The following is a 144,179-nucleotide window of genomic DNA, read 5'->3' on the forward strand; positions in this document are numbered from 1 at the left end:
ACTGTGTACGTTTTTGACTCTGTGCAACTTCAGAAGGGTCACTGATATGATAGTAAAAGAAAGAGCATTTTGCAAACCTCCCTGAAAATAGAAACATTTCATGAAAAGTGTTGGGGGTCATTTTCTGATAGGCTCGGTAGATATGTAAGCATTTTGACAAAGGAAATACCTTTGCACTTTCTTGCATAGATGTAATAACCTGTGTGGGCGTTGCCAAGCTCATAATTAGAAAGACTTGTTAAAACATAGATCTCAGGACCTGAGGTGAGATTCCTTCTGAACTTAATGATAACCATATGAATGTCCTGCTACTTGCCCTGGGAAGTAAAAATAGAAGATATTTTCCAAAGTAATGAACAGCAGGCATAATTCAGATATACTCTAGAAACCACAAAAATGTAAAAACAGATGATCAAGGTTTAGGCACCAGAAAAACCAATTACAGTCATTTGTCTGTAGCTTTTCAAGCTATTTAGTATTTGTGAATGATGTTATATAACAGATACAATAATCAGAGAGTTAAAATGTCTTCTTGAATATTTCATCTAGCTGTGTTTGCCATATTAGAAATGAGAGGCAAAAATGATTATTTCTCACTTACACAAAATATTCAGTTTAAGCTAAGTTATCAAGACAGTCTCAGTGAAAAGGATGCAGTACCAAGTAAGAATAGACCATGTTTATTTCTGTTTGTCAGTGTGAGGAATAGAGGCCTGATAGTTAATTGCTACCATCTTCCTCTAAAAGACAAAAATGAAAGCCATATGAGTTTTACCCTCTGCACATGGTGACATGCAACAAGATTCTGACAAATTAGTGATGGAGTGATCACCTTAATAGAAAATTAACAAGTGACAGCTAATGATAAATGTCTTTTAAGACATACACAAAAAGATGGAAAATAGTTGCACTGAGTATGTTTGTGTTTCCAGGGTTGCCTCTATTTTCTTCTGCCTGGTCCTGGATAAGATTATTAATAGCGAGGTTAATATTAGCTGTGTAGAAATGGAGGATGTGTCCGTGGGCTGAATCGGTGCTTCTGAGTCTTGCTGACTCTTTTCTCATGGGACCTTCTGACACGGGGTCAGACATCACATTCTGGTGCCCAGAGACCCCTGGGAAATGTAGAAGCAAAACCAAGAAGGACTCATCTGTTGGTACCAGTGGAGAGTTCTACACACCAACACCTAAATCTTAGCCAATGGTGATCACCAATTAGACTTGGCAACACCTTTAGGAATACAGCATAATGTCAAAATCACTTCTTAACTTACTCAACGTACAATTATTGTGTAACCAGCACATTCCCAACACTGAACAAAATCTGGTTACAAATTTGAGTAAGACAAAATGCCTGCTATATGGAACCCACTATTCTCAGAGAAAAACCTGACCTTGATAACAAAACAGGGTCTATTTTATCTCTTTTTACAAAGCCTTTTGCCCATAAAAGTCCACTTTGCTGTTACTGAAAATCTAATCTTTGTATGATTCCCCCATTATCTTTCAAATCTGTCTGAGGCTTTTCCATTTTCTCTCTTGTTATTGCAAATGTATGAATCCTAAGTATTCTAAATACATAAGAAATAAGGTAAAAAGCAGAATATATTTGTCATGAATTTATTTTTATGGACTCTTTTCTGATGATCAAATCCAGAAAGGATACCTTGTTCATACATATAAAAAGATATGAAATTAAGTCTCAACACATCTTATATAAAAATCAATTCCAGATAAGCTGGAGACATACATATGCATGGCAATCTTTAAATATTTTAGAAAATAATATAAAAGAATGTTATTTATCATAGGGCAAGTGTGCTATTTTTTAAATAAGGTACATGACCCTGTATGTTTTTAATAAATAAAATTTTCTGATTTGAACGTGGCTGAACCTACCCATTTTTTCCTCCGTAATTTGAGCTTGGCTTATAGCCTGTATCTCATAGTCTTCGTATCTTTTTGTGTGTCAGATTTTACACACGTTTATGGCTCCTTCCAGTTCTTACTGCCTTATTTTCCTGAGTTTGTGTGCACTGCATGTTTCCCTAAGCTCACAGCCAAGAACTTTACCTTTGGAAGCAATTGTATTGTTGGCTGAAGGCATATTCCTCTAAAGAATTTGTCTTTGCTTCTTTCTGTGTGGACTCAGGATCATTTAAAAATAAAGCCAATTGTTACTTAGAAATAAGTGTATCATCTGAGGCTTTTCATAACATGTAGGCTGTGTGTTTCCAGGTCTCAGTTTGGTGTGAGACCAGTCATGTGGAGACTTTCCACACTAGGTGAAGCTCTTCGGGTAACACTTGGCTATGGAGGCCAACTCCTGAGGAGACCTGGGGCGTCTCTCAGGAAGACCACACCAAGGAGCCCTCTGGGAAAGCCATCACCTGTTACTTTTTTTTTTTTTAATCTCTCTGGCTTTTTACCTTGCTTTCTCTTCATTTGTGAGCATCTCAATGAGGCATTTAAGTATATCCTTTAACACTTCTGTCTTATTCAGAATTCTATTTGTTGTATCGCATTAAGATTATTTAGGATTTTTTTTTTCCTGCCACAACATCCAAAAACCTTCAATCATTAGTTTTTCTTATCTTTCTTTTAAGATACCTTCCTCTTCTTTCTGCTTTTAAATTGCCATTTTTTCTCTGAATTCTCTGGAAACTCTATTATCTGATGTCTTCATTCCCTAGTATCCATAGCAATCCAATTCAGTTTTTTAACTGCAATTTAATAAATATTTCCAAGGAGTTTGAGAGATAATACATGTGGAAATGAGAGGCTGACTACTAAAAGCATAGTCACTTCTGCAAACGAATAACTAAACACTGCATGGAAAATACTAGTTTGCAATATCAAATGGCCAGCTCATTAAAGCTGAGACTAATATGTTTACTCCAGCATACTCTCTACTAAAATAATTATCCTTGTTGTTTTGTAATCTACAAATGAATATTCTGTTGAAGAGTAAACATAACTGTTTTCTATATAGCTTTAAAGTTTACATGCTTTATATGATGGCACGTTATTCGACAATTAAAAAATTTTATATATATGTATATATATATATATATATATATATATATATATAGTAGTGGTAAAGAAGGATGCATGTGGGTGACGGAAAATACTCACTCTGAGATGTTGACGTCCATGGAAACGCAAACAGTTAAGGATAAAAGTACCATTGGCCGATTGAGGGTGGTTGGTTTTAAATGCCAGATCAAGTGGGGCATAGTCTCCCTGGAAAATCAGGGAGCAGTACGGTGAATGCTGGCTGTAAGTCTTAGCACCAGACCCTGGTGCTCCCTGAGCACTTTTACAATGCACTTCTCTGTGACTTAGTTTGAGAGCATCTTCTTTATGAGTCATTCAGGAGCGATATTGAAAACTAAACGATTGGGCAATGTTGTTGTGTAAGTTTAGAGAAAAACTAATTTTTTTTAAAAGAATTTAATTCTGTTCACCCTCTAGTTTAACTTAAATAGGTTTCCCTGGAGGTGTACTGTTTGTGTTAAACATTCATTCTAGGCACAAAGAGAGAGCTAAAAGATCTTACATTAATGCAGAAGAGAAGGATTTGACATATAGTTTCATACTAGTTACTCTCTTAGGACATGAGAAGAAACTGGAATTGCCTTAATGGAAGGTAGTTTTTTGACTTCCTAACTCTGATTGCCAACTTCTGTATTTCTCACCATGCAGACAGCATATGTACTTTTAAATTGACAATTATCATGTTAATCTCCATTATGGATTTAAAACCTTTGCTTGCACTGAGTCAGTGTGACTTTAAGTAAAAGTCCATTTATTAAATCCTTTATTAGGCTTTTCATTATGCATGCTTGTAAAGATCTTAATAGAGATGTTAAGTAATGAAATTTTGCAAGTTCCTAAAAATCTTCATAAATCTCCATAAATTGACTCTCTATGAGAAACCTACTTTCATTGTGTCTGATTTTTATTCATATGCAACCAAAATGTTAATATACTTTAATTAGAGCTAATATGATTTATCTCTTCACTCATTATATAAGTTAATTTTCTTCTAAAGAAGTCCTGTTTTCAAATTCTTTCCAGCAGTGTAGAATTAAAGCAATTATAGTTTGGCTCAGGAAATTAGTCATGAAGGTTCATGAATGCTAAAATAAATTGGAGTTTTCACAGGATAGATTAGGCCATATGCTTTACAGAAGGAAAAGGAGAGAGGAAATGATTTCTGTTACTGGGTCTCCAGCTGGGGATGCATTGAAAGTAAACAACAAGCCTTGGCATCGCAAAACCCAGGGCAGAGAGAATGGTCGTAGTTTTTGTAGCCTCCAATGGATCAGACCAGTTTGGAATGCACACATTTAGAATCCAGGCATGATTCTAGCACCCAACAACAAACTGTTCTTTATTCAACATCTGGTTTCATACCATTTTTGGCTTCCTTTGAGTGATGAGCTCAAAAAATATTCTAAAATTTATCAGAAATATTATTTTGTTCTACGTCTGTTGGAGCAGGTGGGAATTCAGGCCTCTCTTTTCTAAGTGTTCCACGGTGTCCTTCCTTATCTTCCTCCGTATTCTACCACTGCAATGTCCCCAAACCTTCAAAATAAAATTTGCAATTACGTTATTGTGTGTTATTATCACACACATGAAGGACATCACTGGTAGATGTCATCAAAATACTAAAAGTTATCCATAAACAGTGGACTTCCGTGTTCTGAAGCTAATGACAAATACATTTATTTTGACTGAACATAAATGAATAACTGCAATAACTTCTCTTGTGAATTAAAAGAGAAAATTATTTCTGGAAAATGCTTCTATTCTGGAAAACATCTGTATTCTAGGTACACAAAGATTGTGGGGTAACCGAGAGTTCACGTGAAATATAGACCAACAACCACAACAGAAGAAAAAAAAGGAGAGGAAAAATCTGAGGAATATACTGCAAAATTAATTTCTGCTATTCTTTTAATATTGCTGTTTCATAGGGAGGATTATTTCTGGCTTTTGATTCTGTATATAGTTTTTAAATTCTATATGTAAAAGATGACTGAAAAGAACGTATTTACGCTTCCTACATAAATCATCTCCCCCTGCAGATTTCTGACATGTTATCAGTGAGCAAATTGTGTGTGTGTAGTCCTCTCCATCTTTTCCATTCACCATTCAGTTGTGTCCTGTGGTAGAGAAGTCAGCCTCCAAAGTTGCAGGGATTGTGGGTGTGTGTTTGTGAGCGTGAATGTGTGCATGATGGTGGCACGATGGACGCTTCTTGTACATCGGGAACACTCAGTGATTGATGATCAGCTAGACGCTTCCACCCTGCTATTCATCATGTAGATTTCCCTATTAATATCTCTTAATCTACTAGTTCATGGATGAGAAGTTCTGCATCATGCTAATCATGCCCCATTATAGAATAAGTTATTAAGTGTCTCTACAATTCAGCGTGTTGAGTGTATTCAGCAACTATTATCTACCTTCACTTCTGAAATTCCAACATCTCTGTACCTTATTTTTAAAACATTCGTACCAAAGTCTTAGAAAGTGGTACTCAAGACCACAGACTTTATCATCCATTTTGTATTTGTGTTTTGGTTTCCCAGTTACTGGTTTTGTAGAGTATGTTACATTAAGCTTTTTTTTTTTTTCCCCATTTGGAGTGTAACCATAACTACCATGATAGTTTGTTTGGAGCCTGACATATGAAGTAAATAGTATGGTGCTTGACACACAATAGGCTTTCAAGATGGCAGGTTAATTCATACACTGCATTGCATGGTGGTTAAGCCATGACCTCTTGAGGAGACCTAGGTTCAAATTCATTTCCTCTTGATTTTTACATAAAACACTGAGAACAGCTCTTTCCAACAAGAATATGATGGAAACTGCACATGTGAAGCACTTATTGAAGTTTTCTAGTAACCACATTTTGTCTGTGTGTGGCGTGTGTTCAGTTGTGTCCAACTCTTTGTGACCCCATGGATGGTAGCCTGCCCAGCTCCTCTGTCCATGGGATTTTCCAGACAAGAATACTGGAGTGGGTTGCCATTTTCTACTCCAGGGGATCTTCTCAACCCAGGGATGGAACCAAGGCCCCTTATATCTCCTGCAGGTGGATTCTTTACCACTAACTCCAACTGGGAAGCCCTGTAGCCACATTAAGAAGGTAAAATCAAATGGGTAAAATGAGTTTTAATCATATATTTTATTTTCCCACAATATATACCAGATGTAATCAATATAAAATATTATGAGGTATTTTACATTCTTTTTTGTTCATAGTCTTTAAAACATAGCTTGTGTTTGATACTTTCAGCCCATGCTAATTTAGATTTGTTCTCAATAGCCATGACTGGCTCATGCCTGCAATGCTAGAGAGTGAACACAGAAGAAATGTCTGGTATATGGCAAGCTTTGTGTGAGTATCATATTTAAATTATTTTCGACATTAAAAGCACTATAGTACCTACTTATAGAGAATTATTTGAATCCAAGAAGATAATGTGCACTAGATAATGTACTTCACAAGGAAGGCTGGCTCATAATAAGAATTCTGTTAATATCTAGGCTGTTACTGCTTATCAGACACTGTCTCAGGAACTGTGGTTGCAAAATAATGAAGGTCCAGTCTCTACCCTGGAAGAGATTGGTGGTAAGTGTGGCCCAATGCAGTCTTACTTAAATGCAATTTGAGTAAATGAATACACATGTGGCAGCTGGTTTTGCTATTTCGGATCCATTCTTTTTGCTTCTGGGCTGTGTTCTATGACCCACGAGGTTGAATCCTGCAGACTGTGCCATCTGGGCTCCCTGGAGAGATCGAATGATGACAGCTGAGCCAATGGGAGGCGCCAGTGGAAGACCTAGGAGGCGGGGGAGACAGAGACAAAGGAGCAAGTCCTGACCAGATGCCATGTCTTTCGATGTAAGGTGGCTGAGCTCCCACTGGGCAGCAACCCTCGCACACTCATAGCACTTACAAGTCCCTATATTATTTCACTCCAACCTTGGCCTTTCATTCCTAATCTTGCACCTTCTACTTCTCACCTTCACATGGCTCTGGGCACTCCTCATCCTTGGCACTCACCATCTTTGTCACCTTTTCATTTATACCATTGATGATGAATTCAGCTTCTTCTTCCCACTTCTGTTGATTAAACAGCCAGCCACGCAATTCATTCTAACTCATCAATTCTAGAGCTTGTGTTTGTTTTCATTTGAGAAGTCCCAAGTTTTTCATTCAATTTTTTGCTTCTCATTCTCACCTTACCCTTGGAACACCAGGAAATGGCCCATGGATGTTGAGTTGGGTAAATTCTGGGTCAGCTTGTTATTAGACAACTCAAAACTTTGGAATAAATCAGCTTGCTTCTTGGACAAGCACGTGAATGTAGTGGGAGCAACACTCCAGAGAAGAGCAAGGGATGTGGATGAAATGCAGGCTTAGCTCTAAGATCCTAGACTGCTCACTTCCGCAGTGTGGATGAGGGGTTTCACAGATAAAGCAGTCAGAATCCTGGGGCGATGACCCATTTCCCAGATTTCTCAATGTGCTTCAAGACTGTTCCCTGGAGGTGCCTCCCCCTTCCCTGTCCTTCCTGCTTGGAATCAGAGGACGTGGTCCATGAACTCTGTAATCCAGGAAACTTGGAATGAACCCAAGACCAGCAAACATGTCCTGTAGTCAGAGAGCATGACCTGCCATTTACCTTGTTGTGTGTGTTTTCACTCTCTCTTATATTTTTCCCAATGAGTTAGAGTAACTTGGGAACACAGTCACTGGATGGGTTTCCTAAAACAAATTAGCACAAACTATATGGCAGAGGAACCAGGATTCAAATTGCCAACATCCGCTGGATCATGGAAAAAGCAAGAGAATTCCAGAAAAACATCTATTTCTGCTTTATTGACTATGCCAAAGCCTTTGACTGTGTGGACCACAATAAACTGTGGAAAATTCTGAAAGAGATGGGAATACCAGACCACCTGACCTGCCTTTTGAGAAATCTATATGCAGGTCTGGAAGTAACAGTTAGAACTAGACATGGAACAACAGACTGGTTCCAAATAGGAAAAGGAGAACGTCTAGGCTGTATATTGTCACCTGCTTATTTAACTTCTATGCAGAGTACATCATAAGAAATGCTGGGCTGGAAGAAGAACAAGCTGGAATCACGATTGCCAGGAGAAATATCAATAACCTCAGATATGCAGATGACACCACCCTTATGGCAGAAAGTGAGGAGGAACTAAAAAGCCTCTTGATGAAAGTAGAAGAGGAGAGTGAAAAAGTTGGCTTAAAGCTCAACATTCCGAAAATGAAGATCATGGCATCTGGTCCCATCACTTCATGGCAAATAGATGGGGAAACAGTGGAAACAGTGTCAGACTTTATTTTTTGGGGCTCCAAAATCACTGCAGATGGTGATTGCAGCAATGAAATTAAAAGACACTTACTCCTTGGAAAGAAAGTTATGACCAACCTAGATAGTATACTAAAAAGCAGAGATATTACTTTGCCAACAAAGGTCCATCTAGTCAAGGCTATGGTTTTTCCAGTGGTCATGTATGGATGTGAGTTGGACTATGAAGAAAGCTGAGTGCTGAAGAATTGATGCTTTTGAACTGTGGTGTTGGAGAAGACTCTTTAGAGTCCCTTGGACTGCAAAGAGATCCAACCAGTCCATCCTAAGGGAGACCAGTCCTGGGTGTTCATTGGAAGGGCGGATGCTGAGGCCGAAACTCCAATACTTTGGCCACCTGATTCAAAGAGTTGACTCATTGGAAAAGACCATGATGCTGGGAGGGATTGGGGGCAGGAGGAGAAGGGGACAACAGAGGATGAGATGGCTGGATGGCATCACCAACCCGATGGACATGAGTTTGGGTGAACTCTGGGAGTTGGTGATGGACAGGGAGGCCTGGTATGCTGCAATTCATGGGGTCACAGAGTTGAACTGACTGAGCAACTGAACTGAACTGAACTGATATGCCTTAAAATAAGGGGAATTTATTCTCCCTCGTTCTGAAAGCTAGAACCCCAAAGCCAGGGTGTCTGCAGGCTAGGCTCCCCGAAGGACTCAAAAGGAGAACCCTACTCTGCCTCTCCAGCTTCTGGGGGTGGCAGCAACTCTCAGCATTCTTTGCCTTGGAGACACATCACTCTAACCTCTGTCAGAATGATTTCTCCCTGAGAACCTGTCTTTGATTCCATTTTATTATAAGAAAATTAATCACTGTGTTAAGGTCCACCCAAATCCAGTATGAACTTACGTTGATCACATCTTCAAAGACCTTTTTTCCAAATTAAGTCACATTCACAGATTTTGGGTGGATATTTAAGGGCCACAATTCAATGGAAAATTCATTAATTTTTTTCATTTTCATTCAATCCAGGCCATATCTTCCCAAGTGGCTTGGTGATAGAGAACCTTCCTGCCAATGCAGGAGATGTGGGTTCAGTCCCTGGGTGGGGAAGATCCCATGGAGGAGGAAACAGTAGCCCACTCCAGTATTCTTGCCTGGAGAATCCCAAGGGCAGAGGAGCCTGGCAGGCTATAGTCCATGGGGTCGCAAAGAGTCTGAACTTCAACAGCTGAACACTCATACACATTCAATTCAAGACAGTTACAAAATTGTTTTTATTGTAGTACTCAGGTTTATTTTCAACCTTTCACTCTGAATAATCTGATATTTGAATCTGTCTCAGATACTCACATATGAGTCCAATTTATATACATTTTAGTATGTATCTTTTTCATTCTTAGCAATCTTATATTCATGTTTTTTTCCACACAGTATGAACTGTTGTGCTTAGCAGCGCTTTTAAAATGCCTTTATTCTTCTTAAAGCTAACACATCAAATATAAGGTTTTCCTTTTAGACTTGTCAGTGAATGTCTCTTCTTTTTTCCATAGTTTATTTATAGTTACCAGCTAATGTGAGAAATAGGTTCAGTATTTTACAGTGACACATGAAAACAGCTTATGAAATAAGACATAACCCAGGGAAGCCGAATGTGTTATTTTTTGCAGTTCCTCTAATAAATCGAATCAGAAGGCAATCTGCCTGATGATACAGCTCACAGTCGAGAAATAAAAATTTTAAATGAGCTGAGTTCTAAGAGAAGAATTTAATTGAAGAGTGAGCCACTGTCAACCTGAACTTGGTAAAAGGAATATAAGAACTTGAATGACCGGTTTGACAATAAGTGGGCCAAGTGGAAGTTTGAGAGAACCTATTTCTACAAATTGACACCTTAGCAGATAGGGAAAGATTTAAATAATACTAACCATTTCCAGCAAAGGGACTGGAAAATAGGCATACTGTCACCATGAGAGAGAAGAAAATTAAACTTATATATGGAGAGAAATTTGTATCTGGCAAACACAAAATGTTCATGTTCACTTCTCATTTCCAGGTAAAGGTGATGAACACAGAGGTTGTGTTTCCAACACTCAAATATATTTTGTTAAGTGAGAAAAGCCAGACTAAAGGCCAAATGAGGTAGGATTTGGAAAAAGTAGAACTGTAGAGAGAAAAGCAGACTCATGGTGAATGATTAATAGCTAATAGTGTGTGCTCAGTCATGTTGGGATCATCCTGGCAAGAATACTGGAGTGGGTTGTCATGTGCTTCTCCAGGGCATCTTCCCAAATTTTGGAAATCTGAGTTCTACAGGAGCTCTACAGGAGCCCGGGGATACAACCAGCATCTTCTGCATTGCAGGTGGATTCTTTACCACTGAGCTCTGGGGAAGCCCATATCATTAGCCACTGGGGAAACACAAATTAAAACCATGATAAGACATGTTGTGAGGGTGCTAGAAAATGATGCTTCAGAAGAAGGAGCCACAGATTCGGATTCAGGCCTTGCAAACATGGAACACAGTGCAGTCAGCTGTCAGCCTCCCAGCAGGCACTTCTCTTCTGTCCTTAGAGAGAAGGCCCTTGCAGGAGCTGGAGACTTTAGTTGGAGCTGACCCTGCCACATACCGTACGCCCCCATCCATCTCGTGGATGACAGAGCATGAGAAGGGCTGACTCACACATTCTAGAAAAATGGACGCCATGGCTCCAGCTGGAGGGCTCCTGTAGAACTCAGGTTTCCAAGATTTCGAGGATGAGGAGCCCTGAGGCTGTACGTCTTCCAACCAGAACCGACCAAGCCCTAAAGACCACCTCAGTTCTGCCCTGGGCTCTGCATACACAAACAGCTGCCATCTCCACACAGCAGAGGTGTCTTGAAGCATCTCTCAGGGTTGATGTTCAGTGGCTTCACTCTCCACCCACCGCTGACCTCCTGAGGTGTCATCAACAGGCTTTATAATCCATCTTTGCTACCTGGTTCCCTTTTAACTGTGGAAAGAATGACAATAATGGCCAGGTTATTGTTAAACAAGATAAATTGTTATAAATGATAATTTTCTCTTAAAACATTTTTTTAACAGCACATGAACTGATAAGACACAATGGAGGGAAGAAAGAAAAGAGAGGTTGCTAAGGAAACAGCAGCCTTTAAATGAGCATCAAAATGAACAGGCAGGTAAAATGCATGAAAACTGGATATATAATTAAGCTCTCTCACCATTTCAAAAATGATAGTACTATGTACTGAGAAAAATGACAGGCCTATTTTCTTATCTGACTCGGACACAGATGAAATAATGAGTGAGATCAGACAGACTCTGTTCCCCTTGGCTAAACTCCATAATTTCCCAGCCAGAACTTTGGTCATGCCCTCCGAGGAAATTACATATTTCACGTGTATGAGCCTGACTTTCTACTGAGGAGAAAAATACAGTGAAGCTTAGACCACAACCCAGGGCCCTCTTTGTTTATCTTCTGCCTCATAGACCAAAAGTAGAATGAAGCTAGTCTGAAAAAAACAGGTTCTGTTCAATGATGAGCCGTCGGCCTTTTCTCAAGTTCCTAAGAGCATCGGTGTCTTTGCCTGAAGATGGAAATAGTAAAAATTATCAAGAAGGTTGATTTTCAGACAGTTGGTGAAACCTTCAATGACAGACTCACCAGAGATGTTGTTTCTTTTCTATTAAAAATAACAGGGCAGAGAGTGCTTTTGTTTCGATAAATAGAGAACGTGATCATATTGTGATTGATGGTCACTGGAAGAGAAGAGTTGACAAAAGAGAAATGACAACAGAAGAAGGATGGAGAGAGAAAGAAAAGAGAAACAAGGAGGTAAAGATAAAGAAAACAGCTGAGGCAGGGAGAGCAGAGGGGGGTGGACGAGCGGAGGAAGGCAGGAAACAGAAGTGAGGAGCGATCTCCCTGAGGACAGACAAGCTTCACGGCCACAGACAGGAGGGACGTGTGGGTCTGCTGTGTTCCTGGAGCCTTACTTTCCACTCCTTGGAAACAGAGCAATCTAGAAGTCAGCTGACGGAGTGTCACAGATGAACCATCCACCTCGAGGTCTGTTTACTATTCCTTATGCTGCGCTAGTTTGTTAGCTAGGGTCTTGCTGCTGCAGGGAAGACTGACCCAGGGCCTCCAGAGATCCACTCTTTTCTCCTTCAGCTTCCTAAGCCATTCTTCTGTCTTTGTGCCACCCAACAAGGGCAGCCATGTCCCCAAATTTCTAACACCACGGCTCTACCCTGGCTCTGCTCCCGTTCACAGATTTGGTTGCAAAGTTCCCATTTTGTTCCTGTGACACGTCTGTGAAATTCCTGAATATGCGTCTGGAATTAGGGATGATACACCAATTCCTCAACACTATCCAAACCCCAAACTCCCCCGCAAAAAGATGGAGGACAGGGTGCTTTGTTTCCTCAGTTAAAAAAAGAGCTTTGAGACTGTGGACATGATGCTCATGATGTATTTCTAAAATGTTTTCCCAGACCTACTGGAACAATAGGACAGAACATTTTAGAATTGCCTCTCATAATTTGAGTTGGCAGCAGGAGAAATATAATGATATAGAACCATGATCATCTGCCCTTCCAGAAATGTGGATAGAATCAGAGAAAGGGTGTGTTTTTCTGTTTGCTTGCTCACCACGTAGCATTTGGAATCTTAGTTCCCTGACCAGGTATCGAGCCCAGGCCCTCTGTAGTGGAAGCATGGAGTCCTAACCACTGGACCACCAGCGAATTCCCAGAAGGGTTTTATGGAGCAGAAGTTAAGTCTGATAATTTCAAGGTAGCATTTCATGCATGTTTTGATCCTGGATTTCAGGATAGGGTCTGGAAGAAGCCTAATCAACATTAGAAGAGAGCACATAAATTACCTATCTTATCACATGACATGGAGCTGGGTCTGATCTTCATGGACCATCTGACTCTCCATCCATCCCAACTGACTTCCCAAAGTTCTGCAGCTCAAATTCACACATCACATGCAACATTCCCTTGTCACCTTGAAGCTTAGAGCATCAACTTCTAAATACAATGCAGAGAATGTCAGCCATCCTTTGATCATTCCAGCCACACCTGAAAAGTCTCTAATCTGAATACCATTCTCTCAACAGGCTTTTGATGTGATTGTAATGAGACACACCGCTCTTTCTGCACAATCACTGTGGCCCTCGCCTAGATAGTTTTTATGTTCCTTACTTCATGGGGTTTATTTTCAGCTCGATTCCTAGAAAGAATTGTCTCTTCAGAAGAGAGATTTAGTACCACACTTCTGTCACCTAGTGCACATCGACTTAACTGCTCTAAGGGGGAGAAAAAAAGATTGTGGGTGAAATCCACTCATGTTGGGAAGACAAGAGCTAGAAGATTCGACATCCATTTTCAGGGGAAATAGTAAAAGACGCAGACGGCTCTGAAACCAGAAGGGCACATCCCAGTGCAGAATAGACGGATGGAGGCTGAGGGGAGCACAGACGGGGCTGCTGGGAGGAGAGGCTGCAGGGTGGACCAGCCAGGACTGCAGGCTCTAGACTGAGACCACCTGGGGCAGGTCCATATCCCCCGGGCCAGCTGCAGAATCTCAGCAGGTCACTGGATGTCTCCGAGCATCTGTGAGCACATGTGTGAAATGATAATAGTGCTTACTGTGCCCATTGGTGATGAAATGCGCTTTAGCACATGAAACAGTCACTTAACAAGGTGATGCCATTATTTAAAAATCACAAGATATGGGTTGCTGGTGAAGTCCTCAGACTGGATTCAAAGATGATTCTGGTTCCTATTAAACATAGACTCACCTTCTCTGCATCTCCTCAGCTTTCTCAACAGCAAAATGGAGATTAATATTATGTATCTGAATGTGTTATAAGAGATATTTATTAGTTATTATCTATCTATATTTCTACCCATCATTTATCTATTGGGCTTCCCAGGTGGCACTAGTGGTAAAGAACCCGTCTGCCATTGCAGGAGATGTAAGAGACCCCAGTTTGATCCCTGGGTCAGGAAGATTCCCCTGGAGAAATGCATGGCACCCCACTCCAGTAGTCTTACCTGGAGAATCCCAAGGACAGAGAAGCTTAATAGGCTACTCATAGCGTTGCATAGAGTCAGATGTGACTGAAGCACACATCTATCTATTATCTATTTTTCCTTCTATGTTTCTACCTACTATCAATCTATCCTCTACCTATAATGCCCCATATTCACTGGCTGCATGTGTGTCTGCATGCTAAGTCCCTTCAGTCATGTCTGACTCTGTGATCCCAAGTACTGTAGCCCTTAAGGTTCCTGTGTCCATGGGATTCTCCAGGCAAGAATACTGGAGTGGGTTGCCAGGTCATCCTCCAGGGGATCTTCCTGCCCCAGGGATCGAACCCAAGTCTCCTACGTCTCCTGCATCAGCACATGGGTTCTTTACCACTAGGGCCACCTGCAAAGCCCATTCATTGGCTAAAATTAGGTATATCCCACAATGAATGGCAACCCTTAATGTAAGGATTCTCCTGATGATTTTTCTGAATTATAATCTCATTTGGACATGATACTTCCTGTGTGTAATAGTGCTTTTAAAATCAATTCTCATTTATTATACAAGAACATTAATTCTGACTCTCTCATGCATTACTTCTATAGATACAAGGTGATATTACATTTTGGAAATAAAAGACAAAAACTGTTCATATCCCTTTGTGCTCATAGGAGGCATTTGACAGTTCAAACAGTATCACTTCTATTTCAGTCTTCTCTCCATCTTTAGGGGGTTCGGGGCTGCACACAGCTTCTTGGCTTCTCTCTTATCCATGTTTCTCACTGACATTGACTGGACCTTCTAACTGAGCCTAATCAACTGCTCAGGGAGCCCGTTTCTTAGCTCTTGGCCTGACAGGAGGTTCCTGCTGGAGGAGAGAGAACGGCAGGCTGGGATCAACACAGCAGCACAGTGACAGCTCCACCGGCTCCAGCTGGAAAAGGAAAATAAAACAGAGACACAAACAAAAAATGAAAACACAGACAAAAAATGAAAACGCTAACAACCTTCTCACATACACGCGCCTTTATAGAAAATAAAGTAGCAGCAGGAGAGGAAAGAGGAACTTCAGATATGCCATCAGAAGCAGAACGGAAAGTGTTAGTGTATCCTGGTATCTGGACTACTAGAATAAATTAACAACATGTGAGCAGTGTTGATTAAAAACCAGACTTTGATGGCAGAAAAGCAAAACCAACACAAAAATGATGTTCACAAGCACGGGAAGGAAAGCCAGCATAGCCATCTTAGGAGAATCTAGTGGGTTCTTGTTGTTGTGTTCAGTCACAGCCATGTCCAGCTGTTTGTGACCCCATGGACTGCAGCACACCAGGCTTCCTTGTCCTTTACTATCTCCTTGAGTTTGCTCAAACTCATGTCCATTTCTTACAAAGCTTGGTTATAGCATATGTTAACCTCAGGAACATTGAGCAAGTTCTTAGGTATCTGTTCACCTGATTTTGAAATTATGTTTAAGAGAAAAGCTATACACAAATGCTAATAGTGTCATTATCCATAGTCACCAGAAACTGGAACAAACAGGATGCCCTTCAAAAGGCTAATGGATGAACAAATTGTGGATAAACTATGAAATGGATAATCAAGCTCTCTCTCTCTCTCTCTCTCTCTCTCTCTATATATATATATATATATATATATATATATATATATATATATATATATGTGTGTGTGTGTGTGTGTGTGTGTGTGTATGTGTGTATGAGGGTATATTATTCAACAGTAAAAAGGGATGATCTGTCTAGCCATGTAGATATATGAATGAATCCGAAATGCACAATACTGAGTGTGAGAAACCAGTCTAAAAAGGCTACATACTGCATGAAGCCATTGACAGGGCTTTCTGTAAAAGGCACCACTATAGAGACGGTAAAATGGTCTTCAGTTGCCAGGTGTTTACTGGGGTGATGGGTGGCTGGTAATGCAGAGGGATTTTTTCAGGATGGTGAAACTATTACGTGTTATACTGCAATGGTGGAGAAATTACAAGAGGCATTTGGCAAACCCCATAAAATTTACACACAAAGAGAACACCTCAAAGTATGCAAATTAAGAAACTGTAAATTTAAGCTGTCAAGGATCCCTGGGTGGAACACAAAATGTGACAAAACAGTTAACTGTGTTACAGATGTGAGACAATCTCACCAACCAGGACAGGTGGTAGGGTGGAGAGTGGCGAAAAATGCTGACCATCTAGTCAAAGCTACGGTTTTTCCAGCAGTCATGTATGGATGTGAGAGCTGGACTATAAAGAAAGCTGAGCGCTGAAGAATTGATGCTTTTGAACAGTGGTGTGGACTGCAAGGATCCAACCAGTCCATCCAACCAGTCCATCCTAAAGGAAATCAGTCCTGAATATTCATTGGAAGGACTGATGCTGAAGCTGAAACTCCAATACTTTGGCCACCTGATGTGAAGAACCAACTCATTGGAAAAGACCCTGATGCTGGGAAAGATTGAAGGTGGGAGGAAAAGGGGACAACAGAGAATGAGACGGTTGGATGGCATCACTGACTCAATGGACACAAGTTTGAGTAAGCTCTGGGAGTTGGTGATGGACAGGGAAGCCTGGTGTGCTAAAGTCCATGGGGTTGCAAAGAGTTTGATCCCACTGAGCAAATGAACTGAATTGCACTGAAGTCAACTGGAAATGTGTGGAATCTAAGACTAAATCCAAAAAAAAAAAAAAAACCTGCACATAATCAAGGTACTCTAGGTGATAAGGTTGTTTCGCACAGAGGTACCAGTGAGAAATTCTGAAACCATTACATATGTAACTGGAGCTCTACAACTAAATAATTGAGTGGTAGATACCAGTTTTCTCGCTGTTGGATTGTGAGGTTATAAATAAGCCAATGGAAGGCTGGAACAGTCTATGTAGTTTTTTTTTTTTTCCAGTCACTCAGTCGTGTCTAACTCTGCAACCTCATGGACTCCAGCACATTAGGCTTTCCTGTCCGTCACCATCTCTCAGAGTTTGCGAAAACTCATGTTCATTGAGTCAGTAATGCCATCCAACCAACTCGTCCTCTGTCGTCCCCTTCTCCTCCTGCCCTCAATCTTCCCCAGCACAAGGTCTTTTCCAGTGTGTTGGCTCTTCATACCGGGTGGCCAAAGTATTGGAGCTTCAGCTTCAGCATCAGTCCTTCCAATGAATATTCAGGATTTATTTCTTTTAGGACTGACTGGTTTGATCTCCTTGCCTATGTTGTAATGGATTAGAATTAGAGACGTTACTATGATACTGATAATTACATCTATATTTATCCATATGTGTGTGTGTAGGTTAATACACATATATTTCCTTGCCTTGTCACCTGGAAGGATCGGTAATCAGTGACTCCCACTAGCAGTGAGCACACTAAACATTAAATCTTCGCTTCTTACCATTCCACAATGGCATGGCTTCTTGAAAAAATGGCTGATTCTAGGACCACAAGGTGATCCTGGAGTGGGCGATAGTGTCAAAAAGTAAGATTGTGTCAAACGCACACAATGATGGGTTTTTTCAAGGGACACAAGGGCCATGGCCAAAGCTAGAACAATTGAGCAAGAAAATAAATATAGTAGTATTGATTGGATTGTAATGCAAAGTATAAAATCAATAACCAGAAGTGCACACTGGTACAAACAAGGGATTAAATAAGTAAGAGAGGAAGAGGAAACACATCTCCCATGTGGAAGAATTCCTAATATTTATTTCATGCTCCACCCCCAAGGAGGAGCATCAGATAAACAGGCTCTGCATGGTGACTTCCTCTAAAATAATGGCTTTATGGTGGGAAAATTTGGACACACAGCATTTCAGTCACCCGTTCAAGCTCAGCATGAACAGAAGTGTCCTGAACACCATCAGTACCCTTCAGATGGTGTGATGAGAATAGCACTTTGCCTCTGCGGTCTTCCTCCTAAAGACACCTAACCGTAATCTACTCCTGAGAAATCCCAATTTAGTACATCCCACAAAACACTAATCACTACTCCTTAGAGCAGTCAAGATCATCCACAAGAAGGAAAGTCTGAAAAAGTGGCACAGCCAGGAAGAAGCTGGGAGACACCAGGACAAAATTACTGTGGTACCTTTCATGGGATTTTGGAACAGAAAAGGGACATTATGTAAAAATTTAAGGAACTCAGAATAATGTGTGATCTTTAGTTAATGATAATGCATCAATACTGGTTCATTAACTGTGAGAAATATTCCATACTAATCTACTCTACTAAGATATTAGGGGATCTTGGGTAGGGGCTTTGCATGTACTTTCTGTATCATCTTCACAGTGTTTCTGTAAATGAAAACCTATTCTAAAATTAAAGTGTTTACGTAAAAACTCACAAAAATTATAGAGCATTATAACTTTTTTGGTAAGGAAAAATATCTATCTTTCAATGGTATAAGTACCTTAAAACCAGCAACCACCACATGGGAAAATAAGCTAGCCTGACCCTAAGAAGCGCATCTGCTGCGACGGACCATGCAGAATTGCGGCTGAGAGAAGCTACCCCTCACCCAAGGTCGGGGCGGTGACCGAGAGTGCCAGGCTATGTCAGCACAGGAACAGCTGAGAGGAGCTACCCCACATCCGAGGTCAGGGGCAGCAGCCAAAAGGAGCAACCCCACGTCCAAGGAGGGGCAGCTGTGTGGGCGCAGGAGGGCTGAGAGTAGCTACTCCACATTCAAGGTCAGGAGGGGCGGCCTTTTAGAGATATCCCTCATCCAAGGTAAGGAGCAGCAGCTGAGCTTTGCTGGAGCGGCCATGAAGAGATAACCCACGTCCAAGGCAAGAGAAACCCAAGTAAGATGGTAGGTGTTGCAAGAGGGCATCAGAGGGCAGACACACTGAAACCATAATCACAGAAAACTAGCCCTATCTGATCACATGGACCACAGCCTCCTTGTCTAACTCAATGAAACTAAGCCATGCCTTGTGGGGCAACCCAAGACAGGACGGTCATGGTGGAGAGGTCTGATAGAATGTGGTCCACTGGAGAAGGGAATGGCAAACCACTTCAGTATTCTTGCCTCGAGAACCCCATGAACAGCATGAAAAGGCAAAATGATAGGATACTGAAATGGGAACTCCCGGATTGGTAGGTGCCCAATATGCTACTGGAGATGTGTGGAGAAATAACTCCAGGAAGAATGAAGGGATGGAGCCAAAGCAAAAACAATACCCAGCTGTGGATGTGTCTGGTGATAGAACCTGGGATGTCAGGTCCATGAATCAAGGCAAATTGGAAGTGGTCAGACAAGAGATGGCAAGGGTGAACGTCAACATTCTAGGAATCAGTGAACTAAAATGGACTGGAATGGGTGAATTTAACTCAGATGACCATTACATCTACTACTGTGGGCAGGAATCCATTAGAAGAAATGGAGTAGCCATCATGGTCAACAAAAGAGTCTGAAATGCAGTACTTGGATGCAATCTCAAAAATAACGGAATGATCTCTGTTCATTTCCAAGGCAAACGATTCAATATCATGGTAATTCAAGCCTATGCCTCAGCCAGTAACATTGAAGAAGCTGAAGTTGAAGAGTTCTATGAAGACATACAAGACCTTTTAGAACTAACACCCAAAAAAGATGTCCTTTTCATTATAGGGGACTGGAATGCAAAAATAGGAAGTCAAGAAACACCTGGAGTAACAGGCAAATTTGACCTTGGAATACAGAATGAAGCAGGGAAAAGACTAATAGAGTTTTGCCAAGAAAATGCACTGGTCATAGCAAACACCCTCTTCCGACAACACAAGAGAAGATTTTACACATGGACATCACCAGATGGTCAACACCGAAATCAGATTGATTGTATTCTTTGTAGCCAATGATGGAGAAGCTCTATACAGTCAGCAAAAACAAGACCGGGAGCTCATTGTGACTCAGATCATGAACTCCTTATTGCCAAATTCAGACTTAAATTGAAGAAAGTGGGGAAAATCACTAGACCATTCAAGTATGACCTAAATCAAATCGTTTATGATTACAGAGTGGCAGTGAGAAATAGATTTAAGGGACTAGATCTGATAGACACAGTGCCTGATGAACTATGGACAAAGGCTCATGACATTGTACAGGAGACAGGGATCAAGACCATCCCCATGGAAAAGAAATGCAAAAAAGCAAAATGGCTGTCTGGGGAGGCCTTACAAATAGCTGTGAAAAGAAGGGAAGCAAAAAGCAAAGGAGAAAAGGAAAGATATAAGCATCTGAATGCAGAGTTCCAAAGAAGAGCAAGGAGAGATAAGAAAGCCTTCCTCAGTGATCAATGCAAAGAAATAGAGGAAAAGAACAGAATGGGAAAGACTAAAGATTTCTTCAGGAAAATTAGAGATACAAAGGGAACATTTCATGCAAAGATGGGCTCAATAAAGGACAGAAATGGTATGGACCTAACAGAAGCAGAAGATATTAAGAACAGGTGGCAAGAATACACAGAAGAACTGTACAAAAAAAGAGCTTCACGACCCAGATAATCACAATGGTGTGATCACTCACCTAGAGCCAGACATCCTGGAATGCGAAGTCAAGTGGGCCTTAGAAAGCATCACTACAAACAAAGCTAGTGGAGGTGATGGAATTCCAGTTGAGCTATCTCAAATCCTGATGCTATGAAAGTGTTGCACTCAATATGCCAGCAAATTTGGAAAACTCAGCAGTGGCCACAGGACTGGAAAATGTCAATTTTCATTCCAATTCCAAAGAAAGGCAATGCCAAAGAGTGCTCAAACTACCGCACAATTGCACTCATCTCACACGCTACTAAAGGAATGTTCAAAATTCTCCAAGTCAGGCTTCAGCAGTACATGAACCGTGAACTTCCAGATGTTCAAGCTGGTTTTAGAAAAGGCAGAAGAACCAGAGATCAAATTGCTAACATCCACTGGATCATCGAAAAAGCAAGAGAGTTCCAGAAAAATGTGGATCACAAGAAACTGTGGAAAATTCTGAAAGAGATGGGAATACCAGAGCACCTGACCTGCCTCTTGAGAAACCTATATGCAGGTCAGGAAGCAACAGTTAGAACTGGACATGGAACAACAGACTGGTTCCAAATAGGAAAAGGAGTACGTCTAGGCTGTATATTGTCACCCTGCTTATTTAACTTCTATGCAGAGTACATCATGAGAAATGTTGGGCTGGAAGAAGCATAAGCTGGAATCAAGATTGCCAGGAGAAATATCAATAACCTCAGGTATGCAGATGACACCATCCTTATGGCAGAAAGTGAAGAGGAACTCAAAAGCCTCTTGATGAAAGTGAAAGAGGAGAGTGAAAAAGTTGGCTTAAAGCTCAACATTCAGAAAACTAAGATCATGGCATCTGGTCCCATCACTTCATGGCAGATAGATGGGAAACAGTGGAAACAGTGTCAAACTTTATTTTTTGGGGCTCCAAAGTCACTGCAAATGGTGATTGCAGCAATGAAATTAAAAGACGCTTACTCCTTGGAAGGAAAGTTATGACCAACCTAGATAGCATGTTCAAAAGCGGAGATATTACTTTGCCATCAAAGTCAAGTCTATGTCAAGTCTAATCAAGGCTGTGGTTTTTCCAGTGGTCATGTATGGATGTGAGAGTTGGACTGTGAAGAAAGCTGAGTGCTAAAGAATTGATGCTTTTGAACTGTGGTGTTGGAGAAGACTCTTGAGAGTCCCTTGGACTGCAAGGAGATCCAACCAGTCCATCCAAAAGGAGATCAGTCCTGGGTGTTCATTGGAGGGAATGATGCTGAAGCTGAAATTCCAATATTTTGGCCACCTCATGTGAAGAGTTGACTCAGTGGAAAAGACCCTGATTATCTGAGGGATTGGGGACAGGAGGAGAAGGGGACGCCAGAAGATGAGATGGCTGGATCGCATCACCGACTGAATGGACATGGGTTTGAGTAGACTCCGGGAGTTGGTGATGGACAGGGAGGCCTGGTGTGCTGCAATTCATGGGGTCGCAAAGAGTCGCACACGACTGAGCGACTGAACTGAACTGAACTGACCCTAAGATTGCTTCAACTCACATATGATTTGATGATTTCAAAATAGGAATTAGAAACAATGATTCTATCAGAAGTAAAGCAAATTTTTTCTCCAACATGAAGATGAAGAAGTCATATGATAGTGAAGTATCACATATCTGCCAAGAGGAGGTTTAACTTGAACTTAGAAAAGTAGTCTTTCTTTGATACATAATAATGAATATTTCCAGGGCAGTATACAAGCACAGATGTGGATTTGAGTATTAATGTATTGTGCTGAGAAGACAGCAGTATGATTGAGGCTAAGCTTACATACGTCTGTACAAGTAACCTGTACACCTGAGTGATGAGATGTGGGCTGGTAAGAGGGCTTCGACATGATTTATGAGGCAGCCTGAGTAAAAATCTTCCTGTAGTACAATGAGTCATTCAAAAAGAAATAGATGGAAAATGAATGAGAGCTATTTTAGAATAAGGGCATTCATCCCAGGGCCATGTGTATGCCTTGAATTAAAGTGGGAGACAATAGGAGGACGGAGCTCTCTGAAGGGTGTTCTTCTGCTTGTAATTATTCCCAAGCCTTCACCTCTGGGTAGCACACGGCACGATCAGCCTTTGCATGTTACCACCTGAATCATTAAACGCAGATTCAGTGAGCGACATGATGTTACTCTGGGTGGACCTCATGCTCCTCTCACTGCTACGATGACAATAGCCTGTGAAAGATGCAAAGTCAAAATCATCGTCGTTTTAAGAGTGAATTGTGTTCTTGTCTTCAACCCTTGGTAACGACATCAATTCTAAGAGAATTGTGAAAATTACACTTGATGATAACATTAAGGAACAATGTATGCTTTATAGGATTAGTATAGTTTTGAGAAATGGGATTACAAGTGAGCCTGATGGAAAATAGATAGCCAGGGGAGGTAGCTGTAATATTTTAAATCCATGGCCATGATTTTATATAAATATTGTATGAGGCCACTGGTCATGTTGGAGTCAGAAAAACTAGTCTCTCTTAATTAATCTGACAATTCACATCCTTAAGAGCAGAGTTTCTGCAATATTTTAAGATTCACACTTTTGTATATTTATCTGGTTTTTCTAGACTACCAGATACTGGCAACTAAATTAGAGAGGTAAAATCATTTTTATCAGTTTCAATTTTTTGAAATGATAATTTCAGTTATATAAATCACAATTATAGCAATATTATTTTTTGTTTCATATTTATAACAATTTTGGGGCTTCCCTGGTAGCTCAGCTGGTAAAGATTCTGCCTGCAATGCAGGAGACCTTGGTTCAATTCCATGGTTGAGAAGATCCCCTGGAGAAGAGAACAGCTACCCACTCCAGTATTCTGGCCTGGAGAATTCCATGGACTGTATAGTCGAAGTCCAAAGGGGGTCATAAAAAGTTGGACAGACAGAATGACTTTCATTTTAGAACCATTTTAGTTTTTCAAACCCTGATCTTTGGCTATATATGTCTTGCCTTAAGGTCTATCAAGTTAATTTTTATGTTAATTTTTTCTTTGCTACACTTTCAAGTGGAAGTTTAATTAGAAACAAGTGGTCTAAACATATGTTTAGCTACACTCTGCTGAAAAACTTTTTCAGTATTCTTTTTTGCCATGAATAGCTTCAAATTCATGAATCAGAAGTTTGTTTATAATCAATTACATTGCAATGGGTCAGAGTTAAATTAGGAAAGTTATTCTATATCATGAATGCCTAGAGAAAAGCATACTTCAATAAAACAAAAACATTGTCCATGGATAAAATAAAAGAATAAATGAAAACCTTAACTTTCTACATCCATGGAAATAGTAATCTAAATAATGAAAAATATGTGATCACTTTAATTCAGTTCCAAGTCTTTCTCATCTTTGTTTTGTGTGACCAGTAGATATTCTGGAATCCAACAATCCAATCCAAACTGTGCTTTTTAAAGAACTAATTAAATCTGATTGTATACCACAAGGACAAAGAAACAACGTAACATGGAAACCTGGAGTCCATAAATCGTAGTGAATAGAGAGCAACAAAAATTATAATGTGAACTACTCTCATAATATGTTAAGAGCTATAGTAAAAGATGTCTGCCACTTACTTGAGCTTTATTTCATATTCATACTTAGCTATTATTTGGATCTGTTAGTATTTTTTGTTCTTTTGTTTGATGCAGTGGATAAAAGGGGCTGCATCTAAGGGTGTGACCAGACACCGCAATTGGCCCACAGTGCTGCAGCTGTCTGAGTCTGTGATCTCATTTGGGGCATGCCGGAGCCTGGCCGGGAATTTTCAGAGAATTAGATGACCCTGGGGAACTTTGAAAAGTTGCCACATATTCTTAGAGATCTAGAAGGTTGCATGCATAAGGAAGTCTGTGTCTGCCGAGGAAAATGCTGGATAAGAAAAGATCCCCTGCCAGGGTCCACCCCCGGTGGATCCAGGGAAATTCAAAGGGTGAACGGCATAGGTGAGGAAAGCTTATTTATTTAGAAATATAAGATTAGATTAGGAAGAAATAGTGTAGTAGGAAAATTTAGTGGAGAAAAGAGGCTGAATAACTTGGTTTACGTGGAAAGCCAATAAAATCTCAGGACAAGAGATTTGCACCAACTACGTTGGGCCACCAGTGCCCGTTTGAATATCGGAGAGTGCCCCATCTTGGGCTCTCTCTCACGGAACTTAAAAGCTGGGGCAAGTAAGTAGACAGGGCGAGCCTCCACGCCCCAGATGGGAATTCAGCCTGAAAACAGAGTAAAGAGGAGACACGGGGGAAACCAGTCCAGCGACTGGCCCATCCTCTATTGTTGTAAAGGCCTTTTAAACCTTTTTTTTTTGTACATAGAGATTAATGGGTAATATAAAATTATGCAGCGTCAGCAGCCCTGACTCTTATCGAAACCAGGCTTTCTTTCTGCATACCTAGTTGTATACACAAGTCTTAGGTAATTTACATCATCTTCTGGCCAGAGGGCCAATTAACATTTAAGGCCCTTTTCTGATAAGGGTTTGTCAACCAGAAGACTTATTTGTGTTGAAAATGTTCTTCCCAAAGTCTGGTGCCACTCTCAGAAAGCACTAAATAAAGTTACATTCTTACATAGCAAAGGCACAACAATTTACAACAAGTAAAAGGAGTACAGTGATTTATAACAAAAGAAAAGTAATTAACTCAAAAGTCTAGTGTTGCTAACATCAAAACTACTATATTCCTTTTTCTATATCCCAATTACATTGATTAATATTCTTCAGGTGTTAAAAGATAAAGAATGTGGAGGCCTGGCAACAGTCATTGACTCAACAGTGAAAACCCATCACCAATATGATTTTTAGCTCTTTAGAAAAGGCTCTGTATCTTTAAGATGCTTTAAGCTTTGTGCCTCTCGCACTGAGGGGGGCTGCACAGGCAAGTTAGAGAGCCATCAAAGGGGTTTGAGCTGATGCAGGAGACTGAAGCCCTGAATTAACTTTTTTCCAGAGAATATCAGAAGAGTGAAAAGCACAGTAATAAAGCAGGCACACTCTGGTTTTGGGGGGTAGATGTTCAGGAAAACTCAGGGTAAACCCCTGAAGCCAGATCACGCCTTTGCGTTTTGTCCGGCTTCCTTCCTCATGACCTTTGCCATCGGTGGGATTCCTCATGCTGGCTCCAGGCAATCCCCCACTGAAACCCTGACGGTGAAGAAAGAGAAAATTAACACTGTCTTGTAATCATTCCAAAGTTTGAAGGCATGCCTTCCCACATAGATTATTTAGGATCTAATCCTTAGGGTTGTATAAACCAGACTTAAAAATAGAACAGTTTTTAAAAATCCAGCTATAAACTCAATTTTTAAAAAATCCAGCTATAAACTCAATCCAGCTATAAACTCAAACTTCTGTTACTATTGAGTTACAGAATTAACTAAAAAAAAAAAAACAACATACATACATACAAAAGTTTCAGTAAGAAAAACAAAATTAAACAAAAAACACCTACTAACAAAAACAGACCCAAGGGGAAAGATCTGAAACCAGAGTTTCTCCAATATATTGTCAAAAACGTAAGGTTTTAACAACAAAAAAATAAGACATGCAAAGAAATAGGAAAATACACCACATTACTTGGAGTGGGGAAAAGCAGTCAACAGAAGATATGCATGAGGGGGCCCAGATGTTGAACATAACAGAAAAACTTTAAACTATTACAAATGTTTTCAGAAATAAAACTGTCTAAAAAGCTACAATAATGTAGTACTATAACACCTCATCCAACAGAGAGTATCAAGAGATATAAATTATACATGGAATCAAGTAAAAGTTCTGGAGTTAAAAAAGTACGACGACTTATATGAAAATTAGTAAGAGAGGTTCAAGAACACATTTGCACTTGCAGAAGGGCTGGAAGGTAAGTCAGTAGAGATCATCCAGTCTCAGAATCAAAAGTCAAAAAGAATGAAGAAAGTTGCACAGTGATCCACAGACCTGTAAGAGTTCCTGTTCAGAAACGTGGTGATTGGGGGCTGTCTCATCTTTCATGTTCACCTGTTTCCAATGTTTCGCTGTTAAAGAAAAAAACAAAAACAAAACAGTTGAACAAATACATTCTGGTCCCCTCGCACCGCGAGATCCTGGTTTATGGCTGATGAAATGCTTCGATACCCATTGGCTCCTGTGTAAGGTCTGATTGGTTCTTGTGATCACGTGGCAGCTGACGTGCCATTTTGAAAGCTCCTCTCCTCTGGGGTTTTCAACTTTTCCAGCAATTGTTGGCTCCTGAGCCCGTGTCTTCGTTTTCACTGTCTGTGACCTTAAAATTGCCAGTCAGGGAGGCTCCCTGCTCAGGGTGTGGTTGATGAGGAAGCGGTCTTGTGCTCCTGCCCTGTTCAGGCCGGAGATGAAATGTCAGCCTTTCCTTGTTTTCTTACCTCAAGCTACATCTTCTGTCAATTACTTGCTTTCTTCTTTCTGCAACAGTGGTATTTCTTTTGGAGAACAAATATAACAGCGCTTTTTATTTGTTTCTTTGGCAAGTCGGAGTAAACTAAGAGAGGAATGGTTGGGAATAAGAAGTAGGTTTCAGAGGTGAAGCCTGGACGTTCATCAGAATTCCCTTCTGGCTTTCGTGGGCCCTGCTGACAACAGGGGAGGCTGTGCTGGTGTAGGGTAGGCGTGTACAGGAAATTTCTGTATCACTCTCTTACTTTGCTGTGAACCTGAATCCTCTCTTAAAAAATTAAATCTTTCAAAACAAATGATAGATAACAACAGCCCCATTAATTAAGAACTTTTCATGTCCCATGCACTGTGCACTGTAATCTTCTCAACTGAATGAAGGAGGGACCCTTAGGGCTTCCATTTTATAGTTGAGAAAATGAGGTTTTGAGGTTGGCATTTTGCGGCAAAAACAAAAAAAAAATCAACAAAATAAATAGAATTACTTTGCAGCAATTTTTTGTGCATTAGACTCATGGAATTCAGTAGTGGTGAAATGCAGATACAAAACAGAGCAGGGAGTAAGAGTGAGTGCTGGTCTCCTGCTACAGGGGTTCCTGCCCGCACGCCACCATTTACACATGGTGTGATCCTGGGCCAGTCGCTTAACTTCTCTGGGCTGGCCTCTTTACCATTCACATAATAAGCAAACCACCCAGGGTAAAGTTGTGATAACTAAATTAGCTAAGCACTAATTGTCCAGCTGTCAGAACACTTTGATCAATATTTAAGTTGCCAATATATCTTCCAATTCACAGCATGTGTACCTGTGTACCAGCTACTAACTGTTAAAAAAAAAATGTGGTTTTTGTATGATTATTTTGTTAATCTCTGAATTTTTTCTGTTCAACTCTCTCATGCGCCCCCTCGAGGCCCAGGCTCACACTGCAAGAGAAAGCACCAGGGTTGACTTTGGAACTTTGTCTCTGCTTGTCGCTCCCCTGAATCTCTGTCCTCTTTTCTAAGAAACTGTTGGTTTTAAGAAAGTGAGAAAAACCACAGGGAGCTGGGCGCAGTTACAGCAATATTTGATCTCTGAACATCTTATAGAAAATTTGAACTAAAGAGCTAATATCCAAGGGTAAGAAAATCTGTATTGTGCCCCAAACAAATCCACCAAGAAGGGCTGTGCAGTGCTAAGAGTAAATGTTTGAGCTTCAGCAAGAGCCTGAAGTTGCAGCTTAATAATTTCCTAAATATTAAATGTTGGATGGATTATTTAACTTCTAATTTTCTCAGTTTTTTTCATCTGTGTAATCAGGATAATGATGTGGCTATTGTGAAAAAGAAAAAAAAAAGAATAACCAAGAATTCTGGCAACATAATATGAGACTTATATGACACATATTCCCTTTCTGTTAACCATAAGTACTTATTTAGGCTTTAAAATCTCAGCCACAATCCCAAACTCGCCTTGTCCGTACACTCTCAGTCTCTTCCAAGCATAACTACCTCAACTTCCTGTAAGCCACAGAACTTATAGTCAGTAAACTCCATTTGGAGTTACATGAGCTTTGTCACTCATCACCTGCATGAGCTTGGCCAAGCAGTTTCACTTAACTAAGCTGCAGTTTTCTTTCCTTTCTTATGCAGAATGGGACAGAGGGGTCAAGGGAACAAGGCAGGTCAGACAGCCGGCCCATGCCTGCCCAGAGCTCCAGAAAGGGTTCATCACCCAAGAGCACTGAAGCTCAACTGATTCTCCAGATGGTGGGTCTATTACGTAACTCTTACAATGTTATTATATTTTTCAGGTGGCTCAGTATTCCAACTGCAGTGGAACTTCTTCAGGAGAGGGTTCTGATTTTTCACTATCAACAAATAAATTAGTCCTTCCAATCTTGTATAATAAAGAGAAAAGGCAGAGGACAGTTTCTGGGCATAGATTCCTAGATAGGAGTGGTGCGCACCTGATTGTAAACATTCGCAAAACAGTCATAATTTCAAGCCAATTGATGTTAAATTGGGAGCTTTAACTTTACCATGGTGAGAGTATTATTCCATAAAAATAAGCAAAAGCTACAAACCACTTCTCCTCACCCCCTCCCATGTTATCAAACACTTCCTGTATGAGTCAGGGTTCTGGAGAGAAACAGAGCCAGGAGGAAATGCACACATAGATATGCTGTTGCTGTTGTTCACTGACTAAACAAGTCGCTCAGTTGTGTCTGGCTCTTTGCGACCCCATGGACTGCAGCCTGCCATGCACCTCTGTCCATGTGTTTCCCAGGCAAGAATACTGGAGTGGATTGTCATTTCCTTCTCTAGGCGATCTTCCCGACTCAGGGATTGGACCCGTGTCTCCTGCATTGGAATGCAGATTCTTTACCACTACACCACTGGGGAGGCCCATATATAGATATAGATGATGTAAACGGATGGAAGTAGACATAGATGATATAGATGTAGGTAGCTATAAAGAGATTTATTACAGAAATTGGCTTGTGTGATTATGAAAGTGAAGAACCCCACAATCTGCCATGTGCAAGACAGAGGCTCAGGGAAACAAATGGGGTTCGGTTCAGTTCAGTCACTCAGTCATGTCCAACTCTGCAACCCCATGAACAGCAGCATGACAGGCCTCCCTGTCCATCATCAACTCCCGGAGTCCACCCAAACCCATGTCCATTGAGTCAGTGATGCCATCCAACCATCTTATCCTCTGTCATCCCCTTCTCCTCCTGCCCTCAATCTTTCCCAGCATCAGGGTCTTTTCCAATGAGCCAACTCTTCGCATGAAGTGGCCAAGGTATTGGAGTTTCAGCTTCAACATCAGTCCTTCCAATGAACACTCAAGACTGATCTCCTTTAGGATGGACTGGTTGGATCTCCTTGCAGTCCAAGGGACTCTCAAGAATCTTCTCCAACACCACAGTTCAAAAGCATCAACCCCTTGGCGCTCAGCTTTCTTTATAGTCCAACTCTCACATCCATACATAACTACTGGAAAAACCATAGCCTTGACTAGTCAGACCTTTGTTGACAAAGTAGTGTCTCTGCTTTTTAATATGCTGTCTAGGTTGGTCATAACTTTCCTTCCAAGGAGTAAGCGTCTTTTAATTTCATTGCTGCAATCACCATCTGCAGTGATTTTGGAGCCCAGAAAAATAAAGTCAGCCACTGTTTCCCCATCTATTTGCCATGAAGTGATGGGACAGGATGCCATGATCTTAGTTTTCTGAATGTTGAGCTCTTTTGGGTAAATCAGTATAAGTCTGAAGCCCCTGAGAACTAGGGTGGTGCTGAGGGCAGGAGTGCATCCCAGCTCAAGAAAGAGCAAATTCACACTTCCTCCTGTTTTTGTTCTATTGAGACCTCCAGAAACACATTGAAAAACACACTAAAAATAATCTTTTCCCAGCTACATCCAGTTAAGTTGACATAAAATTAACGATTGCACTTCTCAGAGTATTGAGTACAAATGCAATGACCAAACAACTGACACTTAAATTGCAACAAAGCAGAAAATAGAAATTCATCTTTAAAAAATCATTGTCATATTTGAAATGAATATATACACATATATATGTATGTATACTGTCACCAAATAATTGCATCTTAAACAAACTGATGGTAGAAGTGAAGCAAAGACATATGGTAAATAATAGTTGTACACAAAATTGAATTTTGAATTCTGAGAAATCTCAATTGTTTTTAACCTATTGCTCATTCAGTTTTCTCATCAAATACTCCTTTGAGTGGCTTAACATTGAAGAGGAAGTAAATGCATTTCATATGGTTAATGTGACACCCTTTTCCATGGCTTCACACTAAATATATTATTCTTATTGTTGGGCTACAGTAAAGGAAAGTAATTCTGAGCAGTTCTTTCATGTCTTTTGCCTTTTATCATGAATCACAAAGACAAATGCTCCTGAAGTGTTCGAGCTTCTCTAGCAGATATTGGTGACTAAATAAAAAGCAAAACAAAAGCATTCCCTCTATTTTCAGAGTCTGTGACTCTGAGACATTCCCTCAAGCCTCCTCTTTGCTGGGGCCCCTTTGGCACTCTAGGTCTCTCCCCACACCACCCAGCATAGCACTTCAAGATGTTCTTCAAAGGACGCTTTCTTTCTGATTGTGTTGATGCTTCATTGAGACATTGTGCTTGAATGTTTCACAATATGATCAAAAGAGGTGTCATCAATAGGAAGGACATCTGGCCTCTCTTGTCTTGCCTGAGGTACCAGCCCAGCAGAACAATGTGCCCACCACTCAGGGAATGGAGAGGGAGTTGCCATCTTTCATGGATCCAGCAGCCTCTGCCTTCAACAGTGACAAACGGTCAGCTCTAGGACACCAGGGAGCACTCAGTGCTTCCAACAGAGCTGGTAGTCAGAGCAAAATGCCTTTCACCACAGGCAGCCCCTACATTTTATTTTTTTATTTTTTATTTAAATTTTTATTTTTACTTTATTTTACTTTACAATACTGTATTGGTTTTGGCATACATTGATATGAATCTGCCATGGGTGTACATGAGCTCCAGCCCCTACATTTTAAATGTATTCCAACTGTCCCGGTTGCGGAACAGTTTGCATATAACTTGACACCTGAGACATACAACTATTTTATTACTGTGGATGGTAAGGACTCATAGAGAAAACTTCAAATTAATACCAATCAGAAACCACAACGGTCTCCCACACCTGGTCCCATGGTGGAAAACTTTGACGTTAGTCTTGGTTGTTCTTTGACGTCATTGTTTTCTTCAGGCATCTTTACAGAGGTATTCATTGGGCTATCTCAAATCTTGACTAAAATAAGGTAAATGGTTGAGAAAATCTTCTCTTGACTGGAATTTAGGGATAATCAAGCCAAATGGGATGACCTTGGAGAGGCAGCCGTTGAAGATTTTCAGACTGCTGGTGCATCAATGCTTTTCTTTTTCAACAAGATTGCTGAATCATGACAACTTAACATACCATGACGACATAGAATGGTGTTGAACTATGAACTGTTTGCATATTTTGGAGGTTAATCCCCACAAATAATAAATGCTGGAGAGGGTGTGGAGAAAAAGTAACTCTTTTACTCTCTTGGTAGAGATGTAAATTGGTACAACCACTAGGGAGAACAGTAAAGAGGTTCCTTTAAAAACCAAAAACAGATCTACTCTAAGACCCAGCAATCCCACTCCTGGGCATATCTGGAGAAAACCATAATTCACAAAGATATGTGTACCTCAATGTTCATTATAGGGCTATTTACAATAGCCGAGACATAGAAGCAACCTAAATGTCCATGGACAATTGAATGGATAAAGAAGATGTGGTGTGTATATATATGTATATATATATATATATTGTATATATAGATAGATATATGTTGGGAGCCAGCGTGAGGAACTCCGCCCATGGCAAAGGTCAGGAGGAAGGAAGCTTGGCATACGCAAAGGCGTGATCAAGCCTCAGGAAACCCCCTGTTCCCAAGCATCTACCCCCAAAACCAGAGTACTTTACGGGGCTCTCCCCCATAACCATTTTCTCTCAGAGAAGGAGTTAACTTGCAGCTCCAAGTTAATAAAAATTCCTGGGCGTGACAAAAGTGTTTCAACTTACGAACACTGAAGTTCCTCTAGCCTCCCTGATCAGGCTCCTCTGGCCACATGTGATTGTTTGCAACCTCCCAACCTTGAGAGGCATGAGATGCTTTAAAACTTTCTAAATACAGACTCTTTTGAGAAGTTAGAAAATTATTAGTATAGTATAGTGGGTTGATTAGGAATTATATTGGTGAAGAGTTTTTTCATTTGTCGTGCCGCTGCTAATTCCCTGCCCTGGGTGTGACAAGGATGTCTCAGGTCAAACCTCTCTGCTGACAGACTAGCTTGTGTGACAACCCCTCAGCCATAAACAGCACAGAGAGTTTGGAGTATTAGCGTAGGGCTTTTTCCATTGTTGAGTCAATGATTGCCATCAGACCCCCATATCCTTAGGCACCTGGGAATATATTAATCAATGTATTTGGAATATAGAAAAGGAAATATAGTAGTTTTTTTGATGTTAGCAATACTAGATTTTTGAGTTAATGAATTTTCTCTTTTGTTATAGATCACTGTACTTTGTTATAAATCACTATAAATCACTATGCTATGTAAAAATGTAACTTTATCACTATCTTAAGACAAAACAGATCTTAAGGGAAACATTGGTGAAGGGTTTACATTTGTTGAGCCAATATTTGCTGCTAAATCTCTATATTCCTGCCCTTATAATGAATATAACCAGCATATAGGAGAAATAAGTATTAACCTTTAAGATTAATCATGTTAAACCTTAGGTTAAGTAAATTCCTTTCTTGATTGTAACTCACTACACCCTCACCCTATAGGAATGCAACTTTATTTGGAGGGTGGTGCCTGATTTAAGAAAAAAATCACCCCTGGAAAAATAAGTTTTCTGGTTAACTGACCGGTATCAGAAAGGGCCATAAAATGTCAGCAGACCTCATGGCCAGAAGATGATGAAACTCATAAGACCTTTGTATAATTTTATATGAAGCACCTGATTGTGACAAGGGTCAGGTCTGCTGACCCCCACGTGACTCTGTATTCATCCCTATGTATAACAAAAAGGTATATAAACAAACCTGAAAAATAAAGAAATCGGGTCAGTTTCTGGAAAGACTGATTCCCCCGTGTCGTTTCTTTCTCGCTCCCTGTTTTCCTGGCTGAATTCCCATCTGGTACGAGGGTACGCACCAAGCCTACTGACTTTGCCGGGGCTTCTAAGATCGGACCAGGGAGGCCCCAGTGCCTCCTCTCCCTCGGGAGAATGGAAAGATGCCTGTGGCCTTTGTAGGAGATGATTAGTATTCCACGTAAACCAGTTATTCAGCCTCCTTTTCTCCATTAATTCTCCTACTACACTATCTGTTTCTAATCTCCCTCTATATCTGTAATTAAATAAGTTTTTTCCAGGATGCCGATTCTGTCCCCACCTTCGAATTACCCTGGATCCACCGGGGCTGGACCCCGGCAGATATAGATAGATAGATACAGATAGATAGATAGATATAGATATATAATACCTCATTTATATATATATGTATATATGAGATATTATTCAGCCATTAAAAAGAATGAAGTAATGCCATTTGTAGTGACATGGACGGGCCTGGAGATTATCATACTAAACTGAAGTAAGCCAGACAGAAAAAGATAAATATCATGGTATCACTTGTACATGGAATCTTAAAAAAAGATACAAATGAACTTATTTCCAAAATAGAAAGATAGTCACAGACATAGAAAACAAACTTATGGTTACCAAAGAGGAAAAGGAGTGGGAAGAGGAATAAATTAGAAGGTTAGGATTAACACTCCTACACATGACTAGATATAAAATAGATAATCCAACAACACACTACTGTATATAGAATAGACAACCCAACAGAGACCTACTGTATAGCACAAGGAACCCTACTCAATATTTTTTAATAATCTACAATGGAAAATAATCTTAATATATATTTCTATACATGTGTGTATATGTATAATGGAAGCACTTGGTTGTATGCCCAAGATGAACATGACATTGTAACTCAGCTGTGCTTCAATAAAAAAAGATAGAATCAAACAGAATGTGTGATTTACAATATTTTCTCTAAGGGAATCAAGATCTACTTTTCAGAAACACTGTACATCAAATCACACCCATTGAGAAACGTGGGAGCATAACCGGTGAGGGGGCAGCTGTTCCTCAATCCTCTCCTCCTGCTTGTCTGTCCTCCACCAGCCACCTCCACACCCTGTCGCCTGTGGAGAAGAACATGGCTGTTCCTTTCCCACAGGGCACGTGGTCGTGGTAACTGGGCTTACATGACAATTTCATCCCAATTTCCTAGGATGGGGTGAAGGGACAGGGCAGACAATATACAGCCCCACTGCCCAGCTGTGTTCCACCCTCAACTTTCTGGGATCCAGACTGAAGACCTCCTCCCTTGTACAGGGGCAGCTGAGAGATGCAGAAAGTGACCCTACATGGCCTCAAGCCTTCACTGAACAAAGTGAGATCTCTTCTAAACCTCAAATTTCACTCCCATTTCTTCCCATGTAACTAAACTTACAGAAGAGAAAACAAGTCTCTCAGTACAGATAAATCTGACAGACTAGTTGCTAATTTAAACACACATTGAGGCATCCATGATTTACCTGTAATCCCCTTTTAGGTAACACCTGGGGTGAGAAGAAAATTAGCATGAAAAAAAGGGTCATGGGTGGGGTCAAGACTGCCACTGAGGAAGGGGACTTCTACTACAAGTCAGTCGTTTCCAGGTCACTTCAAGTAGGAGCGATCTCTCCTTCCTTCACCTAAAATTAGGTAGAACTAAGCGTGGATTCAAGAAATCTTACTGAGGCAGAAGCAACAAGATTTGGTAAACAGATTGGTTCAGTTCAGTTCAGTTCAGTCACTCAGTCGTGTCCGACTCTTTGCGACCCCTGGACTGCAGTGCACCAGGCCTCCTTATCCATCACCAACTCCTGGAGTTTACCCAAACTCATGTCCATTGAGTCGATAATGCCATCCAACCGTCTCATCCTCTGTCATCCCCTTCTCTCCCCACCTTCAATCTTTCCCAGCATCAGGGTCTTTTCCAATGAGTCAGTTCTTCATGTCAGGTGGCCAAAGTATTGCAGTTTCAGCTCCAACATCAGTCCTTCCAATGAACACTCAAGACTGATCTCCTTTAGGATGGACCGGTTGGATCTCCTTACAGTCCAAGGGACTCTCTAGAGTCTTCTCCAACACCACAGTTCAAAAGGGTCAATTCTTCGGCGCTCAACTTTGTTTATAGTCCAACTCTCACATCCAAACATAACTACTGGAAAAACCATAGCCTTGGCTAGACGGACCTTTGTTGGCAAAGTAATATCTCTGCTTTTTAGTATGCTATCATCTAGGTTGGTCAAAACTTTTCTTCCAAAGACTAAGCGTCTTTTAATTTCATGGCTGCAGTCACCATCTACAGTGATTCTGGAGCCCAGAAAAATAAAGTCAGCCACTGTTTCCACTGTTTCCCCATCTATTTCCCATGAAGTGATGGGACCAGATGCCATGATCTTCATTTTCTGAATGTTGAGTTTTAAGCCAACTCTTTCACTCCCCTCTTTCACTTTCATCAAGAGGCTCTTTAGTTCGTCTTCACTTTCTGCCATAAGGGTTGTGTCATCTGCTTATCTGAGGTTATTGATATTTCTCCTGGTAATCTTGATTCCAGCTTGTGCTTCCTGCAGCCCAGCATTTCTCATGATGTACTCTACATATAAATTAAATAAGGAAGGTGACAATATACAGCCTTGACATACTCCTTTTCCTATTTGGAACCAGTCTATTGTTCCAGGGCTTCCCTGGTGGCTCAGAGGGTAAAGCATCTGCCTGCAATGTGGGAGACCTGGGTTCGATCCCTGGGTTGGGATGATCCCCTGGAAAAGGAAATGGCAAGCAACTCCAGTATTCTTGCCTGGAGAATCCCAAGGACAAAGGAGCCTGGTAGGTGACAGTCCACGGGGTCACAGAGTCAGACACAACTGAGCAATTACACTTTCTTTCTGTGGTTCCATATCCAGTTCTAACTGTCACTTCCTGACCTGCATACAGATTTCTCAAGAGGCAGGTCAGATGGTCTCATATTCCCATCTCTTTCAGAATTTTCCACAGTTTCTTGTGATCCACATTTTTCTGGAACTCTCTTGCTTTTTCGATGATCCAGTGGATGTTGGCAATTTGATCTCTGGTTCCTCTGCCTTTTCTAAAACCAGCTTGAACATCTGGAAGTTCATGGTTCACATATTGCTGAAGCCTGACTTGGAGAATTTTGAGCATTTCTTTACTAGCATGTGAGATGAGTGCAATTGTGAGGTAGTTTGAGCATTCTTTGGCATTGCCTTTCTTTGGAATTGGAATGAAAACTGACCTTTTCCAGTCCTGTGGCCACTGCTGAGTTTTCCAAATTTGCTGGCATATTGAATGCAGCACTTTCACAGCACCATCTTTTAGGTTTTAAAATAGTTCACCTGGAATTCCATCACCTCTACTCGCTTTGTTCATAGTGATGCTTCCTAAGGCCCACTTGACTTCACATTCCAGGATGTCTGGCTCTAGGTGAGTGATCACACTATTGTGATTATCTGGGTCATGAAGCCCTTCTTTATACAATTCTTTTGTGTATTCTTGCCACCTATTCTTAATATCTTCTGGTTCTGTTGGGTCCATACCATTTCTGTCCTTTATTGAGCCCATCTTTGCACGAAATTTTCCCTTGGTATCTCTAATTTTCTTGAAGAGATCTCTAGTCTTTCCCATTCTACTGTTTTCCTCTATTTCTTTGCACTGATCACTGAGGAAGGCTTTCTTATCTCTCTTGCTATTTTTTGGAACTCTGCATTCAAGTGGGTGTATCTTTCCTTTTCTCCTTTGCCTTTTGCTTCTCTTCTTTTCACAGCTATTTGTAAGGCCTTGTCAGACAGCCATTTTTCTTTTTTGCATTTCTTTTTCTTGATGATAAATTCTAAAGGGGATGGTCTTGATCACTGCCTCCTGTACAATGTCATGAACCTCTGTCCATAGTTTTTCAGGCACTCTGTCTTTCAGATCTAATCCCTTGAATCTATTTCTAACTTCCACTGTATAATCCAAAGGGATTTGATTTAGGTTATATCTCAATGGTCTAGTGGTTTTCCCTATTTTCTTCAATTTAAGTCTGAATTTGGTAATAAGGAATTCATGATCTGAGCCACAGTCAGGTCTTAGTCTTGTTTTGCTGACTGTATAAAGCTTCTCCATCATTGGCTGCAAATAATATAATCAATCTGATTTCGGTATTGACCATCTGGTGATGTCCAGTTGTAGAGTCTTATCTTGTGTTGTTGGAAGAGGGTGTCTGCTATGACCAATACGTTCTCTTGGCAAAACTCTATTAGCCTTTGCCCTGCTTCATTCTGTACTCCAAGGCCAAATTTGCCTGTTACTCCAGGTGTTTCTTGACTTCCTACTTTGGATTCCAGTCCCCTATAATGAGAAGGACATCTTTTGGGGGTGTTAATTCTAAAAGGTCTTGTAGGTCTTCATAGGACCATTCAACTTCAGCATCTTCAGCATTAATGGTCAGGGCATAGACTTGGATTACTGTGATATTGAATGGTTTGCCTTGGAAACAAACAGAGATCATTCTGTCATTTTTGAGACAGATGGGTGTGAAGAAAGGAAGTGACAAGTTAATCATTCTGAAGAGTTAGAAGAACCATTTTCTTTTAAAGGAGATAAATTCTAAAACATATTCATTTGTATTTTGACACTCGCCACAGTAACCTATGTGGGGCTTCTTGGGTGGCACAGTGGTGAAGAACCCACCTGATGTTGCAGGAGATGCAAGTTCTATTCATGGCTCGGGAAGACCCCTGGAGAATGGAATAGCAACCCACTCCAGCATTCTTGCCTGCAGAGTCCCATGGACAGAGGAACCTGGTGGGGTACAGTCCATCTGGTCACAAAAGAGTCAGACATGACTTAGCTAGTGAGCATCCACAAACAGTAACCTATATGCATGCTTCAGAGAACAGTTCCTTTTGCTCCTCGATGCTTCTGTTGATTTTTTACAATACTGTTCTGTTTCTCATCTCTCTGTTGCAAATAAAACCAACCTCTCTCCCTCTCTCTGCATCCTCATCTCTGTCTTTATCTCTTCTCCCTGCCATACTTTTTTTTCTCATTTACTATACCTCAAACATATTCACTTCTTCTTAAAGATTTACTTTAATGGTTAATCTTTAAGAGATCAGAAATGTGAAAGCTTTAGATTCCATTCACTTATTTATGGTGTTCCTGATTATCTCACTGTGTACAATTTTCTTAGTGTTCTTGGTGTTATAACACCCGTATTTCCCTTCCAGATTATCTCCCTGTGTACAACTCTCTTGGTGACTTGGTGTTATAACACATGTATTTCACTCTCACAGCCTCCTCTACCAATATTTTGTCCCTGCATGTGAAGTATAGAAACCTCAGTTTCATTTAAATCCCCTTTTCTCTCCATGGCTTCAATATAATTGTCATAAGTATTTCCTCTACATAGGTTCTTTTTTCTTGGAACTTTAGAGTTCCAAGATTTGTTTCCTAAGACTCATTCCTTGAGCTGCTCTTTCAGGGTGGGTTCGTTAGTGATATTTGTCTTAGTTTCCCCCCTGGGAAAATGTCTGCATTCCTCCTCCACTCATGAAGGGCAATCTCACCAGATGGAAATTCTCATCTCACAGTCCTTTGATCTCAGAACTTGAAAGGTGAGATGCTCCTTTCTTCTGGCCTCTGAGGACCAATCTGCCATCACTGATGTTCCTCCCACAGTCCATGCATCGTTTCTCTTTGGCCCTTGTCAATTCTTGCCTTTGTTTCTAGTTTTCAGAAGTTTAATTATGATATGTCATGAACAGTGATTTCTTTTAGTTTTCCTATTTGGGTTTTACTTAGCTTCTTGAATTGTAGATCTGTATTTTGTTTCTTTTTGCTAAATTTGGGGACATTTTGAGCCATTATTTAAAATTTTTTTCATTTTTATTTCACTTGCTTTCCTCACCTCTACTTCTAAGAACCTGGGGATATGAATGTTAGCTCTTTACTTATGATTTCTCAGCTCCCAACAAGACACTAAGTTTTTTTCCATCTATTTTCTCTGTTGTTCACATTGGGTAAATTCTATGTGTCTGTCCTCAAATTTACTGATCCTATCCTCTGTAATCTCCACTCGACTATTAATCCCATTCACTGAGATTTTTATTCCATTTCCTTTCCAACTGTGTAATTTTCATTTGGTTCTTTTTTAAGAAAATAATATTGTTGCTGAGATTTCCTGTTTTTTCACTTACTTAATTAGAACTCATATCTGCTTGTAGAAGGGTAATTATGAGGAGTGTTATCTGACCACCTAGAAATCATGTCAAATAATGCTGACATCCGGTCATCATGTTGTGATCTCTTGATTATTTTTTTTTAGTTCAACTTGTACTTTCTCTGGCTCTTGGTGTGATGGATGGATTGTTATTTTGTCATGGATGCTTCTGGGGTTATGAGTCCCTGTTTAACATCCTCTCCTCCTGTCTCTCTTTATCTTCCCATCAGGCCATCAGCTGATGAAGCAGGAGGATGGACGTGGTGGGCATGTGACCCTCTTCTCAGGCCCTGTGGACACCACCCAGGTGGAAGAGGAATGCTGGCCCAGAGTGCCTGGTTGCAGAAGACTGGGGTGGGATTTCAGCTCCCCTGTGTCCCCATGGATGCCTCCATGAAGAAGGGGTTGTGCCTGGCAGCACCTGTTGCCTCCGAGTGGTGATGCTGATACAGGTCATCACTGGGTCCCTCTGTCACCAGCTGGGGGAAGTGGGTGCCTGACTCATAATGCATTGTTGCTGTGAAGTAGGGGTGAGATCGAGGTCCCCTGTGGGCCCACGGACTCTGATGTGGGAAGAACGGAATATTGCCTGGCTTTATTCTGCTATGTTGATATGAAGAGGAAATGCTCATCCATCCACCCCCAAGATCAGCTTCCTCCACCATCACTCAGCAGGAAAGGGGAGCAGGGTCCCCCAGGTGGGGAGGGAGGTCAGGGCCCTCACACAGCACGGTGGCCTCAGCGGGGACGATGAGATGCTGGGATAAAGGGTGGCTGGTGTGCAAGGTCGGTGCCGCAGGGGCCGGCTGAAGCCTTGGATTGTTTTCCTGCCGGGGTTTGGCTAGAGAAGGGCACCTTTGGCTTTTGGCCACTCAGTTCCTCTTTTGTTATTTCCCGTTTCCCGAACACGTTAAAAAAAAAAGCCTCAAAGAAAGCATCTGACACTGGTGCAGTGGAAATTTCTAGCAGGTTGAAGCCATCATAAGGTCCAGAATTCCACTTGCCATTTGCCTTTGAAAAAATTAATTATATTTTCTAGAAATAATTTAAAACTTACAGATAAAAATTTGAGTTAGCACCAAGGACTTTCACATTATACTCCCCATTTCCTCATTTGTTAGCATTTTGCCGCATTTGTTCTATGACCCACCCTCTCTCATCCTTATCCATGCAGGTGCACGCACACGCACGCACACACACACACACACACACACACCAGTATCAATGGTCTCTTACTGTGAGCAAGCTGCAGAGATGAAGACAAAGATACACTATAGAATAGATTTATTTTTTAACAATTGCCCTAGCAACCTATGCAAAATTCTAATACGTACTTTGAAAACAAACAAGGAAACCATCATACATTAGCAACACAGAAACCTCCAAACCAGAAGGTCAGCCTTGGGAAAAACTTTCCCACCAGCTCACACGTTCCTCTCTCACTGCACCAAATTCCCCACAATGTCCCTTTAATTATTCTGGCTCAGGACCCAGAATCACATGCTTCATTTAGTTGTCCTTCAGTTTCAAGCTCCTTTGGTCTCAAAGAGTCTTTAGTCTCTTTCTCCCTTTTGACATTGATAAATGGAAGGGGAAGGGGTCTTTCATTTCCCAGAATTCCCTTATGGGGTCTGGTGTTTTTACCAGAGCCCCTCATGTACCCATCTCAAGGCTGGGAACCAGGTGGTCATCAGTGGGCCCCCATGTGTCACTCCAGCCCCACCAGCAGGGCACCTGCACCCCATGTCTGCCCTGATTCTTCAGTATAAGGTCACCATGTTGTTCCCTGTTGAATCCAGCAAATATTTCCCAGACGCTTGCTGAGATGATGCTAATATCCAGCTTCTTACAGAAATCCCACTTGATGGCTTCAGCACCGCGTGTGTCTCTTGTCAGTGACGACTGTGTTGGTCACCAGATGGTCGTCACCCTTTCATCTTTCTTCCTACAGTTAAAAGTTGGCATTCTACCGTAAGGAAAAGCTTTCTTTCCTCCTTTATTATTATTTTTGTTGTTTCATGTACTCCTTTGTTTTTCTTTTTACTAGTTCACCTCTGTTTTAGTCAGTGAATTGCAATGCATTGTTATGTATATACTGTTTACATTGTTCTGAATTTGACCAGGCTAAGTGCCTTCATTCAAGTTGACTCCTGCGATCTTTTGACAAGTCTCCACCCCGCTCCCCACCCCGTTGCATTTGTGCAGTTTTCTGTTTCCAGGTACCATGTAGTTTAACTCTGTCTTGTCATTTCCCTACATCAGCCTGGAACCTGCTTTTTATTCCAGGAGTCCTGCTTCTTCTTCTTCTTCTTCTTCTTTTTTTTTTTTTCGAGGAGTCTGTGTCTCTGTCTGCAAAGGTCACTCTTCTTTCTCCTGTAGAGACACTAGTCATATTAGATGCTTAGTCACTCAGTTGTGTCTGACTCTTTCATGACCCTACGGACTGTAGCCTTCCAGGCTCTTCTGTCCCTAGAATCCTCCAGGCAAAAATACTAGAATGGGTTACCATTTCCTTCTCTAGGGGATCTTCCTGACCGACAGATTGAACCCACATCTACTGTGTCTCCCACATTGCTGGTGGATTCTTTACCCACTGAGCCATCCATTGGGGAAGCCCTATGTTAGACTAGGGTCCACTTTTTGCCAGCATGATCCCATCTTAGTTTGATTATCTCTGTAAGGACCCCCCTTTCTAAATAAGGTACATCTTTTATAGCAGAGGGTCAACCTGCTGCAACTTGCTCACCAGATAACTAAACCATCACACTGGTCTAGTTGGAGCTGTACATCTACTTTAATATAATCTCTTATGGGCATTGAATTACCTAATGCCTCTTTTTGCACAGTTCGCTTATTTCCCAAAATACAAATAAAATATTGATGCAAAGCAAGTGTATCTCAAGGATCTATTTTGTTTCCTGCCAGAAACATTCCAGGTTAAATAGCAAACAGTGTGGCCTGCCTGACCTCTTCCTCTCGGGTCTCACTGCAGAGGTGCTAAGACTCTGTTAAAAGGCTCCAATTAAGGTTTGCGTGGTGGATCTTTCCAAAATTAGTGTTTTCTTTTTCCATAATTTGCCACCTCAAATTACCTGCTACTCAGGAGACAACAATGCACAAAAAAGTTAGCAACTGTCAAAATAATTTTAAAACATGCTACTTACAATGGGCCCCTATCTAAAATACTTACCTTCTTACTCAGCTCCAATGACTGAAATTCATCAAAGGGTGGAAGGCAACTGTTAAATTGAATGTGATGCCTGCCAGGTTTCACCATCATTTTTTCCAAGTGGGCTGTTATGTAGTCGGTAACTGGATAAGAATGTTTCGATGATGGAAAGGACCCGCATGGGGCACCACAGTGGAAACTTGGACTATTGTTTTCTAAAGGAATAAATATATCTTTTGAAAATGGAAGAAGTAACGAGAGCTGAGGGATAGGGCAGCAGAAATGGACTTCAGCTACATCATATTCTGGCTAATAAGCCTTAGCCAGGATGCTTCTCCAGTTTGCAATCTATAGCATCACCACCTGCTGAGGCCAGTTTTCCCCAGCCACCCTGTCTACCCCCATCCCTCCTGGAGAGAAGGGGCAATAAAAGCCTCAGAGAAAGGCTCTTGGTTTATTTTATTGCCATTGACAGGCTCAAGGGCAGAGGTAAGACAGGCTAATCTAGGGAAATAAGTATTAAGAGAGAGTAGATGACTTTGCTGTCAGGAATTAATGAGTGGCTTTATAAACTAACAGCAAGAAACAGGTGGCACTTCCCTAGTGATCCAGTGGTTAAGACTTCACCTTCCAATGCAGGGATTGTAGGTTCAACCCCTCATCTGGGAACTAAGAACTCACATGCCTCGTGTCAAAAAAACCAAAATATAAAACAGAAGCAATATTGTGACAAATTCAATAAAGACTTTAAAAATAGTCAAAGAAAAAAAGGAAAAAGACATGGGCTGCAAGTGAGTCTAGAGGAAGCCTTGGAGACTATGGGGCATGTATGTGAGCCAGTTTCCTCTGGGACAAAGAGAGGAACATGTGTGTCACAAAAGGTTCATACAGCAGAAATTCAGTTCAGTTCAGTGGCTCAGTCGTGTCCAACTCTTTGCAACCCCATGAATCGCAGCACACCAGGCCTCCCTGTCCATCACCAACTCCGGAGTTCACTGAGACTCACGTTCATCGAGTCGATGATGACATCCAGCCATCTCATCCTCTGTCGTCCCCTTCCCTTCCTGCCCCCAATCCCTCCCAGCATCAGAGTCTTTTCCTATGAGTCAACTCTTTGCATGAGGTGGCCAAAGTACTGGAGCTTCAGCTTTAGCATCATTCCTTCCAAAGAAATCCCAGGGCTGATCTCCTTCAGAATGGACTGGTTGGATCTCCTTGCAGTCCAAGGGACTCTCAAGAGTCTTCTCCAACACCACAGCTCAAAAGCATCAATTCTTTGGCGCTCTGCCTTCTTCAAAGTCCAACTCTCACATTCATTCATGACCACAGGAAAAACCATAGCCTTGATTAGATGGACCTTATTCGGCAAAGTAATGTCTCTGCTTTTGAATATACTATCTAGGTTGGTCATAACTTTTCTTCCAAGGAGTAAGCGTCTGTTAATTTCATGGCTGCAATCACCATCTGCAGTGATTTTGGAGCCCCAAAAAATAAAGTCTGACACTGTTTCCACTGTTTCCCCATCTATTTCCCATGAAGTGATGGGACTGAATGCGATGATCTTTGTTTTCTGAATGTTGAGCTTTAAGCCAACTTTTTCACTCTCCTCTTTCACTTTCATCCAGAGGCTTTTTAGTTCCTCTTCACTTTCTGCCATAAGGGTGGTGTCATCTGCATATCTGAGGTTACTGATATTTCTTCAGGCAATCTTGATTCCAGCTTGTGTTTCTTCCAGTCCAGCATTTCTCTTGATGTACTCTGCATAGAAGCAGGGTGACAATATACAGCCTAGACGTACTCCTTTTCCTATTTGGAACCAGTCTGTTGTTCCATGTCCAGTTCTAACTGTTGCTTCCTGACCTGCATAAAGATTTCTCAAGAGGCAGGTCAGGTGATCTGGTATGCCCATCTCTTTCAGAATTTTCCACAATTTATTGTGATTCACATAGTCAAAGGATTTGGCATAGTCAATAAAGCAGAAATAGATGTTTTTCTGGAACTCTCTTCCTTTTTCCATGATACAGTGGATGTTGGCAATTTGGTTTCTGGTTCCTCTGCCTTTTCTAAAACCAGCTTGAACATCAGGGAGTTTGCGGTTCACGTATTGCTGAAGCCTGGCTTGGAGAATTTTGAGCATTCCTTTAGTAGTGTATGAGATGAGTGCAATTATGCAGTAGTTTGAGCATTCTTTGGCATTGCCTTTCTTTGGGATTGGAATGAAAACTGACCTTTTCCAGTCCTGTGGCCACTGCTGAGTTTTCCAAATTTGCTGGCATATTGAGTGCAGCACTTTCACAGCATCATCTTTCAGGATTTGAAACAGCTCAACCGGAATTCCATCACTTCCACTAGCTTTGTTCTTAGGGATGCTTTCTAAGGCCCACTTGACTTCACATTCCAGGATGTCTGGCTCTAGATTAGTAATTAGTAATTAGTAAAAACACCATCATGATTATCTGGGTCATGAAGATCTTTTTTTGTACAGTTCTTCTGTGTATTCTTGCCACCTCTTCTTAATATCTTCTGCTTCTATTAGGTCCATACCATTTCTGTCCTTTATTGAGCCCATCTTTGCATGAAATGTTCCCTTGGTATCTCTAATTTTCTTGAAGACATCTCTAGTCTTTCCCATTCTGTTGTTTTCCTCTATTTCTTTGCATTGATCGCTGAAGAAGGCTTTCTTATCTCTTCTTGCTATTCTTTGGAACTCTGCATTCAGATGCTTATATCTTTCCTTTTGTCCTTTGCTTTTTGCTTCCCTTCTTTTCACAGCTATTTGTAAGGCCTCCCCAGACAGCCATTTTGCTTTTTTGCATTTCTTTTCCATGGGGATGGTTTTGATCCCTGTCTCCTGTACAATGTCACGAACCTCATTCCATAGTTCATCAGGCACTCTATCTATCAGATCTAGGCCCTTAAATCTATTTCTCACTTCCACTGTATAATCATAAGGGATCTGATTTAGGTCATACCTGAATGGTCTAGCGGTTTTCCCTACTCTATTCAATTTGAGTCTGAATTTGGCAATAAGGAGTTCATGATCTGAGCCACAGTCAGCTCCTGGTCTTGTTTTTGTTGACTGTATAGAGCTTCTCCATCTTTGGCTGCAAAGAATATAATCAATCTGATTTCGGTGTTGACCATCTGGTGATGTCCATGTGTAGAGTCTTCTCTTGTGTTGTTGGAAGAGGGTGTTTGTTGTGACCAGTGCATTTTCCTGGCAAAACTCTACTAGTCTTTGCCCTGCTTCATTCCACATTCCAAGGCCAAATTTGCCTGTTACTCCAGGTGTTTCTTGACTTCCTACTTTTGCATTCCAGTCCCCTGTAATGAAAAGGACATCTTTTTTGGGTGTTAGTTCTAAAAGGTCTTGTAGGTCTTCATAAAATCGTTCAACTTCAGTTTCTTCAGCGTTACTGGTTGGGGCATAGACTTGGATAACTGTGATATTGAATGGTTTGCCTTGGAGAGGAACAGAGATCATTCTGTCGTTTTTGAGATTGCATCCAAGTACTGCATTTCAGACTCTTCTGTTGACCATGATGGCTACTCCATTTCTTCTGAGGGATTCCTACCCACAGTAGTAGATATAACGGCCATCTGAGTTAAATTCACCCATTCCAGTCCATTTTAGTTTGCTGATTCCTAGAATGTCGACGTTCACTCTTGCCGTCTCTTGTTTGACCACTTTCAATTTGCCTTGATTCATGGACCTGACATTCCAGGTTCCTATGCAATATTGTTCTTTACAGCATTGGACCTTGCTTCTATCACCAGTCACATCCACAGCTGGATATTGTTTTTGCCTTCGCTCCATCCCTTCATTCTTTCTGGAGTTATTTCTCCACTGATCTCCAGTAGCATATTGGGCACCTACTGACCTGGGGAGTTCCTCTTTCAGTATCCTATCATTTTGCCTTTTCATAGAAATTAGGGAATGTGATAGTGAAAGTGTTATTAGTTCATTTTGTCCAACTCTTTGCGACCCCATGGACTGTAGCCCACCAGGCTCCTCTGTCCATGGAATTCTCCGGGCAAGAATACTGGAGTGGGTTGCCATTCCCTTCTCCAGGGGATCTGCTCAACCCAGGGATCAAACCTGGGCTTCCCGCATTGCAGACAGATTCTTTACCATCTAAGCCACCTGGGAAACTCAATTAGGGAATGGCTATGTCTAAACATACTTGAATTCCTTACTCCAGAGTTCATAATATCACAGCTATGAAGATTTAGGGGATGCATCGTTGACTGAACAACAGGGGAAAAAAAAAAAGGTTATGTTTTTTTTGGAGGGGGTGAAGTAACCAAAACTTTCAAAAGAGAATTTCTGTTGCCTGCTATCAGGTTCTATCATTGTTCTTTTCCAGCAAAATAGAACAAGATATATCCTGGAAAGAAAAGCATAGTTTTTGAAAATTATTTTTATTCATGAGACAATGATTCATTTTTAAAGGTGAAACTCCATAGAGAGTATTTACAATTGCTACATTTAATTTCAAAACTTACTTTTTGTAAGATGTCATTATCTTTAACCTAAGAATTTATAAGAGAAATACCAGGAAATTTGTAATGAAATGCAATTCAAAGTGAAGCTCCAGAAAAAAGGACAGGGGGAAAGGGTTTTGTCCTTTTGCTACAATTAGTGTTTGATGATCAGGGCAAGGTGATTTCTATGCCATGATTGGTGAGATTGTGGTGCTGTCTGGACTGTGTTTGGATATCTGTGTTAATGTGGATGGTTTGGAATAAGAACAATACTTACAAGTGGATTCAGAGACGGTACAAAGGCCAGAGGTCGGACTTGTTGGAGTCTGGGAGAAAACTCCATGTGGGGAAATTAAAGGAACTTGGGATTAGAGAGGGGAACTAGTACATGTTGGTTTTCAAATGGTTTTCATTATCTGATGTGGCTCACTGGGAGGATAAAGACAGAACAAGGACCACTTGGAAAACAACGTAGAGAGTGACTCCACTATTTCACAATGAAAACTCTTCTTTGAAAAAGGACTAATGGTCTGGAGGAAGATGCATCCAGTGCATTTTTGTCCTGGGAGTCAGAGTGCCCTGAATGACCTTGAACTTTTCCACCGGTGCCAGGATGCCAAGAAAGGTCCCTAAGCAGGGAGCGAAGGCTATATTCTGCAGCGTATTTTCCAAGACAAAGAAGAGGCGTTTACGTTTTGAGGATAATTTCTATGCACTGTATAAGCCAAGTTATCTTTGCAATGTGCAAAACCTCCTCTCCATTCAAATGTGTGAAGTCAGGGAAGACTGTAGACTGCTGCACGTAAAGGAGCACTTGGCCGCCCCATGAGCTGCCCGGCGGTGTGTGCCTGAGCGGCGTCGTCCCTCGCTGAACAGACCGCACGGAACCCTGAAATCTGCAACAGAAGGCAAAGTGCTGGGAGCTGCGCTTTCTTATTTATGACGAGGCAGAGGACTCGGCTGTGCGCATAATTGTGCTCGGAACTCACTTCTGACCAATCGCGATCGTCACTGGGGTGAGTCCCACCCAGAGGGAATAGCCAAGTATTGTTTCTGTCAGTTGGAAAATTACATTTGTCATCAAGCAGCTGAAGATGTTTCTTAAAATGTACAAGTGCCGTTCAGTTCTAACACTCAGGGAAAACGTGACAAACTTAGATGACAAACAATGTAGTGTGGTGTGAAATACAGATCCTTTGGTCTTGGCAGTTCTGGCTTCCAGTGATGGAGCTGGTGTGTCCTAGCTGTGTGATTTGGCAAATTGAACCCTGTATCTGCTCCCTCATCAGTGAAATGAGAGTGACAAGCATGTTGAATAGCAGGGGATCCTTCTTCCTTCCTCCTCTTATGCCCTTTTCATCATTTTCCCCAGTACTTACTTCACAGTCCTGACTCCCAAGTAAGACGTGCCAAACATTAACTAGAGAAGGCAAGTAATGCAATAAGAGATTTCCCCAACAATCCCAAGGAATTCAGCCGTTTTCAGATCCAAAGTTGTTGCTTAAGAGCTATAGCCTTGGACAGGCCACTGGGTCCTTGGGTACCAGTAAGAGATGGAAAAGGCAGTGTTCCTCCCTGAAGGGAAGAAGATCAAAGTGGATTTAGGACTTCCCTCGCAGACCAGTGCTTAAGATTCTGTGCTTTCAACATAAGGGGCATGTGTTCAATCCCTAGTAGCAGAACTAAGATCCCACACTCGGTGTGATATGGCCAAAAATAAAAGTGGATTTAAAATGTCATTGCTTTTGGCCCTGAGTGGCGTCATTCCCCACTTACAATGAAGTGTGAGCAAATTGGTACACATTCTACTCGTCTTAGTTTTGCACACAAGGGAGATTTGTGTGTGTGCAGGTACACACACACACAGCTAGGGAATCTCAATGCTAAATGTGCTATTTTGGCTCCTAGGGTCTCTCCTCCATAATATCCATGCTAATAATGTGTAGTCAAGTCTCTGAAAAGGTTTGAAAGCAAACGAAACATAAACAAAGCTTTTCCTTACCCTTAATTTGATTCCTGGTTCGCTGGCCGAGCACATGAGTCTATGGTTATTATCCACATGTATTTCCATTTAAAACATGCCAGCTGGGGCCAGTTCTCACTGGAGAATTGTAACAGCTGTCCCAGTGGAAAATAAAAGCATGTCACTTTAAATTTTATACCAAGGCCAAAGAAATGTCAGATTCCTGCCTTGGCTGGATAACGACACACATTATCTTTGACCTGAGCACATCCCATCAATTCATGTTCATGAGAAAATTACACTTTGGATTTACTTGATTCCTGTTCTTTATCCAATTTCTTACATAAAAAAGCAATTTGATCTTCTCTTCAATGCCCACTGTATAAATATCACATTCCACACCAGCATGCTAATGTTGTGAAAGTTTGATCGTATTTTTTGAAATGTTGGCCCCAATATTCCCCTCTCTTCCTGTACCACCAAATCATTGCAATCTAATCAGTTTTAATTAGTTGTGCCTGATCTCTGCTAAAATGCATTGCATTTTTCCATTAATAAATATTAGATTAAACAAATCTTATGTTCTTTAAGATTTTTCCAAACCCAACGGCATGTCTGTTGTATGAACTTTTCTTTCCATCTGCTTGACTTTTCAAGTACACAGTATATTCTTGACTGTATGTTTCTGTATATGAACAGAGTATTAGGGCTTCTAACAATCTTTTACAGATAGAATTACAGGCTTCCAAATTTTTGTTTGATCAGATTCTAATGAGCCGTTGTTATTTTTGGCTTAATTTTCATGTGTTGGCTCTATACAATGCAATTTTGTCCCATAGATTCTAAAAAGAGAAGAGAATGCATTTATTTGAGTTCTGTGCCATATGTAGTTGATTTGTAATATATGCTTTTAGGGGAAATTCATATGTACATATATATTTACCATGCATCCTAGTTTTGGCCCTGCAAGACAGCTTTCTACTATTTTTGGAATGAAGAAAACAAATAATTTTTAAATGGCTATCAGAGCGCACATAGCAAATTAATCATAATAGCAGCTTAGGAAAGGCAAGAGATAGAAGACGTTTGAGCCTGGACTAGGTGGATGAATATTACTGAATGTCCACAGGAGCAGTAATTACAATTAATTACAGAAAAGAGGGTGTTGTTGGGGGAAAGAATGGAGCAAACAAAGACATGCCAACTATGTAGGAGATTTGGCATGGTGGCACTGGCTAGAGGAGAGTCAGCCAACAACACCCCAGGGGTCGAGTCCAGCCTGCTGCCTGCTTATCAATAAAGTTTTATGGGAACACAGCCCTGCCCATTGTTCACCTAACATCTCTGGCTGCTTTAGCCCTACAGAGTTGAACAGCATGCCTGCAAAGCCTTAAGATATCTACTATCAGTTTCTTCAGAGAAAATAATGGTATATTAATGAGAGGAGGGCATTAATCCTGCTTCATGGTCCAGCATACACCCTTTTCCTGTTAGACACTTTCAGCCATGTGCAAGGTCTGCACTCAGGGAAGTGGAGTCATGGGTCCCTTCCTGGACCACCGTGAAACAGGAGGCAGCTGTCTACATGTCTTCCTGCTCACCTCCATGTAGCTGGGGAATGGTCAGCAGACCCAGTGCCTTGAGCTCAGACTTCAGAGCCCTCGTAGGTTGATGCTGTACATCTCTGCTGGTATATAGGGGACAAACACCTGCCACCCTGCATGTCTAGGTTTCCCCACTGGATACTTAGCCTTTATCTTACCAATTATGTTAGTTACCCTGAGCCCATATCTGTGGGGCTGGGGGTATCCATGTTTATTGCATCTCCAGGTCATGCCCAGAAACTGAAGTGTTTCCTCCTTGACTTGTTTCTGGCCCTGATGCTTCTTCATTATCTGTTTTAGGATTAACTCATTCCCAGTATAATTCACATCAGGAATAATTCTTGGCCTCTTTGTAAGGACTATGAAATCTTAAATTTTTAATTCAGATTCATCTTGTTTCAAAAAAAATTTTTTTAAACAAATCTTTCCCATTCCTCCTTTCCCTTTCTTTCTTTCTCTCCTTGGTTATGACTCTTGCTTTCATCTGTATTTCCTTCAAATAGCAAGGAAGTGGCATTTTGGAATTAAAGGACATGTATGTGTTCAATTCTTTTTTGCATTTTGACAACTTGACAATCAGAAATTCCATACTAGTTTAAATTCTGAGTAGTTTCTCTTACTTCTTACTGAATATTATTTATTAAAAGTGTCTGTTGCATTGGAAAAACATATTGCATTCTTATTTCATTCTGTTTTTCTGATCACTAGTAAAGTTGAGGGTTTTTAATTCTGGCCATGATGGTGGAGGTAGGGCAGACCTACCCTCTGTGATAAACAGCTGTGACACTGGACAAAATATACGAGTGACAGTTTTCAGTGAAAGGAAGCAAACCAGGGGAGTCCCACATCCCCTCAGCTCTCAGCCTGGGTGGGGCAGGCACCTTCTGAACCAGCATGGAGGGGAGAGAAATCCCCGAGAGCTTGCTGGATGCAGGAAACCATAATGGGGGAGAGAAGAGAGAGCTCAGGACTCTTGCTGCCGTCCCAGAGTCAGCAATTTCTCCAAGCGATGCTGATTTCCTTCTTTAGTGAAAATCAGTGTTTAAGAGCAAAGAATTGGGCCCTGGGGTGTTCACTGCTCCTGCGGCGTCCTGACTTCTTGCTCCCTAGTGAGCAGGGCTAAGAAATATGTGTGTACACTAACCCATACGTAATAAACATAGCCATTTATTTTTTAATTTATCTATCCATATATATTAAAATAAGTATGCATTTGTACTCATATTTCCCACTTTAATATAGTACTGCAGCATGTTTGAAATGATTCTTATATGAACTGTGTTTTAAATATATTAATTCTCTTTTAAGAATTTTGACATTTGAAAAAATTTCTACTTCATTCAAGAACATTACAATATTTAAACATACAACTAAACACTTCATGTTTTCTTTTTATTTTTTTTTCATGTTTTCTTTTTAGGTTTACATATTTCATTCATCCATAATTTATGTTCACATATTGTGTGAAAAAAATCATATAGTTAAGCTTTCCCATGTGTGAACCAGTTGTCACAGTGCCATTCATTAACAGAGCATCTTATTAAGTTATTGGAAACTTCACTCATCATTTTCTGAATGCCCTTTTAAATGGGTCTGTTTTTCGGATTTCTGTTCCCCTCCACTGATATGTCTGTTCTTGAATTAATACTTCTTTAAAAGTTATTATAGCTTATGAAATAACTGTCTGTGAAATTCCTCCCTCATTATCTTTCTTCTATATTTCCTTGATTACTACGTCTCATTCTTGCAGAAGAAATGTATAATTATGTTGTCAAGTTTCAAAATAAAATCCATTTGGGATTTTGAGTGAAATATAATTATGTATATACTTTGTACTTTGCCCTATTTCTGATTTAAATAAAAATGTCCTTGTTATTGTCATTGTTGTTTGTGATATGGGATATGGAAACTCAGTTTTACATTAATGAAATATATTTATGTTTTTATAGTGAATATTTTGTATTCAAGTGCTTGCCATATGTGCTTGCCAGGCTCTATATTCTCAATAATGACAATAATAGTAAATTACAATAATGTAATTTTAATCATGATAATTATTATTATTTATTTGATCCTTGGGTCAGGAAGAGCCCCTGGAGAGGGAAATGGCAACCCTCTCCAGTATTCTTGCCTAGAGAATTCCATGGACAGAGGAGCCTGGTTGGCTACAGTCCATGACGTTGCAAAGAGTTGGACACAGTTGAAGTGACTTAGCACACACACACGCATGCATACCAAAGATAAGGTGGCAATAAGGTCACATTGTGCCTGAGGACAGAAGTGCATCGCTTGCGCAGAACTGGTAGATTCCCCTCCAAACACATAAAAATAGAAGGGCTTCATTCACTGAATAGCAATAACATTTCAAGACCAAAGTAATCAGGGAGGTCTAATCTAATGGCACCCCACTCCAGTATCCTTGCCTGGAAAATCTCATGGCCAGAGGAGCCTGGTGGGCTGCAGTCCGTGGGGTCGCAAAGAGTCGGGCACGACTGAGCGACTAACACTAACAACCCACCTGAGATGATCTTTAGATGTTAAGATTCTTCTTTCCTTACAGTTCTATATAACACAAATATTTGTTAAAAACAAGCAAATCCACTATACAGTTTCACCTGAAGATAGTGCCACATTTTACACTGTATACATACATTTATAACAATGATACATGTATATACTATTATGTCATATATATGTCAATACTTGAATTATTTTACCACATATATAGATACATGTGTACACACATATATAGTTATATATTAACAAACCAAAACAATACAGCAAACTATCGCATATAATAAAAAGAAGCAGACACAGACATAGAAAACAAACGTGTTTTCTGGGGGATGGGCAATACAAGAGTCAGGGAGGGGGAAGTACACACTGCCTGGTGTAAGATAGGGTACAGGGATGAACTGTACAACAGAGGGTCTGTAGCAATATCTTGAATAACTGTAAATGGTATGTAACCTTTAAAACTTCAAAAAATAAATTAAAAAGCAAGACAAAGACGGTTCAATCATGCGCTCCTTAGTGAACCCACTGTGACATCCAGAAGATGAAGCAGGTACATGAAGAAACACCTGTTATGGGCAGGGTAGTGGCAGGGCGCTCTCCTGGGGGCTGTCACCAAAGGGACACGTGTCATTAAACATGCGTCCCAATACACAGGATGCACAACACCAAGCATGACCACTGGCATCACCTGTGGCCTCTGGGTGGTGATGTTGGGTCAACATGGGTCCGTCAGTCATAACAAAGGCACAGCACTGACGCAGATTTCGTTTTTGTGTTTCATGATAAAGTTGTTTTTTTTTTAATTCTTACATTTCTAAATATTCCTGAAATCATGGTGAAGTATTCGGGTGCCTACACCAATGAGTAGAATTACCATGAAAACAACAACTACAAGCTCTGGTGAAAGTAGATGTGTTTTATTGGTGATTGGAGACCCAGAGCAAGACTGCCAGTGGGTGCAATTTTCTACAATGAAAAACAACTCCTGCAATGTTCTGAATAAAATAACACAGAGAACACTTTTCTCCTTCAATTTGCGCTTTCCAGAAATTGCCTTCCTAGAAAGTTCATTACGCTAGTAAAGTAATGCTTAAAATTCTCCAAGCTAGGCTTCAGCAATACGTGAACCATGAACTTCCAGATGTTCAAGCTGGTTTTAAAAAAGGCAGAGGAACCAGAGATCAAATTGCCAACATCCGCTGGATCATGGAAAAAGGAAGAGAGTTCCAGAAAAACATCTATTTCTGCTTTATTGACTATGCCAAAGCCTTTGACTGTGTGGATCACAAGAAACTGTGGAAAATTCTGAAAGAGATAGGCATACCAGACCACCACCTGACCTGCCTCTTGAGAAACCTGTATGCAGGTCAGGAAGCAACAGTTAGAACTGGACATGGAACAACAGACTGGTTCCAAATCGAGAAGGGGGTATGTCAGGGCTGTATATTGTCACCCTGTTTATTTAACTTATATGCAGAGTATATCATGAGAAATGCTGGGCTGGAGGAAGCACAAGCTGGAATCAAGATTGCCGGGAGAAATGTTGATAACCTCAGATATGCAGATGACACCACCCTTATGGCAGAAAAATGAAGAAAAACTAAAGAGCCTCTTGATGAAAGTGAATGAGGAGAGTGAAAAGCTCAACATTCAGAAAACGAAGATCATGGCATCTGGTCCCATCACTTCATGGCAAATAGATGGGGAAACAGTAGAAACAATGTCACACTTTATTTTTTGGGGCTCCAAAATCACTGCAGATGGTGACTGCAGCAATGAAATTAAAAGACACTTATTCCTTGGAAGGAAAGTTATGACCAACCTAGAGAGCATGTTAAAAAGCAGAGATATTACTTTGTCAACAAAGGTCTGTCTAATCAAGGCTAGGGTTTTTCCTGTGGTCATGTATGGATGTGAGAGTTGGGCTATAAAGAAAGCTGAGTGCCGAAGAATTGATGCTTTTGAACTGTGGTGTTGGAGAAGACTCTTGAGAGTCCCTTGGACTGCAAAGAGATCAAACCAGTCCATCCTAAAGGAGATCAGTCCTGGGTGTTCATTGGAAGGACTGATGTTGAGGCTGAAACTCAAATACTTTGGCCACCTAATGCAAAGGGCTGACTCATTGGAAAAGACCCTGATGCTGGGAAAGATTGAAGGCAGGAGGAGAGGGGGATGACAGAGGATGAGATGGTTGGATGGCTTCATTGACTCGATGGACATAGGTTTGGGTGGACTCTGGGAGTTGGTGATGGACAGGGAGGCCTGGCGTGCTGCAGTGCATGGGGTCACAAAGAGTCAGACACGACTGAATGGCTGAACTGAACTGAACTGAACTGAAAAAGTTCATTAAAGCCATGGAAAAAATACTTCATGTGTTTCGGTAGAACAGAATTAGGTCCTAGATTTGGGAAACCATGAAAGAAATTTTTCACATTCATATATACCTCATAGTCCTCTTGCCACCCTGGACAGAACTGGGTTGGTTTTAATTACACAGGTATGTAGGACCTACATGTAATCGCCCATGGAGTTCTCTCATATGTTAATTATTTTTCTGGCAGAGTGCCCATAGCAGGCATGGCTGTGCATGTATGGTGACAAGTGGGGGGAATCTGTGTACCTCCCCTCTATTTTGCTGTGATCCTAACACTGCTCTAAAAACAGCACCTTCTTCAAAAGAGAAACAAGCAGGGAGGAGGGCGGTGGTGTGAGGACTCTGGGTAGGAACTACATGTATCTTCAGAGTGGGATGAGGTCTGGTGTGACTGGAGCTGGGCAGTGGGAGGGACCGAAGACCTGAGGGGCCCTGATTGCAGTCACGTATCACTCCTCTTCTGGTTTCAGGAAGGAGCTCTTCTGCCATCTTAACACCTGGTGTTCCCAACAACCACCACTTTTTGCAATATTTATTTGCCTTCTCCGTAGAATTTTAAAGATTACTTTTTAGTGCAAGTGAAAATCGCTTAGTCATGTCTGACTCTCTGTGACCCCATGGACTGTAGCCCAAAAGGCTCCTCTGTCCAAAGGATTCCCCAGGCAAGAATACTGGAGTGGGTTGCCATGCCGTCCTCCAGGGATCTTCCCGACCCAAGGATTGAACCCAGGTCTCCTAGATTGCAGGCAGATTCTTTACCGTCTGAGCCACTAAAGTCCTTTCTTCCTCCTAAGGTACAGATAATTCAATTCACATTACCTCTTGTACCTTAACAAAGATCTTTATGAATTAATCATGAAGTAATGGAAGTGTTGGTTGTTATGGGAAATATACATATATGTGGGTATGAATATATTCGCTTACTGTAGACAGTGTACACACACACACACACACAAACCTACACGCATAGATGATATGATGTAGACCAGCTCCCTTCTTCTGGAGATTTTAGAAAACAGCAGGAGGGTGTTGGTGACTTTCAAGACAAACCGCACAGGATGATTGCCCACAACATCCACAGGGTCAGAGCTTGTATTAAACGTTTATTCTGTGTGCTTGTGTGAGTGATGCGTAATGTGTAGCATATGCATGTTATCATTCACGTGCTTAGTCACTAAGTCGTGTCGACTTTGTGTGACCCCAGTGCTGTGGCCCACCAGGCTCCTCTCTCTGTGCGATAGTCCAAGCAAGAATTCTGGGGTGGACTGCCATTTCCTTCTCCAGGGGATCTTCCCAACCCAGGAATCGAACCCACGTCTCCTGCATCTTATGCATTGGCAGGTGGCTTCTTAACCACGGAGCCCCCTGGGAAGCATGTATACATGTGCATATATTATGCATACTGAATATGCACATTTATACATACTATACACACACATGCATACTGTACGCATGAAGTATATATGCTATATAACCATGCATACATATAGGCACACTATATAAATGCACATATATACTTGTGTATTGCATGTGTAGATATACATAGTACACATACACACTAGCAGATAAAGTGTATATTTGTGGATATATGCATATATCTTAATTTGTTGGGGTGATTGAGTCTGATTTGGGAACTAATAGCTGACCCTCCCCCAACCAACAAGCACTTGAAGCTAGCCCTCTTGGTCCGCTTTTGATATGAGCCATTGTTGTTATTCTCCATGCCACTGTGTGATTTCTGCTCCCTCGGGATACAGTCAATGCCAAGAGTCAGTTCTCACTTATCTGACAGTGACAACCAGGGGTTACCTCCAGGATATGATCCGCAATTCTTCTGTTTTCATACACATGACTGAATATTTTAATGGCAGTCCAAGGTCAGGATCTGGGGCATAGCTCGTGAAAAACAACACACACACGTCATTTTCATAATCCCCGTGGGTTTGAAGAAACTGAAATGATGAAGAACTCACTTTCTATTCCGGAGCCTGTTGTAAAACGATTGCCTCCAGAGCTTTGGGATGTGTTTATTTTTTTATGTGCCGTGTTTATTTGCGATGGTGCAGGATCCCACTGTTAATTACAAGCATAGGCCTCTGCTGTTCACGGGGCATCTGCTCCACACTTCCAGGGCATGCCCTGCGCTGGGGGTAGCTCCCATAAACCAGATGCCGCAAGGAAGAAAGTAGCGTGGATTTATCTTTAATGATGGCAATGTCCAACGCTTTTCAGAAGGACATTCTGAGAGCTGAATCAAATATTTGATTTTCCACTAAACTGCAAAATGAAACCATTTTTAGCAAATGCTGCAGTTAGAGACAGCTGGAGAAAACTTGAGGAGGACTTTGTCCTATTGTCTGAAGTCCGACTGAAAATCACTTAGCTTATCACCTTAGGTGCTTTATCTATTGATTGTACATCAATATTTAATCCTCTGTTTCTGAAGAAATTGCAACATAATAGACCATCTTCGCTGCTTTTTAAAAATCCACTTCTGGTGTCTTTATTTAGAACGTAAGGTTTAAGACTGCTTTTTTAGGAAAAGTACTTTTTCTAAGGTATATTCTCTCTCATAGAGTATTTGAAAGTGAAGATTGATTTAACTTCTCTTTGGCTTCTTATTTGTAATTCTGTGGTCATAAAAGATCAAACTGCAATGTATCTTGCCCTTCCGAAAAATTACGACGCTTACGTCCCTCATGTTTGAGCACCCTTCCATGTTGGGGGTGGGGGTCAAGGGTGTTCTGATGACTGCTGCTCCCCGCTATTCAGCGAAGAAGTGGCCACATCTCACCCCACTGAGTCCTGGTGTGTGTACATGTACATGCGTGTCCATACACATCCACAGGCATGGACGACAGATTTTCATATTGACTTGAGTTAATAGGCTTAAGGTGATCCAGATTCTTGCTTTTTCAGTGATGATTTGGGTCCCTTAGTATTTGCAGAAAAGAGAAATCTATAGAAATGGATTTGTAGAGAAGCCATACCATCAGGTAACTAAATAGCCACTTCCATGTTTCCAAGCTGCTTCGTGAAATGATATGAATTACTGTTTGAGCATTTGCAATTTATCACCTCATTTGTTTGTTTGTGTTTCAAGTCATCATTCAGAAATTACTTCCCTCAACTTGAACCACTACTATTATATTTTTGAAAAAAGAATGGAGACACACATATGTATAACTGAATCCTTTGCCGTATACCTGACAGGAGCACACTGTTAATCCACTATACTCCAGTGCAAAATAAAAAGTTAGAAGAATACTCTGACTACACTTGGTGTTAGGATTGCAGATATACTTTTCTTTCCTTTGGTTTTCTTTATTTTCTTTGTAAACATAAAATTGGCAATATTATGGATCCTTCCCTTTAGACATGTTTGTATTTTCCTGCCTTTGCTCAGACCTCTCGGCATTGCAGCATGCCCAGAAGGAGAACACTAAAGATGACTGCAGTGTCTCTCCTTGGAGCATCAGGGCCACGTGCAGACCTGAGGAGAACATGTGGGTTGTGTTTGTTCAACTGCATGAGTTTAAACGGGAACTTTGCACGCATTTTTTTTTTAATTTTTCTTTTTACTTTATTTTACTTTACAATACTGTATTGGTTTTGCCATACATTGACATGAATCCACCACGGGTGTACATGCGTTCCCAAACATGAACCCCCCCTCCCACCTCCCTCCCCATAACATCTCTCTGGGTCATCCCCCTGCACCAGCCCCAAGCATGCTGTATCCTGCATCGGACATAGACTGGCAATTCATTTCTTACATGATAAACAAGAGACTTTGAAAAATTTAGGAGCAGATACAGGGTTTCAGTCCCATTTAGTCTCAGTGTGTCAGAAGGGACAGCCCAATGACACATGTTTGAGGCACAAGTTTGCTTTCTTGGAGGAACACTTGAGAGTCTTTCTTAATTAATGGAAAACCTTCATTTATTTACAGCTGTATGTTGGGCAACACGTGTCGAAGAACCATCAGAACACCTGGAAACTTGAGGTGAAATCAGGAATCCTATATTCTAGATGTCACATATGGACTCTAGGAGAAAGTGCATTAGACACAGAGACCTGACTGGGCCCCGAATGAGCCACATGAGGGCTGGTTCCCGCTCCTTAGGGGTCTGCTTCAGGATGGTTCCAATGTTCTTGGATTCATATGGCTGCCTTTTTTGCCTTTTATGATTTAGGCAGAGGGGCAGAAAAAGTAGGGACTTTTCCCTTTACCCTGAAAAGAAAAATTGACTAAACTAATAAGAACTCATCGTATTCTACTCTTTGATTTAGTCTTTATGGTGAGACAGTTTTGGGTCATCGAAGCCTTGAACTTTATTAACTGACTTCTGAAACTGCTTTGTGTTTCCCCGATGTGTGCTGTTCTCAGTCATTATGCATAGGTTCACTGTTACTCCACCCTTCTGTACAATATTGTTTTGAAACTCATCTGTATTGAGACTCTGAAAGTTGACTTTATTTATGGGATCATGGCAAGATTGGCTTCATTTCTCCTCTTATCCTGTATCTGGCATGAACTGCTCCTCTGAATCTGATACCAGGTTGAGAGCTCCCTTTTTCTGGGTCATGGGAGGTCAGCACAGTGATGCAGCCTGGAGTCTGAAGAGCGTCTGTGTGGTTAGAGTCACACCATGCTATCTCGGTTCACAACAAGGACATGCCAAGGCTAGTTCACAGGTCCCAGGACAGGGTGGGAGAGACCGGGAGAGGTGAGCGGTTCTTGTCAACCGCCCAAACCCATCAGAAGGTCAGCAGTGAACTACCTGTCAGGCAGTAGTGCCTGTCACTACATGAAAAAGTTGGCAAATGCCAGCTTACCACCTCTAGTCCCAGCCTCAACTGTCAGCTTGCACACGTGTGAGCTGAACAAAACTTATTATTTTATGTCCCTGAGGTCTTGGGACTGTTTCACCTGCAGCACTATTGCGACAATCAATATAATATGTAATATCATGGGAATTAATATATATATTAAAAAATATTATCATAAAAAATACCTAAAATAGTTGGCATGTTATTTGGGTCAAGTTGGCTGCTGGAAGTTAAAAGTGAAAAAACTAATAAAACAATGGGAAATTGTAAAGAAACATTATAGAAAGCTAAGAAAATGGCCAAAGATTTGGAAAAAATGTTGCATCTGGTAACCTAGAAAATTATATATACTCTGAAAGTGCATAACAAGATATGAGGTGACATTCCACTGTGGTTTTGATTTGCATTTCTCTGATGATTAGTGATGCTGAACATCTTCTCATATACCCAGTGGTAATTGTATGCCTTCTTGGGAGAAACGTCTATTCAAACCTTTTTCTCATTTTTCTTAATTAGGGTATTTGTTTCTTTACTATTGAATTGTAGGAGTTCCTTATATATTTTGGAAATTAACTTCTTTTCTGATAGATGGTCTGCAAATATTTTCTCTTAATCCATAGGTTGTTTTTCACTCTATTGATTGCCCAGGGCAGGGGCTGAGGGGAACAGGAAGTTGTTGTTCAAAAGGCATAAAGTTCCTGCTAAATAAGTTCTAGAGACCTGCCTTACAACATGACTCCATAGTAAACAATAGTGTATTATGCACTTGAAAATATGGTAAGAGGATAAGTCTCATGTTAAGTTTTCTTACCGCAAAACACACACACACCTCAGAAGAACACGAGGCAACTTTTGGAGGTACATCATAAGTATATGCATATGGCCAAACTCATTAAGCAGTATATATTAAATGGGAACAAGTTATATATCAACTGTAGATAAATAAAGGTTATATGTATACATGTATATCCCTAATAAGTACAATTTGAGCCTTCATTGGAGACGGTGCCCATAAAGTACATGTATGTGTGTCTGTATTTTGGTGTGCAAGTGAGGCTTCAGAAAAAAAAAAAATGCTTTTTCAGGAAATCTAGGATGTTCTGCCTGGACCACTGATCCAGAAGGAGAAAAAAAAATTATGACCACTTTCTGAGGCAATCATGAATGAATGCATAGTCATTTAATAACTTAGCACACATCTGGGCCCATGTGCCTAACCATTGGTGGAAAATGTCACCAAAAATAGATTATGGGGGTGGGTAATAGGAGCTTGTGTCTGATATGCCAGTAGATACTTGTGAAAACCAATTTACTTGAGGAATAAATAAGATATCATTTAATTTCAGTGGAATGGCCAACACGGTCTAGCAATTTTTCTGACTACAACTTCCATCTTCTAAAATCTAAAAAGAAGAATTACATTTTCATCAGCAAAAGGCATTCAAATAGAAGAAGTTAGGATTTTCAATTTGTATGCAGGCTAAGTAGTCACTTCATCCTAAAGCTGTAATTGAAAGTCTTTTATATGATAAATTCAGAATAATTACAGAGCCAGAATATAGTAAATATGGCAGCCAAAGAAGTTCTTTGGAAACAAAAACTTAATTTTCAGTTTTTATCACGTATTTAATATTTGGCCTTTTATGAATAAGCCTTTAAATGTCTCTTGTGAGTGACATGAACTGTACTCCAGCTGCAGCTACTTTTTTTTTTTTTAAATTTCCTGGTAAAACGTAGTCCCTCTTTCAAAGTAGGAAATGCACAGAGAGCATACTTGGCTTAATACATGATTATTTTTCTCTAGATAACAAAGAAGATAATTTTAGAAAAATACGTTTCTCTTCTGGCCATTTATCAGCTCTCCTTCAGGAACAGCCTCACATTTTTATTTTCTTATTTTGTCACATCTTTTTAAATCCTCTAAAATGACTTTATCTAAAGGTCAGCTCCCGTTTCTATCCAATTTAACTTTATCTACAAAATTTTGTGACTTTGGCTTTGGATTAGTGATGAGTGGAGATAAGAGTAATGTCACAGAGGTTTGCACCTTTTTGGTCAGAAAATCCAGACTGTTAACCAACAAGCTTTTGCCGTGAGATGCCCACAAGACCTGGGTTTCGCCAAGGGAAAATGTCAGCTGGAAAGTAACCTCTAAAATTAACTTTTAGTGGATAAGAAAAAAAAATGTAAGGTCACTTTAAGATGCTAAACAGTCTCCCAGACATGTAGACAGGTCTGGGGTCTGACTAAGGTCATCATAGGTCCAGGGAGTGAGGGGTGTCCAGTCAAGAGGTTTTGTGGTTTGTATTGGGGAAAGTAAAGGAAAAAATACCCAGAAGCAAATATATCCAGTGACATCAAAAAGGAAATCCTTTTAAAAATAGATTTTTAGTATTCTAATCCTACCTGGGTGTTCTTTGGAAGGAATGATGCTAAAGCTGAAACTCCAATACTTTGGCCACCTCATGCGAAGAGTTGACTGGTTGGAAAAGGTTCTGATGCTGGGAGGGATTGGGGGCAGGAGGAGAAGGGGACGACAGAGGATGAGATGGATGGATGGCATCATGGACTCTATGGACGTGAGTTTCAGTGAACTCTGGGAGTTGGTGATGGACAGGGAGGCCTGGTGTGCTGCAATTCATAGGGTAGCAAAGACTCAGACAGGACTGAGCGACTGAACTGAATCTTACTGGCAATAAAATTTCTATAGTTGAATAGGTTTGGGCTACTTATTTTGGCTGTGATTAAACAGTAAGATTTTCCAACTAATCTCCTTTGTTCCGATTTTACATTCAACAAGCAACCTCTTGGTTTTGATTTGGCTTCCCATGCAGGGCTTCCGGTAGAGGATATTTGGGTTTTTCTGGCATGAGCATATAGTCTGAGTACAGTATTCCTTGTTTTCCATGTTAATACTGACTTAGTGAACACGAATTTGGAAAAACTCCGAGAGGTAGTGAAGGAGAGGGAAACGTGGCGTGGAGTCGCAAAGAGTTGGCCGTGACTTAGCAACTGAACACACTCACACCAATTTTCTGCTATTCTTGCTCCGTTTTGTTAGTGCATCTTCTGAATTAAAAGTCCCAAGGCAAAATCAAGGTATTTTTTAATCTGTATTTTTTTTTCCTGCAGGACCCACACACCAGGCAATCTTAGGAAATCCAAGATAACACAAAGCCATCTTGGGAGCCTCTTCCTGACTCTTCAGAGGCTCCTCCTGCCTCACCAGGCATTCCAGCTACTGGGAGCCACTTCTTGTATTAGTTTCCAGAGGTGGCTGTCACAAATTACCACAACCAGGGTGGCATGAAATATGCAATTTATTCCCTCACAGATATGGAGACCAGAGTCTGGAGTGAGTTGTCCTTAGGGTTGTGCCCTCCAGGAGGCTCTAGGGGAGGGTCCTCCCTTGCCTCTTCCAGGCTTTGGTGGCCCACACATCCCTGGTTTTTGGGTGCAGATCTCTAAGCCCTGCCTCCAAGTCACGTGTCCTCCTCCTCTGAGTCTGGTGGTTGACACTTCTGTCCCTTATAAAGACACGTGCCATTGAATTTAGGGCTCCTGGGTAATCCAGGAAAATCTCATCCCAACCTCCTTAACTTAATTACATCTGCAAAGACACCTTTCCCAAATAGCATCTCATCCCCAGGGTCTGAATATTAGGATGTGGGTATAACTTTTTGAACCCACTCTGTAATATATTAATATTAAAAAGCAGAGACATTACTTTGCCAACAAAGATCCATCTAGTCAAGGCTATGGTTTTTCCAGTAGTCATGTATGGATGTGAGAGTTGGACTATGAAGAAAGCTGAGTGCCAAAGAATTGATGCTTTTGAACTGTGGTGTTGGAGAAGACTCTTGAGAGTCCCTTGGACTGCAAGGAGATCCAACCAGTCCATTCTAAAGGAGATCAGTCCTGAGTATTCATTGGAAGGACTGATGCTGAAGCTGAAACTCCAATAACTTGGCCACCTGATTCAAAGAGCTGACTCACTGGAAAAGACCCTGATGCTGGGAAAGATTGAAGGTGGGAGGAGAAGGGGATGACAGAGGATGAGATGGTTGGATGGCATCACTGACTCAATGGACATGAGTTTGGGTAAACTCTGGGAGGTGGTTGTGTACAGGGAGGCCTGATGTGCTGCAGTGCATGGGGTTACAAAGAGTCAGACATGACTAAGTGACTGAACTGAACTGAACTGTAATACATGGGTTTCCCTGGTGGCTCAGATGGTGAAGAATTCGCCTGCAATGCAGGAGACTTGGATTCAATCCCCAGGTAGGGAAGATTCCCTGGAGAAGGGATGGCTTACCCACTCTTGTATTCTTGCCTGGAGAATTTAATGGACAGAGGAGCCTGTCGGGCTACAGTCCACGGGGTTGCAAAGTATCAAACATGACTAAGCGACTAACACTTTCACTCTCATTGAAATACATGACACCAATTTTAAGATAATCATCTTTCACTGCTGTAAATTTACTCTATTTATTAACATTTCTACTAAAGAAACATTCAAAACTCCCTCAGCAGATAGCGCCCCTCTTGTAAACTCTTCATGCTTAATTTCAAACCATTTCAACCATCTCTAGCACTCAGCTTCCTTAGAAGCTAACAGGAAAACACATGGGATTCAGTTGAAGTCATCACCAATCATTCATTAAAGAGACTTTCTATTATTGGAGGAACATTTTTATTTGGAATGTAATGGAAAATCAATAGTGCTTATTATGTTGTTCATTATACAAATCAATAGTGAGCATTATAATATCATTAATTCTACAGCAAAGGTGTCATCCATGTGTTTTGTAGGATGTAATTACAATTACTTCCTACAGAACAAGTGTCTCTATATAAATCTTTTCTATTAAAAGTCAGCTTGATGCTCACACAGAAAATGAAAACTTTATGATCTGCCTTATGGGAATGTCAATTAGTAAAGAACTTAAAACAGTTATTAAAGTAATATTGGATTGATTAATATACATCTTCATGGGCTCATATGGATTTTTTTCCCCTAAAAGTTATTTTGAAACACTGAATCTGGTCAATGATATCCTTCAAAAACACACTGAATTCTCAAGCTGGATCAATATGCTAATGAGGCCAGAACTATCACAAATAGTTCTGGCTCAGAGTTTCACAAAGATGGATCTAAACTTTATAAAGAAGCTAAGTTAGTAGAGAGGATTAGGCAGGAGTTGGTCTCTGCAGTTGCATATCTGACTGTCATGTTTGTGCGGAAACCAGAAGACCTTGGGAAGGCGAGCAGGCCATGCCTTGGTTGAGCGTGTCCTCACCTAGACACAGCTGATAAGACCTCTTTCATGGCAAACTCAGGCCCAGGAGTAAGAACACAGAAGGAAACAGTCCCTGGAATGCCATGGAAACGTGTCTCACTTCTAAACGTCAAGTGCTTTTACAAGTATCTTATTAGCAGAGTTAATGTTCCCTCTACACCGAACTTCTTTCTCAACTACTTTCTCTCTCAGGCACTTAACATGTTTTGACTAAGGAGTACTTCAGACATTATAAACTGCTTTCAAGGAAAAAGAGGTAAAAATGGCTAATGAATTATCAAAAGCAATTCTGAAGCGAGGAAATATTTTCAGAAAGGCATGGAAACTGACTTCCCATATGTAGAGAGAAAAGCCTGAAAAAGTAAAGGATTCATGCATAGAACATACTTAGCAGAGGTCATTGGCTAATTTTATTTTCTTCAATGTTGAAACTCCAAGTAAATTCCAAAGATACAAAGAAAATAGCCCATAGTAAAGAATGATGTTTGCATTTGGTTGTGATTCTCTCTTAATCTGAGCATGAAAATTATTTAGCTAAATGATAGCTTCCAAGTTTGTGCCATGACCTGCGTTTGGGCATTACAAGTAAAAGATTTGTAAAAAAGTACAAAATTCAAGAAAAATGAGTACATTAAAGAAACCCAGCTTAGGTAGTTATTCCTGGGAAGACGTTATAAAGATACAAATTAAGATGTATCAATTCTCACTATTCTTGAGGTTTAAATGACTCCTAACAGAATTTTCTCTAATTTATGGGTTTGAGATTAAAAACACTCTTTCTTTTTCTTTTTTTGGTTCCATTTCTGAGACAGAAGTGTTTATTAGATGCTCATCAAAAACAAAAAAATATCTGCATGCATACTCATACACACACTTATTACAGATTTACTGTTATGAAGGATTTGTAGACCCAACTTACAAATAATAATACAATATGTAACACTCTTTTAAAAAATCATAAAAACTGCATATTTTCTTTGACATCTACTGAGTTTTGTTTTTAATGCAGTTTGACTTGTCTCCCAGTTTTCCCATTTACCTTAAACATAAATATATTTTATTCCTCTGAATATTTGTCCAAAGAATTTAGAGATTTATTAGACTTTCTTTTGTTGATGATCTACTGATGGGAAGCTCTGTTTTGCATTGGGGCATGCCTCATGTTTACTATATATTTTTAAGTGCCCATAGCCCATGTTTTGCTTTTGTCTGCAACAAATAAAGGGTTGGAGGTTGGCTTTATAAAGAGCAACTTTCCCCTTGTCTCATAGCAGCATCTTGACCAACACATGGCCTGAGTGCAGGAACACTGCTGGCCCCCAGGTCATGTCTGGTGTTTCTACCTTTTGTTGGGAGACTCTGTAGCTTTGCAGCACCAGCATGGATACGGGAGAGGAAGATGCATAGTCTTAAAACCTATCTTAGAGGCCTTTTCCGTATGGGTTCAAGCCACAGAGCACTCATAGAGATCTTCCCTAAGAAACGCTTTGCATTCATCCTAGCATGACCAACTTGTGCAGGGCTTACCTGAGACCTCATACTGCTTCCTTCTTTGTGAGGTAACAAACTGGAAAGCATAGGTCATTCAGACAGGTCCATTTGCATCACACAGTAGTGGCTTCTTTTGGCAATGAAAGGTAGGTGGTACTGGGCATGTGAGTCTACACGTGAATGCCTGGCTCATGTTGAGTGGACGCTCAGATTCTTCCCTGCACACCCAACTGTGATCACGTTTCTAAAACTGAGTTTCTTTTCCTTGTTTGTCACCAGCTCCACTCACTTATTGGAGAAGGCAATGGCAACCCACTCCCATGGAAAAATCCCATGGACAGAGAAGCCTGGTAGGCTGCAGTCCATGGGGTTGCTAAGAGTTGGACACGCTTGACTGACTTCACTTTCACTTTTCACTTCCATGCATTGGAGAAGGAAATGCCAACCCACTCCAGTGTTCTTGCCTGGAGAATCCCAAGGACGGCGGAGCCTGGTGGGCTGCCGTCTATGGGGTCACACAGAGTCGGACACGACTGAAGCGACTTAGCAGCAGCAGCAGTCACTCACTTATATCACCTGGGAGATCTTGAAGGCATTGTGATTAATCCTCCCTGGGGCAAGTTAAAGCAGCAGGAATTTGACCCAAGGAAAGCACATATGTGAATTTTACCACTTGTCCATTTCAGCAATAGGATATATTCAGGAAAGTAATGGAAACCAATTCCTTTTAGGGATGTCCACTTCTTTCATGAAAATAGTAATACCTATAATAATTTAATAGGAATATAGTATTATATAATAATAACAAGATTATTGTATAATAATAATAGGAAGAATATGGAAGGAGAAGGGAAGGAGAAGGAGGATGAGAAATAAGGTTTATCCCTAGAAAACTAAGAGTGGCTTCCCGGGTGGTGCTAGTGGTAAAGAGCCTGCCTGCCAATGAAGAAGACCTAAGAGATGTGGGTTTTATCCCTGGGTTGGGAAGATCCCCTGGAAGAGAAAATGGCAATCCACTCCAGTATTCTTGCCTGGAAAATCCCACGGACAGAGGAGTCTGGTGGGCTACAGTCTATAGGGTTGCACAAACTCGGACACAACTGAGCAACTTAGCAGCTAAGAAACCAAGGGGACAATCAGTTGGTATCTGATTGTCGTAGAATATGAAGGCTAACAGAGAGTGCAAATGTCCTTTATGGCATGTTTATTATTCTCCTCCTCCACTATTATGGAAGGGGAATCTATCATTTACGTATAAGAATAATCTATGTAAATTAAGTGCAATTTATCACATCTTCTGATATTTATATTGAATTTATATTGAAATATTTTATCCCCAAAATTGGAAGTGAAGTGTTCTTCCTAGTTAGAGTTCTCTTTTTCCTTTTGTTTTGTTTAATTGAAATAGCAAACAGGTACAGCAAGGGATCGGGGCTAAATAGACACCATGAAATCACACTGCACATCAGGAAACTGCAAGGGAAAAACTTAATCCCTTTAAGGAGGAGGGAGTAGAGTCAGAGGAACAACATCCCTTCTCCCTTTGACCATCGGTAGTTCCTGCAGGTGGGCAGCTCGGGTGCATGTCCAGCTCTGACTAGGATGACCAGTCATCGGGCCATAAAGCAGGCATTTGAAAAGTCTATGCCAACAGGACTTGACCTAATTCATTGGCTGTAAGCTTGTCTAAGATACTTTAAATGAGGTTTTTTTAAAAAATGAAATAGACACTCAGCCTATTTGAATCGCACTCACACCATCAAATAAACATGTTTGTTAGGTTATATTTGAGACATCAGAGGGATTAAAAATAACATACATTAATATCATTGTGACAGAGTCCTTTCATCATCCTGCCACAAGTAGAAAATGTAAATGCATTCTAAATCGTGCAAGGTGATACAACAGACAGTACCAACAGTTTGTTTCTCTTGCTCAGATTTATCTGACCACAGTGTACAGGGTTTCATAGGATGGTTTGGATGCTATGTCTTTCTATAGTGTCTCAAAACTCAGAGATGACTTTAGCATGGAGCAACCATGTCTGGGAGGACGCTATAAGAAAGCAATAGGGTGTGACACAAATTTGAGAGAAGAAACTTAAAATTATCTCCTTAACTTTCACTAGCTGAATGAACATAGACTGTATCCCTAATTTTCTCAAGACAGCCCAATTTATCCCATATGAGGATGTTTAGATTTTAGATCTCCTTTCCTTCAGCTCTGAACTACACAATTGTGAGAAAGATTTCTCTTCATCATTGTCATCATCATCATTAAAAAAGAAGTAAAGAGTATCTAAGCCAAAGCCAATAATACTCCTTGACTTAACACATCCAGATCCTCTCGTTTGGATGCATGTCTAAAAGAATGAGCAGCTAGGATGCTGTTTGCAACCCACTGGGGAAGCTCCCCTTCTCTGGGCCCAGTTTCTCCACAGCACTGTCAAAGCTCAGTTTCGGGGACTAAATCATCCTTGTTTTTTCATGCCAACTGGCTGTGCACAGGATCTCTGAGATCATTGGTGGAGACAGTTTCTGTGCTGAAATGTGTGTGCTTGTGTGGAGAGAGAGACTCAAAGAAAGACAGGTTACTTACGTATTTTTTCATTAAAATCATCCTCAGAAGTACTACAATGTGTCTGGTGTTTTCTTTTTATTGGAAAATACTTTGATGCTAGAAAAGGCAAAAGGAGAAGGGGACGGCAGAAAAAGAGATGGTTAGATAACATCACCGACTCAATGGACATGAATCTGAGCAAATTCCGGGAGATAGGGGAGGACAGAGGAGCCTGGCATGCTGCAATCCATGCAGTCACAAAGAGCTGGACACGACTTAGCAACTGAACATGTGTCTGTAAGTTGACTGAGCCACAGCTAAAGAAACTATAGAGACAGTGAGAGACTGGAAGAAAAGTAAGACCAATTTACAGTTACAGATCAAGGTCCCTGAGGATGAGATGTGATGGAGAAAGAAACAAAGTCATTTTGTCAGAATATACTCAAGACAAGTGTACAGTGTAAAGCTTATCATGAAAGGAAAGTACTTACACAAATATTTGCATAAAATATATATTGCAGCCATTTTAGTAACCTTTTGCTATGTTTACAATGTATAGCCCCTAACAGACTAACTGGACATATGATATGGTTTCTATAAATGTGTTGATTCAATTTCTATCAGGTAATAACATTTACACATCTTTATTAGCCTAGTTGGGTCTCTCTGACATCATAGAAATTTTGCAATTTTGTGTTTTTAGAGAAGGTCCATTGGATTGAAACTTGACATGTCAGAGTGGAGTCAAACTTTTTGCCAGGTCTGATCTAGGACAAAACTCTTATCAGACACGTTGCTCTGTGTCCCATCAGAGGGAAGCTTCGGGGGTCGAAAAGCAAACAAAGAACAGAAAAGTAGGAGGAGGGGGATGGATGCAGCTGACCAGATGTTTGTTGAAAAACACAGAGTGATAAAACAGTAGAGGGTGACTTATAATAACAAAACTCGGGGCAGAATGACGGAGGTTTTAAACTTAGCCTAGGAAAGAAAGCTGACAGTCGCAGAGGAAACCTACATTCTGTCCTCAGCGCATTCGTTTCTCAAATGCACATGCAGAGAAAAAGTGCAGTTTGGGAATGGCTGCTTGGCTGTTCCATATCCTAGCATGAGAGAGCATCAGTGCCCATATGCACTAAATGTTAAGCAGTCAAGTGAATGTTTGCTTCTTCACACTTGAGAAACTAGGAAAATAACCCCCTACTGGGGTACCTACTAATGACACTGAGATGACAACTTTCTATCAAAACTATGATTCATAAATATTTCCTGAATTAATTAGAAGATATTTCTCATTTCATGATTTCAATGAAATCCCAGGAGAAGTCTACTTTAAAAACTCAGTACAAGAAATACAATAATATTATTTGTCTCTTCTCCCCTCCAATATGGTCAGCACTGTCCCAGGATGAACAAATAAAATTTAAAACTTGACAATTTTCTTAAGAAATTTACAAACTGACAGTTCAGGTTATTTGCTGTTAAATGGGTGTTTTTACTGGAATCATACATATTATTTAAGCTAGTCTATATACATAGGGGTGAACCTCTCCTTCTCATTGCTTTTATACAAATGTCTTCTGTACATACAGAGATCTGTTCGAGGCTAGGTGTAATTTGACGGTGGTGCTTCTGGAAAGAGAGCCTCTTGTGGCCTCTTCCTTCCATGATGGAGCTGGAACACACACACCTTTGAAGGTTTCTGTTTCGCCTGCCGAGTGGGGGTGAGGGTGGAACTCAGGCTAAAGGGTGTGCATATCTCATCAAAATGTCTCAGAATTGCAATGACATAGCCAAGAAAAAGACAACAACTGAGAGAGAGAAGAGAGTGGTTTTAAGATGGTGCCCTTATCCATTCCCCCGTAACACACCTTTAGTAAAATTCACAACTTGCAGTAGTAATTGCACAGCTGCCTAGATTGTAGTCAAACAGTAAGTACTGTTCTTTGTTCTTTTCTTTAAGTGATAATGAAAGAAGCTGACTCAGGCTGGACTCAGTTTTCCACTATACTCGGCTGCTACACCAACACATTCTCCCCACGGTATTAAGAGAACATCGGTGAACGAAACTGCTGGGTACTTCCTGCCCACCCTGTCGGCCACATGCACTGACACTGCGGGCAGTCACTGACAGAAATGAACCTGCAGAGACACAGAAATGTGAGGCTGTTTAAAAATCTCCAACCAGGGACTAATGCCCACCAGCAAAAACACTGCCCTGGATAGTCTTCACGCTTCTGGAAAGCTGTAATTAAAACACAAATGACTGGGGAGGAATCTGTTTCCACAGATTGATGTGTCGGTTTGCAACTCAAATTAGAGAATTTTTGGAAAGAGATTCAGGAAGAAATCCAATCCATCCTATGCTGACTTTCCTCCAGTGAGTACGAGGCAGCTCACTTGTACCCAGGCAGAGGTGACTCTTTTCCTATGGTCACCTGAAGCTCAAGAATGTCTCTAAAGGTTTTTGTATCATCCCCTTTGCCCAAACGTCCATCACTTCCATCCCAACTATCCAGATCTAATCCTTTCCTCAAAGCACAGAAGCCATTCCATCCTGGGTCTGAGCCATCCTGTCCTGCCTGCTCCCTTCTCTGGCCTTCCGTGGCTGGTACCCTAACATGGCGCGGCTTCCCCGGGAAACCTGGAAAGCCTTTGCATAATCATTCAACTGCCACAACAACCCTCTGAGGTGATGTAGCCAGTTCCATTCTAGAAGAAGGAAAGTGCACAGGGATTAAATGAGTCATCTGAAGTCACTCAGGCACGGAGTGGTCAAACGAGAATCAAAATCTACCCAAACTGGGTGCAGACTCTGCCTGGAGTGCAGGCTCTGGAGCACTGCAATCTGCTTCCAGGAGGAGGCCAGGGCCTTCTCCCTTAGAGGGTGAGATGCCTGGCTGGCCAGGCGTCTAACAAGACCTAAATCTGTAACTCTGTGTTGCTACTTTGTTGTTCTTTAGTTGCTCAGGCATGTCCTACTCTTTGGGATCCCAAGGACTGTAGCCTGCCAGGCTCCTCTGTCCATGGAATTCTCCAGGCAAGAACGCCTGAATGGGTTGTCATTCCCTTCTCCAGGGGATCTTCCCAACCTAGGGATCAAACCTGGTTCTCCCACAGTGCAGGTGGGTTCTTTATGGTCTGAGCCACCAGGGAAGCCCCTTGTTTTGCTAGTGTGTGTATACAAAGAGGCTGGCGATGAGAATTAAATTGTTTGAAATGATGTAACAGGTTTGCATAACACAGACACGACTGAGTGACTGAACAGGTTTGTGACTCAACTAGGCATACCATCCATACTGAGGCTGTCTTTGCAGTAGTTTTCCATGAGACCTGAGTAAAGTCTTGGCATTAAAAAAAAAATCTCTCTCCAGAGGTGAAAGGTTAGTGATAGGAGTCACGAGCCCCACTCCCAGTCCACAGTGTATCATTGCAAAGAAGCTACCATGTCTTCATTTCAGTGGCTCCTTGTGGAAGTGGAGTCAGCACCTCCATATTGCTACCGCAGTGAAAGTTTTAGCAACATTTCATTTGTTTTAGATTTCCATCCAGTTAATCCTGCTTCCATCCATCTGTTCCGGTAATGGGGCAGGGATAAGAAAGACATGAACTGCTTGATTTTTACCCTGTACGGCAAAATTCTCGACATCTTTCCTGCTTTCCTTTAATTTCTTCCCATTTTTCCTTCTTAATGTTTTCAACCATCTCCAAAGCGGGGATTCTCAGACCCTCATGCTTGGCGTGCCTGTCATTTCACTGCCCACTGGGCAAAGACTAACTGGAGTGGCTGTGGGTTCATTTCCGGAGACGGATCCCATTAGAAGCTGCTCTGTGAGGCATGTGATAAGTCAGAGCAGGAAGCTTTCCTCTCGAGATAAATCACAAATGCACTTCTCTCCAGCCCTTGTTCACTTGTCTTGCCGCATTAAGAAGAGCTGGAGTCCAGAACCATTTCCTTCCTCATCCATATTTATTCTAAGGAACGGGCATTAGAGAGAACCAACCACAGACGACGCCTCCTCAAAAGTACATGACAATGAATCTTCTGGAGTTAAAGGGGCACGTCGTTACCACTGTTTCCTTTTTTTTTTTAAGTAAGCACCTGCTATCCTGAAGACTGAATATCATCATCAAGGTCATTTCTGTACCACAGTCAGATGAGAAGTGGATTTTGTAAGTGGAACTGTAGACATTTAAGACAATTTGTAAACTCTCACTGTGATGTTGGTGTTTACAAGCTGCTGTTATTGAACAGCAAAAGTCCTCTAAGAAAAGTTTCACTGTTATCTTTTTGCTTTGTTTTGGTTAGATTTTTTTTTAATGCTACAGGATCTTCAAATAATTGGGGTACAAAAGGTATTGCCTAGGAGAATAACCCAACAAAATTTTAGGAAAAGCTCACTTGTAAGCTACTCACATGTAAGCTACTGGATGATGAGAAAAAAATAGTTTCGGGCTCGATAACTTGCAGCAATTTCTCAGAGAATGCAGAGGAACCTATACTCAACCCTAAGCTCTGTGGCCTAATTTCCATATTTCAGTCCATTCCCTCTTTCAAGGGATCTTCCCAACCCAGGGATTGAACTCAGATCTCCTGCATTGCAGGCAGATTCTTCACCAGCTGAGCCACCAGGGAAGCCCATATTTCAGTCCAAGAAGAATCAATTCATACTCCCTCATAAATCTTCTGGGCAAATTATTTCAGTCTTCTGGAGCATACAAAATTTACAGAAAGAAATTAATTCATGCCTTCATCAGATTCTGAGCAATCTTGAACTTCAGGGTACAAAACTTTTGCTCCTAACGTTAAGGATATTACCATCCTGGGAGAGAGACCAACCTGATGTGTAGGTACACAGTCACACTCTGCACATGGCCATAGCCTTGCAGCCCAGAACCACCGGCACTTGGAGCATTAGAGCTGTCAGAGCTGGTTATGCCCTGGGAGCTGCAGTCCAGCCGGGTCTCGAGGGACATTTTGAAAGTCAACAGATTTTGAAAACAGCAGGAGAATGTTACTGCTACAAAGACATGCTTGTCACACTTAGTGAAGAACAGCAGAGAGAATACTAGGGGAAAAGATGGGGGAGTCAGAAGGGGAGGAGAGGTACATACATGTTAATAACATACATTTCATTTAACACTGGGGAGAGGGTGGGTGCAGGGGGGAACAGATCTGATCTGCAGATGTAAGTGGATAGCAGTTCTGCATGGTGGGTTGAAAGGGCTGGAACTAGGAATGCCAAGGAATAGGAGGACCATTGAGAAAGAGAGCCTTATGACCACAGTGTTCTAACAGTCAATAGGTCAGTTGGTAAAGAATCTGCCTGCAATGCAGGAGACCCTGGTTTGATTCCTGGGTCAGGAAGATCCCCTGGAGAAGGGATAGGCTACCCATTCCAGTATTCTTGGGCTTCCCTGGTGGCTCAGCTGGTGAAGAATCCGCCTGCAACGCGGGAGACCTGGGTTCAATTGCTTGGCTTGGAAGATCCCTTGGAGAAAGGAAAGGCTACCCACTCCAATATTCTGGCCTGGAGAACTCCAGCCCTGACTATGACAGGAAGCTGAAATGCTCAGATTCCAGGCTCCATTACTCTGAAGAGGCAGAATTATTCACCAGATGCTCATCTGGGCAAGAGGACACTATTAGGTACATTCAGTTGAACAAACAGTAATAACCAACCATGTTTTGGGGGGAAATAGGCTTTTGAGGTTTTTTTTTAGGATTTCAGTCAATTTTAAACACTGGAAATTGCTCTATAATTTTCACTGCAGGGATTCCTAAATATTTGCTTTTAAAGCTATGTGTTAAGTATTATAACAATACCTAGGTCTTTTTATTTTTCCTGAACCACAAGGTAGCATAAATGTTCCAGTTTTTATGATGGTGTAACATGTGTTGATTGCATATTTTACGGCTGTTGTAACCTGAGTCCATACAACCTACTGCAGATAAGATGTGGCAGGCCCCTCAGAAGCAGGATCACTATCGCCGCCTGGGATCAGCTTCAACAATAAGGTTTCCTGTAAAACACCTGCACGTTACATCCAAGGGAGATGTGACTGACTTAGCCCCATCTCTCTATCAAAAGGAAATTCAGTTTTGACTTAGCTTGATTATCTACAGCCTACTGTATAAAGATGCAAATACTTAAAATCTCTTTCTCCGTAGTAACCTAACACAATAAAAAAAAAAACATAGATACAAATATAACAAGCAAACTTTCAAAACCAACACAAGAAAGAAAAATATTTGTAGTGGTATAAGAAGGAAAAAAAAAAAAACTTGCTTTAGGAAAAGTCTGATACCATCTCTTTCTGTATAAGTCTTCAGTGAACTGGTTATGTGGAGGTCTTTGTGTTCTAAGCAAAGTCGAAACAGTGAACTTAAAGTGACTCTTTTTACCCCAGGAACTGTACACCTGGAAAGTGTGGACTATGTGTAGATACTAATTCCTAGAAACATGTAAATGATTCATTATTAGGATGCACTGTGATTTATGGATGCTTCTTCTCTAAACCTCTGAGTGCTAAGATTTACTCACATCCAGCTCTTTCCTTCAGCTTCACAGCATTTCCCTTCCAGTGATGCCGCATTGAAAAGTACTGGTCACCAGAACGATAAAGTGCAAGAGTCAAAGTTCAAGAGGAGTCTAACATTCTTCAGGGTGTGAGACCACAAGAGTGTGACTCTCTAGGAATTCAGGAAGGACAAAACCAAAACAAGCCCTGCTCCACTTACATTTGCACAGACCCTGGGTTGGGTAACTTGACCATGATGTAGCTAACATACGTCTGGGTTTGCTCTGTGATTTCTTTGATGTCTGTCTCTCACTCTGTCTCCTGTTTTCTCACCATCAGATGCGACCATGTCAAATTCTTGTGACATCTTCATATAAGAATCCTATCAGATAAGAGAACAGACTTTGTATGATTTCAATATCTTTAGACCATGAAATTTTTGCACCTTGTTTTATGTGCCTAGATATGTTCCATTGTCTTCTAGTCTATAGTCTATGGGAACTTGAACTTATCTACTACCGCTGTGTGAAAATTGTATAAATGGCTTCATAGTGCTTTTCAGGTCTACTATATCCTTTTACCTCTCTGTATATTTGTTCTATTAATTTTTGAAGGTTTGATATTGAAATCCCAACTAAAAATCTTAATTTATCTACTTAAAAATAATTGTGATATATTTATGTAACCTTGTTCTGAGGGCTTCTTTGTGGCTCAGATGGTAAAGAATCTGCCTGCAATGCAGGTGACCCAGGTTTGATTCTTGGATCAAGAAGAGCCCCAGGAAAAGGAAATGGCAACCCACTCTAGTGTTCTTGCCTGGAGAATAACCTGGACAGAGGAGCCTGGCTGGCTACAGCCCATGAGGTCACAAAGAATCGGACATGACTGAGTGACTAATGGTTTCATGTTCAATCTTGTTCTGTATTTTCTAAGTCTCCTATAAATGTGCTATCATATTTTCATAATTAAAAAATTGAAATTAAAATAAATGAAAGGGAATCCCATCAGAAATGTGCTCCTGGCATGACTCTGGAAGTTTGCAATATGGCTTATGAACTTGGGAAACAAACCCCAAAGGACAACAGCCATCAGGTGTTTTTCTGCTCTTGGTATAAACTGCCATCTATTAATCATTATAAAACATTCCAAGCCCTGGAAGCAGTGAGAGAGGAGACCTCTGGGTCACCTGGACATTCCTGCCATCATTTCTGCCCACGGGATTGAGATGAAATCCTCCACTGTGATTTGGACCAGTTTTCCAGTCTGTGCTGACCCAGATCCATGTATGCAAAGACAGGAAAGACAAGCCTGAAATCCAGTTGTATTCAGCACGTTCACCAGCCATCCTTTCTCTGTTCAGCTAGTCCACAACCCACATGTCCTTTGAGATCCAGCCTGCATTTCCGCCTGTGCTCACGAACCTTATCACTTACCTCCTCTCTGAACTTCTGTGCCTTCATGTGCCCCAAGTGATACCTGGTCATCAACGTACATTTGGATGATTTATGTGTTTGAACCTTGTCCAGTGGAGTGGCATTTTGCACAGGGACTTGTTTCTAAAGTCTCCATATGTGTTTAATGTGACTCATCTGTTCTCCATAATATATACTGTAGTGCACAGTGGTGTCTCAACAAATGGTTCCTAACAGGATAATTAACATTTATCGAGTCCTTACTCTGAGCCAGGCACCAGGCTGATGACTTCAGAAGCAGAATCTCATTTTTTTTTTTTTCACCATTTTACTGTTGCGTAAACAAGACCTGGCAGAGGTGACGGAATCCCAGGGCAGAGTCACATGGCCAGTCGCCCAGCGGCGGGATCCTTCCCTAATCACAGCGCTGTTGATGGTCATCCTCTGTGCTCTATGCTGATCTCGCTGACTGCAACAGGACTTTTCATTCAGTGACCCTGGGGCAGGGTCAGCCGTTAGATCACTGCCTGCAGTGCTGATCCCAAATATGGTTTAAGTTCTTTTACCTGTACGTGCAGGATCCTGATGTTTTCTTGTTTATAAATATTTTGAGAATTGCACATTTATCGTGATGCAGGTTAACCTTTTTCATCTGACATCAAAAGGTGTCTGTTATTGAGTTTAATAAATACATCAAACTGGAGCCTTCAGAGCCCCAGGCTCTGCAGATACCACACTAGCACTTTCCCACTGGGACTAGAGTAATGTTTACACCCAGGATTTGAAAAATGGTGCCATGCTCAAGGAAAATCATCTGCTTATTAAGAAAAAGTTTTAATGAAATATTTAGCATATCCAAAAACCATGTAACATACCCGCTTATTTTAAAGAATGTGAATTTACAAATATCCCCCCTACTATCCAACTTGAAAACATATGTCTTTTTTTGGAAACATTTCTAATTAAACTCTTCTTGGGCTGTGGTCCTGAAGGGTTAGGCCACCTCAGTTATTACTGATGAAAACTAAGACTATTAAAGCTTGACTCTTCAAGATTGTACTGTTAGACCCAAGCTTGTTACTGACTTATTCAAAACTCTGAAGCCAAATGGCATAATGAGTTGAATAAGCTGTTTCTCCATTTTCAGGGAAAAGTAGTAAATGCTAAAAGAATGACTTTGCCAGTCTTTAGGAGGATAAAGAGGAAGAAATGCTCTGTTTTATTTCCCCCGAGTCTAAGCATAATCTTCAGGCCAAATGAACTCATGGAAATTCATGAAGACAAGGGCAGTTTTCACAAAGTGATCCACGAAGTTAAGGAGTTTTGTCACCTCATATTAGACTTCGCTCCCCAAGTGACTCACCAAAGCAACCATACATCTACATAGTTAGCAGCAGCAGCAGGGTCCCGATCTTACCCTGACAAACCCAGAGTGCTTCTTCCAAGCACCTCAAGAGTTATTCTGTTTCACAGGTTTGGATGCACGTTAACCAGCCCTGCACAGCTAAGATGTAAGCCCAGGATGCCATACTGTTAACTGATAATGTTATATGTAACTGCGCATACAGACGGGAATACACAGGGTGCCGTTTCCTTGATTTCAATAAGTTTTCCAAATAATTACCCATATAAAAAGTCAGTTAAAAACCAGAATGACAAATTAATTTTCAACAAAAATGTAGTAACTCAAAGATAACAAACATTTCATGTCACAAGGACCAGCCCACTCTCTAGTAAGCGCACCAGTTCACCTTGGATTTTTACCATCGTGATGTGAAAGCTGGTGAGGGGGATGCGGTCAGAATCCGGAGAGCTCTGTCTATCGCACTTGCTCCCACCTCTGTTTCAGAGCACACACCAGCTCTGCTCCCCAGCCTGTAACGTTCCTGCTCCAGACTCTCCTCTTTTTATTGCCCACAAATCTTCAGGGAAACCACACACTGACTTTGTACTAGATGGTGCATGTTACCTGAGTGATGCTCTAGTACGCATCATCCATGAGGAGATTCAGGAACTCTCTGTGCTGTTGGCACTGGGCTGGGCATCATCACACCTACAGGGATGACAAGTGGGAGCAGAAGAGGGCACTTCTCAGCCGAGCACCTTCTCCCGCCACATGCACATGGTCCCCAGTGAGTATTCTAGCTTGCGGTCTTTGCTTCTTTTTAACTTTAATCTTTATCTTGACATGCACACACTGCTATATTTAAAATGGGTAACCAACAAGGGCCTATATCCCAGGGAACTCCACTCATTAATGAGTAACATCCTAAAGGAGAAAAGAATTTGAAAAAGAGTACCTACGTGTATACATACCTGAGTCACTTTGCTGTACATAGGAAAGTGACACCGTGTTGTTAACCGACTTTACTCCAATATAAAGGAAAAATCTGAAACAAAGCAAAACGTCACAGATTCCAACGTCAGTCATAGTTAGACATGATATTCTTTGCCCAAATTACAAGGTCACAGCTCAGATATCTCTCCCTGCATCTGCAAGTGAATGACCAGAGCTGCATAAACTAAGGAGCCAAAAATATTGTTTAAATGCCTGGCTATCTAAGAAATGAGGCTATAAGCATTTCTAATAAATTTGTAGATTGTTACTGCACACAACTTGCTGAACATAATATTATTACAAATTATATGCTGTTCACATGGGGTGGTGATTGTGAAGGAGAGCAGGATTCTATGTCTATACTGGTCTGCAGATCAATAAGTCAAGGACATAACAGAGAACAGATGAAACTTTCCATCTTTTAATTTGAAAATTTTGGTGTTGTTATTGTTGAGTTGCTAAGTTGTGCCTGACTCTTTTTGATCCCGTGGACTACAGCATGCTAGGCTCCCCTGTCCTTCACCATTTAATGTTTTCACATTAAAGAAAGGTTTAATTGGAAATCTTAAAATGTAATAATAGACTGAACTGAAAATGTACTCAGAAAAATGCTACGGTGTTATTGTTGATAGTATTTGAGACACAACATTTGGTCCAGTTCATTTCGATTTTCTTTGAATTCCCCTTTCTCCCTCACGTCCTTTTTTCTTTGATATGAGTACGTACTGTGTGCAAAGCATTGTAAGGAGTGAACAGCAGTGAGCAAGAAGTAAAAGTCACGTATTACTTTCAGGTAGGTAATGATGACCTTTATTTAAAAGAATCCCTTTTTCAATTAATCGAAAATGTGTCCTCTTTCTTTCCTACTTCAGTTCTTCCTTGCATATTTTCCCCTTCCTTTGAGCTCATGTTTTTTGCTCTTCCCGCTTCAAATCCTAATGTGGATATAAAGCCATAAAGAGTGTGTCACCTCCTTCCTAGGAAGGACACCTGCCTCCCCTTGGGGAGACTAGAGAGACTGAAGACTCCACAGTCTAGACTCTCAGGTTTCACGGGACATTCTGTGCAGGCGGTGGTGACTGCTCTGCTGAGCCTACACTTTGTCTGACATTTTACCGCCATTAGGCAAACATTATTCTTTCAGTTGGTATTTGTTTTGTGAGCTGTATACTCAGTGGTGTGTGATTTATATAAGTCCCCATCTCTTCTTGGTGGCTTAGGCTAAATTATTACCCAGGCATTCCAATTTAGACGCATGATGAGGGACAGATTACTAAGCCCCCAACGCTACACCTCCGCCAAACAAAGCCTAATTCTTTATTTATCACGTCATGCACAGAACTCACATTTCTAATGAAAATGTGGGCTGATTTATCAGCTGAAATAGCTTCAGGGCTTTCTGGTATTTCCAATTTTATTCTTGAAGAATGCTTTTTTTTTTTTAATTTAGAGACTGATGTGAATAGGCATATTTAGATGTTACTACTTAAAAAATAAGTATATTGCTGCTTTTGGTTACTTAGATGAAGTGACTGTATTTGTAGAGGGTTCTGGAGGGTCCTGATTTTTTCATATTGTTCCAGCACAACCACCCTTAGCATCCATTTCACCCCAAAATGTGTCCTTATATAGATGCTTTGAATTTGAAGGCTACAAGAGTATGCTCTGTGTAATATTCCTCAGGAATATTTAGAAAATCCTGGGAGGGGTTGCTGAGCGGGCAGGCCATGGGCCGAGGAGGAGCCTGGGTGGAAGGAGTTCACACCATCCACAGTGTCCCCACAGCAGTGAGAATTCCCACAGAGAGCATGTCTATTGAGGCCAGCTGATTCAGAGGTACATTAATCCACGTTGTAAAGAAGAATTAGGAGGTTAAAGATATTTTTAAAAGCCTGAATTAAGAATTGAAAAGTTGACTGTGAAGGGAGTGGTAAAATGCTCAGAGCCTTTGTTATTCTGATGCTGTGTGTGAATTTCCAAGAGGCCTTTGTCCAAGGAAACTCTCTCTTCTGGGATCACTTCCCAGAGGCAGGGTTCAAGGAAACACACTTTAGGGAGTGTTGCCAGGTAGAACGGTAGTTTTCCTACTCAGAATTCAAACTGTCATGAAAGAAGACTCTGGAGAATCCCTTGAATGGCCAGGAGATCCAACCAATCAATCCTAAAGGGAAATCAACCCTGAATATTCATTGGAAGGACTGATGCTAAAGCTGACACTCCAATACTTTGGCCGCCTGATGCAAAGAACTGATTCATTGGAAAAGACCCTGATGCTGGGAAAGACCGAAGGCAGGAGGAAAAGGGGAAGACAGAGGATGAGATGGCATCATCAACTTGATGGATATGAGTTTGAGCAAACTCTGGGAGATGGTGAAGGACAGGGAAATCTGGGGTGCTGTAGTCCAAGGGGTTGCAAAGAGTTAGACACGACTGAGTGACTGAACAACAGCGACTCAGAACTAAGACTCTGGAGCCACATAATTCTCTATTGAGTCATCTCTATTGTATTCAGGTGCTAAGGAGAGAGCAAAGCAGCTGACTGTTGGCCAGACCACAGTGACCATCGGCCAGACCACATGGACTAGAGCCAGGAGAAATGCATGCCTTGTGGTTCAGAATGGAGCTCAGATTTGGGTGGAGGACCAAGCCTTAGTGCAAGTAATAAGCAGAGGAAAGAGGCAATGCTTGGGGCTCTGCTCTGGAAAACAGATACAGAGTGAATACCTAGGGAAAAATACACTCACACATCTTGGATGGTACAGGGGAGATTTCTGAAGATATTCTAGAACTGTGAAAAAAGGGAGCAGATCATGCCTCAGGCTGAGCTCACCACTTTGCATACAGAGAAACAGTAAAGAAACAGAACCCGGGGGCAGTAGAGGATAAGACTTCTTACAGGGAACTGGTTTACCGGATGGTGGAGGCCAGCTAGTCAGATCCACGCCATCAAGAAGGGCAGGCTGGAGACCTGGATACTGGTGGGCTGTTTTCTCCTATGAGGAAGCTCGGATCTGTGTCTGCTGGTGGATCAGGCTCTCCCACTCTATCCAGAATAATCTTCTTTACCTGAGTCAACCAATTGCATACTTTAATCTGTAAGATGCCGTCAGTAATATCTGCACGGTGCTTCCCTGAGGCACTGACCATTCTTCACTGTAAAACATCCCCCTTTTTATGTGATATTACTTGTTTTGAAACCAATATCTCCCGATATTTGTGTAAACCCTCCAGCCTTCTTTTGTTTATTGTTAGCAATCACGTCTTTTTTCTTTTATATGCCATTGAACCAGAATCCTTGAATGCAGTAGGATAATAAGATCCACAGAGGAGGGCCCAAGGCACAGCACACAATCATGGATGGCATTTTTTGGCGGTCATGGTGGGCAGCAGAGTTGAAACAGCATCAGAACCGTCCACTCGAGCAGACCTGTGGGCGGGCTGGCTGATCGCGCTGCTCCTAGAGCTGAAATAGGTAGGAAGCCTGCTCTGTTCTTACTTGGTCTGATCTGTGTAAGCAAAGTTCTAGGTCAACTGAAAGAACTCTAACTTGAGTCATAAAAAAGGAGTCATGGCCCCTCACTCAATTCCCAGATTGGAGCCAGTTGACAGACCCAAATCCTTCAATACAGGGGTGGCCAACTCCTCTTAACGAAGTACCCTTGTCCCCAGACCTCTAGTTATTCTTTCCCTCTGACTTCCCCTGTAGCCTTTCACCAGGGTGACTGTACCATGGGAAAAGGAAATCATTGTTCTTTCAGGGACCACTGGATACTGACTCTGACCTGATCCAACTCCAGGAGACCCAGAAAGTCACTGTGGTCCACCAGCAGAGGAAGGACTTCTGAGAGTCAGTGACCAATGGAGTTTTAGCAGAGGTCAGTCTCACAGTGGGTCCAGGGCGTCCCCAAACCTGTCATGTAGCTATTTCCCTGGGTCCAGAGCCATTGTGCGAACAGACAGAATTAGCAGATGGAGGTGTTCCCACACCGGTTCTCTGAACTGGAGTATGAGGGCTCTAGAGGTGGGAAAACCAATAGCCTCTACCCAGAAACAGGGTGGATTTTTTTTTTCCTGTCCACGTTCCTGAGTACAGGTCACCTGTGTTAGCACAAGAAACAGACTTAACACATGTGGAAGATGGGTTAAAGGTGACACACTGAAGGCCCCTAGTATCTTGTACACATTTTTTTAATTCAAAAGTTGTTATAGACATAAAAGCAATTATGTTTTTTGTTTGTTTGCTGTGAGATGCAAAGGATAGGATGGAGGCCAAGATTTGGGGCAGACAAAACAGGATAGACAAGAAGGGGAATACAGAGCAAAAGGTATGTAAAGGCCCCATTTTAAGAGGAAAGGCCCCAAAGTCTGTCTTTCGGATCCTTTGGCCTTGTTGGTCTGTTTGTTAGAATTATATTGACTATTTTTCCTTTGATTAAAAGGCAGAAGCAAGAAGAAACTCAAAGGACCTAGAGAAAAGATCAACGATACATGTTTACACGGATTAACCCACAAGGCTGCAGAAGGCACTGGTGACCCATTCCGGTACTCTTGCCTGGAAACTCCCATGGACGGAGGAGCCTGGTAGGCTGCAGTCCATGGGGTAGCAAAGAGTTGGACACGATTGAGTGACTTCACTGTCACTTTTCACTTTCATGTATTGGAGAAGGAATTGGCAACCCCCTCCGGTGTTCTTGCCTGGAGAATCCCAGGGACGGAGGAGCCTGGAGGGCTGCCATCTATGGAGTTGCACAGAGTCGGACACGACTGAAGCGACTTAGCAGCAGCAGCAACCCACAAGGCAATACTCAAATCAGAAGTCTGTGAATTTCCTACAAAACTTGGGCAGGTAGAAAGAATAGGGAGGGTAGAATTTAAGAGGGACAGAGAGGTGGGTTCAAAAGGATTTCACCTGATTCATTTGCTCTGTCTCAGCACACACTCAGCGGTCCATTAGCTCTGCCTTAAGTCACACAAAATCTTCTTTCTCCACTAGTTCTTTGTTCCTGTGTCTACTGTTGCAGTGGGAAGGAAGTTGTCCTCCATAATTCCAGAAGGGAACCAAAAGAAGCTGGCCTGAAATGTTGAAAGATTAAAAATTCTAGTCTCAGCCTCAACACAAAAATCTCCATGCAGCCTGTGAGTTGTGCAGAAAATTCCTCTTTGAGGTATAAGCATACCTGCTTTTATCTGGTATTCCTCAAAATAACTAGGTGCGATATAAGCCTACTTCCATCCAGTAAAGGGTGGACATGCTGAGAGCACACAGGAGCTTGGTTCTGAGAGAAGGCTGAAGCCCAGAACCTTCTATGTCACACATGGGCACCCGCCTCCCAGCTCAACTGCCTTCGTGCCCAAACTCCATGCACCTCCACCTCCAGTCTTCCAATGAAAAGGACTGAACCACAGAGTAGCTCAGTTAGATCTTGACCCCTCATTAATTGTTTCCAAAGGGAGGGGGAAGGGCCTGAAAGTACATTTTGGTAGAAGAACAGTGTGGGGAGAAGGACTTCTTCGATTTAATGTATAAAAACACAAAACCGGGATAAACGTCTAGAAAGCTTTATGATGGTAGAGCGACTTCATTCATATGAGTTTACATTCCAGAGACAGCGGCCACCAACGTGTGAAAATATGGAATGCAAATAAATAAAAGCACACAGATTTAGAATGGGACTCGAATGGATGTATCCATCAAGACGTTACCTGTCCAGACCCACCTCCTGATTCCTCCCCTGGAAAAGGTCAGACACACAAAGAACAGGCCAGACTTGCTTAGAAGATTAATCCATAACCCTGTTATTTATTTTCTTCTATGAAACAACTATCCTTTTTTATCTGAGAGGAATACAGGGAATTTCCAATTGTAATTATTATTTCTGAGAAGTAGAATGCTTACTCTTTTCTAATGCGGAGTAGAAATACTTAATTTCCACTTGAAATTAAGTACTTGAAATATCAGTCAAATTTCACTTTATCTCACAAATTGATGCATTTTTAATATTTTCGAGAATATAAATATCTAGCTTCAGAAAAATCTAAGAATAAGATTATACATCAAGCTTTTGTATCACTTACAGAAATGATTTCAAATATTGCAAAAGAAGCTATTTCTAGGGTTACTGAGAGAATTTAAGAGGAAGAAAATTCCATGACAGCTTTTAAGGATTTACAGAAGGAAAAATACTGGCATTTAAAAAGCATCTTCTCTAAAAGTGCTGACTTCATGCTCAGATCATTTGCTGTGCTTATCTGCTCAGGCTCGTCTGGCTGTGCCAGGCACTGTGCAGTGAGCTTGAGAGCAACTGGCAAAATGAGTTTGGGGATTTTTTTTTTTTAAGGTAACAATTCTCTACCATAAAAGCAATTTCCACTTAGCAAAAACAACAGAAAAAAAAAAACAAAACCCTGCATTGACTATTTGTAAAAAAAACCCCTGCATTGACTATTTGTAAAAAAAAACCTGCATTGACTATTTGTTCTGCAAAATCGCATAGAAATAAGTATAACTATTTTGTAATCACTTCAAGCAATATGCAGTTAACTTAAATCTCTGGAAACTTTTTAGGGACATGACTGTTTGCAACCCTATGGACTGTAGCCTACCAGGCTCCTCTGTCCATGGGATTCTCCAGGCAAGAATAATGAAGTGGGTTGCCATTTCCTCCTTCAGGGGATCCTTCCCAACCCAGGGATTGAACCCACGTCTCTTGCATCTCCTTGCATTGGCAGGTAGATTTCTTACCACATATGCTCCACCTGGGAAGTCCCCTATATTGATAAGATTATTATTTAACTTACATATAAATGATGTAATGAGTGCTTATCTTACCCAGAACAATAAGTCTCCCTACTTAACATGAAATGCTGCTGAAGCATAGATGTGCACTAGTGTTCCATGAAGATGCATTTGCTTCCTGACTTTTATCCAATAAAAATTTAAGGGAAGACATCCTGGTATATGACCATGTCGATAGGGACAAACAGCAGCAAAGTAAGAACAGTGTATTGGTTATTGAGATTTGTCTGTTAATCATCCTCAAGAGATGACTAGAGTCTATGAGAAAATAAATGAGAGGAGTTATATATATCATTGGAAGTGGCGAAACCTCTAATTTGGAGATTGGAAGCTCTCTAAAATGATCTATGCTATTTTGTTGTTTAGATCAGTGATTCCTGCACTTACAAATGAGTACACTTTAAGACAGAAATATATTCAAGTAACTGTCATTCAGCCACCCACCTGTTAATCTTAAATAACGGCATGAATAGATCAATTACTGCAAAATGTCTGTGTCGTTTCATCTTAAGATGTGTATATAAAACTTCTGACAGTCTATTTCACTCATACTGAGTGGTTGTAGAGACAACGTTTTTGGGAAAAACCTTCCCCCAAGAATTCCATTAGTTGATTAGAGTTATGGAGGCAATCTAGGTTCTCTGCCTTTATGATCCCATAATGCAACTTCTATGTATTTTCCATCATACACATGAAAACTGACTTTCTTTATGAAATCTACTTTCATCTTTCTCTTTATTTTTGAAAACTTACGGGCTACGGCTTAGGATTGGAATACACATTCTCACATTTTTATTCCTTTTTTCACTTGCAAAATCCTGCACATTAAACATTCTCTAATGCCCCCAGTGCCTACTGGCACATCCGCACTCTGTACTAACACCTTCAGCATCATGCCCTATGCCTGCCATGTCCAGTGGGCGCCATTCTGGTCCAAGCGTCCTCAGGCAAGCTAACTACCAGTGTGCAATCATTCATTGCCTGCATCCGTGTAATTGGCTTTAGTTAAATCCTCTGTCACCGTGGCCTCAGCTTTTGGATACAGACATTTGCTGCATTTAAATCTGGGGATTTTTACTATTCGCTAGTTTTGGCTACAGCAATCTTGATGGTATGGTGGTAGGTATTGTGGCCATTTGGAGATACCGTTTCTTTGGGATTTGTGTTAATGTCTACCCATCATTGTTTTTTCTGTGGAGCATTTACCGGTGCTGTTCAAGATTCATGTCTCAGATTCACAGCCTCTGGCTCATGCAACTCTCATTAAAGACTCCACTGTTCATTCTCTCCTGTTTGTAGCAAAGCCATGCACTAAACCGCCTGGACTGATGGGCTGCTTTCACTTCTCTGCAGCTAATTTGCCTGTTCTATGAGGCCTCTCATAGGACTTTGGGTCTCACAGTGCTTTGAGTATGGGGTCACATTATTGTTGTTGTTCAGTCGATCAGTCATGTCCAACTCTTTGCGACCCCGCTGACTGCAGCACACCAAGCCTCACTGTCCATCACCAACTCCTGGAGCTTGCTCAAACTCCTGTCCATTGAGTTGGTGATGCCATCCAATCATCTCATTCTCTGTTGTCCCCTTCTCCTCCTGCCTTCAATCTTTCCCAGCATCAGGGTCCTTTCAAATGAGTCAGTTCTTCGCATCATGTGACCAAAGGATTGAGCTTCAGCTTGAGCGTCAGTCCTTACAATGAATATTCAAGGTTGATTTCCTTTAGAATTGACTGGTTTGATCTCCTTGCTGTCCAAGGGACTCTGAAGAGTCTTCTCCAGCATGTCAATAGAGTCCAACAGAGCAATGTGAATCTGACTTAATATTCTAAACTGAATTTTTAGGTAAAATGTTTATCTCTCAGAAGCCATGCTAATCTAAGTCTTCTTAAAGAAGTTTGAGTGTGGGATGCTAACAAGAATTTTATTAGATTTAATTTATTAAAATAGTGACCGAGTCAAAGGAAAACACCATCACACAGAAAAACACATTAACACAGATCAATAGGATATCTATCTTCATATATTTTTATATATGTATATGTGCACTATATAAAATCAGCCACACCGATCATCCTGTCACCAACTTGCCCTTGTTACTGAAAACACCATGGGTGTCTTTCTAATCCCTGCAGTCTATTCTTAGACATATCTACTTGTCTAAAGAAAGAGAGTTGTTCAGTCATGTCCAACTCTTTGTGGCCCCATGGACTGTAGCCCGCCAGGCTCCTCCATCCATAGAATTTTCCAGGCAAGGATACTGGAGTGGGTTGCCATTTCCTTCTCCAGGAGATGGAACCCAGCTGTCCTGCATTGCAGGCAGACTTTTTACCATCTGAGCCACCAGGGAAGTCCACATGTTGAAGGCTGCATGTTATTCTTCTGTGTGATTGTCCTCCACATTGCTGAGCCAACACTTGTTGACTGTGCAGATTACTTCGGTGTTTTTGTGGGCAAATATTGTGAATAATTATAATTGCTTTTCTGAGATTGCTTTTTAGAAGTACTATTGTAAAAGTTCATGCCATTTTATGGAAACAGATACCATGTGACTAAAAATAAAAATCAAGGGCATTCTTGAGGAAGAAAGAGTAATTCGGGCCAACATATAATAGATTCTGAAGGGTATAAAGAAGGGAGACAGGACATCTTCACACTGTCTTGTATCCAGGCAGAAGAAATTAGTTCCTATAAATAGATTGTATGTGATCCTCTTGCTTTTTTTTACAATGTATTTCTTATTGATTACTGCAGGCACCACGGGTAATATTTTTTCTTTCCCTTTTAATTGGTAACCCAACCTTAATCTTGTTGGAGGAAGTAGTATTTCTGGATAAGATTCTCCTTTTATTGATTCATTTACAGAACAGCATGCCCCTGGGCCCAACTCTGGCCAGTAAGACAGAGCCAAGAACTCTAAGGACTGGGGGGATGTTTTTGCTAGCCTGATGCAGACATCAACCTTCTTTGTTTCTTCCTGAATAAGAAAGAGTGTGACGTTGGAGATGGAATGGGATCCTGAAATCCTGAGGACAATACACATGAGGACAAAAGCCACACCAAAAAGATGGGGGAGAGAAAGCGGTGGGAAAGTATAGCCACTGATTCCAAGTGAAAAAGGAGACCAGGCGCATCTGGGGAACAGAGTTCATGGGGATATTCCTGCCCAGAGGTCAGACTCTCATATGTATTAGGAGCACAATAAATGTTTAATGTTAGATGATTCAAGTTTTTAATTGTTTGTAGACTTGGTTTTTCTTGTTGTTTTTGTTTTGTTTTGTTTTTACTTTTAAGATGATTTTCAGCCTGGAATTTCTCGGAATTAATTTCAAGAAAAAATGTGCTGCATTTGAATATCTCAAATTTTAAGTATGAGTTAGTCTGCTAGTTCTAATATGGATTTGCTTTGTCTTCAGAACATATCATGCTTCTCAAGTCTGTGGAGATTGAATGGTGAGGTGTTTGGCAATCTTTATTTTGATTTTAGTTAAGCATAAATAGACAAATGATTTTGAACCATCCAAAATCTCCCTCCAAATTTTAGTTATAATTTCTAATCCAAATCTTCTCAAAGAAGGCAACTATTAATTAATTAAAACAAAATCTATGGCCCTAGCAGCATCAGCCCACCAACTACAATCATGTTAAAATATTATGGTTATTAACAAAAAAAACCTTTGAAATGACTTGTGAAATTGTATGCTGTTTATACTCACAGTTAAAGCAGGGGTCCATTTCAGTGAAAGATGCTAAATAACACAATTGAGAAACAATACCAAGTTTTTTTCACAGAGGGTTTGTCTAAGATTTTTCATCTTGGGTCTCAGGTTTAAGCCTTCAATATTTCTTGCAGATTTTATTCCTGATTACCTTTGCATTATCTCCAGAGAGTCTCCTATTAGTGCAAGTTTGTGTTGAACCTTGCTGAACTGCAGTCATTATTTTGAACAATATTAGAATCATCATAATTACTTTCTCTCAGTATGAGTAATCAGTACAATTGGTTCAGATCATTCTGGGCTATGCAAACTTAAAATTTATTCAGAAAATTGTCATTTGAAGATTTCTGAAGAAATATTTTATTTCATCTGAGTGTACGATTTTGAGAATTCTAATCATCTCTAATTGCTCTTTTTATTCTATTCTTTGCAATTGTTATGAATTACCATCAAAAGATGAATATTTATCAAGCTCTTATTTATTCCAAAGAACATAGCTTTATATATCTATCAGATGTACTGTCTTCCATTCAGTCTCTCATTCTCCTTTAAGGTGGAGAAACCTTAGCATGATTGCTTAAATTTTAGATCACTAATAGGGCCCCGTTTGCTAACGGTGGCTTTAAAAGACATGTTGATTGGACTAACTTAATTCTACCCACAGCCCAGAATCCTGTGTCCTATTGAACAATGAGGAAGGTGGTCTGCTTTCCTTATTTTGGGAACAAGTTCGTTTGGCACATATCCAGTTTATTAACCTCCTCCCCAAATCCTGACCAGATAAAGGTCATGGCTGCTGATCCCATGGCACTTTGCTTCCTGTTACTGGTCCACTCTGTTCATTTAACCCATCACAGCACTCACAAGACAGATGGCTGGATTTGGGGTACAAATGGTAATTTATGGGTCATCCACCTATGTTCTCTGAATTTTATTAGCTTCTATTTATTTCATGCCAAGAAAAAAAAATCTCTACATTCTAAGTTCAGGGGCTAGCAATGTATTTTTTTATTTTTGTATATATTGGACTTACCCAATTTTTATGTTTTGCAATATTAAACGTCACTAAGCAGCATCTTCTTTTGCACAGGTGTGGAAAATGGAGGATACTGTGGATTCAAAGATAAGAGATGTGCGTTCTGATCTTGTCATTTTAAACCACTCTGAGCATTGTCTCCCAAGTATAGACATGACCTGGGAGCCTGGCTAGGCTTGTGGTTCTGTCCCCAAGGTATGGTGTGAGCTTGCTCATGTCACCTACATGCCCTGAGACTCCTCATCTGCCAAGAAGGTGGAACAAGATGTTCTCTGAGACCTGGAACAGGATTATGAGCAGCCAGGTCTATAACATTACTACCCACCACAGTGATTGCATGGACTAGAATAAACAATGAATACAGAAATTCATGGAAATAATAGAAATGTACACACTGAACAATAAAATATAAATATCTTTAAGTTAAGAATAATCTAAAAAAAGAATAATCTACAATTTAAGTTTTTTTCTAATTCAATATGCAACTCCACCTATGAAGAGCTCACTTCTTTCTATAGTTGATTTTTTTTATTAAATTAGATGTTGAACAGTTGATTTTATCAGAACTGGTGATTTTTTAAAAAATTTACTCATAGCCAAAGATTTCAGACAAAAATTCTCAGGTCAAACAAAAAATGATTTGGTATAACTGGGAAGTGATAGTCTTATTGAAAAATACACATATTTGTAACATATCACAAAGTACTATAGCCTTAATGTGTAAAGTATACAAATTGATAAAAAGAACACACTAATAGAATTGGTTAAACAATTTAATTTTAAAAATTCAAAAAGGAAAAACAATAAATGCATTCACACAAGAATATTTTTCATTAGTAAGGCAAAAAAATATCATTTCTGTTATAGAAGGTAGAAACTTTTTGAAAAGAATAATAGAACTAAAGATTGTCATTTTTGATAAAGTGTTTCTGGGCATAGAAACAGATACAAATGTTATGTAAATCAATTTGGTAAGATAAGCTGAAAATTTCAGTGAGATAAGCTGAATCAAAAAATGTCACTTTAGGAAATTTTTCCCAAAGGAATTATCAGACATTTGCACAAAGTTGCAAATGCAAGATCTTTATCTTAGTGTTTTCATAATAGACAAGAAATGTCCTAACTGTCCAAAAAGAAAAAGATCTTCATTGGTTAAAATCAATGTAAATTCCAAGACGGAATGTTTCAGAGACATTTACAGGTATGGTCTCCAAAGGTAGTTAAAGATGTTGCAAATTGCTTATCGTATTGTGAAAAATAAGGCTAAATGACAGTGTTTAAAAGTTGTGGTTTCAACATATGCTTCCATATATGTTCTATCCTTTATTATATGTTAATTGTGTGTTACACATTATTCTTAAGGAAAATATTAAGAATTTTATTTATCTATTTATATTGTTATTAACTTATAGTGCTATACTAAACAATTCTCTGAAATACATTAGAAATATTTTTTCTAGTTTGTCATTTATTTTTTGATACTCTATACTCTAGTTTGTACTTTATTTTTTGATTTATTGTATGTGGGATTTTTTTGTTGTTTCTATGGAGTGCCATAGAAATTTTTCTGCATGTTTTGTAATTATATGATCACCTTTATCAAGTAATAAAAACTGAATGCAGTAATTTAATTTGTATGAATCATAGTCCATGATTTTTTTTAGATGGTTAACCTGTTGCCCTGTGGTTGTTAATAGTCGGCTCCTTTTCACAGTAATTGGAAATGTCACTTTTATCACACACTGCCTTGAAAATTCTCATGTCCTCTAATTTTATATTCAGTTTTGTAGGCTTGTATCTCATGGTTGCTAAAATAGTTTAATATATGTTACTGGGGGTAGTAAGGGCCCTTATTTCCTTTTAACTTGTTTTGTTCTTCGTGGTATTCATTCCCTACTTCGTGCTTCCGAATAATTTTTTAAATATGAGAAGTATTCTGGGGAAGTGATGTCAACAAAATGTCAGAATAGGTAGCTCCAAGCATCTGTCCCTCAAAAGAAACATTAAAAAACAAGCAAAATCTGTCAGAACCAAGACTGTCAGTTCCCTGGAAAATGATCAGAGATTTGTAACAATCAAGCAAAGACTCAAGAAAAAGGTCAAATTAAAAACAGTAGGAAAGCATTTGGTGTTTTTATGGCGAGTCCAACCTCCCCTTGAAGTCAGCCATCATGGCTTCCTGTCTGTGGACAGAGCAGAGCCGACTTATGTGCAAGCCATTGTGTTTCTGTTCTGACTTGTCCGGACTCCCCGAGGGTGGACAAAGGTGCTCATCTCTGTTTCTTCCAGCTCAGGTGTCACCCAGGCTGAGAAGCTGTGGGTTCTGCTAGAACACCAGTGTCAGGAACTGGGCAAAACCCTTGCATGTGCAATGAAGTAATTTCCAATAAGTGCCAAGACCATTTCATGTAGAAAAGCGCAGTTTTTCAACAAATATTGGTGGAGCCATTGCAAGAGGATGAAGTTGGACACTTAATTTATACTAAATACAAAAGTCACCTCAAAATAAACTCAAGAACTAAATGTAAGAATGAAAACTATAAAATGAATGAATGATAGTCACTCAGTCATGTCTCTTTGTGACCCCATGGAATGTAGGCTGCCAGGCTCCTCTGTCCATAGAATTCTCCAGGCAAGAATACTGGACTGGGTAGTCATTCCCTTCTCCAGGAGATCTTCCCAACCCAGGGATCAAACCCAGGTCATCCACATTGCAGGCGGATTCTTTACCATCTGAGTCACCGTGGAAGCCCTTAGAAGGAAATATAGGGTTAAATCATGACTTTGGATTTGGCAGTGGACTCTTATAGAGGACATCAGAAGCCTGACTCACAACAAAATGTATCTAAGTTGGATGTGACATGTCAGCCTGCACAGTGACGTGGCCTCTTTGGGGACATTTACCTCTGAGAGTTTCCTGGACCCCAGCAGAAGTTAAGAGAGGAAGATGTAGCAAGTTGAGTGATTGAGGTTTTGGGTTTTTCATTAACATATATACTCTTGTCATTCTAATGCACTGCTCCAAATTCATAAAGAGGTTGGCCCATATTTATACATAACAGTTCAAAATTCTACCATCAACACAGGTTTTTAACATACCAAAATCAAAATGTTTAATACTATTTCCTATTAATCAACTATTGAACTTTGCTTTTTGGCTGCATCAGGTTTTAGTTGAGATGCAGGCTTAGTTGCCGCATGACTTGTGAGATCTTAGTTCTGCGTCCCCTACATTGGGAGGCAGATTCATAACCACTCAACCAGCAGGGAAGTTCTTGAAATTAATTTGTTTAGTTAACTTTCCCAAATAGAAAACTTATTGTCTCTGCTTCCTTTTTTCAGTGATCCTCCACTCCGTAGCAATCTGTAATGTGTTTTTTCATAAGACTTTTCATGTCTGAAAAGCAAGAAATTTTGTGTAGCATATACTGTTGAAGTAGACAGAGTAATCTAGTTAGCACTAAAACTCGGAGGATGCGAGGTTAGCAGGAACTGTAGATGGTGTCTGCAGACAGATGATTCCATTGTTAAATGACGCCACTGGGCAGGTGTAAAGATTGCTCCCCTGGGTCCCACCATGTTTGCGCTTGTCTGTTGCCAAGAACTTCCCTGTATTCCGATGATGGTTTCTCCACACAGACAGCTTTTATCTCTGTGGCTGCTGGTGTGTTTCAGGGCGGTCTGTCAGCCTCTGCTGACACCCTAACACCCATGTGACCTACAAGGCTTGAAATATCACTGTGACCTTTAGTAACCTGTAGTCTCCTGGACAACAAGGAGAAGGGGATGTCCCCGGGAATTGGGGTGACAGAACCCCTGAGACTGACAACTGCTGCTGGGAGGCACTGACCTCTGCCCTCCTCTCAGATAACCAGGGGACCACAGCCTAGCTTACCCACGACCTCCCTAAGGTGACAGGAAATCAGAAGGAAGGATCTGGATGGAATGAAGGGCCCTAGAGACTAATATCACTATCTTAATTCATTTTTAAAAATTAACATGATATCTTTTTATATATTAATAAAATTCCATATTATTAAAAATGCATCTAATAACTGCATTTTTGTTATGGTGTCCAAAGATATGTAGAATTATAATAAAGTCATACAGGGCATAGTCTCAATTCAATATTATTCTAGTTTACAGTGATTTAGGGAAGTCATTATTTTGAGTAAAACTGCTTATTAAGTGGTACATTTTTATTTCCAAATAGACAGGCTTGTATCTGTATGTTTAACCAGCTTCATGGCCCCATGGCTGGTGCTGTGTCAGGGTTTCTGTGTAAAACAGTTTGTCTGACTAATTAAAATGTGATTTCAAAGCCTATTTGTTATTACTTCTATTATCTTCTTGTAGAGCCCTGGAATAACATGTTTATGGCTTCTGCAAACTCATCTAATTTAATATTTGCCTACTAACCCAAATGTCCCCATTTAACAGCAGCTGCCCTTGGAATACAGATATTTTTTTTCCACCAGGCCAGCTAGGTTTTAACTAATTGTCACTGCAATGTTCTACTCTGATGGGGTACATGAGCCTTTCCGATGGTGAAATTGGAATGCTAAATGCAAGCAGTTATAAATTTGTTCTCATCACAAAGGATGCAATTATTCACCTAAAAATAAAACTCTTAGGGTTAGGAGAAAAGCAGTGAATGGAACAACTCCTCATAATTTAATATTCTTCATTTTGATTTTCTTAGCAGATCTTCTGAATGACATTTAGAGGCTAGAACTGAAATTAATAGCCAGCATGACCAAGCAATTCAAAGGACTGTAATGACTTTTACAAAAATTATGAAATGACGCCAAATGATACAGTGTCTCCATAGTAACCATCCTTCCAGCTCAGGGGGCGCTGGACAGCAAGGCTTCTCAGGATTGGCTGCACCCTCAACCAGGGGTCTTATGGGTAGATCCGCCCTGGGGTCAGCAGAGGAGCCCAAGCGTCCACCTTATAAGTCAGTCCAGGCTCTCCACCCTCTGTGCTCTTGCCTGTGCATCTGACACACAGCCCAGGCCCAGTCGCTGGCTGCTCTGGGAACACGGATGTGTCCATCCTCATCCTCTCCTCTCCCCGTGTCTCCTCACAGGTAAGTCGTCAATGATTCACTGGATGTTTGTACATTCCAGGTATTTGGCTCATCACAGTGAGAAAAATGCCTGAGTCTGTTGAGCATAAATGTTCTTGTGGGAAGCAAGGGTCAATGTGATCGTCACAGACATGCACGACTGCAGACTGTCCTCGGTGCAATGGACTCCAACTGCAGGGTGATGGGAGGGTGCGTGAGAGGCAACCCAACTGCAGTTATGCATCGATTTATATTCTAATAAAAAAAAAGAAGAGGAATTGTACAAGAGAAAAACAAAACAAAAGTACAAAAAACCAAACCACAGAAACAAAGTGGCAACCCAACCTCTTTTAAAGAGTCACAACAGATTTCCCCAAGGAAGCAACATTTCAGAAGATCTTCGAAGGATGAAGAGAAATAATTAGCTGAATGTCTTTGAAATATGGGAAGATGCAGAGCCCTGGAGGAGGAAGAGAGGGTCCTTCCTGGACCAGATGAAGGGACAGAGATTTCCAGACTGTTAAGAGTTTCTACACCTCCCGTGGGGGAAGCACGGGGGATCATGTGAGCCACAGGGCTCATGCAATACTGCAGTTAGCAAGAGGGTGTCGGTGTTCTGGGCCCTGCTGAGTGGGTTCCCCTGGACTTTGATTCTCTTTCTGTTGCCTGATGTTGAAGCATCTGTGAAAGGCAACTGATCCATTGTCCTGGCAAGCACACCTGATGAGCAGGGTGCCTTTAGTACAGAGATTCCAGGTCTCAGGTGCAACGAAGGGGGCAGCTTCGGAGAGCAGCTTGTTTTCATCATAGATGCCAAGAAATGTCCTGTCTGGGGACTCCAAGCAGATGGGAGATTGGAACAGATCAGAGGTGGAGTGGGGCAGAAGCAGTTAGACTGGAGAAAACGGAGTCTTCCATGGGGCACAGGGTGGGGCTGCGTGTTGAGAAATAAAACTCTCAGCTGGGAGATGACTCTGCAAAACTAACATGGAGAGAAGTGGCCTGCTGTTTCTCTGACTGCAGCGTCTGTGGTAGGACACGTGTCAGCCTTTCTGCATCCCACATGGCGGCAGTCACCGCCTACCACATGCAGTGAAGTGAAACTGTGGCCCCAGACGTTTTCATTCACCGTGCTTCTTACATTCAAAAACTCAAGAAAACCTAATTATACACATCTATTCCCGATTTTTCTTACTGGCACAACAAGTGGTTAAAGTATTTAGATGTCACAATTTAATAATTCCAATAGGTAAATTGGACCATACATCACACAAGTAATCCAAACATATATGGGTGACCCCGTAACTGTGTTAATAGAGTTTTTCAGTTATTTGAGATATATTTGCAGTTGGAAAAATCAGGGATAAGACTGAGCTCATGACAGCCACTGTTACCCTGAACAACCTCTTAGTAACTATTATAATTACTAAAAATTGCAGCTCTAGTTAACAGATTTCTCAGGAAGATGTTCAGTGAGGTGGTTCAGATGGTAAAGTATCCACCTGCAATGCAGAAGACTAAGGTTCAACCCCTAGGTGAGGAAGATCCCCTGGAGAAGGGAATAGCAACCCACTGTGGTATTTTTGCCTGGAGAACTCTATGGACAGAGGAGCCTGGAGGGCTATAGTTCATGGGGCTGCAAAGAGTCAGACATGACAGCAACTAATACTTCTACTTTCATTTTAACAATATTTAGTGTAAACATTCTTTTGGGTTACCTGAAAGGTTTATTTCCATAAAACATTAGATCATATTCTTGATAAGGAATGACAGCAAACCCCTTGTTACAGGATGATGGCTGCCCTGGTTTCAAGAGAGGCAGTGAAAGGGTGGTGTGTGCCTTGGCCTCAAGAAAGCGTTCATTAAAAAAAGTGTCTTCATGCCTGGAACTGGGGCTGCAAAGAGAAAACGTGAAGTCATGAGTTATTTTATAGTTTAAGCCTGAGTAACTGCAACTATGATGATAGATATAAGGAAATTTGGTGAAAAGCTTGGTTGGGAGATCAAAAGATGAGATTAATATTAGGTATATTGAATTTTCTTGATTCCAGGAAGGAATCATTTATCAATGCCAAAACCTTGTGGATTGTTATTTGAGAAAATCAAACCAATGTGCACTGCTCCCTCCTTCTCTTATTCTCTCTCTCTTTCTCGGTCAATAAATATTGTGAGAAAGAGACCAATTCTGTGCAAAACAATGTAGGTGCCTGAAAGGTCTCTAATAAATAAATCATTCAGCTGTCTCAAGTGCACTGGGAAGAGACGTGTGAGAGAGCGGTCCTAACAGAAAACCTACTTCTGACGAGAGACCTCAGGAGCTCGCTCCTGCTCCCGGTTCTCACCAAGACAAGCTAGCACACCAAGGCTGCAGGTTCCTTACTCAGCAAGTCAAGGGAGAAACAGCTGGATAGACGGTTAAATCTGTCACCCTGGGAATAAACTCGAAGGTCGCCATGTGAACCGTCTTCAGGAAAAGTGCTGCATGAGGAATTACCAATTAACCCACAATCTGCAATTAATGGAACACTACACACCCATTGTAATTAAAAGCCTGGCTTAAGAGTCTAGAGTTATAAGGAAGTGAAATCCCTTAATTAGCTGGGATGAAAGAGCAAGGGAAGTCAAATTACATAAGGACACTTAGAAAAAGATGAACTATGCTCAGAACATTTTCAGATGACTGGCTTTAGGTTGTGAACGTCTCTCTTAAGATTAAAGGTCCTCTGGTCACATATACCGCATGTTATTAGACTGGACACTAGTTGAATCACTAAGCTAGTTCTTTGAGATTTCACACTTGCTATGCCATGTTCCTGGGGTGTAGATACAGAGTAAGCCAGCTCCAACTGAACATCTGAGTGAATGTGTTCTCCAAGCCACACTAGGGATAAGAAGGCACACTTACCTGAAAGTTTTATATAGAATATGCAAATGTGATGCAAAAAAATTTCATATCATAGTGTTTTGTGTTTTCATGTCATTTCAGATGTGTGATGGTTTGTGGGACCAACGTGCCTAAAATCTGAGATTTTTGTTAGTGATATGTTGTCTAATGCCATTTCATAAAGCTGAATTCAATCACCACATATCGAGAGAACAAAAGTACCATCCCATTAATATAACAAGACATGAGAAAGATTTATTTAGGAGCCATCAGTGTTAAAACCTGAGACATGAATATTTAACACCATCGACTAGGTAGCAATTAAATACTGATGTTTCTATTTATTATGGTCTTCCCAGGTTGTAGCAATTTCCCAGTTGGCTTCAAATAAAACTGTGGAGTTGGATGTTTGCAGCTAAACTGAGGACTGGAGTCTCCATTCAGGGATTCTCTTACAGATGTAAGCTTTTATTCAGGGACTGTTTTTCCTGGAGGAGTCAACAGTGCTGGATCCAGGAGCTCCAGTGGATGAGGAATGCATGCGAGATCCCTTGCAAAAGGGAAGCAGACCCCAGCCCCAGGGTGCCTATATCAGTTAAGTAATGTAAACAAGAATAGTAAGAATAAAATTAAGAATTTCTAACTCTTCCTGTTCTACATTGACGAGATCCATTTCTCAGAAAGAAAACATGATTTAACTGGAAGCACGGTACATTTATGGTAAAGTCATTCTTGACAGAAAAGACCCATCCTTTGATAGCCACAAAACTTTTTTTTAACAGTGTGGGAATTAAACAAGTAGGAGACAGATAAACCTGTCTGAGCTCTAAGAGATTAGAGACACAGGAGCTATCTAGAAACAAATCCCTTCCTCGTCTCCAGTTACACGCTCACTTATTTCTGAACCACTTGTTGAGGTTTATATGCACGATGCTTATATCAAACTATGCCCATAATTACGAACTCTGCACAAACACAAAGAAATGTTAGTTTTCCCAGATTAAAGAATTCAGTGTAAGCCTGAAAAGAAAAATACTTCAACTGCCTTGGAGATTGTGATCATAATTATTTAACAGTTCATGGATGTCAGTCCTATCTTGCTGTCTTTCTCTTTCTTGGCTTCTCCTCTTCTTTCTGAATCCAGGTGCAGAAATGTGTAGAAATTAATATTAACCTGAATCTGATTATTTGGCTCTTCAGCATTTCATTGGATTATGTTGACTTGGTAATTTGATTGCTCTGCAGATGCGAGCTGCACTGATTGCATTAAAATATGTAAAGGAAATGAGGAAGTATCACCAGACAGCATGGGAAAGATGCTTGGTTCCCCACGGCTCAGCAGGTCCTCCAGGGAAAGAAGTGGGATGGAGGTAACATGCTGTTCCTCCAAGCGCCTTTCTGCCTGGAATTTTCCCCCTTGTTACGACATGGTAACCCATTACTTTCCACTGAGGTATGTGTTTTCACATGGAGTGAATTCTTCTAAAATCATCCTGTGGTCTTAATAAAAATTAGAGCTTTGCTGTCCTGACGGAGAAAATTATAGTTTGTTTGTTTAGTATAAGTATATCCCATGTATGCCCTTCTATTTTTATCTGATGAATCTGACAGTCTTAGATTAATACCAGCTGTGGTTTCCATTTCTTGTTGCTAGGAACTCCTAGAGACATTTAGACAGAAGAATTTTCTGGAGCTCTCACAAACCCCCATCCACACAGAAGGAGCCTGAGAAATATTTCCAAACAGGAAGAACATGGTCAGTGTTGACCGCTGTTGAGTCATTGGTTTTTCTCCAACTCACTCCCGAAAGAGTTTCTAGATTAATTCTGCCATTCAGCCCATAAGCAAATTGGCATAATGAATATTTTTTCTCTGTTGTAACAGAATTTATTAATAGCTTGACTTTGCTTTTCATTGTGTACATATTTACCTGTTCTGTGCTATATGGTATACCACTGACCGCATGTACCCGCGAGTACCTGGAGTATGTCTGGTCTGAACTGAGACATGCATATGTGCAAAGACATACCAGAGTTTTAAGATTTATGAAGAAAAATCTGTGTATAATATTTTATACTTTGATTACATGTTGGAATGACAAAACTTTTGAAAGAGTGTGTTAAATAAAATACATTAGTAAAATTTCACCCGTTTTTGAGGTGGCTGCTAGCAAATCTCCTGTAAACGCAGCTCACATAGTACTCTGTCAAGCGATGCTGCATCGGACAGTAAGCTTCATGGGGGTGGGAAGTGAGACAGCTCTTGAGATGGTTTATGTTCTCACGTCAGCTCTTTGAACAGGATGCATTTCATCATCTCTGCTTCCTCACTTGCACTGATTCTGAACTTGCTGAAATCAGCCTTCTGTTTTTACCCTCGGTCATGCATCTTCTCCAAAAATATTCATAATTATTATTCATATTGGCTTTAGAATATACAGCCTTCAGTCCTCAGTTAACAGACCTTTATACCTGACTGAGCATTGCTGTCAACACTCTTCACCAAGCTCTATTTCTCCGGGTTCTGTGCCACCACTCAGATTGTCTATTTATTTCTCTAATGTCCTTTACTCTGTCCTCGCTGTGCGTTTCATCATCATCCCTGCCCTGAGAGGGACTGGTTGTTTTTTCTCTACTCTCTCCTGTTGTGATCCCATTCAATCTGCGGGTTTCAACTACCACCTATAGACTGATCTGTTTTTTTATTTGATAGAAGAATGCTGAGAGTTAATTCACCCTGTGTGGACACAAAGCCAGGTTCAGGACAGAGGAAGGCTCTCTGGTGATCAGTGCTGACTCCAGCTGTTGGGGTTCAACTAGAGTTTCATGAAGAGAGAAAGCCTGTGCTAGAGGGAACAACAGCCTCTGCAACACGGCTCACAACCACGAGAATCTAGTTTTTGTGTCTGCAGCTCTGTGAAGCGGCTGACGTTTGGCTGAGGTAGGTCGGGATCAGCTGGACATTGTGGACTGCTTTCCTGCCGGCCTTGGCTCCAGGTGTGGGGTTCTGGCTCCGAGGAAGCACTCTTGTCGAGCAGGCCGCGGGGAGCACGCTCTCATCACACAAGCCACCGAAAGGGGTTCCTCTAGCCCCACGGCCAGACTCAGCATCTGCGAGGACTGGGGGGTGGACCCTGAGCTCACAGCAGGGATGGGCCCCAAGGAAACCAGCACTGGAGGGCTGCAAGCCCGTTCTCTAGTGTTTGATTCTTTTATAGCACTGCTGCCATTAGTGTATCACTCAGGAGAGGCCACAGGGTAAAAAGTAACCTCGGCATCTCACTGACTCACAAGGCCCTGTATTTATTTTTCACACTAATGCCCAAGGGACTTCACTGTAGCTCAGATGGTAAACAATCTGCCTGCAACACAGAAGACCCAGGTTCAGTCCCTAAGTTGGGAAGATCTTCTGGAGAAGGAAATGGCAACCCACTCCATAAGCCTGGAAATTCCAGGGACAGAGGAGCCTGGTGGGCTACAGTTCATGGGGTCACAAAAAGTGGAACGTGACTGAGAGACTAACACTACACTGATGTCCAAGAGACACAGGTGTGAGTCTGCTCATAACAGCCTCTCTGTGTGATGCTCTCTGAGGGGCAGTCCCCATCAGAAGCCCTGCCAGCATTATGGCAAAGAGAAAAGAGGGACATGGTCAGACCCAAACTGACCTGGAAAGCTTTTCTGCAAATGACACATTTGATTTCTATCAATATTCCATCACTTAGAGCATGAATCTGGCCATTTCTGAACTCAGACAGGCAGGGCTATATATTCCCATCCCACAAGAAAATAATTGTGAACAACACAATCTTCCACTAAATTCAGGCATGGACCATACTTGCAAATGTTGTCAGTCTTTGTGATTGTGGCACCATTGGAATGTGCTGAACATTAACCCCGAATTTAAGAATGTTACAAAATATAGAATAATCTATTGGTCTGCGGAGTTGAATTTCCAGAAAAGACGGACAACTTGGTTTGGACCAATCACCTACAAAGTATAGTTCTATCAAATTTTTGTTTTAATTGCACAATTTGTAAACAAATCCTGGTCACAAGACTTTGCAGAGGCAACAAGTCCAGGAGGTGAACTAAGCACTTGGCATCTTTTTTCCCCGCTGAAAACATGTTCAATTATAAATGTACATGCACACAGATACATGAGCACACACGTGCACACAGATGCGCCCACGCATGCATGCACATGCACACACACCACACACAGGCACACACAGAGATGTGTACACACAGACACACACAGAGATGTGTACACACAGACACACACAGAGATGTGTACACACAGACACACACAGGCTCATGCACTCAGACACACACATGCATGCGCACACACACACAAAGAAGTCTTATTACTCACACAGTGAGGTTTTCTGGGAAGGTTTCCAAGCAGTGTGAACAGGGCTTGTGGAGAGAAGGTTGGGGTAGGTAGGTCACATGGCAGTTTGGGGGCCAGGGGTGGGGCTGAGTCCTCTGTGATTTGAACTTCCTTCTGTTGCCAAAGGAGGGGCGGGGCTTGGGTATCAGGTTGCCTGGATGGGAGAGGGGAGACAAAGGGAAGAGACTTGAAGTCATTAACAGTCAAATGTCTAAAGTGAACTGAGACTCATTAATATAGACAAGCACCACTTGCAGTCTGGAGACCAAATATTAGAGTTCAAATCTCCAAGATAAATATTCCAGCAGTTGGGTTGAATTTCCAAAGTAGAGTAAAGCGGATGAGGCTAGTCCCACAGATACTGATCAATTATAATAGTAGACTACATCTTGGACTAACTGAAGGTAAAAAAATACATATGAAATTGAAATAGCTAAAACTGAGTTTTAGGGAAAATTAACATTTTAAATACATATATTAGAAAAATATAATAGGTTAGAAACAGATATGTCATTGTCAGCATTGACCTCAGGAAGCTATAAAGAGTGCAGCAAATTAAACCCAGTCTAATTTATGAAAGACAGAAACTCATATTTTAATTCAAATAATGCAGAAAAGCAATTGAGAAAATGAAACACCAATTTGTGATAAAATTTATTAGGAAACCAGGTAATGAAAGGCAAGTCTTTACTGTGATAGATTAGCAAAAAAAAAAAAAAGCAACTATAATAGTTAATGGTGAAAAGCTGAACAAATTCCCTCTAAGATTAGAAACAAGACAAAATGGATTGAGCTGATTCACCAGTTTGAGAAATCATTGGCTTGGAGGGTCTAGTCTGTGTAACAAGGCAAACTGAAGAGAGCAAATAAATATAGATTGCAAAGGATAAAAGAAAAACAACATTATTCACGGATACCATGTTTGTTTCAGGGAAAAATCCAAATGTGTTTCAAGATAAGCAATTCTAATTAAGCACACTTGGCAATGACCCTGAATATAAGTTGAATACATGAAAAATGAATTTTATTCTAGAAGTCCCAGCATGATCTAAGTAAACACCGATTTTTGGAAAACGAAAATTTCAAAACTACCATTTACAGTGACACCTAAAGCTCTGAGTCTTTCAGGGTTTAAATGCCCAACTATTATAGCAACAAGGCAGTATTTATGTGCTTTATCATGGCGCTGAGTTAAATCTCTAAGCCAGTGTTCCTGGGTTCAAATCTTGGCTCTGCCTTGCACTAATCATGTGACCTTGGGCAAGTTAATTAACATTTCTGTGCTTCAGTTTCCTTGGTTGTAAAACCAAAAAAAGTGTAGGGCACAGGTTCAGCTGAGAACTGAACATGACAATGTATGGACATAGAGCAGGACACTTAGGAAGCGCTACATTTTGCTAGGTTTTTCTGCACTTCAGTCTTAACATTTAATCAGATTATAATCCCAAACATACTTGTGTTGTCAATTCCCATGACCTTTTCATAATAGAAACTTTATCCAGTTCTCATTATCAACATGTGGCTATTACTGAAACATTGATACTGAAAAACAATGGATGCTGGCTTGCTGTTTCATAATTTGCAGTATTGTCAAAGTGTATGTGCATTAAATACACACATTTTAATGTTCAATCTTGGGCCTATAAATCCCCAACATAAGTGAGAGTCAACTCCGCCCCCACCCCACTCCTAAGGCACGCCTGCCGCCACTCCAGTTCTGTGATTCAGCTTAGGAAGGGGTGGGAGGGCCTGGCTACCTGAAGCTTTCTTCCCATAGGTCTTCTGATCTTGTTCAAGGAATGTAGAAGAATAGTCTCCCTCTCTTATTTGGATAGATTCGATTTTGTTTAACAGGAAAAAGGGTACTTCACTTTCTTTGTCACTGGTGAGAATACAATGAAGAGTCAATTGTGTGGAACTTCCCTGGTGGTCCAGGGGCTGAGATTCTGTGCTCCCAATTCAGGGGGCCAGGGTTCTATTTCTGGTCAGGGAACTAGATCCCACATGCTATAGCTAATACTTAGTACAGCCAAGTAAATAAAAAACAAACATAAAAAAAGAGTCAATTGTGTTAGTGCACAAGCTACATTAGTATTAACAGTAACATTAGAAGGATAACAGGCAGTTCACCCAGCAGTTTATCCCTGGGTTTACTGGGTTTGGGCTTCCCTGGTGGCTCAAACAGGAAAGAATCTGCCTGCAATGCAGGACACCAGGATTTGACCCCTGGGTCAGGAAGATCTCTTGGAGAAGGGAATGGCAACCCACTCCAATATTCTTGCCTGGAGAATCCCATGGAAAGAGGCGCCTGGTGGGCTACAGTCCATGGGGTTGCAAAGACTCAGACACAACTGAGAGATTAACACACTTTTACTAGGATCTGCCAACTGCCCACCTTGCTGAGCTCTTGCTGAGTCAGCCCTGTGTTCTCTTAAGGGTGTTTGGTCAGCCTACAATAGAAGCATGCAGAGCAAGCCACTCCTGAGGAATCAGTGAAGGGAAACTTGAATATTCTGAGCACAGAGGAGGTAGCAAGGATGGTATGAAAACAGCTGTATCTGCAAGACTGACCCCACTCAGGGTACCTCAGTCAAGGCTTGGGAAATCAGCAATAAGCAGAGATGGAAGAATAAAATGCAAGGAAAGCGAATCTAGATTTACATCCCCATTTTACCTGGCATCAGCCCTAGCTTTGTGCCTAAGGCTTTTGGAATGATACGAAGCATTAAAATGACTAATTATAAGCACGCGTTAAACCATTCCATAAGGCCTTTATGATCACACAAATGCAGACAAACTTCCTAATTGCTGTGATGGGATCCTGTAGTATCTAATATTGTATTAAACCATGGTACCAGCATTTTAGTTACTTATGCAAAAACCACATCTGCAATTGATAGAAATATTTATCAGTGTGTTCACTAAAATGAAAAAGCACTGAAGCAAGTAATAACATTTAAAACAAATAGGAAAGCCCAAATGAAAATGAAGCATTTGAATAATTACACAGTGTGTAGCCCAGAATAAATGATATAAAAATCCACTTGTGTTTCAAATCAATAACATTGAAATGTGACAGAACCTCGGTGATGCCGCATGACAAAAATTTAATCCATAAAAATATACTTGTATGACATTTCCAGACAATGGGATATTCGCAATTTTTCTTTAGTGTGAAACAATTGGCTCCTGAAAGGGATTTTTTCCTCTAGTTTATTATCGCGTATAACTCATGCATTCATGATGAGAATTGTAGTGTTGCACATTTGTTTTTTAAAGACTATAGAGGGCTGCTGCAAGTTTACATTGATTCTGGTGGATATTTTCAGAGAAGTGAAGTCAAGTGTTCTGTGATCCACTGTTTGGTTCAACATTGAGGGTTTACAACCACATGTAGGTCCTGTTCTGATACACTTCCCAAGGTGTTGTCAGCAGCTTCAGTTTATCCACTTCTGGGTCCTGATGTCCTCATGTGTTCATCCAGCCCTCGGTGAACTCACCATCATGTGTCCACACAACTGCAGACGGCCCCCTGATTCTTTTCAGCCCCATGTTGAGAGCCACAGGGAAGGGCTAGGAGGAGCCCAGGTCCTCCAGGGGCAAACAAGCTTGCCAGTTGGTCTAAATATTCTCAGGCTGTACCCTCAAAAACAGTTCTCAGATTTCAGAGCTTCATGACAAATCCCCATTTTGTTTGGCAGGGACGACATTGAACACGGACTGAAGTGAGTAGAGGGCCCACAGGACCAGGGTGGGTCAGCTTGCAGGGCCTGAACCTGCAGGGACACAACAGGCTGTCCCCGAGCATCCTGTCCTGTGGGAGCAGAGAGAGCAGCCAAAGGACCGACGGTCTGGCAGCTGGGGATGTGCTTCAGCTGGGCCTTGTGTGGTACAGCCCTTGAAACAGGGTGTCTTCAACTTCCCCAAGGTGTAACTGACAAGCAGACGCTGTATTTATTGAGAGTATAGGACATGATGAGTTTCAACACATGAATGTTGGGAGGAGACAGTCGGTCCATAGCATTACCTGTGAGAAGCTGCTTGTCACTCTAATTGTGAGTTATGTCAGGCATGCAGGGGATAAAGCTGCACACCTGATAAGGTTATGCTGAAAATGATAAGAATCAAATGCCCTAGTGCTCTAGAATCGTTATGTCTCTACTTCTACTTTCTATACTCTTAAAAATCATTATGTTCTTGTTTTATATAAAATATAGTGAGACATCACACAAATTCATGTGAGACATTGCACAAATTCATGTTATTTTTGTGAAAGAAGAGTCACGTGATTACAAGGGATAAAGAGGCAATTCTTAGAAAAGAAATATATTAACAAAAAGTTTATGCCATTTAATATCAAAGACTGACATCAAAAAAGATGTCTCTTCAAAGAAAGGTAACAATTTTAAAAGAAAATATTGTTTAATCTTAGTGTCTCTAATCAGATTATAGGGTACCAGCAAACTCCAAACCAATGCTAAGTAAAAGTTTTGAAGAATACCTTTATTTTAAAAATGAGCCATGAGATGTAGTATCTATAGTGAAAGCTTCAGTTTTAAATAATATTTTAGAAATCTTGAAATACAGATTAGTAATGTCAAATATGTACCAAATTCAAAAACTTCAAAATTTTTGTACATATTCAACAGTGATTTAAAGAGGGTGATTTATATTTATATGCCATATGTGTTAATTCTATTCTTAATCATTTAGGAGGAATGTTAGTATAATACTTTGCCTAAGACAATGGAAATATCTAAATTTTAAAGCCAAGAGTTCCATTAATTGGTCTTCTGTTCTTTATTTGGACAGAATAGAGTCTCAAGTGTCTGGAATGACCAGGCTGTGAGCAATCATCAATGAATATCCAAGGTAAGTGCCAAGTATTTGCATATTTTAGTCATTGTAAAAAGGTTATATAATTTAACAAATGCCTTCTATGCAGAATACATAAAGACAAGCCAATGGAAAAAATGGATAATGACTTGAATATACAGTTCATAAAAAAGATATTAAAAAGGCCTATAAATATATGAAAAGGTGCTCAATTTCATCAGTCATCAGAGAAATGCAAATTGTAACCATGATAAGAAATCTCTGCATACCTACCAGAAAGACTGAAGGCATAAAACAAAGGATTAGTAAGCATCTGGAACAAACAGCCCTCCTACACTGCTGAGGTCAGTAGAATTTTGACTAAGCAGTTTGGAAATCTGTTTGACAGTATCTAATAAAACTTAACTTATACCCAATATCCCAGCCAATCAAAGACAGATGTAAGAATGCTCGTGACATCACTGCATGGCATAACTCCAAGCTGTAAAGTGGCTAAATGCCCATCAACAGTGGAATGTATACATGAGTCATGGTATAATCATGCTATTGAATACTAGATAGTACTGAGAACCAAAAAATTTCCTTGATCACAAAATATTCCATGAAACTAATAAGCAAAATATTGGAAAAGTCAACTATTTTAAAACAGGAATACTGTAGATTTCCATTTACACAATGATTAAATGTACTATGTACTATGATTTATAAAGCTAGAAATTTGACTGGTGATTCTTGGTGGAGTTGGGGTCTAGCTGGAAACACAAGGGTTTCTTCTAGAACGCTGGTCTGCTCCACACTCCATCTAGGGCATGGTTGTGCTGGTGTATCCATTTTGTAAATATTTATCATGCTGTCTACTTATGATATATACTGCGCTTCACATGTATTTTATACTCAAGTAGAAAGAATTATTTAGAGAGATTATGTACCCTGAGAAATAAACTACCTTTGAAGCAACTGAAACACTTGCTAAATATCATTTAAAAGTCAAGGAATATTTCCCACTTGATAATAATATGGCCAAATGACAGTTTCCAACCTGATTTCTCATGGAGAAGGGGCATCTCTGCCTCCTGTAAACAGAGATGAGTACCTTTTCCCATGCTATAACAATAACTTGGGTCCAGACAACTGGGCTTAAAATAGAATGATTATTTTTATTGCTACATTTAAAACCAATGCAGATTGGTGATGCTTATCACAGAGACTTTATGGCAAAATCATATGCCATGAGAACCTCATTTTGCAATTTGATGTGTACTCTTCAGAGGCAAGTGTTTTGAAGACACCAGGTCACTTCTCCCCTGTATTTTTGTGAACTGAATCTTAGTTCCTCACCTGCCATTTATGTTGATGATTAAAAAGAGAGGAGGGGGCTTGTTAACTTTTCAGTTTCTCTCCAGGGCAGAGCCCTGAGTTCTTTCTTCTTGCTCACTAGTCTTAAGATTCTGAAAATAGTTTGCCCAGTAAGTTTACAGCTTCGTTTGAGGGTTTACCTCTGTGGTCATGTTTTCTGGGTGCCTTTCAATGCTTTGATCAACTCAGTTTATGAAAACAGCACTTAAGTCATCATGTCACCATCCTCCACTTGAGCATCCTTCCAAAACAAGAATGCCTCTCTCACTTTGGACACCTTCTCACTTTCTTAATTTGCCTGGAAAGACATGTATCCAAGGCCAAAAATGTAGAAACAACACCACAGTATGGTGACTAATTACACATGTCCAGTTGGCAATAATGAGTTGTGAAGGGCATTTATTTAACACAACCCCTCTGAAGCTTTAGAACATGATAGCAAATGACACGTCTGACGTCCGGCTGTGGGCTGCCTTTTTTTTTTTTTTTTTTTTCCGAAACGTTTGCAGATTCTACTGGAAGAGGGAACTTGGAGGCAAAGTGACAGCTCCCGTCACTTAATGAGACGTTTATTAAGAAACTAGGACTGATGATAAGCTGCAAATTAACCATAATATAAGTAATCAGCAGAGATGTCACATTGGTAGAGGAAAATGATAAACAGCCAAATGCTCTTCCCTGTGCTCATTAAAAGTACCTACAGTTCATTACAGACGCTAATTTGCTGGAATCCTGAGACATAAGGAGAGGAAGTTGGTGCTTCTTCCTAAGGTGTGTTTATCAGTGTTAGAGGGGTTGTTTCAACTCAGATTTCATAGATTCCTCTAATCACATCTTCAAAGTTTATAATTTTACCTAAGTATTATGGGTGTGAGTTGTAAAGTATCAGTAGATTTCTGATGCATCAATGAAATTTAAGGAAGTACTATTCTTGCAAGAGGAAGAAATATTTTCAAGTACTCCTATTGGGCATATAAATATATTGGGAAAGAAATTCTTAATTGCAATTATAAGGAGTTTCTAGATTATATATTAATATACATCCTATATAGAAGGAGGAGACATATAAAATGGGTGATTAAAATACATATTTCATTACTACAATGAATGTATCCTAGAATGATAAAATATGCCACAGGTGAGATTTCTTATTTTCATAGGAAGACTTTTTCAATTCCTTGGAAACATAGATGTTTCCCATGCTGGGGCCATGAGAAACCATTAAAATTGTAATTTGTCTTCAAACAGCTGCCAATTGGAAAAATCATGTTATCCGTACCCAAGCAGGTTTCCAATTTGTTTGTATGGCCCAAGAGGAGTATTCGATCCTCTTCATCCCTCCAACCTACTCATTTGGCACGGCATCAGAAACAAAGAAAAAAACAGATTGACATGCTATGGATATGGAGACTGGAGGGAGCTTAGTGACCACTGCATCCAAATGTTTACCAAATTAAATTTACATTCCTAGAAACTGTTCCAACACAGAGATACCATATAAAGATTAACTTACTAAAATAATAAACAAAGGAAGGTAGGAAAAAAGGGAGGAAGAAACATGTTAAGTTGCTTCAGTCGTGTCTGACTCTTTGCAACCCCATGTACTGTAGCCCACAGGCTCTTCTGTCCATGGAATTCTCCAGGCAAGAATACAGGAGTTGGTTGCAATACGTTTCCTTTATAAACATTAATTAGATGAACCACAGAACTAGATTTCGTCTTATAAGAAACTTCCAGAATCAGGTGAGCACACCAATGCAAATATCTGAAACCAATTTGATGTATTCAATTATTTTGCTTATAATTTATAAGCCTCTATCTCTATTCATTATTGAATTATTGCAAACTATCAATCTCCAAAACAAATTTTAAAAAAATTCTGCTTAGATTTTGTGTGTTCATGGCTCAGCATTTTCTTTTTAAAACCATTTGAGTAAAATATTCAAAAGGATTCATGTTAAAACTGCATCTGTTCTTCCAGTGTTGATCACTACAAATGGGGAGGAGATTATATAATAAAACACAGATGAAAATATTAATGTATTATATGTCAAACACGTGTAGCTCCATCATTCTACCTCCCATTTTGCTCCACGTCCTCACCAGCATTTGATGACATCAGTCTCCTGGATTTGGGCCATTCTAATAGGTATGTCATGGTATCTTAGTGTTGGTTTGATTTGCAGTTCCCTAATGTATAAGTATTTGTTGAGCAGTTGAAAAAAATGTACCATACCATTGCAAGATGTTAATAACAGGGGACACTGTGGGGAATGGTAATATGGGATTTGTCTGTACTTCTAATTTTTCTGTAAAACTGAAACTTCTATAAAAAATAAAAGTCTTAATTTTTAAAAATGCTGGCTGCAGTATTTTTGTTTCCATCTTCTATAAGATCATTGAAAATATTGAAAGTAATAACTGACATGGCTTGAAAGATGGAATGGCAATAAGAAAGGAAAGTATAAGCTTAAATCACATGACCAATTTCTTATCAGTGTTTCAGAGACTAAACAGTACAGGAGCTTGTGAATCTTGTAAAGCATTTATCTGTAAGTGCTTTATATACAGAACATATGTCTTCCTGAGAAAATAAATAACAATATGAAAAATAATCAAAAGATAGAGCATTTCGATAATTCTGTGGCTTGCAATGAGGTATGTTTGAATTTGCAGGAGCCTGTGCTACATCATGGCAGAAAAGCTTTATATAGAAGAGAAACGCTTACCTTCTACAGTTGTAAACTACAATATTCTTCACTGTCACTCACTCATTGCTATAATTCATGTGAAACACCAGTCCTCCACCACAGAAAATAAAATAGCACCAAATTCATAGACTTTGAGAGGTGCTAAAGAGTTAAAAGGCAAATTAATTTATCATCTTCAACCAGAGGAGTAATTAAACTCTAGAAGAAATCTGACTCATAATTGAATATGAGTAATGAGTAAGCAGGATGTGAAGAAAAATAAATTAAGAGGGAAAGTTAGTCTAACCAGGGGACAAGATGTTGTGTGTTTGTTACTTATGCACGGTGACATCCCAAGGCTGTGGGGTGGGAATGTGAAGATGAAGAGCACAGTACACGATGTGGTTAGGGTTCCATCAGGTCCCAGGACTTCCCTGGTGGTCCAATTAGGACTTGGCGCTCCCAGCATAGGGCCAGGGTTTGATCACTGATCTGGGATGCAAGATCCCACAGGCGGCATAGCACAGCAAAAACACTTTTAAAAAATCCCATCAGGTCACAGCAAGGCTGCTCCAGTGTCTGGGGACAAGTGTCCAGATATGGTCACAATTGGCCTTGAAAACCGTAGGGTTCCCACCCCCACAGCAATGAGGCATTTTGGGTGAAACTAAGTAGCTGGTCCACCAGCAAACTGATTATTACAGTTTCTGAACTTAATGATTTGAGACTATTGACCTGACTGTCAGAGACTCCATCAAACTCTCAGAGGATGACTTTATAAAAGGAATTACATAAATGTGAAGTTGAATCTGGAATTTCTGGATGTTAATCAATTGTTTCTGGGCGGAGACTTTAGGGTTTTCTATATCAAATATCTTGTCAATCTGTAAATAATGACATTTTTACTTCCTCCCTTCCAATTTTGACCAGATTTTTACATCTCAAGGGATGAAAATACGTAATCTGAAAATGTCTATCTTTTTTTCATCAGTTCATGTTCATTTAGCAAGATGGATATGGGCTGTGTGCATGGCACTATACAAGAAGTTGCCATTGACTAAGGAGCTGCAATTTAAAGGGAAGGCATCACTGGGGTAAGTTAAACAACAAAATTGAATAAAGCACCAAAATAGTAAGTAGATAAATGTATCATCTGCCATGGTAGAGAGTAGCTGGGTCAAAAAGGATTTTTTGGGTAAGCTTCCTGAATAATCAGAGAACACAAGAGATGATTGGGGGTGGATGGGGGGTAAAGTTATAATATACAAAGCTGATTTAATGGGAGCAGTTGCACATAAATGCAATGAAGACCAGTAGTTCGTGTGGGCAAGGATCGTATGGAGACTGTGCAGTTTACAGGGTAGGGGGTAACAGTGATCAGAAAAAGGAGATGTGGGAACAGGGCAGGGGTCATTGCTTGAAATGACGGAAAAGGCAACTTCACCTGAAATCTGTTGTTGCTTTCTTACATCTTTTCCCAACACAGCAAGAAATAAGTGATCTGTCTTAATTATTTGATTTCTGACTGTACTATGATCAGTTACCAAGTTAGTTCAGAGATAAATAAATGTCTGATAAATTATCCCATTTACTCTGTTGATCAAAGATGATGTGACTTTTTTGTTCCAGGGTTTCTGTTTGTCCAGAACAAAATGTTGGCATCTGGGAGCCACTGCCTGGTATTTCTCTTCCAGTTATGCCTTTGAGACTCAGCAAAGGGACTAATCCTCTTTACTACTTGATAACTTTGACCTCCCATAACACAGGCTCTCTTTCCTTACTCTTTTTGATTGAAACCTGACTGTGTTTTGCAAAGCCATCAATTATTCATTTTAAAACTTTTTTTATTCACCACCTACTGCTCTATGAGTTTTGAGATGTAGATCTTAAATATGCTTTCCTTTTAGAATTGCTTTAGATTTATACACGATTCCAATGATAGTGCAGAATCACCCCATAACCCATATTCATTTTCCCTTGTGATTAGCATCTTACCTTAGAATGGTACACTTGTCACAATTAATGAAATAACATTGGATATTATTATAAACTAAAGTCCATATTTTATTTGGATTCCCTTAATGTATACCTTGGGCTTCCCTAGTGGCTCAGATGGTAAAGAATCTGTCTACAATGCAGGACACCTGCATTAGGTCCCTGGATTGGGTAGATCCCCTGGAGAAGGGCATGGGAGATCAAACCAGTCAATCCTAAAGGAAATCAACCCTGAATATTTGTTGGAAGGACTGATGCTGAAGCTGAAGCTCTAATACTTTGGCCACCTGATGTGAAGAACTGACTCGTTGGAAAAGAACCTAATGCTGGGAAAGATTGAAGGGAGGAGAAGGGGACGACAGAGGATGAGATGGTTAGATAGCATCACCAACTCAATGGACATGAGTTTGCGCAAACTCTGGAAGACAGTGGAGGACAGGGAAGCGTGGTGTGCCGCAGTGCAAGGGGTCGTAGAGAGTTGGACACGACTGAATGACTGAACAGCAAAGTCCTATTTCAGTCCCAGGATCTCATTCATGATGTCACATTGCACTTATTTGGCAGCCCATTAGGCTCTTCTTGGCTTTGACCTTGCAAACACTGGGGAACGCTGAGGTGCTGTGCAGAAGGTACCCTGTCGGGACTTGACTCATATTATCTAATGATTAGACTGGGGCTGTGGGATTTGAAGGGAAGATAAGATAGGTGAACCGTTGTTTCCATCACATTGCATCAGAGTATATACGGTGCTCACAACCTTTCCCATTGATGCTGACCTTGACCACATGGCTGGGGTCCTGCGGATCAGCTTCCTCTGTTGTGAAGTTGCTCCCCACCCCTTCCATTCCCTAAATCTTAGCAAGAAGGACACTGCCCACCCTAGGCTCATCCAGTGGGGAGTTATTCTCCAAAATGGTTAAGTATTACCTCCCAGCACTCACACCAGGAGAAGACAAGCTGTTCTGGGTCAAAGGCAGTGGGTGAGCTGTGAACTCTGAGTGGGGCATGTGTTCTTGGACAGACTGCTAGAACTTTTTTTCCTATGAAGAAAACTACTGGGGCAGTTGCCAAAATGTAGCTAGGGTCTGTAGATTGGATGATAGTGTTATGTTAACTTCCTGATTTGGTTTATTGTGTGGATAAGCTTACTCCAAAAGTAAGGTACTGATGAATTTATTTGTAGGGCAGCAATGGAGAAACTGACATAGAGAACAGACGTATGGACATGGGGATGGGGGAGGAGAGGGTGAGATGTATGGAGAGAATAACATGTAGACTTACATTACCATATGTAAACTAGATAGCCAAAGGGAGTTTGCTCTATCAATCAGGGAACTCAAACAGGGGCTCTGTGACAATCTAGAGGTGTGAGATGGCGAGGGAGATGGGAGGGAGGGGACACGGCTAATTCTTGTTTAGACAGAAAACAACAAACTTCTATAAAGCAATTATCCTTCAATTAAAAAAAATTTTTTAAGTAGCTTACTGTAAAAGTCTACAACTTACTTTTTATGATCCTACACATCTATAGGAAGAGAAACGAAAAGGCCAATGTGGTGGGTAAAAATGCTAACAGTTGTGGAATCTGGGTAAAGATTTCTCTGTGCCATTTTTTGAACTTTCTACAAATCTAAAGTGATTTGAGAGTAAATAATGATATAGAAATATGCCATGATGCTAATGTGTTCTTTTCTTAAATTCTAAAATAAATTATCTTCTGGGGCTTCTCTGGTAGTCCACTGGTCAAAAATCTACCTTCCAGGGCAGGGGACGCAGGTTCAATCCCTGGCTGGAGAGCTAAGGATCCCACATGCTTCAGGACAAGCAAGTCTGGGCAATGCAACTAGAGAAGTCCACGCACCTCAGTGAAGACCCAGTGTAGCCAGAAAAAGAAAAAAAAAAGAGGCCATGCCTCATAAGCTCTAGTAAATTAATAGGTAAAATAAGTGATCTTCCATTAATTACATGAAGCTTCCAGGCCACATAACTCTTCATTTGCCCTTTGATAAAAATACTGTTCTACCCTGAGTTTCTGAACATTGCCCATGTGAAAAAGAAGGGCGTTTTTGTGAAGCTCAATTTTTTTTATGATAAAAATGTTCTCAGAATTTTTTTTAGCAACTTTGTTGATAATTAGATCATGGTTCTTTACTTACAAAGAGAATCAATAATTTCATTGTGTTCAGTGTATTGTATTCCAGCGGGTGGCTTTGGAGAGAAGACTTGTAATCCATGGTGGCACCCTTCAGTTCTGCACTTGGATCACACTTCTGCTTGGCAAAGGCATCGACACAGGTGTGCAGACCCAGCTCCTTCTTGAGCCTTTCATAATGATGCTTTCCCTTAGCCAAAGCGTCTCCAGATCACTGTTGTATTTATACTGTGTCATTGTTCCCTTGAGTGGCTTTGGCGGGGACAGTACGTAATTAGACAGCATATTCTAAATTACGGCCAGAACACAAAAGGAGAAACTTACTAGCTTTTGAGCCAGTTGGAATTTTTTTAAATCGATTTTTTTTCCCATGGATTCAATGACCTAAAATGTTTGTTTTAGTAAGATGGGTTTGAGCTGTATAAGGATGGAGCCAACTGCACAAAGGAGCTCAAGCTGAAAATTCATGGTTTGCTAGTTCCCTAAATTACCTGGCACCCTGTGATGCTGGTCTCTGCTACCATACACGCTGAAAGAAACAAGCTTAGGAAAGCAGTGTGGGTTTTCAACAATCGGAAAATGCAATAGAGCCTGCTTTGAACATCAGACTAATCCTCCAGATAATATCAGTATGTTGGCAAACTTTTCTGTGCTACTATGAAATTTTAAAAGAACAAATAACAGCATGCTAGAAATGGCCTTTTTTTCTTAAAAAAATTAAGAAGGATTTTCACTATACCATGAGTAAGAAAGACACACACCCACGCACAACATTGTACCTTCTAGCATTTGGTTTCATCTATTATTTGGGTGGGTACAACTAGGTGGCAAACAAATACTTTTCATATAAACAGATCTTTAGTTTTCCACTTCAGCTATTGAGAGGATCACAGTGAAAATCCAACTTGATAATAAATCTATGAAATGATATGTAGTATAAAAGTAAGGCATGTAGAAGATGACCGATTCTGCTTTTGTCACTTTCCAGCATTTTATAATGTGGGAGATGAGAGTTTGATCCCTGGGGCAGGAAGATCCCCTGGAGAAAGAAATGGCAACCCACTCTACTACTCCTGCCTGGAGAAGCCCATGGACAGAGGAGCCTGGTGGGCTACAGTCCATGGGGTTGCAGAGTCGGACATGACCGAAGTGACTTAGCACAGCACACATTTACCTTAGCCTAGGTAAGTTACCCAAGCCCTCTAACTTCCATCTTTCCATACTTTTCACCTGAAAATTGTGTAAACACATACACATACATAATTTAAAGATGAGAGCATTTTGTACATTGCCAGTCTGTACTCTCAATCAAGGAGAACGGAGCTTCCTACTGTTTATGTCTTTGGAAGAAACATAAATAATAGCTAAAGTAAAGCTTCAAACTTTGCAGTGTAGCAGAACCAAGAGGGAAGACAGAGTTCAGACTTGTGTCCTCACTGGGTGGAAAGACCCTGGATCACCTACCAGCACCCTCTGAGCTCTTCTTCCTCCCCGATTGGTCTAAAGGCAGCAGCACTAATTAGTTGGCAATGGTCCAGAAATTCTCTTTCCAAAACCTGAAGTCTTCAAGTTCGCTGTCAACATTTGGGAACGCTTCATGTGCATGTCTGACAGGAGTATGCAAGGTGATTCCAATAGATTAACATTGCAAGGCAGCAACAGCAAAGCAAACTTCACATCCGCAGGGGATCTTGGAAGACAAAACCGAAACACAACACTTTCTGTTGGTTATAAGGGATGAGCTATTCCTAGGTTGCTTAGCTGTCTCAACTCTTCATTTCAGTTCAGTCGCTCAATCGTGTCCGACTCTTTGTGACCCCATGAATCGCAGCACGCCAGGCCCCCCTGTCCATCACCATCTCCCGGTGATGCCATCCAGCCATCTCATCTTCTGTCGTCCCCTTTTCCTCCTGCCACCAATCCTTCCCAGCATCAGAGTCTTTTCCAATGAGTCAACTCTTCACATGAGGTAGCCAAAGTACTGGAGTTTCAGCTTTAGCATCAGTCCTTCCAAAGAACACCCAGGGCTGATCTCCTTTAGAATGGACTGGTTGGATCTTCTTGCAGTCCAAGGGACTCTCAAGAGTCTTCTCCAACACCACAGCTCAAAAGCATCAATTCTTCGGTGCTCAGCTTTCTTCACAGTTCAACTCTCGCATCCATACATGACAACTGGAAACACCATAGCCTTGACTAAACGGACCTTTGTCGGCAAAGTAATGTCTCTGCTTTACAATATGCTATCTAGGTTGGTCATAACTTTTCTTCCAAGGAGTAAGTGAAGTCGCTCAGTCATGTCCGACTCTTTGCGACCCCATGGACTGTAGCCTACCAGGCTCCTCTGTCCATGGGATTTTCCAGGCAATAATACTGGAGTGGATTGCCATTTCCTTCTCTAGGGGATCTTCCCGACCCAAGGATCGAATGTTGTCTCCCACGTTGTAGACAGATGCTTTACCGTCTGAGCCACCAGGGAAGTCCGTCTTTCAATTTCATGGCTGCAGTCACCATCTGCGGTGATTTTGGAGCCCAAAAAGATAAAGCCTGACACTGTTTCCACTGTTTCCCCATCTATTTCCCATGAAGTGATGGGACCAGATGCCATGATCTTCATTTTCTGAATGTTGAGCTTTAAGCCAACTCTTTCACTCTCTTTCACTTTCATCAAGAGGCTTTTTAGTTCCTCTTTACTTTCTGCCATAAGGGTGGTGTCATCTGCATATCTGAGGTTATTGATATTTCTCCCGGCAATCTTAATTCCAGCTTGTGCTTCTTCCAGCCCAGCATTTCTCATGATGTATTCTGCATAGAAGTTAAATAAGCAGGGTGACAATATACAGCCTTGACGTACTCCTTTTCCTATTTGGAACCAGTCTGTTGTTCCATGTCCTGTTCTAACTGTTGCTTCCTGATCTGCCTACAGGTTTCTCAAGAGGCAGGTCTCAACTCTTAAATGGCATTAAACAAATTTTATTAAAATGTTTTATGTAAATAATTCTTTTAAAGCAGCAAAGTGTCTGCAGAGTCACTCCTCTGTTTAGAAGCTAATTTTCCTCTTTCCGTGTTCTGAACTATTTCACTACAGCCTGACTAATGGGTCATAGACGAGAGTGAAATAAGAGAAAAGGGTGAGAAGAGCTTGTGACAACTTGGAGAAGCAGGCTCTTATCACGGGACAAGCTTACTACACAGATAACAACTGCGCTCATCCAACAAAATCATTAATTTTATGTGAATTCCTAAAGCTTAAGTGTTAGGAAGTAATGTTTAATCCTGCCTGCAATAGCAGTAATGATTAAACTAAATAATTTTAATAAAATCTACTGTTTGCAATAGTTATATAAAAATAAAAAAATTTTTAAGAAAAAATCTAAAAAACACACTGAAGATTACATTAACAATTATACAACTTTTCTAAACAATAATGAAGCCTAAATATATAGAGTTGTTTACTATATGCATAGACACAAAATTATAATTTCCCGGGACTTTCCTGGTTAAGACTTCATCTTCCAATGCAGGGGGTGCAGGGGCCAAAAGAACCAAAACATAAAACAGAAGCAATATGGAACAAATTCAATAATTCAATTTATCATAATTTTTGAGCTCCTACATATGCATAGAGGACCTGGGCAGCTATCTGGGGACCTACTAAACTAATACTTTCCAGGCTTTGCAATGGTGTGATCACACTGATGCGGGAGGGAGATGTCCACGGGATCCCTAGATGTCCCTAGACGTCTAGATCCCTAGATGTCCACATCTAGGGATCCGTCAGCGTCGGCTCATGTCCAGGGGAGAGGCAGCGGCCAGGCAAACAGGCCCTAGCCTTAGAAAGCCTTTGGGACTGTGACATTGGACGCGCTTGTCCATCTTCTCCGAGACTGTCAGCAGTGGTTCCTCCGACACCCAGACTCAGACTCCAAACTCCTGGACACAGGCCTGGCCTGACCCGGCCCCTCAGGACTCCCATCAAATTTCTCAGGGAATGGACTCATTGCCTGTGCTCGGGACATTTCAGGTCTCCTCCCCTAGCTGTCCTGGCTGGGATCTGCATGGTCCCTGAGGACAACACTGCCCTGTCCACGCTTGTGTCAAGGCTGTGTTTTCTCCACAACTTTTCAAGAGTCTGATAACCCCAGACCTTGTTCTGCCAGACAATCTGTGGAAGTACCTTAGTCATGACTGGCCTGTGTGCTCTGTTTTCCTTCTTATGGTAAAAGCATCCACTTTCCTTTTGAGGAAATATCTGTTCTCTAGCTGTGTTGTTGAGGAGAAAACTCCTTCTCTAACACAGCTTGCTAGATTCTTCTGAATAAAAATAACTCCTTCATTCTCCATATCACTTTGTAAACATAGGCATAATATCTTTTTAAGAGTTGTGACTCCAAAATATTTTATTAAGAAAACCAGTTAAATGCCCATTTTTACTACTAAATGTCCATGATTGACAACTAATATTTTGAGGGTTATGATTTTAAATTGTCTGAAAGCTTAACAAGTTATGATTCAAGGGAATATTTCCATGCATATAAAATTTCTTAAAAATTGAATTGTTTTTAATTATCATTCTTATTATTTGTCTTCAATTTTGCAGAATATAACTTCTTTGATATATCCTACTCAAAGAGAGTCTCAAAAGTAGAATATTGAAAAAATAGTTTATTTTAATTTTATTTGGTTACTTGACAAAATTATTTTTAAGTGATAGTAGTTTGTCCTCACAAGTGTACTGCCAACCCAGTGAAAACCTCGGGGAAGTGTGCGTGCAGCTGATGACTCAGAGGGCGGAGAGTGTGTTCCAAAAGAAAGTGTCCAGAGTCCCGAGGAATTAGCCCCAAGTCATGGAACCGAATCAAGGACCTCCCTGCTGAATTCTAAAGCTGCCGTGGATTGTTGACTGCCTTTTACTTCCCATGTTCCTTCTTTATGACCTGACACGTCTACAGCTGCTCCCGTCCACCTGTCCCACCACTGCACTTGAGGTGAGATGGGCAAACAACTTGTCTCTATTTCACACGTTCACAGGAGAGGACAGTGCCCAGGAGTGTTCTTAGTCTATCCCATCTAGGAGCCTCATCTGCACTGGGGCCTGATCTAGATGATGAGATTTTGGATTCTGAGGTGATGCCACAATGGGATGAAACTTCTGAGGACTTGGGTAGGAGAGTGACTACATCTGACAGGGGAGGAGGTGAGTCACTGGAGGCAGAAGGTGGATGGCAGCAGACAGACTTCAAGGTGGTGTCCACGATCCTTTCTTGGGGTTTGCACCCTCTTATCATCTCTATCCCTTGGGAGTGACCTGGAACTTGCTTTCAACCCAAAGACTACAACAGCAAAGGTGATGTGCTGGCACAGCCTGGACAGCATCATCTTCTGCAGGGTCTGTGTTGCCAGCAGCCTTATTCTAGATCCTTGCTCTCCATTCTGGCTTTGAAGAAGCAAGCAGCCATGAGTTCTGTTGTCTTGAGGCCATGAGTTTTGCCAAAATGACCGAATAGACTTGAAAGGGGGCCCTTCCATCCTTAAACTCCAGCTGAGAACCCTGTCCTGTCTGACACCTTGACTGCAGTCTTGGAGACAACCAGGCAAGCCATGTCAGGACTCCGGATGCAGAGAACCTGTGATGCAGTAATAGGCAGTGTCCTAGCAGCTCCGTGGGCAGGGTGGCCCAGGACTGAACAATAACACACTCTGCAGTGTTGCCACCATGAGTAATACTCTTCACTGGCCCTTGCCTGAGCCTGCTGGACATACACTGCCCAAGGCTAACCACAGTTAAGAGGCACTATTTTGTTTCTGATAAGTTTTTTATATTCCTTAGAGAGAAATAAAGCGCTGCTCTGATTGATTTCTGGCTATGAGTTTGGTCTTACTATAAAGAATCTCTAGGAAGTCATTGAAGCAATCAGCACATGCAAAATGGTGGCAAAAACACATTAGATTAACAGCTCATCTCCTTCAAGGATGCTATCAGAGAAAACAGCTGTAAACATGGCATAAATTCGATTCAAGTTAAGCACAGCAATCTAGTTCAGGTTATTGATCTTGTCCCTAATAAATTAGTGGGTGAATGCCTGGCTGGCCAGAACAAAGGTTGTTGAAAATTCCTTACCTGCAAACACTTCTGAATGATTCCTAACCCTGTCTTCCTCCACCCGATTTTATAAAATAGAGCTTAGGAACTAACTCCCTATTATGCAGGCAGGGGTTTCATGCTAGAAGAGAGCAGAGCTTCTAACAGAAATTAATGCCTCGTTTATAGGGTCTCAGATGGCAAACACCAATGGAAGAAGGCACAGATTAAAATAGAGATGAGAGTCAACAAATGAGAGAAGGAAGCAACACACTTGCTAAATGAAAGTGTGTGTGTACTTGTTTAGACTTGGAGGCAGGGAGATTTTTAAAATATGTATGTTTTGCTGGTTTATTCATTATAATGATAAATTTGGTAAACAATCGTCAATGAAATGATCTGGTAAGTAGAAAATATACCTCCTGGTCTATACTAGGTTCTTGAAGAAAATGGGCAAATGCTGCTGTAAATAAAAGCACGATATATAAAGTTAGACGTACAACAGTACTTACTCTCCAAATGCAGCCTTCAGCAGTTTATCGACTGCTGAAAAAAACATGTGACAGCATGAAGCCAGCAAGCCACAGATAATAGACTGTCTTGAGAGAGGCTCCTTTTATCCTGCACACAGCAGTAGGTGATAAATGGCTCTCATGTCAGCCTCCTATTTTCCTCTGCTCTCCCCCCAAAGTGTATCTTGGATCAGGGACTAATAGCCCCCCAGGAGAAGACATCCGGATAGCACCCTTCTCCATTGCGGTAGCACAATCCTCGCACATCTGTCAGAAGCCTCCGATAGGGACAGGCTGAGGGCTTGTTGTTTGTCTACCAAAACATGGTATTCTCGGCTACAAAACTGGAGAAAGGAACATAATATAATTTATTTCTGTGAATGGGAGAGGTTTTATGAACAACAGTTTAGCCAGAGGCCTTCACGGTATTAACTATTTCTCTTAATACATACCTTGGACAATGATATCTGTCATAAAGGCTTCCCACGGTGAATGGGAATCTTGTATTTAAGCTACCTTACAGCTAAGCTTATTTTAATCTTGTGCTTTGAAAAAAGGAAGAAAAAAAGGCAAACATCAATTTCACAATTTCACAATGACATTGCATCCTATGAAATTTTTAGTGTTCAACATTGCCTGTTAGGTAATCGAGTGGGTTTTAATGTCACTTTGAGAAAGTTGTCTAAAAGTTATCATTAGTCTATGCAGGTCTGCCTGATTAAAAGTGGGCATACCTTTTAATAGACTGAAAATAAGGCCCCAATACAGCACACACACAAAGCTGTCAGCAAGTAATGCAAGCACTGAATCCCCTCTTGCTCAGAAAACATGTAACTGTAATTACAACCTACTCTTGTGTGTTTGGCTGTCTTTGAGAGAAGAGGTGCTGGTCTCTTTAAGGACGTAATGGTAAAATAAGGTGATGGTTCTTGAAGATGTGCCATGAGATTTCAGAGAAGAGCTGTGAAATTTTGAGGACGGGGTTTAAGAGCTATAATGAAGACAGATCGCAATTAAGGGCTCTTGAATCATTTAATAAAGAGAAGAGATTAAGGCAGCTAGTCCTCCTAGGAAATCAGTGAAGAGTGGTGAGATGGTTAATTAGCAGCATCTTCCGTGCACTTTGGTGGTTGTGGGAGTGCAGTCCAGGTTCATTTGGGGGGATGACGAGCTTTTTAATCACTGAGCATCGAGAGTGATGCCAGCAGACAGCCATCAGCTCTCAGGCCCTGGACGGGTGTCCTAGGCTTCCGGGCACTGCCTGCTTTCTGATTGGTCAAAAGGGAGAATGAAGTTCTGGTCCCTTCATCATCATGAAGATGAAACTTCAGCTCTCCTAACATTCGTATATATTTCAAGTCTTGATTTTTCTTTTCTGATAATACACTTTTCTACTGTTATTGCACGAAGTATGGGTGGTATTGTTAATTTTTTAAAAGAAAAATCTTGAAATGTAGCTCAATTTAGAAAGCATGGATTTAGCATCAATTTGATAGAACTAAAGAGCTTCCCTGATGGCTCAGTGGTAAAGAATCCATCTGCCAATGCAGGAGAAGCAGGTTTGATCCCTGGGTTGGGAAGTCCCCTGGAGGAGAGTACAGCAACCCACTTGGGTATTCTTGCCTAGAGAATCCCATGGACTGAGGAGCCTGATGGGCTACAGTGCATGTGGTCATAAAGAGTCAGACATGAGTGCACACACACACAGTAGAATTAAAATTTGGCCACTTACTGCAAAGACTGTGAGATGACATGTTAGTTATAAGGGAATTCTGAGTTTTGTGTAATAAGTGAACATTTTCTCCCTTTCATCTTGCCATCTCTCTCCAACAAGTCAGATGAATGAGATCAAACGTGGATTTTGGTTTCCAACACTGACAGCTCTATGGTGATGGTTCACAGTGGCAGAGAAACTGGAATTCTGCTTCCATTGTGTAAATACTTCCTAACAGACAGTTGGAAGCCAGAGCTGAGCACAGACCTGGAGCCCTAGTGTGGAGCAGGTTCGTTATAACGTAAAATTTCTTTGGGGAAAAATGGTGTCTTCAGTAGGAGCTGTGGGAGGTAGTTTATGTATCATTATGTAAACATCACAGCTTATACTCTGCTTAGATGTGGGAGACCCTGAAATTTCAAAGCTTTATATATAAAGATTTATTCATAGATGTCCCGACAGACCCACTCACCATCCCCTCTCCACTCTACTCCAATCTCTTTAATTAATGCACGTTAGTGGAGAAAAGCTTTAAGATGAGCCATTTGTTAAAACTGTGAAAAGTAGTCTTATATTTCATGTGATTTATTTCAAATTTAAATCAAAAGAGTTACATTGGAAGAATGAAAAAACTTACGTGCACTTGTATATCATTTTATTTCCAGTAGTTCAAATACATTTAAAATTACGTTAGATGTTTCCCTAAAGTCTAATAGTGAATAATCACGACTCTGTATTAAATATATTTCACATGTATTTTCTACTCTCTTGTGCCTCCATTTCAGTCTTTCCCTGATCACAAAATTTCTGAATCTTGAAAAATTCCAAGTCATGACCTCCCCTCCAGTCTAAAATCACAATGTATTTCTTTAAAAATCTGTGTAGCTCCAACACAAAAAAAGAAAAAAGAAAGAAAAAGAAAATCCAGAACAACAAGGATAAAATCCTCTCTTATCCGCACTGCCTCTTTCACTGCTGTTTTTCTTCGTTTATCTTGGCAGACAAATTCCCTCGTGGAGCCTCCAAATGTCCTTATTAAACCCTTCTGATTAGATTGGTGCCCATCCCCCATTCCAAAAACCGCAAGCTTTGTCAAAGTCTCCATTGACTCACACTTATAGAAAATCAATGGCCAGTTTTGGCCTTTATCCTATCAGCTTATCAATAACAGTTGAAATGATTGGTATTCATTTCTTTTGTCAATACCTTTCTCCCTTGATGTCCAAGAAAGCACATTTCCAGTTTCATTGTTTTCAACTTTTTCCATGGAATCCCCCCAGTTGATTCCTGATTGCTTCTCCTTTCCCATCTCCACTTCCTGGTTGATACATCCAGTCTGGAGGTTTTGTTAACATTCATCACTGTGTGTGTGCATGCTCAGTTGTATCTGACTCTTTGCGACCCATGGACTGTAGCCCACCAGGCTCCTCGGTCCTTGGAATCCTCCAGAGAAGAATATTGGAGTAGGTTGCCATGCCCTCCTTCAGGGGATCTTTCCAACCCAGAGATCAAATCCAGGTCTCCTGCATTGTAGGCAGATTTTTTACCACCTGAGCCACCAGGGAAGCAATCCCTAAACGTATATTTCCACTCGTGATCTTTTGCACCAAATCCAGATTCATTTAGCCAATTCAGACAGAGACCACTACAGCCTCCCCAGAACTTCACAGACACTCGACGTGACAATACACCCCGAGATAAAACCCCAACTTTCCTGCATCCTCACCCACTCTTCCCCATTCAGTGAGGTGACTGCATCCTTCCTTTTTTTCAGAGAAAAACCCTTGAAACAGTCCTTGGTTCCTTCCCTTCTGTGACAGCACATATCCAATCAAATGTCAAATTTAGTTGACTCCATTTTAAAAATCGCAATATATCCCAACTCCTTACTCTTGCTACAGTGTTTCTTGGTACCACCTGCCATGAGCCAGCATCGTCCACTCCTGGGTTATTGCAACGGGCTCCAAGTGGTCCTGTTTTCCCCTCACACCTGCAGGCCCTTCTCAGTGTAGTGGCCAGAGTGACTTGATCGCATGTGACCCCCTGTGTCAACTTCCTACTCATAACCTCCCCACATCAGCCTTTCTGCTGAGAAGGAAGCTGAAGTTCTGGTTCAAGTCCACTGTGTCCTGCCCTGTGTAGCCTGTCCTTCCTGGTCTCCCCTGTCCTCTCTAGTTCCTCTCTAAGCTGGACTCATGAGCCTTGGATGTGCCTCGGCCGGGGCCAGCTGGCTCTGAGCGCAGGCCCATTGTGCCGTCTCCTCCCTGCCCTCCTCTGAGTTTGTTCTCGCAGTGAGTGTCCGTCATCCCTTCTGTCCTCCTTTACTTTTCTTCAAAACAATTATCTCCAGAAGGATCCGACAAGACTTAGTAACTAAACAACAACATACAAGACATTCTATTAATTTGTTCTGTCTTTTTTGTTGATTCCTCCCTGTGGACTGTAAGCCTTAGGAAGCAGGTGACTTTGCTTGTGTGGTTCATGGTCTATCCTAAGTACCATAGGGCTTAACATTGAAAAATAGGAGGAGGGAAAGGAAGGAACTTTTACTAAACACTCCAAAAATAAAATAAGTATTACTATAGACAGAGGTAAGAGTGAAAAATTTGGGTATAAATTATTTATGCAGGTTAATTTATTACTTAATATTAGAATCAGGAGAACAGAATATATAGAGAGGCTAATTGCAAACTGCCCAATTCCTTAGTCTATATAATTTGTCTGACCTAATAATTAGCAGAATGGGAAGTGTTTGAACCCAAATACATTGCAAAGTAGGTCATGGTAGGTTATGAAGTTTTCTTCCTGGATTTATTCTTAAATAAAAGTCTTTAATGGCAGAAATTAAAGTTGGTGAGAAAAGGCACGTGATTCAGTCAAATTGGCTAAGGCAGGAAGGTGATGAAAGTGCCATGGAACAAGTGGGCTTCAAGGTCACAGACCCTGCATCTGTGGGAACCATGCCCAGTGCTCTACATGGGGAACTGCGCCGTCTGACGATGAATAAAGAAATCGTCGGTGTGGAAAGAACCATGAGCTTCATCAGAACACTTTGTAACTTGTGAGACAACTGGGCAGGTTATCAGTCCTGGCCTCTGGGACGAAGGGGCTCCAGTTCCAGGCAGTGCAGATGAAATGTGGTCTGAAGCCAGAGCAGAGCCCCACCAGTCACATGATGCACAGTCAGCCCACGCTTGTCTGAAGGAAAATGTATTGTATTTAAAGAATATCAGAAAATTTACTCAAAAAAGTCTAAAACTTGAAAAAGGCAGCCAGAAAAATTGTTGCTAAATCAGTAGCATGCTCCTCATACCAACTCTAAGAAGTCAACACGATTTTTTTTCACGTACATCATATTCCAACAAATGACCCAAAATGCCATCTATTGAATGACTAGAAAGTCATAAATAAACATATCAACTTCAAACCATCTAGTCAAATATTTCAAAATGTGTTACAAAACCTCTAAACAGAGAATTGTGTTTAGTATCTATCTAACCACTATTGGCAACTAAAAAAATGTTAATATTCTTCCATGTTTCCTTTGTATTTCTTTTACTTTTATTTTTTTAATTTTTTTTTGTTTTGTATATATATATATACATTTTATTTTATATTGAAATATAGTTGATTTACAATATTCTGTTAGTTTCGGATGTACAGCAAAGTGACAGTTATACATATACCTATATCTATTCTTTTTCAGATTATTTCCCCACATAGGTTATTACAGAGTATTTAGTGTTCTGCATGCTATACAGTAGATCCTTGTTGGTTATCTATTTTATATATAGTACTATGTATACATTAATCCCAAACTCTTAATTTATCCTCCCCACCTTTCTCCTACTTTTAAAAGGGTGATATAAAACTTTCCAGAGATAGTTAAGCCCCAGCCCTTCACAAGGATCTCAACTCTTCTCTCCTCAGAGATAACCTACGTGCTAAAGTTGGTATACATTGTCATGAATACCCTTTCATATTTTTATTGCTTGGTATGTGACCATGAATGATACTTTACATGTGTGTATACACATACTGTTGTATAAATAGAATATTATATATATATATATATATACACGTTTGCAACATCAATCTTTCCCTCAATATCATATGTGTCAAATTTATGCCTACATTAATAGATAGATAGATTTAGTTAATTCTAACTTATTACATTGGTATAAAAATTCACAATTTCTTCTGTCCTCTACTAAAAGATAATAACCCCATTTCCAATTGTTCCTATCATAGACAAAGCTAAAGTGTAATCCTTATGTAATTCCAGCATACCCACATGAAAATGCTACCTAGAAACTTGGAATTTCCTAGAAACACTGGTGTGGATTTGCTATATTATTCAGTTTCACTGGTGTTGCAGAATGTCCTTCCAAGGTGATTTTATCAAGACACGTTAACTACCAGCAAGTTTTAAGACTTCCTTCTCCCTGTTCATTCATGCCAGTGCTCACTATGTCAGATACTCTTTATTGCATATCTGATTACTAAGAAATGGAATCTCAGTTTTCTCCATTTGCATTTCTTTGATTACCAGTGTGCTTTTAATTCCCAATGGCTTGCTGGCCATGCAGCTGAGGGTTGTTGGAACTTAGCTTTAATATCGTCACCATAAATCTGCTGTGTCTCCATAAGGTTATCAGTTTTCTCCATGCTGACACTCTACGGTTACTGCTTCTATCAGCAACTTTATTTCTGCTCTTGTACCTTTGGTTTTCTTATCTTTCTCTTTGGACACAGTTTGTGGATTTGGTGAGGTTCTCTGCACTATCTGCTGACTTTATGGCCAGATCATTCCCCAACCCTCCTGGAGCCAAAGGTCCATAGATGCCTGCAGACCCCAGGGTAGTATCTGGGAAACTTTCAGCTGAGATGTGCGTGTGGTGGGCCCTTCCTCCTGACTCTGGTCACCATTTTGAGAGGAGGAGAACCCCTTCCTCTTCTGAAGCCGCCTGCAATTCTTCCTTTGTTTCAAACAAGTACTGAAAGAATGGCCTGTTGGAACATCTTTTAACTATCAGGAAAATTTCAGAAGTGCGTGTGGATACTCATGCTACAAAACTATTGTGCTATATAAAGCATATAGTGGCTCGGGTGACGAAGAATTTGCCTACAATGAAGGGGACTTGGGTTCAGTTCCTGGATTGGGAAGATCCCCTGGAGGAGGGCATGGCAACCCACTCCAGTATTCATGCCTGGAGAATTTCATCCTCCTGGACAGAGGAGCCTGGTGGGCTACAGTCCGTGGGGTCACAAAGAGTCAGACAAGACTGAGCAACTAACACTTTCACTTTTCATACATATATGATGCTCATAATAATCTCCTGAGGTAAGTTCCAATATTTTCCTGTTTACACAGAAGAAGAAACGTCACGCACAAGTTAAACAATATCTAAAATTTTGTACTTCATACATCTTATGAAATAAAGCAGTGAAAACAATGGTTGCTGTATTTTGAGATAAGGGCTGATAGAGAAGGAGGGACTTGGGAGTAAAAGCGAAGCCAATTTAGCATTTAGCTGCTAATCTACAGGTGTCGCCATGGGCATGAATGGAAAATACTTGCACATGAGCAATATTAATTTATCTCCATGGATCCCAAAGATCAAATTTTTGATTTGTAGAAGAAGCAGGGTGAAAGTAGTATATAATTTTTGACTGGAGACTACTAGGAAATAGTAGTATCTATTTGTAATAATAAAATATAATTATCTAGCAATTATTTCACAGGCATAAAAGACTCCATCCTCCACCATGGGATACTTTTTGGTACAGGTGGTGTTGACATCTATTTTTAGTGGCAAGATAGTGATTGTCAGCATGCCTAAAAACCATCTAGACACCCTACATAGAAGACACATAAATATAAGCACACAGGAAAGCTGAGAGAAAAGGACAGAAAAATACTTCTCATATAATCCACTCATACAAGCAGAGGTAGCTTGTACAACTGAGGTAGCTTTAATAATATCACACAAACTGGAATTCAAGTCAAGAAGTATTTCTAGATGTGCTATGATAAAAGGCTGACATAACAACACAAACTATCTTTACACCTAAGGATCCTGCCTCAAAATATATAAAATATAAAAAGAAAATATGACAGAATAATCTTTAGAAAGCATATAAAAAATCCCCAGGGAGGCAAAAGAAGGCATTGAATCTATACAACAAAAAAAGAAATATACAAGAAAGTCTCCAATAAGGAAAAAAGAACTTTTAAAAAGCAAAATAGACAATTGTTTAACAAAACTATTGTATATTGAAAATGTAAATAAGGAAATCTTTTGTGAATATTAAGCACTGTCAAAACAATGGCTAATAGGAAATAAAGTATTAAAAAATTCAGAGATCAATCCAGGAAGTTTGGTGTCTGTTAATAGAAATTCCAGAAAGACAGAACCAAGAAACATGTGTACATGGTTATCAGTTATTATTGAAGTCAGAGAACATTGCTTAATACTAAACTACTTTATTTTCCAACCTGAAAGTTGCACACCAACAATCTATTAGGATGAATGAGTACAAACCACACCAAGGCAATTAATCTGAAGATTAGAAAAATATCCAAGATCCCTCAGCTGCAGAAAAATATTCATGTTCAAATGTCAAAACTCAGAACTGCTAACAGCAGTCCTGAAAGCCAGAAGTCAAACCAACCAAATGGGCAGAGTAACTATATTTTAGGATAAGATCAATTTCAAAAAAATGTATCTGCCTTGTTGCTTTCTCATGAAATGACTTGAGAATCTTGCTCCAGTAAATGAGGGATAAACTGTAGGAAGGGCTTCCTAGGTGGAGCAGGATATAGAATCCACCTGCCAGTACAGGAGACTCAGGCTAGATCCCCAGGTCAGGAAGATCCTCTGCAGGAGGAAATGACAACCCACTCCAGTATTCTTGCTTGGGAAATCTCAAGGACAGAGCAGCCTGGCGGGCTACAGTCCGTGGGGTTGCAAAGAGTCAGGTACAACTTAGCAGCTAAACAACACCACAAAGCTGTAGGGAGGAAACAAGATCCTGGAAACAGTGTCTAACACAGGAGAAGAGCCCAAAGGGCAGCCCAGTGGCCAGCCCATCAAGGATCCAGTCTGGACTGGAAGGGCTCTCCAGGGACCCCAGGAAGGATGTGCTATAGTGGGAAGAAGCCAAGAGAAGGACACCTGAGGTGTTTGGCTCCTCTAGGAGGGTGTCTGGAGGGATTTTTCCATGGAGAGTCTCGAAGAAATGCCAAAGGGTGCAGAGAGACAGATGAAAAGGAACAATTAACTCCAGAAAAGCAGTAGGTGACCAGTAGGCCATGTCATCACAGCGTGAGGGTGAAGAGCAGCAAAATTGGACAAACTGGTCCGGACGAGTGTGGATTGCAGCGGAAGCTTGTAACCCTGGACCAGAATGATAGGTGAGTGGTCAGGGAGTGGGGTGGTGTGAGGTTAGTCTGTCTTTTCTGTAATAAAATATCAGTCGGAAATGCTTATTTTGCTCAATTTATAAACGACATGGTTTATGGAGAGAAGTTACAGAAAAAAATGCTCAAAGACTGAAATGTCATTGGCTGATTGAGTTCCCAGGATCAATCTGGCCATGCCCTTTGCCTCTTTAAGCTGCTGTATTCGTTCCACAGGGTGGACATAACAAAGCACCATCAATGGTGTGCCATAAACCACAAAAATCTATAAACCTATTTCTCAGTCTGGAGTCTGGACTTCCGAGGTCAGGGTGTGGCAGGGCAAGGCAGGCTATCCTCCTGAGGCCTCTCTCCTGGTAGTGTTTGTCTCCTCCCTGTGACCTCATGTGGTCATCTCTCTGCGTATGTGTCTGTGTCCTTGTCTCCTCTTATAAGGACCCCAGTTCTACGGGATCAAGGTGCATGCACCTGACCTCATTTTACCTGAATCACCTCTTTACCTGGATCAACGCCATTTCTAAATACAATCACATTCTGAGGTTCTAGGGGTCAAAATTTCAACAATCTGGGGGGACACAGTTCAGCTTATAACACAGGCCCATGTATGTACTCAGTCGCTCAGTGTCGTGGCTGACTCTTTGTGACCCCCATAGACTGTAGCCCACCAGGCTTCTCTATCCATGGAATTTTCCAGGCAAGAAAACCAGGGAGGGTTGTCATTTTCTTCTCCAAGGCCCATGTATAACTCTGCTAAAAAAACAATACTAACTACAGTAGCAAGTGAATGTATTTATCAAAACACATCAAATTATACCCTTAACTGTGTGTATTACATTGTATGCAAATCATCCCTCGATAAAATTGATTTTAAAAGTATGTGTTTGGGAGAATTTTTGGAGTAAGACCATTTGAACTAAGTACAATTTAAGTAAATCTAGAAACATCTCATCTTTGGATTGTCATTGTTTAAACTAGACTAAGAAAAGATTAATTCTATATTCCTGGTTAAGTAATTGAAATCTTAGGACCCTGTTCACCCTCTTTTTTATGCATTCTTATTTATTACACACACACACACACACACACACACACACATCTGTTCTGAGCAGGAAGGAAAGAGAGTAACGGGGAATTTATCAGCTGGCAAACACACCCTCAGGAGGGGAGACAGACGTGGAGCCTGGAGGCGGCAGGCCACATCTCCCAGCTGGTGCCACCTCCATCTCAGACTCACCTGTTGCATCCCTACCTATCAGTATCAGTCACCGTCAATTCTCCCCCTAGAGACTCCCAGTGTACACGGGACGGCCCTGCCCTGCTCTGGATCTGGCATCTGTGATGGAGGTCACAGGGCTGTGGTTTCTGTGATGTGCCCTTTTCATCCATTGTGTTCTCTGTCTTCAGTCCTGGAACTGTAACCTTGGGCATCTGCTCCGTGCAGGACCCTGCTGATCGCCCCCTGGACGACCCAGCATGGCCCCATGGTATTAAAACGATAGCAGGTTTCACTTATCAAAAATGTGTCTTAGCGCTGCTGATAGCCCGAAGAAAGGAAAGGCGTAAACACTGAGAGCGTAGTCCAGCTCCCTCGCTGACAAGCCCTGGAGCCTCGGCAAGACTTTGTTTTTTTCCAACTGGAAAGTAACTAATGAAATAGTTTGGGGCTACAAGGGCTCAGTGTCAAAGTCTTTCCTTTTTCCTAGTTCAGTCATATCGAGTCATATTGAGCTGGAACTTCCCACCAGCAGTAAGTGTGTTCATATACTGATTAGAAAAAAGAATATGTATTGTATATGTAGTTAAGCCAAATGTTTGCTCAGTGAGCTGCCATTTAGGGAGGACTTTAGGATAAACCACCCTCTTGCTTTTGCCCTCCAGTGACTTTTATTGATATGGTTACAATCCTGAATACTTTAATTTCTTATAAATTTAAGAAACATCTGACCAAGAACCATTGAATGGCTATATTTTGAAGTCATTTTACTCAATTTGTAAATAAGAATGTGCTCCATCAGTGTTCTATCCTCTTGCTCCTTGTGGAGACAGATTTCTCTCCAGCTAGTAGTTGTTTTGAAAAGTAACCAATCTACCCTTCCAGTTTCTCCAGCTCTCTGCTTTATCTGTCATCATGGCCAGAATGAAAGAGGCTCAAAGGCTGAGTAGGCTAACATGGAGAAGGATCAGATGGGTTTTTTCCCCAAATATAGTTGTAATAGTTAACATTTGAATACACAATTACTGTGTATTGTCTCAGATAAATACTAAATCAATGTGTGTAAATATTACTATTTCCAGTGTACAAAAGGGGAAACTAAAATATAAATATTTTAAGGCCCCTAGCCAAGAAGAACATAATTGTATGCGACAGACCCAAAATATAAACACACAGCTCCCAATAATCTCATGTTTTCTTGGTTGTGAGATTCTGACAACCAACTTGCAGGATTTATTTCTATGTGGTCGAGTTTCTATATGATCATGTGTGATATAAACATTCGGTGCTAAAATAAATGCTAAGCAAATTAAGAAGCAAATTATTTATAAAGGTGTTATATTTGCTAGATTTGGGGGCAATTACTATGTTTAGATATGCTAAGAGTTAGTCTGGGTTCTTAAATAAGCATCTTTGAGAACAGACAGAAAATATAATGTAAATCTTATAAGACAGAAGAAATGGTTTACCACTGAATCAGAACATGCCATGTGTGTTTCAATTGTCTGGGTTACTAGAAGGAAATCCAATATACGTGAATCTTTGTTTTATTCATAGCTTTCTACAACATGTTTTAAAATAAGCATTTTAAATCAGAAGATTTTGAACTTTACAGAAACATACAAAATTAATGCAGAGCGCTCCCATAAACCATACACCGTTTCCTCTGTTCATAGCATCTTACATTAGTCTGGTACACTTGTCAGAGTGGATAGACAGATACTGATAGACTGTGATTCACCAGAGCCCATTCTTTATTCAGACTCCCTCGTTTCTCCCTAGAGTCTTTTTTCTATTTCAGAACCCCATTTAGGACCGCACATTACATTTTGTCTTTTTGTCTCCTAAGGCTCCTCCTGCCTGGGCAGTCTCTCCTAACTCCCTTGTTTTGAGGACCTTGACAGCTTTGAGGAAAACTGGTGTGTTGTAGAATGGCTCCTCAGTTGAGAGTGCACTGGTGTTTCTCATGAGTAGACCAGGGCTGTGAGTTCCTGGGCTCTGTATTTTGTTCCCAGACATGTACATCTTCTGCTTTGCCGATTCCATGGGGTCTCGATCCCTGTGGTTCCATAGGAAGTTTTGAAGCTGGGTAGCGACAATCCCCTGACTTTGTTCTTCTTCTTCCAAGCCTTTCTGTTTGTACCATAGATTCAGTTTGTTGGTATTTATAAACCAGCTTGCTGGTATTCTCATCGGGGATGGATAGAGTCTGTAGATCACACTGAGGGGAATTCACAACTTAGTCTTCACAATCTGGGAACACAGACTGTCTCTCAGCAAACTTAGATCTTCGATTTCTTTTATCAGACTTTTGTAGTTTCCCACATTTAGATCTGCACATGTTGAAACAGACATAAATATTTTCTCCTTTTGTTCTATTGTGAATGGCATAAATATATTTTTAACTCCAATGCTCACTGCTGGCACATAGGCAAACACTCTGCTTCTATGTGTTAAATTCATGCCTGGTCATCTCACTGTGTCCATTAATAGTTCCAAGGGTCTTTTGAATAGTGTTCGGGATTTTCAGCATGGCCAGCCTTGTCAGCAGCAAATAGAAAGGATTTACTTTCTTCGCTTCTAGTCTGTACGTTTTTTTCTTCCATTACCTCTCTTCTCCTCTTCTCTCTGTTTTGTATTCGCCAGGACCCCCAGTACCCTGTTGACTAGAAGTGCCTATAGAAGACATCATGCACTGTTCTTGGTCTTGTTGGGGAAATGTTCACTTCTCACTCAAAATACTAGCTCTACATTTTTTGAAGCATTGAAACCTTTATTGTCGTATAATGCCTCCCTTTATTTATTTTAATCTTTCTTGTTCTGAAGTCTGACTTGCCTGAAACTAATATATGCATTCTCCAAGTTTCCTTGATGAGTATTTCCATGGTATATATCCCTTCTTCTCTTTAATTCACCTGAGCCTACATTTTCCATGGTTTTCTCAGCATTGAGTTGAATCTTGGGGGCTGTTCTTTACTCCTATACTCTGTGTACAATGCTTATGTATAGGAATACTTATAAATATTTATACTTATTTAAGCCTTATCTAATAAATGTAAGTTTTGTTATTATTACAAAATAAAGGAGTAGGAAATTATAATTTGGAGAAAGAAAATGGTCACACAGCACCTAGATAATCTAAGATACAAATTTATCAGTCTCACCCTTGAATTTACTTTTCTTTCACTAAAATATTATGCTTTACGCATACTTTTATTTTTCTTTTACAGATTCATTTTAAAATAAAAATGAATTTAAATAATGAAAATGTTACCTTTCCCACTGATGTTTTACATTGAATCCAGAAGGTAAAGCTTGAGTTGTTTTATTTTACTGCATTTCTCAAATAAAAGCATTAACAACCTTATGATATAATTACAAATCACACCTATAAGTCCTCATTGATGGAACCACAAAGGGAACGTTTGAATTAATAACCCATGGTTAGTATTTGAAAGAGAAACTATTTAAGATTCAAGCTCGTTGATAAAGCGAGTCTGTTTCAGTGAAAGTTCTAAGAGAAAATTATGAGCCCAAACTCCTAAGGAGATTATGCTGCTACAGATTGGAGCATTAATGCTCCAGAAGACAGATGATGAATATCCTTTAAAGTATGTGAATCTTTAAATGCTAGCTGCAAGAATAAGGCTGCATTGAATTTTTATGATATGCTATGGTTACTGGATAAAAGAAAGCACAGAATCAATATTGCCACACAATATCCAGTTATTATTATAATTTCTTGTTAGAGTTTGATAATTAAATAAATATAAGTGCTTTTTCTTTCTAAGTCATTTGGAAAAATTATTTTAAAAACCCTATGTTGATATTGATTTAGATGAATAATATCACACACACAATCCTTTATAGTATGGCATTAGTTTTTTCATTTTTTAAATTAATAGGGACTAAGATGCATACTAATTTGGAGATATTTGGTAGAATACATTTCCTTCCTCCATTGAGATATGATTAATAATTATAATATGTAACATCTAAACACTGTCTAATGAGCCTGAAAACACTAAGTTAAACAAACATATTAACCTTGCAGCATGAGTTAGAGCTAGTGTTCTATGGATCCAAATATTCCCCATGACATATTCAATATAAATGAGATTTCATGCCTGGGCTAAGACGAAGACCTTTCTTTTTCTTTTTTGTCTCTTTCAACTGGGGCTACCAATGCACATTCAGGGTTTTTTTCTTTCTTAGTTTAACATAAACTATTTTATTCTGAGAAACAGACTAGAACAATTTATGGTAGACCATCTCTGGCCGAGGGCCATTTTGACCATTGAACTGCTAGGGCCATTCAGAAAGAAAATTGAAAAGTGGAGGTTTTAAAGTTCCTGTGAGTCTTAGTCTAGAACTGTTCTCAGCCAAAGCTCATTCACAATCTTTTAAGCCGTTTCCTTCTTGGGATGGTTCTGTCCTTTATGACTCTCAAAGAAATTTGTAAATAATTCTGTTTGGCATGAAGATAGCGCCCTCACAGGATAATCACTTTTCATTTCCCTATCTCTACCTGCCCAGAGAAAAACCAGCTGGAGAAGGAACTGGACTGCAGCCAGGCCAACCACTGCTGCATTTAATCTCGCCAGTGTTTATAGAATGTGAATTGTGTCTGAATCCTGATCACTCGCAAGTCACTAGCTTTTTGTTCTGAAGTGCCTTAGAGTTTAAATATTGATGAGATATGTACGCTTATCTGTATTCAGTACTTAGTTGTTCTTTTTGACTTTTACAACTATGAAGAATGCAGAAAATCAAGCCACTTAAGTTTTTTTTTCCCCCAGAAATATCTATGCTCTTATGATACTAACACATTCTAAAAATTCTAACTTATTATAACATAGTACATGTGGTGAGGTCTCAGGGACTCCAGAAGTATACATGAACTAAAAGTGCAGTTTTGACCAGGGCCAGCAGGGAGAAATTTCTCTGAACAAACACAGACACTCATCTTTCCGTGGTGACACAACTTTCCAACAGAGCTGATGGCAAATGAACTGTGGGCAGAATGCAGAACAGAAGTAGGAAGAGAGAAATGACAACGTGAATATCCTACTTGTAACCTCTCTATATCCTACTTAATTTAATCCAAGAGAGGAAGGCAGAGCTAACACAAGCATGATCTTATCCCATTTTGCATTTAAAGATGTCAGTATGTTGACCCAGCGTCACATTTGAGTCTCTTTCACAGCCTGTTACACTGCACCATCGAAGTTTGCTTTGTGAACCTGTCATGTTTCAAACAGCCTATCTCCCTTTCACAGCACCTTGCTCTTGTCTCGGTTATTGTTGCTGTTCAGTCACTAAGTCATGTCTGACTCCTTGCAACCCCATAGACTGCAGAACACCAGGAAGCATCAGTTCTTCCAATGAATATTCAGGGTTGATTTCCTTTAGGATAGATTGATTGGATCTCCTTGCAGTCCAGGAGACTCACAAGAGTCTTCTCCAGCACCACAATTCAAAAACATCAATTCTTCGGTGTTCAGCCTTCCTTATGGTCCAACTCTCATATCCGTACAAGACTACTCCATTTAACCACATTTTACACATTTTTATTTTTTATTCATGTTGTTAATTTGGAATTTTCTCACCAGAAGAAAAATGTATTTATTTTGTTGTTAAAACCTTAGGGCAAATTGGATTGTTAGTTCTTGTAGCCAATAGATAGAGAGCGTTAAAAAACACAAGGCTGATTTAGGGCATTTTCATGACAAAGCATTAAAAAACACATGGCTGATTTAGGGCATTTTCATGACAATGGCACCTGTTGTAGAGATATTTTGAGGCATGGGTCCTTCCTAATGACCGTGTGACCATAACCTCTACAGTGAGGTGTGTTCATTACACGTATAATCATCACCCAGCTGGCAGCTTCAGAGTACTCTGTGTGTAAGACCCTATCTTCAGAATAACAGATAGCATAACCATCTGAACTAAAAGAAAATTAAATCAATAAACATTTTACATGGAAAACAGGCAGTTCAGCACTTAATTTGAATGTGCGAAGCACTCAACCCAGAGGGAAAATGTTAAGTACATTTTTAAAAAGCAGCCGCAGTGTCATCAGAAAAACGAGCAATTCCATGCTCCTAAGTGCAATCAAACCGAACTTGAGAACACATGCCAATATGGTGTCAGACTCGAAGGCTGGTTTATTAGACTCTCCAGGCTGGTCTCCACTCAAGTGCAAGTGAGTGTGGCTCTGCTTGTTCCACTACTATAGAATCCATCATTTCTTTTTTTTTAATTGGAGGGAAACTGCTTTACAATGCTTTATTGGTTTCTGCCATACCACAACGCAAATCAGCTGTGATTCTGCATGTATTCCCTCTCTCCCCTCCCCCATCCACCCTTCTGAGAACCACAGACCTGCAGAGGGGTGGTCTTTTCTTGGGGTGGGCTGTTCCAGCTGACTGCCCAGGACCTTCATGAGTCCCCACTTCCATGTGGTGCCCTCTGGCACATGGGGTCAAGGAATATAAGCTGCTATCTCTGCATCCTTTGGCTGCTGAGTTGGTGGTTAGAGGCCACCAGTGAGGAACTTGGCAGGAGGTCACCACAATGGGATGGAACCAGAAACCACACTGCTTCTCTTGCAAAGGCTTGAGCACAGGGGACGCGACTCAGCAGACAGGAACACGAGGAGTGAGCTCGGGTTTCTCGCTCTGTCTGCTGTCTCCTGACTCCACAAGTGAGCAGCCAACAAGGTGGTGCTTTCCACTCCTTCTGCGTCCCCATCTCTTCTATTGGTTTGTGGTCACCACGTTTTGTGTGTTATAGTCCCTTCTGCTCAAAATCTCCAGTGATATTCTCTCCTGGACACAACCTGAGCTCCAGACTCATTGACCTTGAACCCTTGGAATGACCATTGTTGATGGCTGACTTTCATCTACTCATTGAAATTTCCTCATTTGAATTAATGCTAAACTTCCTTTTTTTTCAGTGAAGGTCTCATTGCTGTGAAGGTTGTTAAAATCCACAGAGTAAGCAGTAGATGAAATTCATTTCAATGTTACTGAGAAACATAACAAGGGTAATTAAAGGTGCATAGACCTCACACAAAGCTACTCAGAGTCTCATTTTACCCAGTGAATAATAGGGTAGTATTAACCATAGGGGAGTATTTGTGGTATTATTCCACCCCTACATTTCTCACTTAGCTTTCCTTAGGTGATCATCCATAAAAGGCACCAATTCAGTGATGAGAAGGCACCATGAGACAGTGGAAGACATAGTCCACCTACACAGATGGTCTTATAATCTGACTCCAGGACAGGTCCCTGAAAAGCAGAGTTTGTGTATCTGGTATTTTGAAGGAGTGTTCTCAGGAGAAACCCATAATGGATGAGGGAAAATGGAGAGAGCAGGGGAAGAAAATAATCACAGACATTTGGTCTGTGGTCCAGGCTATGCCTGGGCCTGCAAGGAGCCCTGGGGTGTGCATGGAGCAGACCTTGCCTCACCCTGAGGAAGGGGCCTTGGGTACCTCCACATCAGCTGATTATAAGCCATGGGACACTCCTGACTAGAAGGGTCCATAACCTCCTGTGCTTCCTGGGGAGGGGCCCAAGCTGGGTGAGGGCAGCCTTCAGGAGAAGGATACAGTGAGTAATTGGCACACTGCACCCTGCAGCTGAAAGGCTGGGGGCACGGGGTCACAGGCTCTGTAACAGGGATCAGCACAGGCCGGCAATAACATCACCATGGAATTCATTGATTCATGATGAAGAGACAGCACATGTCTATTTGGTCTAAAGTTCAAAAGGCTATAAACGAGATAAACCAATAGCTCACTTGCACCTCTTTCCCCATCCATCTTATCTATTTTTGAGTGTTTAATGTATTTAGTTAATTGCTTCTTCTCACCCTAGATTTCTTGAGGTAGACATGAGGAAATGCACATATGTACTAATTTCTACTCTGTCCTTGTCATAGATGCATGATATACAATAGGGTATGATGTAAGGATTCAAAATTTACTATTGTCTACTGTGCTTTCTGCACACATATACACTGATGTCTCTCCACCTTAGCACATGGAGATCCTTCTCGTCCTCTCAGTCATATAGAAGTCCGTGTGAGGAGGAAATACAATTTACTGAAGCATCATCTCCTATTAGGTTCCCACTAGAAAGATTGGTCCATCTGTGTGGTGGAACTTGCTCTTCTAGATACATCATCTAATTAGTGCTGCCTTGTTAGAGATGTGGTACTAGCACGAATCAGCAGTGAATGAAAATCCTCATAACACAACGATATTAACATTCAGACCATCCCGATCTGTGAAAAGTCAAATGTACATGCTTTAGACAAACCTGTGAAAATACTCATGTTAGGTTAATTTATTAATGAAGCTACTAATAGTGCCAATTGATTTATGCAATTCAAAAATAGTCCAGCACATGGACTATGGAACAAAGGAATACACATAACTAAGAATCATAAAACATCTCATTGTTCTCGGCTATGAATAATAACAAGAATTCTGAAATACTGCAGCGTGCTCATTTCATTAAAAAAATGATTCAATTTATGTCAATTTAATGCAATGGTAGTCTGATTGGGCTGCATTGCATTATGTTAAACTTAATTTGTATCTATTCCAGACTCTTAATAAATCAGCTCCTAACCAAAGCCTAAGGATTAAGGGATATTTTATGATATATCACAGTAGTACAGCCGATCTCATTGGTTTCTTATTGTGCAGTCATAAACCAGATTCCAATTGATGACTGGAATAAGTGAAATTTTACTGCATTACTTTCACCCTTATATTCTATGATGAATAAAACATCTGGACCTCTGAAAGAAGCATGTGTACTTTGTATTTCTTATCAGAAAGTACCCTGTGGAATAGAAAGAGTAAGAAAAAGAAGAACCAATACGTATGCACTCTCAAGTTTGTGCAAACTGTATCTAACTGGAAAATGCTTGAATTAAACATGGAAGCCAAGAGGACCACTTAGTGTTCCAGGTACTAGCCTCTGAAGGGCTTAGAAAACCAGAACTTGGTACCACCCATCCTCCTTCACGACCTCAAACAAGAAACCTTCCCATATGCTTGTCTCTTGCCTAAGCAGATTAGTGAATTCAGGATATAATGGGTCCCTGAAGTGATTTTCATGTATTGATTAAATGTCATGGATGAAAACACTGCAGGTTAAATTACTAGGGACACAAGGAATGGAGAAAGCACAATTGTGACCATTGTTTAAATAAATTACTCAGAGATTCTTCTTGACGTGCGATTATGTTCTCCATAAGCCATGAAATGATGCCACCTGACCGCCGGTGCTTCTGATTAACTCTAACACTTCAGGGAGCTTCAGTTCAGGAAATCATTTCAATATCTTAATGCAGCTATACAACACACAGTCCTTGGCTGTGTCAGTAAGGAATATTTTGTAAAATGCAGATATTCCAAATTGGAGGCTGGTACTGATGTTTACAAACAAAACCAAAGT

The sequence above is a fragment of the Ovis canadensis genome, chromosome 13 (assembly GCF_042477335.2).
Source record: "Ovis canadensis isolate MfBH-ARS-UI-01 breed Bighorn chromosome 13, ARS-UI_OviCan_v2, whole genome shotgun sequence".
Lineage (NCBI taxonomy): Eukaryota > Metazoa > Chordata > Mammalia > Artiodactyla > Bovidae > Ovis > Ovis canadensis.